Below are 144179 nucleotides of genomic sequence, written 5' to 3'. Positions count from 1 at the left end.
GAAAAAGTTTTAGTATTTTAATATGTAGGGTAGTGGCAAGAAACTATGGACATTCCTGGGAGGCCAGAAATGATAGGAAAGCACAAATCCTTGAGAGATGCAGACCATATTTACTCTGGAGCTATCTGCTGGTTCCTATGGTTCTAGCCCCAGGTTTTAATGAGTCATTTCTATGGGGGACAGGAGATAAAGCCTAGAGTCCAAGCACTGTACGAGGTCAGACTGGAGATCCTTGCAGGAAGGCAGGAGAGCCAAAGAGCAACACCCTCAAGAAGTTCAACTGGGGCCGGGCACGGTGGCTCACGCCTGTAATCCCAGCACTTTGGGAGGGCAAGGCGGGCGGATCACTTGAGATCTGGAGTCCAAGACCAGCCTGGCTAATGTGAGGAAATCCCGTCTCTGCTAAAAATACAAAAATTAGGCCAGCTACTTGGCAGGCTGAGGCAAGAGAATGGCTTGAAGCTGGGAGGCGGAGGTTGCAGTGAGCCAAGCTCACGCCACTGCACTCCAGCCTGGGCGACAGAGCTAGACTCTGTCTCAAAAAAAAAAAAAAAAGAAGTTCAACTCGAAAGAGCCCATCCTGCTGATGGAGTGGTGGAAGTCAACTCCCTGAGAATAGCCAAGCACAAGCAAACTCACACCAGCATCGGACAGACCTCAACCTGAATTTCTGTGGCCCCAAATAAACACTATGCCAAGCATAGGGTTCAAAGTGGTCCTTGGCAGAGAAAACCACCAGAAGAAAACCAACAAATTCTTTGGAGGAATGCACTTTACAGACTTAAAAGAATTGCTGTAAAGTTACAAATTCAGGATTAAAAAAAAAATCACTAAACCCATGGGGAAACAAGCCATCATTAGTAAGAATAAGCCAAAATATCAATTTCAGAAAAAAGCACACACAAAAACCTATAGTGAGACTTTCAGATATAGAGTATAAAATAATATTTATAGTGTATAAAGAATTAAAGGGGCCGGGTGCAGTAACTCACGCCTGTAATCTCAGAACTTTGGGAGTCCAAGGTAGGTGGATCACAGGAGGCCAGGAGTTCGAGACCAGCTTGGCCAACATGGTAAAACCCTGTCTCTATTAAAAAGTACAAAAAAATTAGCTGGGCGTGGTGGCACATGCCTGTCATCCCAGCTACTTAGGAGGCTGAGGCAGGAGAATCGCTTGAGCCTGGGAGGCAGAGGTTGCAGTGAGATGAGAGTGCATCACTGCACTGCAGACTGGGTGACACAGCAAGACTCTGTCCCTAAAAAAAAAAAAAATTTAAATTAGAAATTCAAAAGATGTTATAAACAGCAGATAGAACTGAAGAGAAAATAAGAGAATTAGAAGATAGATGTAAATAAATTATCAATATAGGACAAAAAAGACAGAATTATAAAAAATATTAATTAGGGGTTAAGAGAAATGGAGCATAGTGTGAGAAGGTCCAATATATGTACCAACTAGAGTTCCAGAAGGAAGGAAGAAAGATAATAGAGGACAAGGTAATATTAAAAAGATAATGTTTCAGAAATTATGGGCCAGGCATGGTGGCTCACACCTGTAATCCCAGCACTTTGGGAGGCCAAGGCAGGAAGCGTCCAGGAGCTCAAGACTAGCTGGGCAACATGGCAAAACCCTGTCTCTACAAAAATAGAAAAATTAGCAGGGCATGGTGGCACCTACCTGTAGTCCCAGCTACTCCAGAGGCTGAGGTGGGAGGATCACCTCAGCCCAGGGAGGTTGAGGCTGCAATGAGCTATGATTGTGCTACTGCACTCCAACCTGGGTGACAGACTGAGACCCTGTCTCAAAAAAAAAAAGAAATTGTGAAAGACACCCATTTTCAGATGCAGAAACCCAAGAAATTCCAAGCAGGATAATTAAAAATAAATTTACACTTAGACACATAGTAATAAAATGTCAGAATATCAAAGACAAGAAGACATTCCAATAATGGTAGCTGGAAGACAATGAAATAGGTCCTTTGAAGTGGCGAGAGAAATAACTGTCAACCTGGAATTTTACACCCAGCAAATAAACTTTTATGAATGAGGGTATAATAAAGATATTTTCAACCATAAACAGACATCATTAAAATAACTTTTAAAGAATATATCCAGGCCAGGCATGTTGGCTCACGCCTGTAATCCCAGAACTTTGGGAGGCCAAGGCAGGTGGATCACCTGATGTCAGGAGTTCGAGACCAGCCTGACCAACATGGCGAAACCCCGTCTCTACTAAAACTACAAAAAATTAGCCAGACATGGTGGCATGCACCTGTAATCCCAGCTACTTGGGAGGCTGAGACAGGAGAATCGCCTGAACCTGGGAGGCAGAGGTTGCAGTGAGCTGAGATCACACCATTGCACTCTAACCCGGGCAACAAGAGCAAAACTCTGTATCGAAAACAAAAACAACAACAACAACAACAAAAAACAACGCCAGGCCTGGTGGCTCAAGCCTGTAATCCCAGCACTTTGGGAGGCCGAGGTGGGCAGATCACCTGAGGTTGGGAGTTCGAGACCAGCCTGACCAACATGGAGAAACCCCATCTCTACTAAAAATATAAAATTAACCAGGCATGGTGGTGCATGCCTGTAATCCCAGCTACTCGGGAGGCTGAGGCAGGAGAATCGTTTGAACCTGGGAGACAGAGGTTGCGGTGAGCTGAGATCATGCCATTGCACTCCAGCCTGGGCAACAACAGCAAAACTCCGACTCAAAAATAAAAAAAAGAAAGAAAGAATATATCCCAGAAGGATAAACATGATTCTAAGTGGAACCTTTGGGATGAAAGAATAGTGATCATTGCCAAGCATGGCGGCTCACGCCCGTAATCCTAAGACTTTGGGAGGCCAAGGCAGGCAGATCTCCTGAGGTAAGGAGTTCAAGACCAGCCTGGCCAACATGGCAAAACCCCGTCTCTACTAAAAATACAAAAATTAGCCAGCCGTGGTGGCAGGTGCTTGTAATCCTAGCCACTCAGGAGGCTGAGGCAGGAGAATCACTTGAATCTGGGAGGCAGAGGTCGCAGTGAGCTGAGATCACGCCACTGCACTCCAGCCTGGGTGACAGTGAGACTCCATCTCAAAAAAAAAAAAAAAAAAAGTGATCAATATTCAACATTGTATTGGAAGTCCTAGCAAGTAAAATAGGCAAGAAAATGAAACAAAGGGCATACAAATCAGAAAAGAAGAAACAAAACCATTTCTAGTAACAACCAGTCTATGTAGAAAAACCCAAAGAGTCTACAAAAAAAGCTACTCAAACCAGTAAGTGGGCTAATCAAGGTCACAGGATATAAAGCCAATACACAAATCAATTGTATTTTTGTATACTCGCAATAAACAATTAGAAATTGAAATTTTAAAGCAGTGCCATTTACAGTAGCACTAGAAATATGAAATCTTTAGGCATAATTCCTATAAAATATGTGCAAGGTGTGTGCACAGAAAACTACAAAACATCAATGAAAAAATCAAAGAAGACCTAAATAAATGATATATTGTGCTCCTAAAGTGGAAGACTCACTGTTAAGATGTCTGCGGCAGGCAGCCTTTAAAATGGTCCCCAGTGATCCCTGCCTTCTGATATTCATGCCCTTGTGTAATCCTCTCCCCATAAGGGTGGGCTGGACCTAGTCACGCGCTTGTAACGAACGGAATAGGCAAAAATGATGAAATGTCACTTCCTCGATTAGGTTGCAAAGAGTCTATGGCTTTTGCCTTGAGCACTCTTTCACTCTCTTGTTCTGAGGAAAGCTAGCTGCCATGTAGTGAGGTGCCTTACAGAGAGGCCCACAAGTCAAGGAAATGAGGGAGGCCTCCAGCCAATAGTCAGCAAGGAACTGAATCTTGCCAACAACCACATGAGTGAGTTTGGAAGCAGAATCTCCCCCAGTTGAGCCTTCATCTCAGCCCTGGCTGACAACTTGATTGCTTGCAACCTTGTGAGAAACCTTGAGACACAGGCACTGAGCTAAGCTGCACCCAGATTCCTGACGCACAGGATCTGTGAGATAATAAATATTTGATGTTGTAGGCTGCTAAATTTTGGGCTAATTGGTAATGCAGTGAGAGATAATACAATGTTGATTCATCCCAAATTGATTAATAGATTCAATGCAACCCTAACCAAAATCCCAGAAAGATTTTTTTGTAGAAATTGTCAAGCTGGCTTTAAAATTTACATGATAAAGCAAAGGAACTAGAATAGTCAAAACAATTTTGAAAAAGAAGAGCAAAGGTAGATAACTCACAGTACCTGATTTCAAGATGTACTATAAAACTAGAGTAATTAAGACAGTGTGGTATTGGCAAAAGGACAGAACCATAGATCTGGAACAGAGTCCAGACATAGACCCACACATATATGGTCAATTGATTTTTTGGCAAGAATGCAAAGGCAATTTTTTTTTTTTTGAGACAGAGTTTCTTGCTGCCCAGGCTGGAGTGCAGTGGCGCAATCTTGGCTCACCGCAACCTCCGCCTCCTGGGTTCAAGTGATTCTCCTGCCTCAGCTTCCCGAGTAGCTGGAATTACAGGCATGTGCTACCATGCTCGGCTAATTTTGTATTTTTAGTAGAGATGGGGTTTCTCTATGTTGGTCGGGCTGGTCTCAAACCCCCAACCTCAGGTGATCCGCCTGCCTCTGCCTCCCAAAGTGCTGGGATTACAGGCGTGAGCCACCGTGCCAGGCCCAATAAGGCAATTTTTAAAAAGATAATCTCTTCAACAAATGTTGCTGGAGCCACTGAACATCACAGGCAAGCCAAAGGACCTTCTTGCATACCTCACATCATGTACAAAACTGAACTAAAAATGGATTATGAACCTAAATATAAAATTTAAAACAATAAAACTTTTAGAAGAAGACACAGAAGAAAATCTTTTTGATTTGGTTAGACAAAGACTTCTTATTTCTGACACTGAAAGGACAATTTGTAAAAAACTGATAAGTTGGACTTCACCAAAACTAAGAACTGCTGCTTTTTGAAAGAACATTATTAAGAAAAAGAAGAAAAAAAAAACACATTGCGAGAAAAGTATTTGCAAAACATATCTCTGATAAAGGAATTGTAAGCAGAATACATATAGAATTCTCAAAAGTCATTAATAACACAACTCAGCCAAAAAAATGTGCAAAATATTTAATGACATTTCACCAAATAAAATATACAAATGGGAAATAAGCGTATGAAAAGATGCTTATCATCCTTAGTCATTAAGGAAATGAATATTAAACCGCAGTGAGATACTACTTCATATCTACTAGAATGGCTAAAATATAAAAGATTGACAATATCAAGAGAAATGAAAGTCTACATCCACACAAAGACTGCTCATAAATGCTCAAAATAGTTTTATTTGCAATAGTCAAAAACTGGAAATAATCCAAATGTCCATTGACAGGTGAATGGATAAACAAATTGTGGTATATTGAAACAACGGAATGCAACCTAGGTGAACTTTTGATACACGCAACGATATAGATGGGTCTCAAAATAATTATACTGAATGAAAGAAGCCAGGCCCCCCTGTCAAAAAAGCATATGCTAGTTGATTCCACTTATATAGAACTCTCGAAAATGCAAACTATACTGACAGAAAGATGAGTGGTCACTTGGAGATGGGGGCTGGGAAAGACAGAAGGGAGGGACTAAAGAGGCATGAGAAAACGTATGGGGATCATTATCTTGATTGTGGTGATGGTTTCATACGTGAAAACTTATCAAATTGTCCTCATGCAATATGCGTAATATACTGTATGTCAATTCTACCTTAATAAAGCAGTTAACTTTTAAAAAGTATTTTATAATTTTCACATTGCATTGAGAATATTTTTCCCTGGCACAATTTTCCAAGGAAGATGATATCCATAGTCGCGCTTGACTAGGCACTCACAATTTATCAATTATCAGAAACAGAAAAACAAGGATTAAAGGATTAAATTTTTTTTCTCTTTGAAAATTATTATTCTTTTTACTTGCATAATTCAGCTTCTTCAATCAATACGCTTCAACATTTGGCTGCAATGTGGAGTGTTTTAGTAAAGGCAGGAAGGAAATAAATGAAAGATAAGAAAACATTACATTTAAAATAACTACCATACTGCTTTCTTCATTATCATTGTTGATCTCTTCTCTCAGTCTGACCAAAATACTATTAAATATTGTTAATTTCGCTAGTGTGGAACTTCAAGTCTGGAGCCAAATGATAGAAGAAATGGAGTTCTGTCAGAAAAGAAATGTGACTCTGTAATTTAGCCCCTGATCCAGCTACTTTTTTTTTTTTTTTTTGAGACGGAGTCTTGCTCTGTTGCCCAGGCTGGAGTGCAGTGGTGTGATCTCGGCTCACTGCAACCTCCGCCCCTGTGTTCAAGCAATTCTTCTGCCTCAGCCTCCCGAGTAGCTGGGACTACAGGCGCGTGCCACCACGCCCGCCTAATTTTTTGTAGTTTTAGTAGAGACAGGGTTTCACTGTGTTAGCCAGGATGGTCTTGATCTCCTGAACTCGTCATCCGCCCGCCTCAGCCTCCCATAGTGCTGGGATTTCAGGCGTATTTCAGGCGTGAGCCACCGCGCCTGGCCTTTTTTTTTTTTTTTTTTTTTTGAGACCAAGGCTCACTCTGTGTCGCCCTAGGCTGGAATGCAGTGGCACAATCTCAGCTCACTGCAACCTCTGCCTCCCGGGTTCAAGCGACTCTCCTGTTTCAGCCTCCAGAGTAGCTGGGATTACAGGCTCCTGCCATCACAGTCGGCTAATTTTTGTATTTTTAGTAGAGACGGGGTTTCATCATGTTGGCCAGGCTGGTCTCGAACTCCTGAGCTCAAGTCATCCGCCCGCCCCGGCCTCCCAAAGTGCTGGAATTACAGGCGTGAGTCACCACGCCCCGCCCTGATCCAGCTATTTTTCATGTGTAAAGGCAAACATTTTCAGACATTTCGGGAGTCATGTCCCTTTCTAAAAAGATAATTGGAAGCAGTAATATAATGCCGTAAGAAATAATCAGAATGAAGCTCTAGATATGAGAAACATTGGTAAGCAATGAATCCAACAAAAGCAATAAATATACATACCGTTTAATATGATTGTGATAAAAAGCAATTTTGGAAAAAAAGTAAGATATAAAAATTAAAACTCGCGGGCGCCGTGGCTCACACCTGTAATCCTAGGACTTTGGGAGGCCGAGGTGGGCAGATCACGAAGTCAGGAGATCGAGACCATCCTGGCTAACACGGTGAAACCCCGTCTCTACTAAAATATATGAAAAATTAGCCAGGCGTGGTGGCGGGCGCCTGTAGTCCCAGCTACTTGGGAGGCTGAGGCAGGAGAATGGTGTGAACCCGGGAGGCGGAGCTTGCAGTGAGCCGAGATCACGCCACTGCACTCCAGCCTGGGCGATAGAGCGAGACTCCGTCTCAAACAAACAAACAAAAAAAGTAAAACCCAGATATTTCAACAACATATTTGATATATGGGTAGGGTTAAAGTGTGTTAAATTTCTTGATGGGCATTGGGGGGGTGGATGTAGATAATTTTTACTTCTCATGATTAATTTAAATAGTAAATAGTTTCAAATATGGAATTAAAATTAGAAATTAAATTAAGGAAAATAACAGTAGAATAAAAATAATATACAAGTCTTACAAATCCTAGAGGAAAAATAGAGATCAATGAAAACTGAATAATCCTAGCAAAAGTCAGAAAAGGAAAAAAGTGAAACACTTTTTTCACTTTTAGGGGCCAGGTACAGTGGCTCACGCCTGTAATCCCAGCACTTTGGGAGGCCGAGGCAGGAGGATAGCTTGAGCTCATGAGTTCAAGACAAGCCTGGGCAACATAGCAAGACCTCGGCTTTACAAAAAATCAAAAAAACTAGCTGGGCATGGTGGTGTTACTTTGGAGGCTGAGGTGGGAGGATCACTGGAGCCCGGGAGATCAGGGCTTCAGTGAGCTGTGATTGCGCCACTGCACTCCAGCCTGGGCAACAGAACAAGACCCTGTCTCAAAAAACAACCCCTGCCCATCACCCGCAAAAAAAAAGAACACACAGGAAGCAGCAAGCACAAAATAATATAAATAAGACCAAAAGTAAGTTGTCACAGTAAGCATAATAGGTTAAATTTCTTCTTTAAAAGACAAAAGACTCTCATATTGAGGAAATAAAAACACAGCTATATGCTGTTTATCAAAGACACAAATGACAAGCAAATGTTAAAAATAAAATTTGGGGCTGGGCACGGTGGCTCAGGCCTGTAATCCCAGCACTTTGGAAGGCCGAGGCAGGTGGATCCCCTGAGGTCAGGAGTTTGAGACCAGGCTGGCCAACATGGTGAAACTCCGTCTCTACTAAAAATACAAAAATTAGCCAGGTATGGTGGCGGGAGCCTGTAATCCTAGGTACTTGGGAGGCTGAGGCAGGAGAATCGCTTGAACCTGGGAGGCAGAGGTTGCAGTGAGCCGAGATCGCACCACTGCACTCCAGCCTGGGCGATGGAGCGAGACTCCATCTAAAAAAAAAAAAATTGGGCAAAGCTATACCAAACAAATTCTGATGAAAAGGAAAGAGTTGTGGAAATTTTAATAATAGGCAAAGCAGAATTCATGGCAGCAAACATTTGATAAGACAAAGATGGATATTTTATAATTATATAATACATAGTTGATGAACCTTTTTGTACCCCCAATAGTGGCAAAATACAGACAGAAGAGCAGGTAGAAACACAAAGAACAGTAGAAAAGGCAGAAAAGGTTGTGCCCTGTGAGAGTATTTCCACCCCAATAGGAAGAACAAACTATTCTCCTTTAAGCTTCAAGAATACTGTTTTATAATGATGTGTAATTCACATTTTAACTCACACTAATGTGCTTACTGTCCTAGGACATTGTATTTTAAACAACACCATTTCTAATTGTGAGTTAAGTATATTTTTCTCTAATTAGAGAGCTTTTCCCACGTTAGTGAGTTGGGGAAAGGCTCACTGGGCAAGAATACAGTTTGTCCTGTAAGTACACCTGCTTCAGTCTTATTAGTGTGCCAAGTGAGGCGAGATCAAAAAGGATAGCAAAGTACGTGGGCCAGGCCTCTTTTTCTCCCCATCCCACTCCCATTCCTTTGCAGGAATGATAATGAGGCACTGTGATGTGGTGAAAAAAACCAGTAGACTAGAAGTAACTATTCTAGCCCCAGGCAGGCCTTAATAGTTTTATCGCCCTTGGGCACCTCTTATCAGTCTATATACTTTTATCACCTGCAAAGTGACAGCAGCCAAGAATCTAAAACCAATACCTATCGTGCCTTTTCCCTCTCCTGTTATGATCACATAAACTCAGAATTTTTAAAAAATTACTTTGAGGCCCGGTGCAGTGGCTCACGCCTGTAATCCTAGTACTTTGGGAGGCTGAGGCAGGCGGATTGCCTGAGCTCAGGAGTTTGAGACCAGCCTGGGCAACACGGCGAAACCCTACTAAAATACAAAATACAAAATATAAAATACAAAAAATTAGCCAGGCGTGGTGGCTACCAGGTCCCAGCTACTCGGGAAGCTGAGGCAGGAGAAGTGCTTGAACCTGGGAGGTGGAGGTTGCAGTGAGCCGAGATCGTGCCACTGCACTCCAGCTTGGGCGAGACTCTTTCTCCAAAAAAAAAAAAAATTTACTTTGAAATAACTATAGACTTAAAGGAAGTTGCAAAAATAGTCCAAAGTGCCCCATGTGCCCTTCCCTGAGTTTCCCCCAGTGGTGAGATCTTATATAGCCGTAAGTATATCAAAACCAGGAAACTGATATTGGTAAATTACTGTTAACTATACTACAGACATTCAGTCTTCACCATTCTTAACCTTCTCATAATACAAGTTGGGAAATATTCCCTCCTCTTCAATTTTCTGGAATAGTTTCTGTAGAATTGGTGCTAAAACTCATAGAATTTTAAAACTGAAAGACACCCTCGAAATCACCCAGTACTGACTGGAACCTTGATTTGATTACAAAGACAACAGAGACCCCATTTTTTCTCTCCAGGTAGCCAAAATCAATGGTAGATTTCTATACCTTGGAGGATTAAAAAAGGAATAAAATGACTATTCTTAACACAGTGTACAAAGAAGACAGTCTGTTCAGAAATAGCTGAAAAGCCATTTCCTAACAAAGTTGACATTTTCTGTCTTCACTGCACTATAACAACAAGAAACGACAAATGAATTCAAATGTTGAGGAAAGAATGAACCAGAAACAGGGTCTTCTGGTTTTCCCCAGAGGCCTATCCTGAGGCAAGCATTCCACTGTAAGTACAGTAATTATTTAGAAGGTGCAAAACCAAAACAAACCAAAAAGAAACTGCCACAGTAGAATGGGGAAGTTACCGGGGAAGTAAGAAAGGCAAGGCAGCCAATAAAGGATGTATTACTAAGTCAGTTACCGCTGTGGGTTCCTGGAACTTACTGGTGCTGGGGACATTCTGAGAACCAGCACAAAACACACACATACACCTCGGTTATTCCACCCAGGGCAGAAAGAGCTGAGATATTTATACATCAACTTCTCTCACGCATTGAGCGAGAGCAACCAGAGGGGCATTCATTCCCTGGCACTTCTGGCCTGCTTGCATAAGCACCAGTGGCAGTGGGCTCCAGCAACAGGAGAATGCCCTAAACAAAGAAGTCCGTGAGCTGGTAAGTTAGAAGTGAAGCTGTGTGCTCGGAAGTGGTAACGGTGAGAGGATAAAGGCAGCCCACCTACACACAGCATGTGTCACAGCAGGGTAGAACTACCTTAACACATGAGAGAAATTATCTTCCGAAGGAGGATTTGTATGATTTTAGGAGGAAAATGTGAATGTTGTGATTTATTTCAAGATTACTTAAATTATAGAATATTTCTGGGGGTGTATTTGTCAAAAATATTCCTTTGAGGTTGTGCCTTCAGAAATAATCTGTGAAGACAAAAGGAGAGTGGCAAGGTACAGTCTTTGCATAGAGTATTTCTATTCACTTTAAATTCATGCAAACTTAAATATCATCATTTTATTCTGTTTACTTTAGCATGTTAAAAGAATTACATTAATTTATTTGTGCTAAATGAGAAGGTACCCTCAACGAGAAAAAAAGGTAACGGGTTGCATGCTGAGAATAACCTATGGATTAATATCTAAAGTTTCTCAAGAGATGAAGTAATAATAAAATCCCTGGGACAGATAGTATAATGGCTTTAGTCATAGATTTCCAGAAATGCCAATCCAACGTCTTTTAACACTGGAGGTTTTTTATTCATAGAAATCTGTAATAATTATTGATCCAAAATATGCTTAGGTTGTATTTGATTCTTTCTTAATAGCCTATGATGGAACTGTATAATTTTTGGTATTTATTTTTTTCACTCTGGTCCATAACCACCATATCTTGATATTTTTCCCTTTTAGAAGTTTCTCATAGCTCCGCAAATGTTGGAGAATTTTGAAGAATATAATTTGACAGGTTAATTTGAATGCTAAAGATTGTCATAATTTAATATTACCAGGGAGAAATGAATATTCACTTTTCCAAAAATATAGAAGGAAATGACTTACTCTTGGAGAACTTTAAAAAATAATATGCATGAATATTTTAAACTTAATGTGATTTCTATGAATCATAGCCAATAAAATACTGTAAATTTATAGATTAGGGTTGAAATTTTTGGACTTTGGACGATCTTCACTCTTTCACATCTTCCTGGTCCAGAAATCTGAGCAACTCACCTTACTTACAAAGATTTAATAGTAGAGGTGAAGTAAGTTTTCATGTTTCTAAAACTTCATTAATTGTATAAATAGTATATACATTCACCAGTACATTATGAAAATAAGCTACAAAACAATTGTAACTTAAGCCACACTTAAAATAATTTAGCCAAATACTGTTTATGAAAAGGAAGCCTTGATGTTTGCTTTCAAGCAAATCAACATTTCTTTAAGTTGTAAATATTATTCTACAAATAATTAGCATTGGTTAGGGAGACTGTGTTATTGGTCCACCATAGGAAAAAGTGATAGAGAGTATCAGGTTATAGAATCTTATTATTCTGTGTCCTTTTCATTTTATTTTATTTTTTTTTTTTTGAGAAAGAGTCTCACTCTTGTCACCCAGGCTGGAGTGCAGTGGCACGATCTTGGCTTACTGCAACTTCTGCTTCCTGGGTTCAACCAATTTTCCTGCCTCAGCCTCCCAAGTAGCTGGGATTACAGGCACCTGCCACCATGCCTGGCTAATTTTTTTTTTTTTTGTATTTTTAGTAGAGACAGGGTTTCACCATGTTGGCCAGGCTGGTCTCGAACCCCTGACCTCAGGTGATCCGTCCGCCTCGGCCTCCCAAAGTGTTGGGATTACAGGCTTGAGACACTGCACCCAGCCTTCTGTGTCCTTTTTAAACTTAAGGTTCTGTTAATTTAGAAATATGTAGTAAAATTTATTCCTCTTCTTTTTAAAAATCCTTGATTGCTGAATTCCTGCAAATTGTTCCTACAAAATTTGTAATCATTGTCAGTGGTGCTTGGTCAATGCACCATTGTTAAAACCAGCCTTGAAAAATAGACAACCTTTTCTATACTAGTGGTTATGTAGTTAATAATTTCTTCAGAAAGGCACTGCTACACTATTTCTATGCTATTATGAGGAGTCCCTTTGTCAGTTAATATGTATTTCACCCACACATTTTTTGAGCTATCTCCTGAGTTGATGACCAAGCTAATAGCATAGAGTAAACCATAACAATTTGTCCCCCAAGAAGATCCTGTCAAGTTGCCTAAAATGATAAATGTCCTTAATAATTACTTCATATTTTTATCCTATTCAGGCATGTAGTAGATATTCAACATGTATTTGCTGAATTGGTATTTTTGTTGTTGTCACTGTTTTTAATAATAAAGAATTAGTCTCTTAAGGCCAGGCACGGTGGCTGACGCCTATTATCCCAATACCTTGGGAGGCTGAGGTGGCCCGATCGCTTGAGCTCAGGAGTTCAAGACCAGCCTGGGCAACATGGTGAAACCCTGCCTCTACAAAAAATAGAAACATTAGCAGGGCATGGTGGCACAGCCTGTAGTTCCAGCTACTCGGGAGGCTGAGGTGGGAGGATTGCTTGAGCCTGAGAGGTGGAGGTTGCAGTGAGCCGAGATCATGCCACTGCACTCCAGCCTGAGCGACAGAGTGAGAACTTGTCTCAAAAAAAAAAAAAAAGGAAGAAGAAGAAGAAAAAGAATGATCCTCTAGATCCAATTTACAGGAAATACAGAGGACAGAGTTACATGTTAGCTACACCAAGGAATTCAATCAGCAAAGTCTAGATCATGGGAAATGTTACAGAATAATGATCCAGTTTAATTAACAAATTGTAATGGGGGAGGAAAAAAGAGATGGATAGGGAACTTACAGATTAAAAAGAAATAAAAACCATACAAAAAAAGAGGCAAAATTAAACTACAGTGTGTTTGGGTGCATGCTTAGGTGAGGAAACTGTAAAAGAATGAGGTGATTACCATAAAAGCCAGGAGAATGGTTACTCTTAAGAGACGAGGTGCGGGGCCAGGTAGAGGGTTTCTGGGGTGGTCAGGTATGATTCTTTCTTCTGACGTGGATGGTAGTTACAAAGGTGTCTTGCCTTACAATAACGCATTCAACTGTAAAATCATTTTATATGATTTTCTATAGATGTGTTATACTTTCAAAAGTTTAATACACAACAAGAAATATATACATATATATGTTTTCAAATTACCAACATGACGTCACAACAGTTGGCAAGAGATGTCTAGTAGCACATCACTCTACAGCATTTCCACCATGTGAGCCGGGCGCAGTGGCTCACACCTGTAATCCCAGCACTTTGGGAGGCCGAGGCAGGAAGATCACAAGGTCAGGAGTTCGAGACCAGCCTGGCTGATATAGTGAAACTCCGTCTCTGCTAAAAATACAAAAATTAGCCGGGCGTGGTGGTGGGTGCCTGTAGTCCTAGCTATTCAGGAGGCTGAGGCAGGAGAATCGCTTGAACCCGAGAGGGGGAGGTTGTAGTGAGCCGAGATCACGCCATTGCACTCCAGCCTGGGCAACAAGAGCGAAAGTCCATCTCAAAAAAAAAATAGAATCAAGAACTCAGATCATAGAATGTAAAATGTAGAATCATTAGAATGATTCTCCTTAAATAATAATTAAAATAATTAGAAGCAATACTTTTTGAGTAGTTTTACCTGTGATTTTAATATAGCTTACCTAAGTAAACTATACAATTACAAGTTTATACAATTCATTTTTTTTTTTCTTTTTCAGACAGTGTCTGGCTCTGTCGTTCAAGCTGGAGTGCAGTGGCACGATCTCAGCTTACTGCAGCCTCTGCCTCCCAGGCTCAAGCAATCCTCCCACTTCAGCCTCCCAAGTAGCTGGGACTACAGGCATGTGCCACCATGCCCAGCTAATTTTTAAAAAATTTTTTGTAGAGATGGGGTTTTGCCATGTTGCCCAGGCTGGTCTCAAACTCCTGTGCTCAAGTGATCCACCTGTCTCAGCCTCCCAAAGCACTGGGATTACAGGCATGAGCCACTGTGCCTGACTACAATTTAATTTTTAATAATGGCTATACTTACCAACCAGCTCACAAAATTCCTGAAAATTTAACAATGAGCATTAAAAATTTAACAACAGCAAGCTAAGTATGAGCCACTTTAGCACACTCTTGTATTCATCCTAACAATTCCCCGACTTTCTTGTGTTTTTTAAATTTAGTTTTTAAAATCAAATGCATACTTGCAGTTTTAAAAATCAAATAGTTCTCCATTTTCTGATCCTCAGAGGCAACAGTTTCAAATATTTTATCTGATTCTTTTGGTATTGACTTCCATCTCTCAAAATTAGATACTTCTTGATTTTTCAGTTTTGGACATGGCTATAGACTGAATGATTGTGTTCCCACCCCCACCCCAATTCATATGTTGAAATTCTAACCTCCAGTGTGATGGTAGAGATGGGGCCTTTGGGAAGTGATTTAGGTCACTAGGGTAGCGCTCTCATGAATGGGATTAGTGCCTTCATAAGAGACCCCAGAGAGCTCACTTGCCCTTTTCTGTCATGGGAAAAAGACAGCCACCTATGAGCCAGGAAGCAAGCCCTCACCAGACTCTGAATCTGCCAGTGCCTTGATTTTGGACTTCTCAGCCTCCAGAACTGTGAGAAGTTTCTGTTGTTTATAAACTGCCCTGTTTATGGTAGTCTGTTATAGCAGCCTAAACAGACTAAGACAGACATCATTTACTGACTTTCCATTATGAGACGTAAGGATTAAATTCTCTCTCATTCCCTACTCAGCTACACACATACACATTTCCTATCCCTCCAGGTTTCACATATGGTTATATTCTAATTTTAGTTAGATCAGTAAAGGAAAATGCTATTTACTGTTCAAATGTGTAATATACTATGATTATTCTTCCTTTCCAACTTTTTGGTTTTTTCCTGAAGCTAATAACTGTTCTGGGTTTTTTTTTTTTTCTCATTTTTTCCCATTTGTTTGGTTTCCTAAGTCCATATCCTCAGACTTTCTCTCACTTGGGTAAATCTTTCATATTCAAACATACCAGGTTTAGGAGTTCATCTACCTAAAAAGTCTCTTCTGGAACCATCTGGTCTGCTCCAATCTGGATTTGTTTCTCTAAGTCTGCTCAATGGCTGCTGTTTGGAGACTTTCTCATCAGGGATTCCCTTTACCTCTCTTACGTTGCATCCCGTTTCTTGGATCCCATATTCACCTTCTTTCCTTGCTTATACTTTTGTATTGGTGAAACAACATCCTCTAAAGTGTTTTTTTTTTTTTTTTTTTTTGAGACGGAGTCTCGCTCTGTTGCCCAGGCTGGAGTGCAGTGGCTGGATCTCGGTTCGCTGCATGCTCTGCCTCCCAGGCTCACGCCATTCTCCTGCCTCAGCCTCCCGAGTAGCTGGGACTACAGGCGCCCGCTACTACACCCATAGAATTTTTTGTATTTTTAGTGGAGACGGGGTTTCACTGTGTTAGCCAGGATGGTCTTGATCTCCTGACCTCGTGATCCACCCGCCTCCGCCTCCCAAAGTGCTGGGATTACAGGCGTGAGCCACCGCGCCCGGCCTTAAAGTTTCTTGAGAAATGCATATGGGAGGTAAAAATTCCTGTAATCTTGAATGTCTGAAAATGTCCTTATTCTTCCCTCAAACTCATTTGAGAGTTTGCCTGGTTTTAGAATTCTAGGTAGGAAATTATTTTCCTCAGAATTATAAAGACATTGATTGCTTCGGTGTTGCTGTTGAGAAGTCTGATCTTGATTCTATATGTAAAATCAGTTTCTCCTCTCTGGAAATTTATGGGACCATTTATTTGTCTTTGTCCCCAGTATTTAAAAATATTACAATGAAACCCTGTGGTTTTGATTTACTCCTGGAAAAGTTTGTTAACTTTATTTTATATATTTTTTTGAGACGGGGTCTTGCTCTGTTGCCCAGGCTGGAGTGCAGTGGTGCAATCTCAGCTCACTGCAACCTCCGCCTCCTGAGCTTAAGCAATCCTCCCACCTCAGCCTCCTGAGTTGCTGGGACCACAGGTGTGTGCCACCACATCTGGCTAACTTTCATAATTAAAAATTAAATATAAAATTAAATTAAACATGGTTTTGCCATGTTGCCCAGGCTGGTCTCAAACCTGGGCTCAAGTGATCCACCTGCGTCAGCCTCCCAAAGTGCTGGGATGACAAGTATGAGTCACCGTGCCCGGCCTTGACTTCCTTAACTTTAAATTCAAACCTTTGAGGCTTTAAAATCCAAAACGATTAGAATTTTCATACACACACATACATGTAACCATGCTGTTCTCTTTTCTTTTCTTTTCTTTTTTTTTTTGATATGGAGTTTCGCTGGTTGACCAGGCTGGAGTGCAATGGCGTGATCTCAGCTCACCGCAACCACCACCTCCCGGGTTCGAGCGATTCTCCTGCCCCAGCCTCCCGAGTAGCTGGGATTACAGGCATGCACCACCATGCCCAGCTAATTTTGTATTTCTAGTAGAGGCGGGGTTTCTCCATGTTTGTCAGGCTGGCCTCGAACTCCCAACCTCAGGTGATCCACCCGCCTTGGCCTTCCAAAGTGCTGGGATTACAAGTGTGAGCCACCGCGCCCAGCCAACCATGCTGTTCTTATTTCATTAATGCAGTATCTTTTCTTATATCTTATTAGTGATCTCTTGTGTTTTTTTTTTTTGAGGTTTCTATATTTGGATCATTTATTTCCTTCAAGTTTTCTCCTCTGTTTGCTCCTCTGTCTTTCATGCTACAAGCTTTCCTCAGATGTCCAGTGATGGGTGGTTGTCTGTGCTTATTTATTTCTTATTATTTTATTTATTTTTTTGAGATGGAGTCTCATTCTGTCGCCCAGGCTGGAGTGCAGTGGCATGATCTCAGCTCACTGCAACCTCCATCTCCCGGGTTCAAGTGATTCTTGTGCCTCAGCCTCCTGAGTAGCTGGGACTACAGGCGTGTGCCACCACACCTGGCTAATTTTTTGAATTTTTAGTAGAGACGGGGTTTCACCATATTGGCCAGGTTGGTCTTGAACTCCTGACCTCAGGTGATCCACCCACCTCGGCCTCCCAAAGTGCTGGGATTACTGGTGTGAGACACCATGCCTGGCCATCTGTGCTTATTTATGAGTGGGGCGCCAAAAAAACAAGATTGGAGGCTCTGTGTAGTTGGGTGGAACTAGGGGGCTATACACTTCTCTGCCTAGTTGGGCCATTAGTTGTAAGACTCCCTTCATACCAGTATTTTGAAGTCTTTTCCCTTGTTGGCCAGACTCTCCAGAGAAGTCTCTTCTAAATTTCATGGAGGGTATAACCCTAATGGCTAGCATTTTGAGTGCCTGGTGGGAGAAGAAGGCAGGAGTCTCAACATTCAATATGTCAACTTTTGCTTAACCCCTGTTCTCAGGACAGTACCTTGGCCCCTAGCTGTCCCTTATGTTTTCCAGTTCAGAGAACTTTTGTTTTGCTCTCTCTAGACAAAAAAAAAAAGTCTCCGGTTTTGGTCTGAGTGAAGGAGAAGCAGTTGCCTGACTGCAAGTGCCTGACTCCTAGGTATTTGCAGTAACAAAATACTCCAAAGTGGATGACTTAACACAATAGAAATTCATTGTCCCACAGTTCTGGAGGCTAGAAGTCCAAGATCAAGGTGTCTGCAGGGCCATGCTCCCCCTGAAACCTGCAGAGGAGACTCTTTCCCTGCCTCTGTGTAGTTTATGGTGGTTTGCTGGCAATCTTTGACATCCCTTGGCTTGCAGCTGCATGACTCCAGTCTCTTCATCATTACATGGTGTTCTACCCATGGGTCTTTGTTTTTACATGGCTGTCTTCTTATAAGGACAACAGTCATATTGGATTAGGGGCCCAACGTATTCTAGTATGACCTCATCTTAATGAATTACATCTGCAACAACCCTATCTCCAAATAAGGTCACATTCTAAAGTACTGGGGGTTAGGACTTCAACATATTTTTTCAGAAGAGGGTTGGGGGGATGAGAGGTGGCGGGGTAGTCACAATTCAACCCATAACAGTGGGGAAGGGATTTGGTGCTGTAACTGCTTCTTGAACAGATTTTCAACCAACTCCTTCTACTTCACCCCTCACTTCCAAAGGTTACCTGCTGTCGCCAATTCCTGAGTCTTCTAGGGGGTTCCCCCTGTGTAAACTGATTTGCTTCTTAGCTTTTTTTCAACACCAGTTTAAAACTCAGTTTTCTCAGATCTGCTATTCAACCAGCACTCATTTGTAAGCTTTCTAACTGACAAAATGTTGCTACTGTTTTCTCTGATTTCTCTTTATCATCAAGGTTTAGGCTCTAAAAAAAATCTCCTTACTGTTATTGAAGTGGGGTTTGAAGGGGGAAAGAGACTTCGATGCTCAAGCCAGCATTTTTAGCCAGAAGTTCTCCTACATGTATCTTCCTTCTCTCCCTCTCAAATGGCACTTTCTTTCTTAATTCTCTCACATTTCAAACCACAACAAAACGTTTAAGGAAAAAATGTTCTCTAATCTCTATATATGTAAATAATGGAGGGATTGAGGGAGAGATGACGATAGGGAGAGAGAGAACCAAATTTGGCAGATTCAAAGCCCATACTCTATCATAGCACTCTGCCTCCATGAAGTATAAACAAACATCAATATCATACCACTCAAAGAGCAAACGGCTGAAAAGCAATATGACAATGCATATAAACAGCTATAAAAATGTTTAAAATCTCTGATGTAAGTAGTGCCACTCTCAAGATTTTAGCCTTAGCCGGGCACGGTGGCTCACGCCTGTAATCCCAGCACTTTGGGAGGCTGAGGCGGGCGGATCACGAGGTCAGGAGATGGAAACCATCCTGGCTAACATGGTGAAACCCCGTCTCTACTAAAAATACAAAAAAATTAGCCGGGCGTGGTGGCGGGCGCCTGTAGTCCCAGCTACTCGGGAAGCTGAGGCAGGAGAATGGCGTGAACCCGGGAGGCGGAGCTTGCAGTGAGCCGAGATCGCGCCACTGCACTCCAGACTGGGCGAGAGCGAGACTCCGTCTCAAAAAAAAAAAAAAAAAAAAAAAAGATTTTAGCCTAAGGCTATAATTCAACATAATGAAGTGACAACAAGGACTCTGGCTTATGAGAAATCAGTAGACCAAATATCCTGAAAAAAAACCAACCCATTGTAAAAACCATAGAAATTCTAGATAAAATGCAAAAACACCTTTTAAAAGGCATAACTGAGCTTGTAAGAAGGAAAAATCCTCAGGAGTGAAAAATAAAGAGAAAGCTACACACTAGCATGGTAAATGCTGAAGCCCTGAGCATGTGTGTCAACACCAGGGACCTAAAGTTTTTTTTTTTTTTTTTTTTTCTTTTAATGCAGTTTCTCTCCTGTTGCCCAGGCTGGAGTGCAATGGCACAATCTCGGCTCACTGCAAACTCTGCCTCCTGGGTTCAAGCGATTCTCCTGCCTCAGGCTCCTGAGTAGCTGGGATTACAGGTGCTCGCCACCACGCCTGGCTAATTTTTGTATTTTAGTAGAGACGGGGTTTCACCATGTTGGTCAGGCTGGTCTCAAACTCCTGACCTCAGGTGACCCACCCGCCTCAGCTTCCCAAAGTGCTGGGATTACAGGCATGAGCCACAACTGTGCCCGGCCGAGTTTTGGATTTTAATGACCTCAGGTGTGTAGAAGACAAGCTCTTGTGCTCAGGGAAGGTAGGGGGTTGAAAATGAGACCTCTACGTAAAGTCAGACCCTCAAAGGACAGTAAGGTAAAAAGCAATGGAAATAGAGAAAGAACATGGGAGGGTCAATCTTCTTCAGTATAACTGAGAAACACAAAATACAAAGAGAACATCTACAAAGTTGTCAGAGAAAAAAAAGAGATTATTTAAAAGGAATAACAATTAGACTGGAGGCAGCAGCCAGAAGACAGTGGAACAAGACTTTGCATTGCTAAGAGAAAACCATAGCCAATGTAGAATTTGATACCTACCTAAATTACATATTTAAGAATAGGGGCAAAATGAGGACATTTTCAGAAAATCAAAAACTGAAAGAGTAATTATTACCAAAAGATGCTCCTTAAAGGAGCTTTTAAGAATATACATCAGGATAAAGAAAAATGATCTCAGAAGGAAAGTCTGAGATTAACAATAATAATATCTAAGTTGGAAGTTAAAAACAAGATAGTGCTAAAATATTAGATATAGCAATAACCTGTAAGACAAAAGGATGGTGATTAGCATTCTTAGTTTGGGAAGAGAGTGGAGCTATTGATTAACTTTAGATTTTAAGTACATGTGCCAAAATTTACACATAATCACTAAGAATAAAAACAGAGTCGGCCAGGCGTGATGGCTCATGCCTGTAATCCTAGCACTTTGGGAGGCTGAGGCAGGAGGATCGCTTGAGGCCAGGAGTTGGAGACCAGCCTGGCCAACATGGTGAAACCCTGCCTCTACTAAAAATATTTTAAAAAATTAGCTGTGCATGGTGGCGCATGCCTGTGATCCCAGCTACTCCGGAGGCTAGGAAGGAGAATTGCTCGAACCCAGGAGGCGGAGGTTGCAGTGAGCTGAGATCGAGCCACTACACTCCAGCCTGGGTGACAAAGCGAGACTCCGTCTCAGAAACAACAACAACAAACCCAGAGTGTACAACTTCCAAAATAGTAGGGGGAAAAATGTAGAATTGAAATCTGAAAGAAAACAGGAACGGCAGGGGAAAGACAAAATGCAGGAGAGATAGCACAAAATAAAATGGTAAAAATAATTCCAAATATGTTAGCAATTAATTAAAATTGCAATAAAGTGTAAATGAATTAAACTCACCAGTTAAAGATGTCCTGGGATTGAATTAAAACAAAAACAATCTAGATATTTGCAGTATCCTAGAGAAAACCTAAAACACAAAGACAGTGTATTTGACATTATATCAGAATGATTAATGTTATCTGTTGTAGCAAATAACTCCTAAGATTATTGGGACTTAACACAACAAAGTTTATTTCTTGCTCACGTCACAGTTCATCAAGTCAGGCTGCTGCTCTGGCTGTCTCTCCTTCAGTGACTTAGGAATCCAGAATCCTTCAATCCTGCTTCTACCACTATGGAGTTCTTTGCCTCCAGCCACAGGAACGAGAGGGAGGAGAGAGGGAGAATAGAAGACCACGTTTATTTTAGGGGCCAAGGCTAGAAGTGGTATACATCACTTCTGCTCACATTCCTCTAGCCAGAAGTCAGTTCACAGGGTCTCAACATAGCTGCAAAAAATGTTGGGAAATGTGTTCTCAGGAAGAGAAAATGAAGTCAGTGAGCATCTAGCCAGTCTCTGACACATGAAAAGGTTGAACATTTTAAAAGATGGAAAGGGATATGCCAGGCAGACACTAACCAGAAGAACGCTAGAGTAGCTCTGTTCACATGAGACAAAATAGTCTTCCAGCCGGGCGCGGTGGCTCACACATGTAATTCCAGCACTCTGGGAGGCTGAGGCAGGTGGATCACCTGAGGTCAGGAGTTCGAGACCAGCCTGGCCAAAATGGTGAAACCCTGCCTCTACTAAAAATATTTTTTAAAATTAGCTGGGCATGGTGGCGCATGCCTGTGATCCCAGCTACTCGGGAGGCTAGCAAGGAGAATCGCTCGAACCCAGGAGGCGGAGGTTGCGGTGAGCTGAGATTGAGCCACTGCACTCCAGCCTGGGTGACAGAGCAAGATTCCATCTCAAAAAAAAAAAAAAAAAAAAAGTCTTCCGAGCAAAATGCATTATTAGGAATAAAGGGACCAGGAGTGGTGGCTCATGCCTATAATTCCAGCACTTTGGGAAGCTGAGGTGGGAGGATCACTTGAGCCACCTCGTCCAGCCGGATGCACATTTTTTCTTAAGAGTACAAGAAACATTTACGAAAATGGACAATGTACTTGGCTATAAAGCAAGTCTCAACAAGTTTCCCAGAATCAGTATCATACAAATCATACTCTCCGATTATAGTGCAATTAGGCTAAAAATAAATAACAGAAAAATAACCAAAAGAAGACTGTGTATTAAAATGTTCATTCTAATGTTAATTACCTATAGTAGTAAAATATTAGAAACAACTGAAATATCCAATGATATGAGTATGGCTAGATAAATTATGCTTTATCAATTCAATGGGCTATTGTATACCTATTAAACTATTTTTAAGTGGATCATGTTTAAGATATAAGCGAAAAGTGACCGGGCATGGTGTCTCACGTCTGTAATCCCAGCACTTTGGGAGGCCAAGGCAGGTGATCACCTGAGGTCGGGAGTTCGAGATCAGCCTGACCAACATGGAGAAACCCTGTCTCTACTAAAAATACAAAATTAGCCAGGCGGGTGGCGCATGCCTGTAATCCCAGCTGCTCAGGAGGCTGAGGCAAGAGAATCGCTTGAACTCAGTAGGCGGAGGTTGCGGTGAGCTGAGATCGCACCATTGCACTCCAGCCTGGGCAACAAGAGCATAGCTCCGTCTCAAAAAAAAAAAAAAAAAAAAAAAAAAGATATAAGTGAAAAGTTTTAATCTATATGTTAGCTATTATTACAACTATGTGAAAAATATGTGTGCATTTAGACAGATTAGAAAGGTATAAGCAAATGAAAACAGTTGTTATATTATGGTGATGGGATTATGTGTAATTCTACTTTTAAAAGGATTTTCTGTGATGTCGTTATATTATTTAATGTGAGTTAAAAGAATCGATAGAAGACATGATCTCTGGGAGCAGAAGCTAGTTGCGCCTTAATATCCACTACCATTTCTTTTATGACAACAGAATTTTAGTTGGGTACATAAATGCCCCAAACAAAAAACATTTCCCAGCCTCTCCTGGAGCTAGGTGTTACGATGAGACAAAGTTATAGCTAATGAAATATGAGAAATGGGAATCCTGAAACATAAAGAGTATGTCCTTCCTTTGTCTTTTCCCTCCATCTTGCTACCTAAAATCTTCCTTTGTTATTACACACACTTATAGAGTCTGATATGCATTTGATCAGATGAGAGACTACATCCCAAATTAATGAATGAAAACATGTGTGACTCATGAGGACAAATAGCTGTTTTTCCATTCAACCAGTGTCCAGTACAAGCTCTGAAAACAAGGGGCTTATCATTCCATTTTTGAATATCAAATGACAATGCATTAATATCAAAGAGTGAACATTTATGTTAAATATATTCCAGTGAGAATCATACACATTTACTCCAATATTCTTTATCATGTAAGAGAATATTTTAGCAGAGAATGAGATCCTTTTATAGGCTGCCATGCCTGAATTAGATCAGCAATCAACCTACACATTTTAAAAGTCAAGTAAAATTAAAAATTGGATCTTTAAAGTTCAATAAATTATTGCACTTTAATTATCGTAGCCTCTCTGTAAAGTTTGATATAATCCAACAGCCTGGATCACAAAAGAAATCAATAATTTATACTATATTAGGAATAAAAATTTATCAATTGAAAATGAAATTGATAAATATTACTCCAAATAGACTTCATACTTGGAAAATATCCAAAGTAGATTAAAGCAGATGCAACATTCTGTCTCAGGTGCTTCCAATGCTCAATAGTGATTAGTTGTGCCATGTCATGCCTCCTGTAGCAATAAATCCATTATTACTTTTATTATCATTCAGAATAGGTCATTCACAAGCTGTTCTGTAAAAATGAATTTCAACCTTAAAAAAGACACTAGAAGCTGACTCAAAAGGAGGCTTTCATTCTGTGAATTCTAATATTTATGCTAAGTATGGCCTGTTCAGATATTTGTTTAAATGAAGGAAAATCAAAATCGAATAAAAGTCCCAGGGACTAATCTCTTGAACAAAACTGTATACTGCTAGTTCAAGGGCATCTAATAGAAATAATTTGTTTAGATTAAAATTCTGTCAGTAAAAGAATTTGTTCCTATGGCAATTCAAAAAGGCTTAAAATATGTCACACATTTAGTTAAGAGAGCATACTCAGGACTTATTCTATGTTATTTTCCTTTATTACACATACTCATCATTTATAAACAGACAAGCAGATTGTTAAACAACTTTGGTTTTCTGTCAATTAACTGTTCATTATCATGATGGAGAATCACTAGCTGCCAAGTTTTGATACCAGGAAAATGAGTCCTTTTTTCCTTTTCCAGCTGATACTCTGACATAGATTCCTTAGTTTTCACAATGTCAAAAGATGGAGTGGAGATGATAGTTATCCTTTGTACCTGATGGGCCCGTTTTTGGTTCCTAGGCAGAATTATCAATAACAGTAGGAAGTGTTATATATTTGGTTTTTACTACTTTATATTTTAATATTTGACTATATTTATCCTTATCTCAAAATATTTACAGCAATTATTTAAATTACAAAGTAATACATGACTGTTGTAAATTCCTATGATGTAAAAGTATACTGAGGCAGACTTTATATAGCATAGTTCTTAAGTTTAGATAGAAATGACTTCCATTTTGAAAAAACCACCATCAGAGATATGCTGAATCAACAGTGTCAGCATACAGAGAAAATAATTTTTTTTGCCAACCCATGCTGATATGGAGCCAAAACAGCTGGTTTTTATCAGAATTGCCACCAATATTAAGAATTTTTTAAAAAATGTTACCAAGATGAAATTCACTTTATACTATCCATGATAAATGTGTCAAATGTGTTTCAGCCTTGAACTTTAGATTAGGAAAATTTCATTTACGTAAGTACAGCTACTTTACAGACAGTTTGAATATTGTCCAAAACAATGAATTCAGTACAAGTTAAACTTACAGTCACCTCAGAAGTATTTTTTTCTTTAGCCAAATAAACTTTTCTCATTTTTTCAACTTTCATTTGAGCTTGCTTGGATCGACGACCCAGAAATTTAACTTGATTTTGCTGTTTGTAGGGCCGATATAGAGGTTGGACAGTTAAGTATGGACCCCTAGAAAATGTTTGTATTAAAAACAGAAAAATCACACAGAATAAAATATAAATGCAAAGCAAGTTCCAAATTTCATTAAAGCTTTCTCTAGCAAATATATCATAGACCTCAGCAACATTGGAGCAGCATTTCATGTAAGCTTTTAGGTTAAAGTTATCATTTCTGCTTGAGTTTACATAGCATGGTTCTTTATCTGGCACTTATGAAGGTGTACAGGTGATGATATTGACAGCAAAGATGATAAAAATTATAAAACCTGTTATCAATTTAAAATTAGCTTTCCTAGAAAATACTGTGTAGTAGCCATTTGAATCTTATTTTTTTACACCATATACTAACACAAAAAAGTATTACATTTCGTCCAGGCGCAGTGGCTCACGCCCGTAATCCCAGCACTTTGGGAGGCCGAGGCAAGCGGATCACCTGAGGTCAGGAGTTCGAGACCAGCCTGGCCAACATGGTGAAACCCTGTCTCTACTAAAAAAAAAAAAAATACAAAAATTAGCTGGGTGTGGTGGCGGGTGCCTGTAATCCCAGCTACTTGGGAGGCTGAGGCAGGAGAATTGCTTGAACCCAGGAGGCAGAGTTTGCAGTGAGCCAAGATTGTGCCACTGCACTCCAGCCTGGGCGACAGAGCGAGACTCCAGCTCAAAAAAAAAAAAAAAAAGTATTACATTTCATAATGGTTGGAAAAACAAGCTGTTTTTATCAGTGCTGGGATCAGATGCTATGTCCGTAATCCTCTTGTCCTTACCATTATAAGGCACATAGACTCAACTTTCAATGCCAGCATCTGCATCACTCAGTTTGAAAACTTTCTTTGAAAAGAAAAGTCTGCCGGCGCGGTGGCTCACATCTGTAATCCGAGCACTTTGGGAGGCCAAGGCGGGTGGATCACCTGAGGTCCGGAGTTCGAGACCAGCCTGACCAGCATGGAGAAACTCTGTCTCTACTAAAAATACAAAATCAGCCAGGCGTGGTGGCACATGCCTGTAATCCCAGCTACTCAGGAAGGCTGAGGCAGGAGAATCGCTTGAACCAGGGAGGCAGAGGTTGCAGGGAGCCGAGATTGTGCCATTGTACTCCAGCCTGGGTGACAAGAGCGAAACTCGGTCTCAAGAAAGAAAAAAAAAAAAAGAAAAGAAAAAAAAGAAAAGAAAAGCCCATGTGCAGGGGAGGTCAAAAGTGCCCGAGAATTAATATGTCCCTTCCTAAGCAACCCTTAACCAATGACTGATGGGTGTTGATGTATCAATACTGTAATTCCCTTGCCCTCTGTGGGATAATTCTGAGTTGCATGTTCTACATTGGCTCTGACATTCCCAGGGGAGATTAAGCTCCAGTTACCCACAGTGGTAACTTGCTTGCTAACACACACTGTTTTGGCTGCCTTCCACTTTTCTACCCTCTCCCTTCAGTTGTTCCTGGGATCACCTCCCAAATCTCTGTCTCAGGGTTTGCTTCTGGGAGATGCTAAACTACAACTGAAAGATGGCTTTATGAAAGTATTTTTTCTCTTCAATTGATTAATAATTTGGCTACTTATTTAGCTCTTAAATTACTTATTCTTGGATACTCAGTAGGATAAATCCAAATAGCAGGGAGATCAGGATTATATATGGTGGCAGAGAAAATTACATCATTTATTTGACCTTGGTGGTAATAGGGTTAAATTCTATATTCAGTGCTCATATGGATGAGTTAGAGAAAATCTATTTCATGACAGACTGTGCCCTAAACCAGGCCATCTGTCTGGCAAATGTATAGCCTTGATCATAAAATATATGGGTTAAATTATGTTATTGGGTCAGAATCACTCATCTCTACTCCTGAAAAAAAATCCCCAGCGTGTTTGCTTGACAGTGGGTCATCAGTGTCTTCTTCATGTACAAAGGGAGTATTTTTCATTTCAATTATAAGAGTGTGAAAATAGATTACCAGTAGGTCCTCTTACATATTATTATCTCTATCTTCTTTTAAGAAAGCAGCTTAATTTGTAAATAAGATGGGCTAAGTGAGGCTTAGTAATGGAAAGAGAAAACGAATATAATTGGAATGGTTATATTCTGTCCATGTTGTTTCAGACCATAATACATCTATTTTGCTACAACATCCATTTCTACAATGTGAACTGGCTCACATGCTATTGGTAAAAAGGGGAATGACGTCACTCTAATTTATATGCAATTTATCTTAGGCAAGGGGAGCCAGAGTAGCAAGAATAGAATTATAACCTTCAGCAAAAAAGGAAAAAGCCCTCAGTTCTGTGCTGCATGGGCAAGGGGAGCCCTTTTGGCTGTATTCATGAAAACAAAAATGAGCACCTGCATCAAGTGCTGTCTTCCCAGAGAGGCACACCCCACCCCCAACTCACTCTCGCTGCCCTCCAGCCTACTCCTCCCCTGCCCCCACTCCGGCCTTGGATGGCTCCTGGTTCTCGGCAGATCGCACTGCCTCTCATGTCCACTTAAAAGGCAGCCATGTGGCCAGGCATGGTGGCTCACACTTGTAATCCCAGCACTTTGGGAGGCTGAGGTGGGCAGGTCACAAGGTCAGGAGTTTGAGACCAGCCTGGCCAATATGGTGAAACTCAGTCTCTACTAAAAATACAAAAATTAGCCGGGCACGGTGGCAGGCACCTGTAGTCCCAGCTACTCAGGAGGCTGAGGCAGGAGAATCGCTTGAACCCGGGAGGCGGAGGTTGCAGTGAGCCTAGATTGCGCCATTGCACTCCAGCCTGGGCAACAGAGTGAGACTCCGTCTCAAAAAAAAAAAAAAAAAAAAAAAGGCAACCACGCTGGCCTGGGGTCCCACTTCCATGTGCACTGTCTCCATGCCCACTAACTGCTCTAATGAAAGAGTTGCGAGCATCTCCACTCTATGGTTGTTCTTTTTTTATATTTTCTGTGGCAGCCTCCAGCTACACTGAGCTGCCTGTCTGGTGGTACAAGTTAACTCCCCAAGTAGCAATTGTCCTTTTTGTTAGTGCTCTGTTTACAAAATTGCATACGTTTTGAGCAATCTGCCCCAACCCTATTTTTCCCATATATCCTATTATCTTTAGTGAGCTATCTGGCAGAATGTGAACATTTTCAGATATGCCCCTAGTATTGTAACCCCAGTGAAGAATCTGTTTTACCTAATTTCAGAAACAATCCGTAGCTGGTGCTTATGGATCTCTTGCGTTACTGGTCTCTGTAACAGAAACTTCATTTCATTTCGTAGACGGTTTGAGATCACTCCAGACTCTGAATAATGAACTATGTCATACATTAGCATTGTCCTGGGAATATTTTCAAGATTTAATTTGCGCCAGCTGTTATTTCTGCCGCCAGAAAATGCAGGGGCCTCATCGAAAAAACTGCGATACTGTAGGGAAAAAACAAGAATGATTAAGTTGGCCAGGTGCGGTGGCTCATACCTATAATCCCAGAACTTTGGGAGGCTGAGGTGGGTGGATCACCTGAGGTCAGGAGTTCGTAGACCAGCCTGACCAACATGGTGAAAACCCATCTCTACTAAAAATACAAAAATCAGCCAGGCGTGGTGGCGTGTGCCTGTGGTTCCAGCTACTCGGGAGGCTCAGGCAGGAGAATTGCTTGAACCCGGGAGGCGGAGGTTGCTGTGAGCCAAGATCTCGCCACTGCACTCCAGCCTGGGTGACAGAGTGACTCCATCTCAAAAAAAAAAAAAAAAAGAAAAGAAAAGAAAAAGAGAAAAAAACAATTAAGACTGATTAGTTGGCCAGGTGTGGTGGCTCACACCTGTAAGCCCAGCACTTTGGGAGCCTGAGGCAGGTGGGTCACTTGAGGTTGGGAGTTCGAGACCAGCCTGGCCAACATGGTGAAACCTGATAGCATTAGAAGATATACCTAATGTAAATGACAAGTTAATGGGTGCAGCACACCAACATGGCACATGTATACATATGTAACAAACCTGCACGTTGTGCACATGTACCCTAGAACTTAAAGTATAATAATAAAAAAAATACAAAAATTAGCTGGGCGTGGTGGTGCACACCTGTAGTCCCAGCTACTTGGGAGGCTGAGGCAGGAGGATCACCTGAGCCCAAGAGGCAGAGGTTGCAGTGAGCCGAGACTGCACACCACTGCACTCCAGCCGGGGCGACAGAGTGAGACTCTGTCTCAAAAAAAAAATTGATTGGTTGTGGGCGCTCTAAAATGTTTTTAGACACATTTCTCATGGTTCCACTCAAATGTCACTTCATCCAAAAGGCATTCTTTGACCCCACCTCTGAATTTTATTGGGATCTCTCTTCTATGACTCTTATTACTGACTACTCAATGTTTTAGTTATCTCTGTATGACTTAGCTCCCTTATTGGAAGGCAGGAGCTATGCTACACATTATCATGCACACAGTATCATACTCACTAAATATTTATTTAATGCATCAACATTTTTATGGCAAATATAACTCAGATAAGTTAAACTCAGATGGGCCTAAAAATTAATGATAATAGCTATGTGTTCTGCATACCTGGTAGAGCTTGTTCATGACATGCTTGGGTTGAGAGGACTTTTTTTTTTTTTTGAGACAGAGTCTCGTTCTGTCACCCAGGCTGGAGGACAGTGACATGATCATGGCTAGCAGCCTCAACCTCCCGGGCTCCAGTAATCCTCCTGAGTAGCTGGGACTACAGGTACATGCCACCATGTCTGGCTAATTTTTTTTTTTTTTTTTTTTGAGATGGAGTTTCACTCCTGTTGCCCAGGCTGCAGTGCAGTGACACGATCTCAGCTCACTGCAACCTCTGCCTCCCAGGTTCAAGTGATTCTCCTGCCTCAGCTTCCCGAGTAGCTGGGATTACAGGTGCATGCCACCGTGCCTGGCTAATTTTTTTTGTATTTTTAGTAGAGATGGGGTTTCACCATGTTGGCCAAGCTGGTCTCGAACTCCTGACCTCAGGTAATCCACTCACCTCGGCCTCCCAAAGTGCTGAGATTACAGGCGTGAGCCATCACGCCTGGCCAATTTTTTAATTTTTGTAGAGATAGGGTCTCACTATGTTGCCCAGGCTGTTGAGAGTACTTTTGCACAAACCTTTTTGGAAATATGAGTTCATCTCTAGTATGAAGTAGAGATTTTCACTATTTTCATTTGGAGTATTTGTAGAAATCCCACTTTTCTTTTTTTCCAATTTAAAATGATATTAAATTAGGAATTAAAAATACAAATATATATCATCAATTTAACATTATAATTGTGCATTTAAGAGCCAGGGATAGGGCAGGAGGAACTACGGTGCTAGGAAACAGAATAACAAGAAGGCCTTTAGGGTATATTACACAGTCACATTCATGCTTTCAAACACACACACACAGATACACATACACATACACTCTCAACACACACCCTCACACTCACATATACACATACACACTCACACACATACACACACACAGGCAATCCTACCTTTGCACCATTCATCTTTTTTTTTTTTCCTTTTTCTGGAGAATGGGGTCTCACTACGTTGCCCAGGCAGGTCTCAAACTCCTGGGCTCAAGCAATCCTCTGGCCTCTGCCTCACCAAGTGTTGGGATTACAGACATGAGCCACTGCACCCGGCCTTTTCTGACTTTTTTTTTGAGATGGAGTCTTGCTTTATCGCCCAGGCTGGAGTGCAGTGGCGCAATCTCGGCTCACTGCAACCTCCACCTCCTGGGCTCAAGCAATTCTCCTGCCTCAGCCTCCCAAGTAGCTGGGATTATAGGCGTGTGCCACCAGGCCCGGCTAATTTTTGTATTTTTAGTAGAGACAGGGTTTCATCATGTTGGCCAGGATGGTCTCGAACTTCTGACCTCAAGTGATCCACCCACCTCGGCCTCCCAAAGTGCTGGGATTACAGGCATGAGCCACCACGCCCGGCCTCCTGTTGCTAGCTCTTCAGCTCAAAGATCACAATATAAATGACAGATGATCATCATGATTAGTGACAAATCATGTCATACCTTCCAAAGTCAATCAGTGACTGGTCACTGTGAATCCGTTATTCATTTCACACACAAACAGCAAAGTATATAGTTGTGTTGCATTTTTGTCTCCCAATGATAAACCCATGTGACATTTTACAAAAATGGAAAATCAAAAGAGGGAATTGGCCGTCAAAGAAACAAAAAGTGGTACCACTTGAAGTGAAATTGGAATCAATCGTACATGGAGTTCTAGAAGAAACAGGTGACTGTGGGAATGCTGACACTGCCATCATTCAAGACGTTGCAGATCTACAGCTAGAGGAACTTGGTGAGGATGAACTTATCAACATAAATGAGGAAAGTGGCTGTGATAAAAAGATGAAGCTTTCCCAGTGGAAGTGATGCTGGCCAAAAAAAACTTCATACTGAAGGAACTCTGAGATATTTTGCAACATTTAAAGTGCAAAGAATAAAATGTTGGCAGCTGATCCAAATTTTAAAAGGAATATGACAATACATCAAGACATAGAAAAGATACTTATAAGTTATACTAGAAGAAGAAGAAGACAAGCACTGTTTAAAGTACTCTTGGTAAATTATGTTTTCACAGCTTTATTGAGGTTCACATACCATACAATTCACCATTTAAAGTGTACAATTCAATAGTTTCCAGTATATTCACAGTTGGTAAGATATTTTATGAAGAAACAAAACACTTTGTCTATGTTTCTAATGTTTTAAATTATAGTGTACTAAAAGTGTCCTAAATGTGTTGGGTTTTTTTCTTTCATTTTCCTATGTATTTATAACAGACAGCAAAAGAGTTTTTAATGTTTTGACAAAGAAGCTTGTTTTGTTTTGTTTTCAGAGATGGGGTCTCACTATGTTGCCCGGGCTACCCTCAAACTCCTGGGCTTAAGTGATCCTCTTGCCTCAGCCTCCCGAGTAGCTGGGACTACAGACAAAAAGTTTGAAAAGTCACAGGACAATCACAATTTTCCCCACAGATTATTAAGTTTGCTTTGCATGGTTTCAATTTGCTGGTCATTTTTATGGTCCTGCACTGCCATGCAAAGTAAGGCTGTGTATTTTTTTTCCTGAGTGAAGTAGTAAAATGGGTAAATATCATAGATCTGTCAATCATCTGCTCTGCCACTTATCAGATCTGTCTGTGACCTCAGGCAAGTTTTTTTGAGGCTTGTTAAACTTCATTTTTCTCATTTGTAAAAAAGGTCACATAATTTACAAACTTGAAGATGAAAGAAGATAACACGCATGTAAAGAGCTAAAGACAGTGCCACACCCGTATAAGGACTCAAACGTCAACAATGATCTTATCTCTCTCTTCCAATATGTCTATCTGGGGACTCCTCTCTATGACATTAATCCTTGACGTGTTCACAATCTGAAAGTATGTGGTCTTTGTCCTTAGCAAAGATAGTTAGCATTTCCTGGTTCACTTCCCTAAACTCACAGGCTAAGTCTCTAAAAGAAAGAAAACATAATTGGGAGTCTCTAAGGCACTGCATTAATTTCATGTTTCACACTGAAGCAAATGAGTGAATAGTTAAGGCTGTATACAGACATACCTCAGAGATATTGTGGGTCCAGTTGCAGACCACGGTAATAAAGTGAATATCACAAATAGGGTCATGCTAATTTTTTGGTTTCCCAGTGCATATAAAAGTTATGTTTACATTATACTGTAGTTTGTTAAGTGTGCAACAGCATTGTTTCAAAAAAAATGTACATACTTTAATTTAAAAATACTTTGTTATGGCTGGGCACAATGGCTCATGCCTGTAATGCCAGAACTTACGGAGGAAGAGCTGACAGGATCACTTGTGCCCAGAAGTTCGAGACCAGCCTGGGAAACATAGCAAGACCCCATCTCCACAAAAAGAAAAAAAATACTTTATTGCTAAAAAAAATGTTAATGATCATCTGAGCCTTCAGTGAGTCCTATTCTTTTTGCTGGTGGAGAGTCTTGCCTTGATGTGGATGGCTGCTGACTGATCAGGGTACTGGTTGCTGAAGGCTGGGGTGGCTGTGGATTTTTTTTTTTTTTTTTTGAGACAGGGTCTCACTCTGTTGCCCAGGCTGGAGTGCAATCATGGCTAAAGCAATCCTCCCACCTCAGCCTCCTGAGTAGCTGGGACCATAGGGGCATACCACCACACCTGGCTAATTTTGGTGGGGGGGTAATTTTTGTAGAGACAGGGTCTCCCTATATTGCCCAGGCTGGTCTCAAACTCCATCTTCAAGAGATCCTCCCATCTCAGCCTCCCAAAGTACTGGGATTACAGCCATGAGCCACCGTGCCCAGCTCATGAATGTTCTCAATAGCATCTAGAATGGTGAATCGTTTCTGGATTTTTAAAATTTACTTTACCCAGATCCATCAGGGGAATCATTGTCTATGGCAGCTATAGCCTTATGAAACATATTTCTTTTTTTTTTTTTTGAGACAGAGTCTTGCCCTGTCGCCCAGGCTGGAGTGCAGCAGCGCAATCTTGGCTCACTGCAAGCTCCGCCTCCTGGGTTCATGCCATTCTCCTGCCTCAGCCTCCCAAGTAGCTGGGAGTACAGGCGCCCACCACCACGCCCGGCTAATTTTTGTATTTTTTAGTAGAGACAGGGTTTCACAGTGTTAGCCAGGATGGTCTCGATCTCCTGACCTTGTGATCCACCCGCCTCGGCCTCCCAAAGTGCTGGGATTACAGGCCTGAGCCACTCCGCCTGGGCAGATTTAGCATAATTCTTAAGGGCTCTAAAATTTTCAGAATGGTAAATGAGAACTGGCTTTAAGTTAAAGTTACCAGCTGCATTAGACCCTAACAAGAGACTCAGCCTGTCCTTTGAAGCCAGGCATTGACTTCTCCTCTCTAGCTGTGAAAGCCCTAGAGGGCATCTTCTAACAGTATAAGGCCGTTTTGTCTACATTGAAAATCTGTTGTTTAGTGCAGCCACCTTCAACAATTATCTTAGTGAGATCTTCTGGATAACTTGCTGCAGCTTCTCCATCAGCACTTGCTGCTTCACCTTGCACTTTTATGTTATAAAGACGGCTTCTTTCCCTAAACTTCACGAACAACCTCTGCTAGCTTCCAAAGTTTCTTCTGCAGCTTCCTCACCTCTCTGATCCTTCATAGAATTGAAGAGAGTTAAGGCCTTGCTCTGGATTAGGCTTTGGTTTAAGGGAATATTGTGGCTGGTTTTTCTTTTTTTTCTTTTTTTCCTTTTTTTTTTTTTGAGACGGAGTCTCACTCTGTTGCCCAGACTGGAGTGCAGTGGCACAATCTCGGCTCACTGCAAGCTCCGCCTCCTGGGTTCACGCCATTCTCCCACCTCAGCCTCCCTAGTAGCTGAGACTATAGGTGCCCGCCACCATGCCCGGCTAATTTTTTGTATTTTTAGTAGAGATGGGGTTTCACCATGTTAGCCAGGATGGTCTCGATCTCCTGACCTCGTGATCCGCCCACCTCGGCCTCCCAAAGTGCTGGGATTACAGGCGTGAGTGGCTGGTTTAATTTTCTATCCAGACCACTAACACTTTCTCCATATCAGCAATAAGGCTATTTTGCTTTCTTAGCATTTGTGTGTTCGCTGGAGTAGCTCTTTTAATTTCCTTCAAAAATTTTTCCTTTGCATTCACAACACGTTTAACTCTTTGGTGCAAAGGTCTAGCTTTTGGCCTATCTCAGCTTTTGACATGCCTTCCTCACTAAGCTTCGTCATTTCTAGCTTTTGATTTAAAGTGAGAGGCGCATGATTCTTTCACTCAAACACTTAGAGGCCACTATAGGATTATTAATTGGCCTAATTTCAATATTGTTGTGTCTCAGAAAATAGAGAGACCAGAGGGGAACGAGAGAGATAATGGAATGGCTGGTTGGTGGAGCAGTCAGAACACATACATTTATTGGTTAAGTTTGCCATCTTATATGGGCTCAGTTTGTGGTGCTCCAAAACAATTACAATAGTAACATCAAAGATCACTGATCACAGTTCACCATAACAGATATAATAATAATGAAAAGATTTGAAATATTGCAAGAATGACCAAAACGTGACACAGAGACACAAAGCAAGCACATGCTATTGGAAAAATGGCACTGATAGATTTGCTTGATGCAGGTTTGCCACAAACCTTCCATTTGTGAAAACACAACATCGGCCAGGCGTGGTGGCTCATGCTTGTAATCCCAGTACTTTGGGAGGCCGAGATGGGCAGATCACCTAAGGTCAGGAGTTTGAGACCAGCCTGGCCAATATGGTGAAACCCCGTCTCTACTAAAAATACAAAAAAATTAGCTGGGCGCGGTGGCGCATGCCTGTAATCCCAGCTACTCGGGAGGCTGAGGCAGGAGAATTGCTTGAACCCAAGAGGCAGAGGTTGCAGTGAGCTGGGATTGCACCATTGCACTCCAGCCTGGGCGACAAGAGCGAAACTCTGTCTCAAAAAAAAAAAGTATGTAACTCAATGGTTTTTAGTATATTCACAATGTTGTACAACTATCACCACTGCCTATGAATATTTCAGAATATTTCCATCACCCCAGAAGAACCCCCAAATTCCTTAGCTATCACCCTCCCTACATACAAAAAGCTATATATCACATGATTTCCTTTATATGAAATATCCGGATTAGGCAAATCCATAGAGACAGAATGCAGACTGGTGGTTTATGGGGCTGGAATGATGCAGGAATGGAGAGTGACTGCTTACTGGATGCAGGGTTTCCTTTCGGGGTAATGAAAAGGTTCTGGAACTAGATGGTGGTGATGCTTGCACAACCCTGTGAATGTACTTAATGCCCCTGAATTGTACACTTTAAAATGGTCAATTTTATGATGAGAACACATGGACACATAGAGGGGAACAACACACACTGGGGCTTACCAGAGGGTGGAAGGTGGGAGGAGGGACAGGATCAGGAAACATAACTAATGGGCACTAGGCCTAATACTTGGGTGACAAAATAATCTGAACAACAAACCCCCCTGACACGAGTTTACCTATATACAACAACAAACCTCCACATGTACCCCTGAACTTAAAATAAAAGTTAAATTAAAAAAAATTTTTAAAAGGAAGTTCTAGTGCTTGGGTATCTGAAAATAAGTTTCATTCTATAGAATATATTTGAAAAATAAAATAAAATATAATAAAATAGTAAATTTTATATTGTGTTATATTTTACCATAATAAAAAAGTATGATTCTATCTTCTTAGATGACAGAGTTAGGAAGACTTGCTTGGTTTGTTTGTTTTTCTAAATCTAAATTCCTTACTTGTACATAATCTTGCATGGTGACAACATCCATTATATCAGTTACTTTGGACTTCGGGAAAATACGTTCATCTTCCATAATGATACGGTGAAATTTCCTTTCCCCCATTAGTTTGCAAGCATCAACCACTGCCTGTAAAGAGAATAGAAAACAGACTTTAAAAATAGTAGAACAGCATTAATTATCAGCACGCCCTTTACATATTTCTTCTGACAAATACATCAAATATTGTTCCTTTCTTCTAGCAGCTTGCTATTCAATAGAAAGGCTGCATTTGCAAAGAGATTATATAGGGATTATTAAACCACTTAAAATTTCCATAGCCTTATCTACATAGCTTTTTTTTTTTTTTTTTGAAACGGAGTCTTGCTCTGTCACCTAGGCTGGAGAACAGTGGCACCATCTCGGCTCACTGCAACCTCCACCTCCCGTGTTCAAGCGATTCTCCTGCCTCAGCCTCCTGAGTAGCTGGGACTACAGGCGCATGCCACCACACCTGGCTAATTTTTTGTATTTTTAGTAGAGACCAGGTTTCGCCGTGTTAGCCAGGATGGTCTCGATCTACTGATCTTGTGATCCGCTCACCTCGGCCTCCCAAATTGCTGGGATTATAGGCGTGAGCCACCGCGCCAGACCATCTACATAGTTTTTAAATGCAGCTAGAGGAATTGCTGAGTCCAGAATCCTCAGAGAACATAGTTTTAAAACAACTGGGTTTTCCCCTTAAAAGACTTTTAATTCTTTTATTTTAAAAAGCAAAACAAACCTGTAATATCATTTGTGCGGTCAATGCAGAGAAAACTTATCTGGTGATTCAATGAGTTACCGTTGGAACTGCAATGAAATGTGTCACTGGTACCACCTCTCTTTTATGTGTTAATACACTGCCGGTAAGTGGAAACGTGTATGTTTCAGACTGTTTAAGCCTCCCTCCCTTCAGACTTCATTCTCAGCAGCTAAAAAGTGGCAAATAGAGGGGTTTTCTTTTCTCTCCCAAATGTCAACATTTTATGCTCAAGGAAAGCACCTGAGAGGTCAGAGACAGAAGAATCACAGAATATATGGAAGCTCAAATCCTGTTGGGCCCTACTTATACCATACCCTTCCACATATAAGTATCCTGTGCTAAGAGCTATACATAGACTGTGAGTAGAGACTTAAGTACTCTGCACCCCCCCAATAGTATGTGCTGACTCTTCTAACACATATTTATGTTACAGATCTGTACTTCTGGCCACAAAGGGTATGTTTACATGAAGGGAAGGACAGCACAAAAGAAAATTCAGGGCGGGCGCGGTGGCTCACGCCTGTAATTCCAGCACTTTGGGAGGCTGAGGCAGGTGGATCACCTGAGGTCAGGAGTTCGAGACCAGCCTGGCCAACATGGTGAAACCCCGTCTCTACTAAAAATACAAAAATTAGCCAGGCGTGGTGGCAGGTGCCTGTAATCTCAGCTACTCGGGAGGCTGAGGCAGGAGAATCGCTTGAACCCGGGAGGCGGAGGTTGCAGTGAGCCGAGATCGTGCCACTGTACTCCAGCCTAGGGGACACAGCAAGACTCCGTCTCAAAAAAAGAAAAGAAAAGAAAAGAAAATTCAAACACTTCTTGATTCCAGATAAATTTCTTTTTTCCTTTGTATGTCAGAATGCAGTATTTGTGAAAGTATGGGAACTCTGTGTTATAATGTTGATACAAGGCCTAAAAGAGTGGTTGAGGCCAGGCACGGTGGTTCACACCTGTAATCGCAGCACTTTGGAAGGCCGAGGCTGGCGGATCACCTGAGGTCAGGAGTTCGAGATCAGCCTGGCAAACATGGCAAAACCCTTTTTCTACTAAAAATACAAAAATTAGCCTAGCATGGTGGCATGTGCCTGTAAACCCAGCTACTCGGGAGGCTGAGGCAGGAGAATCGCTTGAACCTGAGAGGTGGAGGTTGCAGTGAGCTGAGATCATGCCACTGCACTCTGCACTCCAGTCTGGGTGACAGAGTGAGATCTGTCTCAAAAAAAAAAAAAAAAGAAAAGAAAGAGTGGTTGAGACGGGATCAAAACTGAGAATCACTGTTCTTTTTTCTTAACACACAACAGCAAGCTATAATGCATTTTCTATTCCAATTCTCACTTTTCTTATTCAGACTATTCCTTTATTTATTTTTTTAAATTCCAAAGCTTAGAATATCACAGACACATGTAGAAAATGAAAAAGGAAGAAAACATTCAAGTGGCTGAATGGTTGAAGTTTTATTCCTAACGTATAGAACTGAAGAGACAAACAGTTTAGTGAAAATGTGATATGGAGCTTTCCTTTAGGTAGATCATTTTTGCTTTATATTTCATTAATTTCTTTTTTTTTTCAGCATGCTATTTTATTGATGTAACAACATTTTCAATAAAGTTGGTAAATTATCACTATATTACTGTCTTATAGCAACATAGTAAGAGCTCTAGAGATCATATAAGTATAAAATGTGAATTTAAAAAAACAATGAATATGTAGGATTTTTATTAGGGCAAGCATTTCCATAACCATAAATATTTCTTTTTTTTTTATTATTACACTTTAAGTTTTAGGGTACATGTGCACAACGTGCAGGTTAGTTACATATGTATACATGTGCCATGTTGGTGTGCTGCACCCATCAACTCATCATTTAACATTAGGTATATCTCCTAATGCTATCCCTCCCCCCTCCCCCAACCCCACAACAAATTTCTTTATATATTACACAACTAAAGAAAAGATAGGCCGGGTGTAGTAGCTCACACCTGTAATCCCAGCACTCTGGGAGGCCAAAGTGGGTGGATCACCCAAGGTCAGGGGTTTGATTCCAGCCTGGCCAACATGGTGAAACCCCGTCTCTACTAAAAAATACAAAAATTAGCTAGGCAGGATGGTGAGCACCTGTAATCCCAGCTACTTGGGAGGCTGAGGCAGGAGAATCGCTTGAACCCGGGAGGTGGAGGTTGAACTGAGCCGAGATTGTGCCACTGCACTCCGGCCTGGGGACAGAGTGAGACTCCATCTCATAAATAAATAAATAAATAAATAAATAAATAAATAAAATAAAGATAGTATTGGCAAATCTCTCCATTATGTTTTCTTGCAATTAATTTCCAACATTTTATGGTTCTAATTAACCAGCCCCACAGTGACACTAAAGGTAAAAACAAGTAATTGTACACTGAACAGGTATGAAGACCATATAATTTCTGCTTCAGGAATTTCTATAGGCATAACTATAATTTACTTTAGCTCAAGTTACTAAAAAAGGGTTTTTAAAATTTTTATTATTATTTTTTGAGACGGAGTCTTGCTCTGTCACCCAGGCTGGAGTGCAGTGGTGCCATTTCGGCAGACTGCAACCTCCGCCTTCTGGGTTCGAGCGATTCTCCTGCCTCAGCCTCCTGAGTAGCTGGGACTACAGGCGTGCACCACCATGCCCAGCTAATTTTTGTTTTCAGTAGAGACGGGGTTTCACCATGTTGGCCAGGCTGGTCTCGAACTCCTGACCTTCTGTTCCACCTGCCTTGGCCTCCCAAAGTGTTGGGGTTACGCCCAGCTAATTTTTGTATTTTCAGTAGAGACGGGGTTTCACCATGTTGGCCAGGCTGGTCTCGAACTCCTGACCTTCTGTTCCGCCCACCTTGGCCTCCCAAAGTGTTGGGATTACAGGCATGAGCCACAGTACAAAAGGTATTTATTTAGGGTTTTTTTTTTCTGAGACAGTCTCCCTCTATCACCCAGGCTGGAGTGCAGTGGTGCCATCTTGACTCACTGCAACTTCTGCCTCCCGGGTTCAAGCAATTCTCCTGCCTCAGCCTCCTGAGTAGCTGGGACTACAGGTGCGTGCCACCATGCCTGGCTAACTTTTTTTTTGTATTTTTAGTAGAGACAGTTTTGCCATTTTGGCCACGCTGGTCCTGAAATGATCTCAAGTGATCCGCCCACCTTAGCCTCCCAAAAAAGGTATTTATTGACAGGTCCTCCCTACACTGCCCTACTCAGCCACCACCACCGATCTCTCCAAGACCCAGTTTCCTTATGTGTGCAGTGCCTCAGCTGTGTGCCTCATCTGTGTCTGGCCCATTCTGGTCCCTCAGCCAAAGAAAAACATGCCTGGCAGCATAGGGCAAGCTCTCTGCCCACCTGTGAGAGGAGTTTGAGAAATGTTTGCTGTCCAATGGCCAAGATGTTCTTTCTCAGACATCTGCAGTGTATGGCCAAAGTCAAGAAAGTCCTTCTCCATAGGAAGCAATGGGAAAGAAGAGCCTAGAGCCAGGAGAAAAGCAAGGGCAAAAACTAGGCAAAGATTCCAGGATACCAGCCAATCAGGGTAGGATTCAAGAGGCAGGTTCTGTTCTTAGTGGGTGACTCAAAGCGTCAAAGCGGGCCATCTCTAAATCTGGCACTTATCCTGATACTCAGCATCTCTGTGGCCAGAAGCCCCCATAGCTCTGCAGCTATTTGCTGGCCTAGATCCACACTTGGGCTTGTAAAGCTACTGTAGTATCTCAAGACATTTTCCCGTTTCTACTGGGAACTGTCACTCATGGAAGAGGTAATAACTGGTATCCACACATTGGAAGAGTTTCTTGGTTTGGAACAATTCAATTACATACGGGCTCAGAATAAACAAAACCAACATAACTGCATGGTTGTTTTAACCTCAAAATGTACATAGTACAGTGGAAACACAGAGAAGTGTTCAAGTCTCAGTTATGCTCCTGGCAAGTCTTTCCAACTTCTAGCTTCCTAATAGGGAAAATGGGAATAATGTGTCCCTAACCAGAGTTATTGCAGGGCCATCTAAGAGAATGTGTATGCTGCTGTTTAGCATAGTTCCTAACTCTCAGGAGTGGTTAAGAACTGGGACTTTGGAGGCAGGCTACTAGGTCTTGATCTCAGTTCCTTCATTTTCTAGGTGTGAGACCTTAGGCAAGTTAGTCTTTTTTGTTTGTTTGTTTTTGTTTTTGTTTTTGCTTTTTTTGAGACAGACTCTCACTCTGCCACTCAGGCTGGAGTGCAGTGGTGCAATCTCGGCTCACTGCAACCTCCGCCTCCTGGGTTCAAGCGATCCTCCTGCCTTAGCCTCCCAAGTAGCTGGGATTACAGGCACATGCCACTGCACTTGGCTAATTTTTGTATTTTTAGTAGAGATGGGTTTCACCATGTTGGCCAGGCTGGTCTCGAACTCCTGACCTCAAGTGATCCACCTGCCTTGGCCTCCCAAAGTGTTAGGATTACAAGCGTCAGCCACAGCACCCGGCCCTCAGTCTTTTTTAAAATGAGGATAATAACAGAAAATACACTGTAGTGTTTATGATAATTAAATATAGTCATGTGCATAAAATGTTTAAGATCATATTTGATATAAAGTGCTCAGTAGGCTCAGCACTTTGGGAGGCAGAAGTGGGCAGATCGCTTGAGGCCAGGAGTTCGAGATCAGCCTGGCCAACATAGCAAAACCTCCTCTCTACTAAAAAAAATACAAAAATTAGCCAGGCGTGGTGGCACACGTCTGTAATCCCAGCTACTCAGCTGGCTGAGACATGAGAATTGCTTGAGCCTGGGAGGGGGAGGTTGCAGTGAGCCGAGATTGCAAGATGGTGCCACTGCACTCCAGCTTTGGCAACAGATTAAGACCTTGTCTAAAAAACAACAACAACAACAACAAAAAAGCAAAAAAACCCACAAAAAACAAAAACAAACAAACAAAAAACACAAAGAGACAAAGAGCAACAGAGTTGAGTAAGCTTAGAGTGAGAAATATTCCATATTTACAAGTTTTCTATCAACCACGAATCCAAGTGTTACCAGAGTTTGTTTTGAAGCTGAACTAAAGGGAAAAAGGAACCTTAAACTGTTCTCTTCAAGTTGGGTGTGTTCTGATCATTTAAAACCCATTATGATGTTTAGTGAAAAATTCAAGGTCAATAGTATGACCACATTTTTATAATAAGAACAAAATTTAAAAATCTCTATGTGTATATTTTCACGGGAAACATGAAGGATACACAGCAAACCATTAACAATGACTACCCCAGGAGAGTGAAAGTTGTAGCACAGAAGATAAAGGCACGGAGGCATATTTTTCTATCTGTGGGCTAATTTAAACAAAAATTTGTTATTATACAGCATTATGATGAGTTTTAATGCATAAGCAGTGATTTCCAATCACTGCCTCTAAGGTTCTCATTTGCTCAAGCCTGTGTACAGCAAGGGGGTGGCAGGAGTAGACCCAGGAGGATTTCAGTTCTTGAAAAAGCCTCATTATATAATCCTAGGAAAGAAACAATTGATGATATTTTATAGGGGTAACTACAAGCTTATTCTATACATAAATGTGGCATAAATTTATCCTTCAAATAGGATAAACACATACTTCCACATTTGAAGTCGATCTATATAAATATTAATGTTCTCGAAACACCATATTCCATAATGAAAACATGTAGCTCATTTTCTAGGTTTTTTTTTTTTTTTTTTTTTGGAGGGAGTTTTGCTCTTGTTGCCCAGGCTGGAGTGCAATGATGCGATCTCGGCTCACTGCAACCTCTGCCTCCCAGGTTCAAGCGATTCTCTTGCCTCAGCCTCCCAAGTAGCTGGGATTACAGGCGCCCACCACCACACCCGGCTAATTTTGTATTTTAGGTAGAGACGGGGTTTCACCATGTTGGCCAGGCTGGTCTCGAACTCCTGACCTCAGGTTATTCTCCCGCCTCGGCCTCCCAAAGTGCTGGGATTACAAGCATGAGTCACCGCGCCTGGCCTCATTTGATAATTTTCTGAAATAAAGTTAAATTTTCTCTGATACTACCTGAGAACATGGAGAAAAGTGGTCCCTTTTCCTTTTCTAAAACTCTTCAGTCAATGCCGCACATGCAGGATCTGATCAGAAACTGCCAGGCTGTGTGGTCTTCTCTCCTGCATACATGCTAGAACTCATGATTTAAGATGGGCCACAGTTTTTGTGTACAACATTTCCAGAAGGGGGATCTTGCCAGGGTTACAGAAAAATAACCTTTGATGTGTGGTTTATAAATGGCTAAATATGAGAATGTCCATCTTTTTAAAACTTAAATATAGTCATGTATAAGGGTCCAAGGAGTAAAACCTGTACTGTAGAGCCTTGCTATTAAAAGTGTGGTTTATATCACAAGCCTGTCCGGATTCGCCACCTGCTGACTGTAGAGCCCTTGGGCCTTGAGTAAATGGTAGCCAGGCAGTGGTCACTGTGGGCCTTGGGAGAGACTCAGTGCTATGCTTGCTTCAGGTCCGACCCAGTGCAGTCCCAGTGGTGGTGGTGGCCACAAGGGTGCTTGTTTTACCCCTCCCCCAGCTCCAGGCTGCTCAGTACAGAAAGAGAGAGATTCCATTTATTGGGGAAAAAGTAGGGAAAGAGAACAAAAGTCTCTGTCTGGTAATCCAGGGAATTCTTCCGGATTCTAGCCAAGAACAACAAGGCAGTACCTCTACAAGTCTGCAAGAGCCACAGTGTTACTGGGCTTGGGGTGCCCCCTAATGCAGATATGGCCGCAGTGACCAAAGATTTAGATCACAACACCTGAGTCCCTTTGAATACTTGGAAAGCCTTTTCACGAAGGACAGGTTACAAACAAGCCCAGACTGTAAAGACTACAATAAATACTACAATACCTAACTCTTCAACGCCCAGACATTGGCAAACGTCCATAAGCATCAAGACCATTCGGGAAAACATGACCTCACCAAAGAAACTAAATAAGGCACCAGTGATCAATCCTAGAGAGACAGAGGTATGTAACTTTTCAGACAGAGAATTCAAAATAGCTGTTTTTGTGTTCATGTTCTGATGTAAAAAAACAAAAAACAAACAAACAAAATAGCTGTTTTGAGAAAGCTCAACAAAATTCAAGATAACACAGAGAAGGAATTCAGAAACCTATCAGATAAATTTAACAAAGAGACTGAAATAATTAAAAATAATCGAGCAGAAATTCTGGAGCTGAAAAATGCAGTGGACACACTGAAGAATGCATCAGAGTCTCCTAACAGAGGAACTGATCATGCAGAAGAATTAGTGAACCTGAAGATAGGCTATTTGAAAATACACAATTAGAGCAGACAAAAGAAAAAAAAATAAAAAAGAATGACTCATGCCTACAAGATCTAGAAAATAGCCTCAAAAGGGTGAATCTAAGAATTATTGGCCCTAAAAAGGAGGTAGAGAGATAGATCAGTGTAGAAAGTTTATTCAAAGGGATAATAGCAGAGAACTCCCCAAATTCAGAGAAAGATATCAATATCCAAGTAAAGAAGGTTACAGAACACCAAGCAGATTTAACCCAAAGACTACCTCAAGGCATTTAATAATCAAACTCCCAAAGGTCAAGGATAAAGAAAGAATCCTAAAATCAGCAAGAGAAAAGAAACAAACAACATACAAAGGAGTTCCAATACGTCTGGCAGCAGACTTCTCATTGGAAGCCTTACAGGCTGAGAGAGTGATGTAACATATTTAAAGTGCTGAAGGAAAAATAAAAACTTTTATCCTAGAATAGTATATGCAGTGAAAATATCCTTCAAAGATGAAGGAGAAATAAAGACTTTCTCAGACAAAAGCTTAGGAATTTTGTCAATAACAGACTTGTCCTACAAGAAATGCTAAAGGGAATTCTTCAATCTGAAAGAAAAGGTCATTAATAAACAATAAGAAATCTGAAAGTACAAAATTCACTGGTAATAGTAAGTACACAGAAAAACAGAGTATTATAACATTGCAATTGTGGTGTGTAAACTACTCATATCTTGAATAGAAAGACTAGAAGATGAACTGATCAAAAATAATAACATTAACTTTTCAAGACATAGACAATACAATAAGATATTAATAGAAACAACAAAAAGTTAAAAAGTGGGGAGATGAAGTTAAAGTGCAGAGTTTTTATTTGGTTTCTCTTTGCTTGTTTGTTATTTTTTTTGTCTGTTGATGCAATCTGTGTTAATCTGTCACCAGTTTAAAATAATGGGTTATAAGATATTGTTTGCAAGCCTCATGGTAACCTCAAATCCCAAAACATACAACAGATACACAAAAAATAAAAAGCAAGAAATTAAAACATACCACCAGAGAAAATCACCTTCACTAAAAGGAAGGCAGGAAGGAAGGAAAGAAGAGAAGACCACAAAACAACCAGAACAAATAAAAAAATGGCAAAACTAAGTCTGTACTTCTCAGTAATAACATTCATGTAAATGGACTAAACTCTCCAATCAAAAGATATAGAGTGGCTGAATGAATTTAAAAAAAAGTGTAGTTTTGAGGTCAGGAGATTGAGACCATCCTGGCTAACACGGTGAAACCCCATCTCTACTAAAAATACAAAAAAAATTAGCCGAGCGTGGTGGCGGGAGCCTGTAGTCCCAGCTACTCGGGAGGCTGAGGCAGGAGAATGGTGTGAACCTGGGAGGTGGAGCTTGCAGTGAGCCAAGATCGTGCCACTGCACTCCAGCCTGGGCGACAGAGCGAGACTCCGTCTCAAAAAAATAAAATAAAGTAAAATAAAATAAAATAAAATAAAATAAAAAAGTGTGGTTTATGGACCAGCAGCAGCAGCAGCATTTTAACAAGATTCCCAGGTGATTCCTATACTGTAGACACAGTTTGTGGTGAATATTCATGAAACTTAAAAGTATGATGAGAGTGCCAGGCGTGGTGGCTCACGCCTGTAATCCCAGCACTTTGGGATGCCGAGGCGGGCAAATCACCTGAGGTCAGGAGTTCAAGACCAGCCTGGCCAACATGGTGAAACCCCGTCTCTACTAAAAATACAAAAATTGGCCAGGTATGGTGGCTCATGCCTGTAATCCCAGCTACCTGGGAGGCTGAGGCAGGAGAATCACTTGAACCTGGGAGGCAGAGGTTGTGGTGAGCTGAGATCGCACCAGTGCACTCCAGCCTGGGCAACAAGAGCGAAACTCTGTCTCAAAATAAATAAAGAAATAAATAAGTATGATGAGAATTCATGTGAAAAAAGGATAAATATTTTGAAAGTTCATTTTCTTTCTTTTTTTTTTTTTTTTTGAGATAGAGTCTCACTCTGTTGCCCAGGCTGGGGTGCAGTGGTGCGATCTCAGCTCTTCGCAACCTCTGCCTCCAGGGTTCAAGCAATTCTCCTGCCTCAGCCTCCTGAGTATCTGGGATTACAGGCATGCACCACTACGCTTGGCTAATTTTTGTATTTTTAGTAGAGACGGGGTTTCACCATGTTGACCAGGCTGGTCTTGAACTCCTGACCTCAGGTGATTCGCCCGCCTTGGCCTCTCAAAGTGCTGGGATTACAGGCATGAGCCACCGTGCCCGGCTGAAAGTTCATTTTCAATAGCATAGTCCAGACCATTTTTTTTCTAAATGTGCTACCAGAATCAAAGAAACAATAACATTCCATTAAAACAAATAAAATGGCATTAAATTAAATGTTCTGCATAATTTAAGAGCCCTGACCAATTTTAGTCCTTTTTTTTTTTGACACAGTCTCACTGTGTCGCCCAGGCTGGAGTGCAGTGGTACGATCTTGGCTCACTGCAGCCTCTACCTCCTGGGTTCAAGTGATTCTCCTGCCTCAACCTCCCGAGTAGCTGGGATTACAGGCATGTGCCACCATACCTGGCTAATTTTTGTATCTTTAGTAGAGACGGGGTTTCACCATGTTGGCCAGGCTGGTCTCAAACTCTTGACCTCAGGTGATCTGCCCGCCTCGGCCTCCCAAAGTGCTGGCATTACAGGCATGAGTCACTGCGCCTGGCCTAGTCTATTATTAACAAATCAAAATTTTAATACAAAAAAATGGATGGATATTTTCTAGAGCCTTAATTAAGTAATTCACTCCAAATTTTTTTTTTTTTTTAGCTAGTAAGTGGAGACACTTTGAAACATGGTGCTTAAAAAAAAACACACTACCTACCTGGTGGGCTGTTTCATGGTGAAATAACTTATTCTGTACAATTTGAATGCAATTCAGATACTACAAAGATGTTAAGAAGCTAAGTTAACATAAAATGTACATCATGAAACGTCACCTTACTTGACGGCATTAATACATTTTTTCCACTAAAATACTTGTAACCATGGCCATCAGTATGAAGAAAAATTTTAAACACGATGAAAGGTGGAAACGTTTCACCTCTAAATCTGAAATAAAGATAAAAATTTAGTTATTTGGCATCAGGTTTTGGGCTCAGTTGCTTTTCCCCCTTATACTTAAGATAGTTCATATAGTTTCTTGAATACAGGGTAAAGGCTATGTCAGAGCATGTAAAGAACTGGTAATGAAATGGATCACATAGGATGTAAGACCCACACTTTGGTGTACTCACAACTATTCTCATACCTGTGTAAGACTGAATACAGAATGGGAGATGAGAGCTACTCTCATGGCAACTTTTAGCCACAGAGTCATGCCTCGGTTTCTTCACATAACAAATGTAAATAAGGATAACACATTTACTTTGTAATTAAGTTCTGAGAAGTTATGAGAATTAAAAAAATCCATATCTAAGATTTCCTCATATTAACTAAGTACTTCTTGAAATAAATCAGCATAGGTACATTACCTGAATCTAATTTTACACTGCATAGTAGGATCCTTAATAAGCTTAGCCTCTAAGGGGGCCACTTTCTTCAGTATTTCATGTGTCACACAGAATTCCTGAAATAGAGGACAGTGCTGTAAAAGGAAAGCAGTATCCCACCCAGACACAATTTATCGACTATAACAGAGGCAACGTGGTAAAGTGAACAGTACGCTGGACTTGAAGTTCTGAAGGGGTGGGTTTTTGTTTTGGCACCTCCACTTACCATCTGTGTAGCCTTGAGCCAGTTACTTAATCATTTTGGCCTTCAACTTTGGGTATCTGTCCCTTTTAGAAATCAAAGGCACTATTATTTCCCTACGACAGCACTTTTCACAATATATTATAATTACTTATCAACTTGTCTGTGCCTCCTACTAGACTGTAAGCTTCATGAAGGTAGGGATGGTGGCTTTTCTCTTTACCACTATATTCCTAGCATCTAATACAGTGCCTGGAACACAGCAGATGCTTAAGAAGTATTTGTTGAATGAATCACTGTAAGATGAGGATGATAATAGTAATAAGTTACTAGCTTTTAAGCGCCTTTTATGTACCATATATTACTATGTTAGGTGCCTTATATACATTAGCTCATTTAATCCTTACATTAGCAACACTATGAGAATTTTTTGTTTGTTTTGAGACGGAGTCTCGCTCTGTTGCCCAGGCTGGAGTGCAGTGGCGCGATCTCGGCTCACTGCAACCTCCGCCTCCCAGGTTCAAGCGATTCTCCTGCCTCAGCCTCCCGAGTAGCTGGGACTACAGGCACCTGCCACCACGCCCAGCTAATTTTGTATTTTTTTAGTAGAGACGGGGTTTCACCATATTGGCCAGGCTGGCCTCAAACTCCTGACCTTGTGAGCCACACGCCTCAGCCTCCCAAAGTGTTGGGATTACAGGTGTGAGCCACCACTCAGGCTGCAGTGCAATGGCGTGATCTTGGCTCACCGCAACCTCCACCTCCTGGGTTCAAGTGATTCTCCTGCCTCAGCCTCCTGAGTAGCTGGGATTACAGGCATGCTCCACCATGCCTGGCTAATTTTGTATTTTTAATAGAGATGGGGTTTCTTCATATTGGTCAGGCTGGTCTCGAGCTCCCGACTTCAGGTGATCTGCCTGCCTCAGCCTCCCAAAGTGCTGGGATTACAGGCGTGAGCCACTGTACCTGGCCCATTATGAGAATATTATCATGCCTATTTTACAGATGAGAAGGCTGAGGCTCAGGGAATTTTTGTAATTTATAAAAAGGCATACAGGTAGTAAATGCGGAAGCCAGGATTCATTTAGTTCTGTTTGACTCTAAAGTCCCAACTCTTTCCCCCAAACAACCCCAACCAACCCCTTTATGCCTATGATAATCACATAAAAATGCACACTAAAGGGCTTTTAGGCTAGGCACTGTGGCTCACGCCTATAATCCTGGCACTTTGGGAGGCCAAAGCGGGAGGATCACCTGAGGTCAAGAGTTCAAGACCAACCTGGTCAACATGGTGAAACCCCCATCTCTACTAAAAATACAAAAATTAGCCAGGCATGATGGCGGGTGCCTGTAGTCCAAGCTATTTGGGAGGCTGAAGCAGGAGAATCGCTTGAACCTGGGAGGCAGAGGTTGCAGTGAGCCGAGATCGTGCCACTGCACTCCAGCCTGGGTGACAGAGCGAGACTCTGTCTCAAAATAAATAAATAAATAGCTTTTAAAAGGACAAAACATTATTAATTTAAGGTATTAACTTAAAGTATTACTATAACAGATAAAAAAGAATTTCCTTCTGTTACAAAAGTCTAAAAATACTATGAAACCAGCATTATAAAATTAAATACAAGTTCCATATTCAAAGACAATGGATAATAGACCTGAAATGCCAGGAGTTTACCTGGGTGGGTTTTCTCTGAAGTATTCAGACGGAGTCTTGCTCTGTTGCCCAGGCTAGAGTGCAGTGGCTCAAACTCGGCTCACTATAACCTCCATCTCCCCGGTTCAAGGTAGCTGGGATTACAGGCACACACCACCACGCCCGGCTAATTTTTTTGTATTTTTAGTAGAGACAGGGTTTCACCATGTTGGCCGGACTGGTCTCGAACTCCTGACCTCAGGCAATCCACCCGCCTCGGCCTCCTAAAGATCCCAGCTCACGCTGGGATTACAGGCGTGAGCCACTGTGCCCAGCCGTATTCTGCTTTTACTGACATCAGAAATAGGTCTGTGGGTCAGATGGTGAACGGTGTATACATTGCTCAGACTTTATTATTTTTTTCAGAGCTGCTAAAATTCCCTTAAGAGTATCACTAATTGGCCGGGTGTGGTGGCTCACGCCTGTAATCCCAGCACTTTGGGAGGCCAAGGCAGGTGGATCACCTGAGGTCAGGAGTTTGAGACCAGCCTGGCTAACATGGTGAAACCCTGTCTCTACTAAAAATACAAAAAAAAAAAAAAAAAATTAGCTGGGCATGGCGGCACGCACCTGTAGTCCCAGCTACTAGGGAGGCGGAGGCAGGATAATCGCTTGAACCTGGGTGGTGGAGGTTGCAGTGAGCCAAGATCATGCCACTGCACTCCAGCCTGGGCAACAGAGTGAGACTTCATCTCAAAAAAGAAAAGAAAAAAAAGAGTATCACTAATAATAGACTACTGGATTTATAGGTTGTTTTATTAGAATATTTGGTACTATTCCAAGGAAGGCTCCGCTAGGGTTGCCAGAGTTGCTTTCTGGAGGAGGGGGGATATGCATCTTTTTTTTTGGTTTTGTTTTTCACTCAAGTAGGATCATGCTCTTCATACTGTCTGGTGCTTGCTTTTTTAACTGATGAGCTATCTTCGTTTTCTTTCTATTGCAGAATCATGTTAAAGCTGCAAAGTTTAACACTATAAAAGCAGCAACACTTATTTAACCAGCATCCTATCGATAGATATTATACAGTTTACTTCCTTTGCTGTTACAAACAATGGTGCAATCAAATTGTATATGTACTGTAGAATAGATTCTTAGAAGTAAAATTGCTGGATAAAAGGTAAGGGAACTTTTAATTCAGAGCTTTTTGAAGGGGGACAGAGTCTCACTCTGTCACCCAGGCTGGAATGTAGTGGCGCGATCTCTGCTCACCATAACCTCCACCTCCTGGGTTTGAGCAATTCTCCTGCCTCAGCCTCCCAAGCAGCTGTGACTACAGGCGCATGCCACCACGCCTGGCTATTTTTTTGTATTTTAGTAGAGACAGGGTTTCTCAATGTTGGCCAGACTGGTCTCGAACTCCTGGCCCTCCCTGCCTTGGCCTCCCAAAGTGCTGGGATTACAGGCATGAGACGCTGCACCTTGCAGATTCGGAGCTTTTTATTGTTGGAAGAGAACTGTCTCACATTTTCAAATCAGGAATCAAATTTAAAAACAAAACAAAACAAAACAAGCAGTATATTAATTTCAGAAAAAAATAATAGTCATCCACATTTTAAAAAATCCAGAAATACTCATTTAGGGCTAACAGAAGAAACAATTCCAGAACTCCATGTGATATTATTAGATCCAAATAGAAGAGATAAAGAAAGGGCCAGGCGTGGTGGCTCACGCCTGTAACCCCAGCACTTTGGGAGGCCAAGGCAGGCAGATCACGAGGTCAGGAGATCGAGATCATCCTGGCTTACATGGTGAAACCCCATCGCTACTAAAAATACAAAAAATTAGCCAGGCATGGTGGCAGGCGCCTGTAGTCCCAGCTACTTGGGAGGCTGAAGCAGAAGAATCACTTGAACCTGGGAGGCAGAGGTTGCAGTGAGCCGAGATTGTGCCACTGCACTCCAGCCTGGGTGAAAGAGCGAGACTCCCTCTCAAAAAAAAAAAAAAAGAGGAGATAAAGAAGGTTATCTATTCAATCTTTAATTAATAGATCTTTCAGCTTGATAATTAAATCTATCAGAGAAAAAAAAAAAAAGCAAAATACATACCGCTGCACAAATTGCGTGTTTTAGGAGTTGAAATATCATTTTGTTTGTATGAGATAACCAAGCCCTCTGTATTATTTGAGCCGAAATGTCTTTAAGCATTCTGAGAGAAAAAAAAGAGGTTAATATTTATAGTTTTCATTTTCCTAAAACCTTAGAGAACTATCAATTTATGCTTCCTCCTCCTGTACCTCCCCATCCCCCACTCTAAGACTGACCTAATGAGGAACCTTTGGATGTGGTAATTGGAAGTGGTCATTTGCAAAATCCACTCAGAATGAGGATATGAAATACTTGAGGAGATTTCCCTTGAGATTAAAAAAAAAGTCCTGGCTAAAACTTTATCATCAAAAGGCATATAAAATATAAATATATCATTAAGAGGCATGTATATTATAAATAAAAAGTGTGAGGAGACAAGCTTACTTCCCAAAAACATTCACGACCTAAAATGAAACGTCCAACTAGTTCAAGTGCTATGAAAATGGAATGGGGAATAGTCAAAGTTACAGGAGGCCCAGTTCTCTTCTGGGGGTGGATGACTATGCCCTAGAAAAAGAAACTTCCTTCTCGGATCTTTGCTTGAACCAGGCTCATCCAGGTCATGTCAGAATTATTCTACTTTTGATCATATCCCAGCACTGGTAGATTGTAGGGGTCTCCTCCTTCATACCTTCTTACCCCATAATTAACCCTTACAGCACTATGTACAAAGACGGGTACTCCTGCATAATGCTACCCATTGGCTGGCAAAATGCAGGCTACAAGATATAAAGAAGAAAAGGCTAGGCCAGACACAGTGACTCACGCCTGTAATCCCAGCACTTTGGGAGGCCGAGGTGGGCGGGATCACCTGAGGCCAGGAGATCGAGACCAGCCTGGCCAATATGGTGAAACCCCGTCTCTACTGAAAATATAAAAATTAGCCAGGCGTGGTGGTGCATGCCTGTAATCCCAGCTACTCGGAAGGCTGAGGCAGAAGAATCGCTTGAACCCGGGAGACAGAGGTTGCAGCGAACCGAGATCGCCCCACTGCACTCCAGCCTGGGTGGCAGAGTGAGACTCTGTCTCAAAAAAAAAAAAAAAAAAAAAGAAAGGAAAAAGCCTGAAGTATGGAAACAAACCTTTGAATCCTATCTGATGCCATTTATTAGCTGATAACTTTCTGCAAGCCACTTACCTTATCCCGGTTGCTACTACTTCATTTATAAAATGTAAAAATTGTTTCACAAGGTTGTGTAAGGATCAAGTAGATGTGTGTTAATATGCTTTGTAAATTAGAAAACGCAATTATAATTATTCAATTTGAAAATAATTTTAAAACACAAAATCTTTGATTTACAAAACAAGAAGCATTTGAAGTTATCTGAATAAGTACTGTTTGGAAACTGTACAGTTGTGGAAGATAACATAAGGCAAAACACAGGTACTTACGATAGTAATGATCTTGCATTTGGTGCATTTGCGAAATGTACTCTGCGAACTTTTTGTAAGGATTTTGTACCCGATTTCAGAATACCTTTACCTGGTACATTTGAGGAACGATTCATTTTCCCTCCAATGAACTAATCTGAAAGTACATAAATTAACCTTTTGAGGTCATAATTTATACTATTACACTGTTTGGACAAGACTCAAGTGCCATATGATTGTTGTACTAATTCTCAATCCTTTAAAAAGGAAAGTATTGTGGATCTCTTAAAGTTGCTTATAGTTTACATTCTTTGTGTACTAAAAATATTATATGGTATATGGAAAAGACAAGTAAATCTATCCATAGCCTTCTAACTGGTCTGTCTCCAGTCTTTTTCTTCTCTTATTCATCTTCCACACTACACCTGGAGTTAACTTTTTAACTCAATAATTCAATCTCCTCACTCTCCAGCTGTCTACCAACAAGCTCATTGAGGGCAGGAGGCATCTTGTTAACTACGGAGTCCTCAGTGCCTAGCACAGTGGTGAGTTTTTACATGTTTGTCTAAAAACGTTTTGTCCCAGTTTTATCATCAAATAGCAGTGAGACTTTGGGCAACTCACTTAACCTCTCAGTGGTTCAGTTCCCTCCTTGGTAAAATGAGAGGGTATACACTAAATTTCTGATTCCACCTCCAACTTTCTATTCTTTAAAGCAACCAATTTGGATGCAGTAACACTCCAATTTGGATGCAGCTCCCAAATTCTTACTCACTACTTGGTCTCTGTTACTAAACCAGAGGCTCTTTATCATTTCTTTTGGTGCCATGGACCCCTATGGACAGATCTCTTCTAAGAATTGGTTTTAAAACGCATAACATAAAATACAAAGGATTACAAAGTGCTCCAATTATATTGAAATCATCAAAATATTTTTTAAAACAAAAGTATAGTAAATGTGTCTTCTTAATGCATTAAATGAGCTCTAATAACTACTGTATTTTTGAAGTAGTAATGAGCATAAATATTTCAAGATCCCTGACATGACTGCAATGTAACATGAAAATATCTGTGCTTTCCGTTGATGACAAAGTCATCAATGCTAATACTACTGTGGCTTGTTATCTACACTATAATTGAAAGAAACAAAGTTCAGTTAGAGGTTAGTGAAAATGAAGTTGTCATTTTTTTCCCCCATACAAGTTCACATACCCCCTGAATTAAGAACTTCTGCCCTAATTTATCAATATGTTTCACACTTTTATGTATGTGTGATGTTACACTGCTGATGCAGAGAGCCTTCTGAGTCTATTCAGTATTTCTCCTTGGGGATGCCTTGGAATATACAATCCTCTTAAGAAAGAGAAAAGCAGCCTTTAACATCTGGGAGCTGGCTGGCAGTCATAGCTGGGCCTTGGTGTTACCACTGCTTCCTAACAACACCCGATGGAGAGCAAAGCTCCTGCTTCCTTGAACTCGCCCCAAAATCACCGAACCAAAGCCCAAATCCTATAATAAATCTCTGTTACTGAAATATGTCACTGTGTTCCTACATGTGCGTTCTCCTTGCAGCAATGAGAAACCCAATTTCTTCAGCTACAGGTGTGCCCCTAGTGGTCTTTGGCTGGAGGGCAGTGGCACATCACTGTACAAATTCTAAATTTTTCCAGATGCTCGCCTGGATGGGGCTTACACTTTTTATAGGATTAGGGCAGAAATACAGAATGAAATAGGAAATACATCCTCATTATGAGACAGTGCAACAATTGTTTTGGCTAGAACACAGATTTCAAAGGCAGACTAATGGGTTTGGATCCTAGCTTCCCACTTTCCGTGTGGTCTTGTACAAATTCTACGTGCCTCAGTTTCTTCATCTATGTATTGGGAATAATAATCATGCCCACCTACTTCCGTCGTTGGAAAGATTAGATGAATGTGAATAAAGAACTTAGATCAGGGCTGCGCGTATCAAAGTGCTGTATCAGTGCTTGTTTACTCTTGTTAATAAGATAATTATTGCCATTATCATTTACTTCTACAAGTATTGAGGGACAAACATTTGATTCCCAGAGAGGAGGCTTACCGCTTGTTTCTTAACGGCAAAAAATAAGGTCAGAGCCTTTTCCGATTAAAGGACACAGCATATTAGTTTAAATTTAAAACCTGAGAAACCTCCAGTCCACGGTTAAAACCTTTCGTAAGGTAAATCCAGGCCGCCAACCGGCGGCTTCCGGCTGCGAGGCTTTCGAAGCCGCCCGAGGCCCTCCAAGCGCCCCCTCCCGGCAGCCTCTGCTCACAGAAATCCCGGTACACGCCGCGGGGCGCCCAGTCGCCGCTGCAAAGACAGTTTCTCAGCGCCGCGCGACGCCAGGCACCTCCCTCCTCGCGCCTCCGCGTACCGCCCACACAGAGCCGGCGCTTTCTTGCCGCCTAGCAACCGCCTGCGGAGGGGCGGAGCCTCCTGGAGGGCGGGGTTTGCGTTCACCCGCTGCCCGGGCGCGACGCGCTGCGGCTCAGCGACGCGGCTTCTAGAACGGGGTGATTGAACTAAACCTTCGCCGCACCGAGTCTGCAGTACGGCCGTCACCCGCATCGCTGCCTGCTTGCGGTTGGAGAAATCAAGGCCCTACCGGGCCTCCGTAGTCACTTCTCTATAGTGGGCGTGGCCGAGGCCGGGGTGACCCTGCCGGAGCCACGGCTGCCAGCGACATGTTCAAGGTGAGAGCGTGGAGTCGGGTCACAGCTGTCACCGCCCCCTCCCGGCCGCCCGAGCCCTCCCCGCGCTCTCTTGGGGCCTCTCTGCAGGCCAGGCCCGGTTCACCCCGAGGCTTTTCCCGCCACTGGGCCGGCTGCGTCCCGGCCCCGCGGTCCGTTCACTGGTCTACTGGGGATGAGCGGCTGCCAGGCGGAGGCGGGAGACCCCCGGGTGGGTGAGGGCGGCCCTTTGGGTTGTGCTTTCGTGAATTAAACACTTTGAAAATTTAAAGTGCCTTCCCCCAAAGTATCCATCCCCTCGGCTAGTACTCTCTTGGGATCGTGGGTAGGGTGAGGCCAGCTCAGGGCACTGTGGGGTTCGCGGCCTTAGTTGCCTGGCAGGGTCAGGTTTCAGAACCTGATGTGTGGACGGGGGAGGGTCATTTTAGGAGAAGCTGGGCAGGGTATGGGGGAGGCTGGGGTGGGATGGCTGGGTGACGAGGGAAGCTGGAGCTTTGCTCCACTCCTCAGGGAACATTATTTAATACGGACCAGTGGACCCCCTTCCCTGCGTTTTGTGAACTCGTGTCCTTTGGAAAAAAAATCGACTTTTACAATGAAGATTTAATTTCGAAAATCTGCACTTTAGCATAAAGCCATTATTCTACTTTTTAAAAAGTAAATTATATGTGTTTTGTCATAAAAAATCACAGGCTACCAGAAATTAATCTACAAAATTGAGTCTTCAAGAAGCATAGTACTCATAAAATAGTGCTAATGAAATCTCAGAATTGTACTATTCATTTAAAAGTTTTATTGAGCTCTGCAATGTGCTTTGGGTACGTTAATAAAGGCTGTAAAATCAGAACATGCATTCTGCCTTCTAGTCCTGGCATTGCCACTTTCTAGCTGTGTGACCTTGGGCAAGTCACTTACCTTCTCTGTGCCTATCTTCCTTTGGTGAAATTGGGGTAATAACATCTATCTCATAGGGTTGTTATAAGGAATAAGTTCGTATGTGTAAAGCACTTGGAAAAGGCCTAGTATTTGCTCTTACTCTGTTTTCAGGCCGCTCACAGTTTAGTCAGGAAGACAGATCCTATAATCAACGTTCATTTGATAAATTTGTGTGTTAAACACCTGTTATGTGCTAGGAGCTCAGCTCCATTTCAGGGTTACAACAAGGAAAGATATGCTGTGGCCAGTTTAACTATATGTGTACCAACAATGTAGTAAAGTAGTAAAAAGAAGAGCAGGATCCACTTGGCTTAACCAGGGGTTCCTAACCTGCGGCCCTCAGCTCCTCAAAGGATCTGCACATAGATTTCAGAGGATCCCTGAACTTTGATGGGGAAAAAAATAACTATTTTTAGCAGTCTCCAATTGGAATTGAGCACTTCCTTTAGTTACGCATATGGGTAATTTCTCTGTTATCTATTGTTGGGTAACAAATCACTGCAAACCAGTGCCTTAAAACGAGAATTGTTTCTCAAAATCTGTGGGTTGGCTGGGCAGTTCTCCTGGTGGCTTGACTGAAAGTTGGCTTCACTGCCATGTCTGGGGGCTTGGTGCCCCTCCATGTGCCTAGGTTGGACTTCCTCACTTGGTTGCTGACTTCCAAGAGGGCAAGTCCCAAGGCACAAACACAGCATCATGTTTGCTGATGTCAAAACAAGTCACGTAACCAAGTCCAGAGTTGATATGGTGGGGAACTACACAAGGTCAGAGATACGAGTTGGTGCACTTCGCTGGGGGCCATTCATTTTACAAGCTCCTACTGTAACAAATCACAGTAGTACTAGCAGTACCTGTTACCAGTAGAAGTCACATTACCAGCACAAGTCACAGACATTTTCATATTACATTACAGTTGTTGCAGATGTCAAAATATCATTTATGCTCATTACTACTTCAGAACTATGGTAGTTATAAGACTCACTGCTAGATCTTTTTGTTTAGTGGGCTAGTAAAGAAGCACATACTGCTTATATCAGATATTTGAGTTTAAAAAATAAGATTATTTCAATATAGTTGGCACTTTTTTGTACACAATTAGAAGCATTATTTTGAGAAGGAGTCTATAGGACTCACTGACGGTCAAAGAGGTCCATGGCAGAAAAAAAGGTAAAGAACCCCTGGGGACTTCAGAGAAGGCTTCACAGACGGGACACTTAAATTTAGTTTTGAGACAGGTAGGAGTTCTTCAGGTAAATGAGCTGGGGAACATCAGTGGTATTCCATTGGGGGCAGTGCTGGAAGCTCAGTTTTGATGTGTCAAGGGAAAGATACAGTGAGCTGAGATTATTATTATTATTATTATTCTTGTTATCATTATTATTTTTTTCAGACAAGAGTCTGGCCCCGTTGCCCGGGCTGGAGTGCAGTGGTACAATCTTGGCTCACTGCAGCCTCTGCCTCCTGGGTTCAAGTGATTCTCCTGGCTCAGCCTCTGAGTAGCTAGGATTACAGGCGCCCGCCACCACGCCCAGCTAATTTTTTGTATTTTTAGTAAATACAGAGTTTCACCATGTGTTGGCCAGGCTGGTCTCGGAACTCCTGACCTCGTGATTCGCCCGCCTTGACCTCCCAAAGTGCTGGGATTACAGGTGTGACCCACCGCACCCGACTAAACTGAGATTATTTCAGGTGAACACGTACTTTGGGTAGAAAAGATCACAACAAACCCTGGAGGACACCAAAATGTAGGAATAGGCAGAGGAAAGGGGGAGGCCAGACTTGAGAAGTAGAAGTAGGAGCAGAAAAGAGTGATGTTTAGAAAATCGAGGGAGAAAAGTTTCAAGGAGAAATGGCTATGTTAGGATGCTTTCAGCTGGGAAGACCCAATTGCTTAAATAGTAAGGAAAATTCTCTCACAAAGTCCAGAGGAAGAATGGATTCCAGGCGCTGATTCAGTTGGTCAGCAGTGTCAGGCCAGGCGCGGTGGCTCACGCCTGTAATCCCAGCACTTTGGGAGGCCGAGGCGGGCAGATCACGAGGTCAGGAGATTGAGACCATCCTGGCTAACATGGTGAAACCCTGTCTCTACTAAAAATACAAAAAATTAGCCGGGTGTGGTGGCAGGCGCCTGTAGTCCCAGCTACTCTGGAGGCTGAGGCAGGAGAATGGCGAGAACCCGGGAGGCGGAGCTTGCAGTGAGCTGAGATCGCACCACTGAACTCCAGCCTGGGAGACAGCAAGACTCCGTCCCCCCACAAAAAAAAAACCAGTGTCATCAAGGACCCATCTCTTCTTGGCTTTCCACAGTCAGGTTGGTTTCCTTTAGGGTTGCAAGATGACTACTAGTAACATACACACTTTCTCATTCTCTAGAGCAAGAGGAGGAGAGAGAAAAAACTCCCACACTTGGTTCTTCAGTCTGATTGGACCAACTTAGGTCAGTTGTCTGATGCTGTAACAGTTGTCAGAGGAATGCCATGATGTGATTGGCTTAGACTAAACAGGATCAACCCAGGGTGGTGTCACTTAATCACAGGGGAGAGGAATGCATTCATGAACACAATGGAGTTCTTTTAGGAAGGAAGAGGGAGAGTAGAGACTGGATATGCAACCAACAATGTCCATGACAGAGATATAAGCTAGATGAGATATGAGTTAGTTACATATCATGAGTCGTGTTCATTGATTTGGGCACTTTGGAAAGCTTTCATGATCCTTATACTTTAAGTTTACTGATGGAAGTGAAGGGTAGATTAACCTGGGTTGGTGACTGAGGGCCAAGTAAATGGACACTATGATGGTTGATAAGCTTGACTGTCAAGAGAAGGAGAGAGAATTTGGTAACTAGAGGGAAATGTTCAGTCAAGATTCTAGAGAGAATACCTCAGCTGTGCAAGGGAGAGATATTCCCATCTGAGAGATGGAAGGAAAAGAAAGGTGCGAGGGATTGTAGACCAGTGGTTCTCCATAGAATGGTACGACTCTACAGAATGGTATGTTTTGGAAACTTGTGGGGTTGTTCTTTTTTTCTTTTTTAACTTTGCAAAAATTATAACTGAAAATGGGGTTGTTCTTTATGTCTTTAGTTGTGTTGAACATTTACATACTGAAATATAATTCACATAAATCTTTCCTTTTTATTCACCTTTATGCTACCATCAGAGTATACTGATTTACTTTTTGGACTTATGCATGTAACTTAGTGATGAATTTTATTTCAGGATACCAAAAGAGTGTCACAAAATATTTGTCATAAAATGGTGATGTTAGGTCTAGTAGTTGAGAACCAGTGCTTGTCAAACTTTAATGGGCATGTGACTCTTGTTAAAATGGATTCCAATTCAGTAGGTCTGGGACGCGGCCTCAAATTCTCCATTTTTTTTTTTTTTTTTTTCGAGATGGTGTCTCGCTCTATCACGCAGGCTTGAGTACAGTGGTGCAGTTTCTGCTCACTGCAACCTCTGTCTCCCAGGTTCGAGCAATTCCCCTGCCTCAGCCTCCTGAGTAGCTGGGATTGACAGGTACACGCCACCATGCCCGGCTAATTTTTTGTATTTTTAGTACAGACGGGGCTTCACCATGCTGGCCTGGCTGGTCTCAAACTCTGACCTTGTAATCCGCCCGCCTCAGTCTCCCAAAGTGCTGGGATTACAGGCGTGAGCTGCCGCACCCGGCCAGATTCTTCATTTTTTAACTAGCTCCGGGTTCTATAGTTTTCGTTGGTCCCCTTTGAATAGCAAGAATCGAGGCAAATCAGTAGATGAATGGTTCTTGTGTTTTCGAGATGGATGGTCTTATGAACATGGTGGGATTTGGGAGAGGCACTGACCAAGGAACAAAAAGATAGGCCAGACCCTTTGAGGGCTCTGCTGAGAGCACTCCTCCTGCATGTTTGTGCAGAGTGGGGATGGAGTAAACGGTAGGATTGATCGGGATTTGGGAGTTAACAGCTTGGGTTAACTAGAACTGGAGGGCAAAGGAGTTAATAGTATAGGTGTTGGTAGTAAAAGTACAATGATAGTAAAAGTGCAATGTGTCTGACTAGTTATGTGCATATTAAGTACACATTGTACTTAAAATATATACTGCAATGTTTTGATATATTTATTCATCTTCAGGTCACTAGGGGGCATTGGTGGATTAAAAAACACATTTAAAAAGCTGCCCAGTATTTGCATTCCATTGTAGGAAGCAGCTTTTCCTTGTGCTGCTGCAGGAAGTTTGAATATTGCTTTTACATATACCCAGATTCACGTTATTAGATTTCCTTCATTACACAGATTTTATCCTAGTCCAACTATGGGCTGGGCATCATGCTGGACCCTGGTGGGTACAAGTGAAAAGACCCAGTTCTTATCTAGGAGAGAAGTCCCAAATCTGGCCACACATCAGAATTATTCAAGGAGACAGTTTCCAAGCCCCTGCCCATGATTCTGACTGACTTTTTAGGTGAAGTCCAGGAACCGCTAGTTTTTAAAAAGCCCCCCAAGGTGATTATGAAACTTTCATTTCAGAAGCTCACAATGCAGTTACCAGCACAGACATTAAAGGTCCGTTAACGATGCAGTGGGTCTCAACCTTGACTGCATGTTAGAGCAACCTGGGGAGCTTTTAAAAGTCCCGATGCCCAGTCTAGAACCTATACCAATGACATCAAGAATCTCTAGGGGTAGGATTAGGCATCTAGTTTTTGGAGCAAGCAGCCAGCCTTGAGATCTACTGACTTAGAGGGAAGAGCAACAGCAGGGGGCATCAGAAGGCTTTATAGAGAAGCACATGCTTATGCTGACCTTTGGAGCTAGGCAGACAAGGTTGAAAGGGCCTTCCAAACAGAAGAAAAGCACGTGCAAGGACACAGAAGTGTGATAGAGTTCAGAACAGTGTTAAGACCTTGGGCTTCACTGTGTTCCTTGTGAAAGACACTAAAGTTTTCTGTAGCTGCTTCCTCATTTGTGAAACAAGGATGAGATGCTTACCAACCTCAAATTATTGTGTGAATTAAATTCATTCCTACCCAAAGCTTAGAACAGTGCTTGGCCCAAAGTAAGGGCTGAAGAAATGTGAGCTGTTACTTTTAGTTGGCATCTTGTAAGATGGCATCTTGTAACTACCTGTGTTATGGTGGTGCACGGTCTTGGGGCTCTCCAAAAGTATTTTTTATTTCAAAACTTGGTAGTCAATTGGATGTGGTAGATGAGGGAGAAGGATAAATTAAGGATTCTGCGCAGGCTTTTGACTTTTAACTGTGGGAACTATTCATTGAGGTGGGAAAGTGGAAGAAGGTTGAATTTGGTTTGAGGGGGAGGTGATGGTTTGGTTTTGAACAGGTTGGGCTTGCTGAAATATCTGGGCATTGGGAGGGGGAAATCAGTTGATGTAGAACCCCAGGGTATGGACTTTTCCTGCCACAGACGTGGGCTGGAAATTGGGAAATCATCAGCTGCTAACTGAAGCCTCCAGGGCAAGAAGGTGGCCTAGTGAAAACTGGTCTGTGTCACTTCCTTCCTCAAGGGCAAATAACATGACCTGTACTCAGAGCTCACCACACCAAGGAGCCTGAGTGAACATGTCCATGACTATAAGGTGTTATTACCTCACACATTCTTTGTGGCTTAGTGTAATACTTGCATTGCCTGTCTTCCTGAAATTAATTTTCTTATCATGTTACTAGTATGTTACTAGAACTGCGGGGAGAATTACAATGCTAAATGGAAAAGGAAAATCATCTGTAAATTGGAAGAGTAATGTAACTTTTATACTTGAGCATTATTTTAAAAGCCACATATTTGGAAAGATAATGAAGGTTTTTTTTCCCTAACAGTTTAAGCATCTTCAAGGGAATTCTTCTTGAGGAATTACAGTAACTACATTTTTACTCACATAAATACATTTTTTATGTGCAGAATCAATTGGTTGTTTCTTTTTCCTTTCTTAACTTTCAAAGAAGTTAGACAGTGGATCACAGAGACGAAGAAAAAACTGCTCTGTAGCTCTGGATGCAATCTTTTCAGCCTCAGGTTCTAGTTGTGTTTCTGGCTGAGTGACCTTGTTTCTGGCTGAGCGACCTTGTTGAGATTTCTTTTTTTTTGAGCCGGAGTCTTGCCCTGTCACCCAGGCTGGAGTGCAGTGGTGCAGTCTTGGCTCTCCGCACCCTCCGCCTCCTGGGTTCAAGCCGGTCTCCTCCCTTAGCCTCCCAAGTAGCTGGGACTACAGGCATGCGCCAGCACGCCTGGCTAATTTTTGTATTTTTATTAGAGATGGAGTTTCACCATGTTGGCCAGACTGGTCTTGAATTCCTGACCTTAAGTGATCTGCCCTCCTCGGCCTCCCAAAGTTTTGGGATTGCAGGCATGAGCCACCATGCCCGGCCAGTTGAGATTTCTTAATCTCTCAGCATCCACTGATCATGATCCTGTGGGGATAGTAGTATGTCCCTCTGTATCTCACAGGATTGTTCGGAGATTCAATTGAGATAATATGTGAAAAGAACCGTGAACTACAAAGCACTATATCAATGTAAGGTGTTTTCTGTTCCTCTTGTATCACATTTGTCCACTGAAGTGATCTATGCTTGCAGGTTAGCACTCTGGACTTAACAACTGTAAAAAGTGAATTAATTTGGGTTATTTCACTTCTCATTTGGAAATGAATTCTTCTCAGGACACTGTAGCATTCTTCTATCTACTTCTGAAATGCAGATAGCCTCACAGTTGTAGCTAACACTGGAAGAGGAGAAAGAAGAAGTAAAACAATACATTAAAAGAATGGAGAGATTAGAAACACAGTGGAGGAGAAAAGTAGATAATGTACCAGATATTTATGATAAATGAATTGATTACCCCATGAGGCCTGTTGATATTTGTAGACTTTTATGACGTAAAGGTTTAATTTATAATCTATATATATATGTGTTCCACACCCATGTCCTTTCTAGGCTAGACTGGAACTTCTTAGAGGCTAGGAAATGAACTTTCATATTTGTTTGTATTGTACATTTAAAATTAGATATATAAATGCAAGTTATTAGGTGTGTAACAGATCTCAATAGCAAAGATATCTGTTTCAAAAAGTTTAGACTTATTTTTAATATGACAAGAAAGTACTAAAAGATCTTTAAAATAAAGGAATTGAAAGCGTGTATCAGTTGATTTTCCCCAATAATGCTTAAGTGGAATTTTACAGTTCATACAGCATGAAACTTTATATATTTTCAGGGACAAAAAAATCCTAGTCTGAAGATATATTTTAGAATTTGGAAGTTATTTATTTTTCACTTTTGCTGGGTTTTTCCTAATTTTTGCATAGCCTCATGCCAGTTTTGTTAGAAAATTTAATCAGTGCCAATTTCTTAATGTGGTAGGTTTTTAAACTTATTTTCAGTGTTCACTAAAACTTGGAGAAGCAGGAATGTAGGGCAAGGGTCGTAGAGTTTTCAGTATGCTGAAAGCCTATAACTTTGATTGTTAAGCTGTATTTTCCTGATACAGCTTTATGCATTATGGATAGTATAATTGAATTTTAAGTGAATATTATTTTAAAGGCACTTTAAGTACAGTTATCCTTTGTCTTCCTATTTCTGGCTGTTTGAAGCAATGAAGTGTGTTTTATTGAAAGCCCACACTGGCTCCCGCTTAAGGACTTCTTTGTTTGGTTCCATGAGGATGAGGAGCCCCCTCTGTGCGAGCTGGAGATAGATCTACAAGTGCATGTTCATTGCCTTAGTGTGGAGGAATTCCCAGTAGTTTCTTTTTTCAGATATTCCTGAAAAGAAGTCTATTTCTTCTTCTGAACAGTCTTTTAAAATAGGATATATGAAACTAACTAATAAAGGTTCTTTTTTCTTTTCCCCCATTCCACAAACTTCAGTGCTTGTGAACTAGCCTGTTTTTCTTTGTGCTTGCTGAAAATGAGTCTCCTCTCCTATTAGAGGTGCTGATTCATGTGACATGGGTTAGACTGGTGAGTGAGTAAGTAAGCAAAAAGTGATTATGAGGGCTCCAAGAAGTTTCCTACATTGTCTGTTGATGGTTTACCTCACTTGGCAGATAGAACTGAGCCTGTTTGTGGAGTCACACCATTTGGGAGTCCTGTTAAAGTTGCTGGGTATAGTCCAAACATTTACCTTCCTTGTTTTTGTTCCTTATTTTTGCACAGATTTTCATTATGAGGTCAGATGGTCATCAACCGAATTGGGTCTTGTACGTGATTTTTTTTTTTTCAAAAAAGGCTTACAGTTTTCCTTAAAGAAGAAAAACTCCCATGAATAACTGAGATGAAGTCGAAGGCAGTTTTCATTAGTGAGTTTAGAGTTCTCTGTGCACATGGTGGTCTGTTAAGATATGAAACCTGGGTCTAGGCCCGACGTGGTGGCTCACACCTGTAATCCCAGCAATTTGGGAGGCTGAGGCAGGAGAATTCCTTGAGTCCAGGAGTTTGAGACCAGCCTGGGCAACATGGCGAAACCCCGCCCGTCTCTACAAAAAATGCAAAAATTAGCCAGGTGTGGTGGCGCCTGCCTGTAGTGCCAGCTACTCGAGAGGCTGAGATGGGAGGATCACTTGAGCCCAGGAGGTTGAGGCTGCATTGAGCTGTGATTGTGCCACTGCATTCCAGCCTGAGTGACAGAATGAGACCCTATCTCAAAAAAAAAAAAAAAAAAAAAAAGAGATATGAAACCTGTGTCTAGATAGATTTTTTTTTTTTTTTTTGAGACAGAGCCATGTGTTTAGATAGAAACCTGTGTCTAGATAGATTTTTTTTTTTTTTGAGACAGAATCATGCTCTGTCGCCCAGGCTGGAGTGCAGTGGCACAATCTTAGCTCACTGCAACCTCCACCTCCCAGGCTCAAGCGATCCTCCTGCCTCAACCTCCTGGGTAGCTGGGACTATGGGCACGTGCCACCATGCCCAGATAATTTTTTGTATTTTTTGTAGAGAGGGGGTTTCACCTTTAGCCTGTTGCCCAGGCTGGTCTTGAACTCCTGGGCTCAAAGGATCCGCCCACTTCGGCCTCCCAAAGTGCTGGGATTACAGGCATGAGCCAGCATGCCCTGCCCAGATAGATTTTACTTTGACAGAATAGCTCTCCTATTAAATGATGTACATTTTATTAGTTGCTTGAAAACACAGATGCATTTGAAAAGCTAAACTTGAAGTAAATGTTCCCCTATGATTTTTTCCTCCCTATATTTCCTTAATTCAGAAAAGATTGAGTGGATCCCAGGATGCCATTCTAATAGAGAAAAAAGCATATATATATATATATATATATAGGAGTCTTAAGTAGCAGTAAATTTCTGTCTGGATGAGGAAGTTCAAAATAAATTCTGGACTTGATAAATTACATATTATCTGTGTTCCAAGTCTTTAAAACCAGTATAGCCCAACTGGATGACTCAAAACCTGCCTAAATGAACAATTATCTCACTCTTTGGACCTGAGGTTTTCTTCCTGTTTATCACACAAGTTTATTATTTTTCTACATGAATTTTATAAAATCTAATCGTTATTTTTAAAGAGTAGAAAATTAAACAATTGCAGATGAGACATTTTGTTTGCTTTGCTGACCTAATTTTGTGGTGAATTGTACCCTCCAAAGATAAAACAGAACTTGGTTTTCTGTGAGAAAAAGATAATATTAGTCTTGAAAACAGCCTCATTTTTTTCTCTGCTTATCTCTTTAGATTGTAGTCTGTTTACAGTGGATGAGAAAGAACTAGGAAATACCAATTACTGTAGTATAGAACTAAAGAATTAAAAATTTCTCATAAAATAGTTCTATGTTTGTCATATTAGGAAGAGTTTTTTTAATGTTGTTTGAAGTCTAAACTTTACTGGGCATGGTGGTTCACACCTGTAATCCCAGCGCTTTGGGAGGCCAAGGCAGGAGAGTTGCTTGAGGCCAGGAGTTCGAGACCAGCCTGGGAAACATAGTGAGACTCCATCTCTACCAAAAAAAAAAATAGCTGAGTGTGCTCCATCACACCCATAGTCCTAGGTACTTGGGAGGCTGAAGCAGAAGGATTAGGTGAGCCCAGGAGTTCAAGGCCACAGTGAGCTATGATTGTACCACCGCACTCCAGCCTGAGTGACAAAGGGAGATAAATTCTTGGCTTTATATCCTCCTTTGCTGTGAAACAGATCGAAATGATTGTGGGTTTTATTGTTACTGTTAAAGTATGAGTGCTCCCAAATTTTACATTCAAATGAATGCATCAAAACAGTCGTTTTGAGAGGATAGATTTAATTATACTGTCATTATATTTATTCCAAAAATTCTATCACTGATCAAAACATTTTTACTCTTCCTCATTTGGAATTATCTTCAAACTTTGTGACAAACTCTTTATAATATCTTCAGGAGCTAGCCATTTTTGTTCTTTGCATGTTACAAAACAAATCAATGGTTTTTTTTGTAAAAAGTTCAGGAAATACAGATAAGAATTACCTTTAATATCACCACCTATAGACAACGACTGTTAACATCTTTTTTTTTTTTTTTTTTTTGAGACGGAGTCTTACTCTGTTGCCCAGGCTGGAGTGCAATGGCACGATCTCAGCTCACTGCAACCTCCGCCTTCTGGGTTCAAGCAATTCTCCTGCCTCAGCCTCCTGAGTAGCTGGGATTACAGGCACACGCCACCACGTCTGGCTAATTTTTGTGTTTTTAGTAGAGACAGGGTTTCACTGTGTTGGTCATGCTGGTCTCGAACTCCTGACCTCGTGGTCTGCCCACCTCAGCCTCCCAAAGTGCTGATATTACAGGCGTGAGCCACCACGCCCGGCCCTAACATCTTTTTAGACTCCATTCTGGACATATTCAAATATACCCTTGGTATGACATTTTCAAAAAACTCAGTGGAATCATACTACAAGTCCCTTTCCTCTTTAAAAAAAAAAAAAAATGGCATTTTCTTTTCTTCTTCGTCTTTTTTTTTTTTTTTTTAGTAGAATGAGATAATCTTATTATTGACCAAGTTTACATAAAGCTTGATTCTTTACTGCCACCACCACCACAACAGAAAGAAAAGCTTATGTTGGACACTATGTTTAATTAGGAGATGTAGAAAAGATTCCAGTAGAGATTGTTTTAATGAAGACTAATATTGTAATTTTTTTTTCTATTTTACTTTAAGTCCTGGGATACATGTGCGGAACGTGAAGGTTTGTTACATAGGTACACATGTGCCACGTTGCTTTGCTGCACCTATCAACCTGTCATCTAGGTTTTAAGCCCCGCATGCATTAGGTGTTTGTCCTAATGATCTCCCTCCCCTTGCCCCCCACCCCCTGATAGGCCCCAGTGTGTGATGTTCCATTCCATGTGTTATCATTGTTCAATCCCACTTATGAGTGAGCACATGTGATGTTTAGTTTTCTATTCCTGTGTTAGTTTGCTGAGAATGATGGTTTCCAGCTTCATCCGTGTCCCTGCAAAGAACTCATTCTCTTTTATGGCTGCATAGTGTTCCATGGTGTGTATGTGCCACATTTTCTTTATCCAGTCTAGCATTGATGGGCATTTGGGTTGCTTCCAGGTCTTTGCTATTGTAAATAGTGCTGCAATAAACACAGGTGTACAGATGCCATTTTCTAATCTTTGTGTGTGTGTTTGTGTGTGTGTGTGTGGAGATAATTAATCTTTTTTTTTTTTGAGGCGGAGTCTCACTCTGTCACCCAGGCTCGAATGCAGTGGCGTGATCTTGGCCCACTGCAGCCTTTTGCCTCCTGAGTTCAAGTGATTCTCCTGCCTCAGCCTCCTGAGTAGCTGGGGCTACAGGTGCCCACTAGCATGCCCAGATAATTATTATATTTTTAGTAGAGACAGGGTTTCACACTATGTTGGCCAGGCTTGTCTCGAACTCCTGACCTCAAGTGATCTGCCCGCCTCAGCCTCCCAAAGTGCTGGGATTACAGGCCCAAGCCACTGCATCCGGCCCATTTTCTATTCTTTACCACTCTTATTTAAAATATATCGAGACTGATTTTCTTTACTTTTTTTTTTTTAAGACGGAGTTTCACTCTTGTTGCCTAAGCTGGAGGGCAGTGGCATGATCTCGGCTCATTGCAACCTCCACCTCCAGGGTTCAAGCAATTCTCCTGCCTCAGCTTCCTGAGTAGCTTGGATTACAGGCGCACGCCACCATGCCTGGCTAATTTTTTGTATTTTTAGTAGAAACAGGGTTTCACCATGTTAGCCAGGCTGCTCTTGAACTCCTGACCTCAGGTGATCTAAACAACTTGGCTTTCCAAAGTGCTGGGATTACAGGCATGAGCCACTGCGCCTGGCCGAGACTGATTTTCTTTTAGGTTTAAAATGTGATCTGAAGGCATTTAGAAATGGAAGCCGTATGATTACATATTAAAAGTAAATTTTGGTTGGGTGTGGTGGCTCATGTCTGTAATCCCAGCACTTTGGGAGGCCTGAGGTCAGGAGTTTGAGACCAGCCTGGCCAACATGGCAAAACCCCGTCTCTACTAAAAATACAAAAATTAGCCAGGCGTGGTGGTGTGGGCCTGTAATCCCAGCTACTTGGGAGGCTGAGGTAGGAGAATTGCTTAAACCCGGGAGGCGGAGGTTGCAGTGAGCCGAGATCACACCACTGCACTCCAGCCTGGGTGACAGGGCGAGACTCTGTCTCAAAAAATAATAATAATAAAATAAATTTAAAAAAATAAATTTCACTTATGAAATTTATATAAATAGTTGTAGTAAATTCTGACTCCATATATGATTTATCAAGGTAACTGCTTTGAAAAGAAAACATCTATTTTAAAGAAATGTTATAAGTAATACTGAAATACTTTTCCTTGTAAAAAGTCAAAATAGTACAGTTGGTCAGGTTGCTATTGTCCGCCTCCCCCCAGCCCCCTTCCCAGAGAAAGCCTCTGTTCTGTTTGGTGTGTGGCCCTCCATATTAGAAAGGATTGCTGGCCGGGCATGGTGGCTCACGCCTATAATCCCAACACTTTGGAAGGCCAAGGCAGGCAGATCACCTGAGGTCAGGAGTTCGAGACCAGCCTGGCCAACATGGAGAAACTCCATCTCTACTGAAAATACAAAAAAAAATAGCTGGGCGTGGTGGCAGGCACCTATTATTCCAGCTACTCAGGAGGCTGAGGCTGGAGAATCACTTGAACCCAGGAGGTGGAGATTGCAGTGAGCTGAGATTGTGGCACTGCACTCCAGCCTGGGTGGCAAGAGTGAAACTCTGTCTCAAAAAATAAAAAATATAAAAATAAAAGGTTGCTGTATAAAATATAGATACTGTCCTGAATGCTCCTTATGGAGGAGAGTATTCTGTATTCTTTTGACGTTTCAAGAATTGTGGACTCATTTTATTTCTCTTGATTTTTATTTTTATTTATTTATTTATTTATTTTTGAGACAGAGTCTTCCTCTGTCGCCCAGGCTGGAGTGCAGTGGCGTGATCTCGGCTCATTGCAAGCTCCGCCTCCCGGGTTCACGCCATTCTCCTGCCTCAGCCTCCCCAGTAGCTGGGAGTACAGGTTCCCACCACCACACCTGGCTAATTTTTTTTTTTTTTTTTTTTGTATTTTTAGTAGAGACGGGGTTTCACCATGTTAGCCAAGATGGTCTCGATCTCCTGACCTCGTGATCTGCCCACCTCGGCCTCCCAAAGTGCTGGGATTACAGGCGTGAGCCACGGCGGCTGGCCTTTCTCTTGATTTTTCATTCAATTTACAGCACATTACTAAGGACAACAATGTAGCCTGATTTTGACAAAAATTTTTTATTGTCTTCATCATTTTGTTTTATTCTAAGTTCTTTCACATAGTTCTTTTTTTTAATGTTAGTTGCTTAGAATAAGAATAATCTCAAAAGTATTGTCAGTGTTCATAGTTTTTTTTTGTAAAAACCCCATTTCAGATTTTTACCTCATAAATAATTAAAATCAGATTAAAATAGTTTTGTTTTGAGTGAAAAATGCTTTCAGAATGGAAATTATTGCAGAAAAGGTTGACTGAGGCCAGGCGCGGTGGCTCACGCCTGTAATCCCAGCACTTTTTTTTTTTTTTTTGAGACAGAGTCCCGCTCTGTTGCCCAGGTTGGAGTGCAGTGGCAGGATCTCGGCTCACTGCAAGCTCCGCCTCCCAGGTTCACGCCATTCTCCTGCCTCTGCCTCCCGAGTAGCTGGGACTACAGGCACCCGCCACCATGCCCTGCTAATTTTTTGTATTTTTAGTAGAGATGGGGTTTCACCGTGTTATCTAGGATGGTCTCAATTTCCTGACCTCGTGAACTGCCCACCTTGGCCAATCCCAGCACTGTGAGAGGCCAAGGCAGGTGGATCACCTGAGGTAAGGAGTTTGAGACCACCAGCCTAGCCAACATGGTGAAACCCTGTCTCTACTAAAATTACAAAAAAAAGTAGCTGGGCATGGTGGCGGGCACCTGTAATGCCAGCTACTTGGGAGGCTGAGGCAGGAGAATTGCTTGAACCCGAGAGACGGAGGTTGCAGTGAGTGGAGATCACGCCACTGCACTCCAGGCTGGGCAACAGTGCAAGACTCCGTCTCAAAAAAAATAATAATATTAGCTGGGTGTGGTGGTGGCTGCCTGTAATCCCAGTTACTCGAGAGGCTGAGGCAGGAGAATCGTTTGAACCCCAGGGGCACGGAGGTTGCCTTGAGCCGAGATCGCGCTACTTCACTCCAGCTTGGGTGAAAGAGCAAAACTCTGTCTCAAAAAAAAAAAATTTTATCTTCATTCTTTATCATTAAAGAGTTGCTTTTATGTTGTCCTTTGTGTGGCTTGCAGGATCATTAAATAAGGTAGAGAATCTCAGAAAAACAGGTTTTGGAGAAAGATAGTTGAAAACATAATGTCATACATTTTAAATATATAAATGTAAACTATATATATAAATACATAAACTATTATATATACTTAAACTATATAAACTTTTAAAGTATATATAGTATGTATAAGTCTATAAGTATATATAGACATACAGTTTGTATGTATATATAAACTTGGTAGAAGGGTAAGATACTGTAAGTGTATATATACTTACATAGAGAGAGTTTAAATTATTTACATGGAAAATATAAAAGAAATAATATATTCCATCACTTCAAAAAAAAAAGGTCACCTTTGGATATAGCCTGTTTGAAGTAGCAGTTGAAAAGCCTGGTAACATGTCCATCAGGGAGTTAGAAACACAGGAAACCCACAAGCCTGAGGCTTAGGGAGAGGCCCAGGCTAGGGATACTGATTAGAGCACCAGTAGCATATGAATGGGAGTTAAAGACAGATTTTGGCCAGGTGCGGTGGCTCACGCCTATAATCCCAGCACTTTGGGAGGCTGAGGCAGGTGGATCACTTGAGCCCAGGAGTTTGAGACCAGCCTGGTCCACATGGTGAAACCCTGTCTCTACTAAAAACACAAAAATTAGCTGGGCGTGGTGGCGGACGCCTGTAATCCCAGCTACTTGGGAGGCTAAAGCATGAGAATCCCTTGAACCCGGGAGGCAGAGATTGTAGTGAGCTGAGATCAGGCCACTGGACTCCAGTCTGAGTGACAGAGCGAGACTCTGTCTGAAAGGAAAAAAAAAAAAAAAAGGAAAGAATTAGATTTTAATGAAATTGCCCTGGAGTGAGAAGAGGAGAGAGTTAAAGACTACTCCATGACTCATCAACCTTGAAGAGCTATGCAGAGGAAGAGAAGGCCCAAAAGGGGAGGAGAGAGTACCTAGAAAGCTTCTAGAATGGGGGTAGGGTAGAATCCTGTAAGCCAAAGAAAGGGTTTGAAGATGTAGAGTAGTCACCAGTTTCAGGGTGTAACCAAGATGCCAGATGTCCAGTGGGGTTTAGCAACTGGGAGGCTATTGGTGGCCTTGGGAAGAAAGGTTTTAGGTGCATTTAGTAGTAAAGGGAGGAAGAGATAAAATTGAGAAAGCAAACAGAATCTGCCTTTTTGACTTTGTGCTTAAATGTGGATGCTCCTCAGCTTGTGGTGGGGTTGCATTCTGATAAACCCATCATAAGTTGAAAATATCATTAAGTCAAAAATGCATTTAACACACCTACCTACCAAACATCATAATTTAGCCTACCCTCCCTTAAATGTACTCAGAACACTTCCAGTAGCCCACAGTTGGGCAGAATCATCTAACACAAAGCCTATTTTATAATAAACTATTGAATGTTTCATGTACATTATTGAATACTGTACTGAAAGTGAAAAGCAGAATGGTTATATGGGTACTCAAAGTGCGGTTTCTATGGGATGCGTATCACTTCTGCACCATGTAAGGTTGAACCATTTGTAAGTCTGAGACCATTTGTATAACATGCATATAGGAAAGTAAATGGGGCATAAGTGAATTTTTACAAACTAAACATACTAGCACTCTAGAAGCTCTTCTCGTGGCCCTTCTAGTCACTACCCAGCTTGCTAAGGGTATCCACTATTCTACCTTCTAACCATAGTCTACTTTTAAAATAAATTTGTCAATGGAGGTTGGTAGAAGGGTAAGGTAGTAGTTAGAGAGGGAATTAGGGGTGGAGGGTATTTGTTGTGTTTTGTTTAAGATGGGAGAGATTTTCTTGAATGTAAATAAATGTCATAATTTCTCTAGTGGGTGGCCAGTTACTCTGTTTCTTTTTATGTTTAGGACAGTTTTCATTTTATACTTTCAAATGTTTTTAAAAGTATGTTTGAGTGCTTATACAAACTTAAGTTGAATAACTGTTCTCTAAGCATATGTTTGCGGAATAGTGGTTTTCAAAACTTTGCTTATCTTGGGAATAGATTCTTGGGCCCCTCTTAGATTCGGAGTCAGACACTCTGGGGGAAGCTGTTAGAATCTATGCTTTTAAAAAACTCCCCAGGTGGGCCAGGCGCGGTGGCTCACGCCTGTAATCCGAGCACTTTGGGAGGCTGAGGTGGGCAGATCATGAGGTCAGGAGATTGAGACCATCCTGGCTAACACAGTGAAACCCTGTCTCTACTAAAAATACAAAAAATTAGCTGGGCGTGGTGGCCGGTGCCTGTAGTCCCAGCTACTCAGGAGGCTGAGGCAGGAGAATGGCATGAACCCAGGAGGCGGAGGTTGCAGTGAGCTGAGATCGTGCCACTGCACTCCAGCCTGGGCGACAGAGCGAGACTCTGTCTCAAAAAAAAAAAAAAAAAAAAAACAACTCCCCAGGTGATTCTGAAACCTCTTGTGTACACAGGCCTGCAAAGGCCTTCTATCATGAAGCTGGCATATATTATAAATGGAAGTCTAATAAGATAATAGTTCTGTAATTGTGGGAGAAAAGAGTCACCCTTTTTTTAAATGGGAGAGACTATTCACTAGATTCTCTATAGAGATGAAAAAGAAAGCAAGTTGTTAGGTATTTGAGCCCCACCATTCATGAGAGTCTGAATAATTCTGAGGGTGTCTTATTTAGCTTAAGGTTTTTATTTTGTCTTTAAGGCAGTTTTACTGGAACATAATCACAACATGATCCCAGAGCTATGGAATCCTGGGCAGTCAGTGTACTTTTATTTGCAAAGCAAGAACAGTTTAGCCTTCTGGGCACCCATTATGATTTGTTTGTTTACGACCTCACCAGATTCATGTCTTGGTAAACTGTGTCTAAGAATCTACCTTTAAAGCTGAGGGAGCTGACTGATAAACTCAATCTTTTTATTTTATTTTATTTATTTATTTATTTTTGGCTGTTCAATAGTTTATTCAGATTTTCTGTTTCTTTTTTGAGTTAGTTTTGGTTCTACATTTGTTTTGAAGAAATTGCCTGTTTTATTTATTTTCTTTTTTTTTTTTTTTGAGGCAGAGTCTTGCTCAGACACTCAGGCCGGAATGCAGTGACGTGATTATAGCTCACTGCATCCTTGACCTCCTGGGCTCAAGTAATCCTCCCACCTCAGCCTCCCAAGTAGCTGAGACCATAGGCATGCCCCAAACACCTGGCTAATTTTTTTTTTTTTTTTTTTTTTTTTTGTAGAGATGGAGTCTTGTTATGTTGCCCAGGCTGGTCTGGCTGGTCTTAAATTCCTGGCCTCAAGTGATCCTCCCACTTCAGCCTCCTAATAAACTCAATCTTATGCCTGAATCTTTTTTTTTTTTTTTTGAGATGAAGTCTCACTTTGTTGCCCAAGCTGGAGTGCAGTGGTATAATTTCGGCTCACTGCAACCTCCACCTTCCAGGTTCAAACGATTCTCTTACCTCAGCCTCCCGAGTAGCTGGGGCTACAGGCATGTGCCACCATGCCTGGCTAATTTTTGTATTTTTAGTAGAGATGGAGTTTCACTGTGTTGGCCAGGCTGGTCTTGGAACTCCTGACCTTGTGATCCACCCACCTCGGCCTCCCAAAGTGGTGGGATTACAGGCATGAGCTACTGTGCTGGGCCCTGAATCTTTTTTTGAATGTTAATTTATTTTTTAAATTGTGGCCTGAGTCTTTGATTAAATTCATAAGCTTCCTGGAAGCTCTGTAAGAGCAGGGACCATGTCTGCTTATGTGTTGTATCTGTTTAGCACCATGCCTGACATGATGTGGGTGTGCAGTAAATATTTGTTTTTGAAATAAAACCCTGGTTGACCTCTTCTAATTGTTATATATAACCTTGCTTGCCTGACCAGATTTGTTTTGCCAACATCAGTCCTTGGCAAGCTTCAGTAGAGACAGAGTAAGAACCAAATAAATGTTTTTAAGATAATGACAGCCTACCCCTTTACACTTCTTGTTAGGGCCTCATCTAACCCAACACCAATACTGGTTGCTCTGTTTCCATTGACAAGCCCCTTGCGGGCTGTGTGAAGCAAAAGTTTTGAGACATAGAGAGTCCAAGGTCCAAGATAGAGTGTACCTTGATACTTTGCTGGGGAGTAGGATCAGACCAGAAAGAAAGAAGAGTTAGCCACAAGAGTGAGAAAACTCAATGACACTCCCTCTGAGGTTTGCAAAGCTAAGGGCCACCAGTTTACCTTTAAGCCAAATTTTCGTTTTCTCTGTTGACTATGGGTCTTACAGCTGTATTCAAAACCTCAGAGAAGCCAACACATTAGAGTCCTTACTTTGAGACCCCCAACTAGCTGAATTCCAAGAAAGGCATTCAGTAACTGAAGGGTACACTCCCGAGGGGTTGATCTAAAGAAATGCCACCTTTGATCTAGCCTGTAACTTAGCACTAATTGGAGATTCAGCTCTTAACAGAGCTTGCTTGACTTTGATTGAGCAAGCCTAACTCATATAATGCAAAGTAGACCATATCTAATCAGTTCTTGGCAGGTGCATATGTACTCATTTTCTGAGCCAACTCATCTGCCCTGACCAGGGAGTGTACCTGGCAACAAGGCTTCTCAGGGACTATCACTTGGGACAGGGAGTGCTCAGGGCATGGGTACATGCAGTCTAGAGATTCCAGCCCTGCATCAGAAAAAGTCTGGGGGAGGCCGAGCACAATGGCTCACGCCTGTAATCCCAGCACTTTGGGAGGCCGAGGCGGACGGATCACAAGGTGAAGAGATCAAGACCATCCTGGCCAACATGGTGAAACCCCGTCTCTGCTAAAAATACAAAAATTAGCCGCATGTGGTGGCGCATGCCTGTAGTCCCAGCTACTTGGGAGGCTGAGGCAAGAGAATCGCTTGAACCCGGGAGGGGGAGGTTGCAGTGAGCCAAGATCATGCCACTGCACTCCAGCCTGGCAACAGAGGGAGACTCCATCGCAAAAAAAAAAAAAAGTGGGGGAAAGAAAAAGTCTGGGGGAGATTTCACTTCTTGGGAGGTATATTCAGTCTGATTATACCATAATGGGTCAGGACTCCTCATGGAGAGAGAATACCTTTGTGTTCATGTCTCACAAAGCAACCCATCCAGAGTACGAACAGGAGGAAAGTTGATAAAGCTAGAGATTTTTTTTTATTATGTCCCAGACCCTGAAAGTTGATTGTGTTTCTTCAAAGAACTGATTGTTCTTCCTTGGGGAGACAAAAGATTGAAGAAGGTTCATCTCCTCTTTGTGCCCTTACACCGTCCTGGGGTGATTCTACCCATCTTAGCCTTTCCCGTCTTAAATCCTGATTTTGAATAGGTTGGCCCGAATACTCAATATGAGCCCTAACAAATTATGATAACTACTTGGCAGGCACACAGTGTCGAAGATGGCCATTTGTGATGACATCTGGTCTGGCCAGCTTCCTTTTTACTGTTAAGAGGGAAAGGTGGTGAGCATGCTGAGGCAGGGTGGGGTCATCTCGCACCAGGAGGAGCCCCTTTTGATGCCAGAAAGGAAGATGAATCAGCCAAGATGTTGAGTGCATCAGCTTCAGCCATGTCTGCCTGGGGACCTTTTACCAAGGCTCCTCCCATGGGTTTCCATCACACAGATCTATACCAGTTCCTTACCATGGTTAGGTGTGTGGCTGGCTCCTTAGGAATGAGCTTGGCATGGATTAGGTATGCTAGAGCTGATGGATTTTTTAAAAAGTCTAATTTACATAGAGTGAAATACATAGACTTTTAAGTTGTACAGTCTTAGTTGTACAATTTGAGCTTTGACAAATGTATACACCTTGAATAACCCATACCCCAATCAAGATATAGATTATTTCACCCCAGAAAGTTCGCTTGTGCCGCTTCTCAGTAAGTCCACTTCCTTCCAACTCCCACCTCCCCTGCCTAGTAGTGATTGTTCTGGTTTCTTTCACTCTGTTTGAGGCCATGGGTTTTAAAACATACAGATTTTCTTCAAGTCTGGATGGTGAGAGATGTCAGAAAGTAATACTTACTCAAGTAAATCAGAGGTTCTCAGTGGGAGAATTGCTCCCCAGGAGACATTTGGCAGTGTCTGGAGATGTTTTTGACTGTCGGGACTGGGAGGAGGTGCTACTGGCATCTAGTGTGTAGAGGCTAGGGATGCTGCCAAACTTCCTGCAGTACACAGGACAGCCCCACGACAAAGAAGGACCCAACCCAAATGTCAGTAGTGCTGAGTTTGAGAAATCCTCGAGTAAATCATGTGTTCTCTGCAAACTAAGAATTATGGTCCTGGGGAGTGTTCATTTGTAGGTCTCCCAGGTCTCCTGGGGTGAGGTTTGCTTTTTCTTTGTTTTGTTTGCTTGTCTGTTGAGAGCCTGCTGGAAGCTGAAAAGGCCACTGCAGGAGCCAGCTTTCTTTGGTGCTACCACGCTTGTGGCCACAGTTCTTGCTGTGGGATGGGTATCAGGGTAGGCTTAGGGAGAAAAACTAATAGGAGAAGAGGAAGAAGAAGAAAACAGTTTAGGCAGTAAAGGGAGACAGGCCTAGAATAATATTAAAACTAGAAAAACAAGCAAGATAAGAGGGGAAGGTAAAGTAGAAATTAATAATTAAGAATCCAATAAAATGTTAAAGGAAATGAGTTGAGATTTAAAATCAAAGATAGGCTGAGCGTGTTGGCTCACACCTGTAATCTCAGCACTTTGGGAGGCCAAGGCGGGAGGATTGCTTGAACTCAGGAGTTCGAGACCAGCTTGAGTAACATGATGAGAACCTGTCTCTACTATATATGTGTGTGTGTGTGTGTGTGTGTGTGTGTATGTATATATATATATATATATATATATATATATATATATACACAAATATTGCAAATATATATATATATTTGCCCAGGCTGGAGTGCAGTGGCACGATCTCGGCTCACTGCAACCCCTGCCTCCCAGTTTCAAGCAATTCTCCTGCCTCAGCCTCCCGAGTAGCTGGGATTACAGGCATCTGCCACCACGCCTGGCTAATTTTTGTGTTTTTTATAGAGACTGGATTTCATCATGTTGGCCAGGCTGGTCTCGAACTGCCGACCTCAGGTGATCCGCCCACCTCGGCCTCCCAAAGTGCTGGGATTATAGACGTGAGCCACCGCACCCGGCCTTACTGTGCTTTATGAGAAATAAATACACCCCTGAAGTGCTGAGGAAGTCCAGACCCAAAAAACATGTTCTCATGGACTTAAAATTTCAGGTCAACTTTTTCTTAATTTGCAAAAGACAACAGTTTCTAAGTTTGCCTACTTTAGCTTTTCAAGTAAAATAAAAGATACGTAGATAGATGACTAGACCTCTAGCTGTCTGTCTGTCTCTGGAACATGTCCGAAACCAACTCATCATTTTTCCCTCAGACTTGCCCCTCTTTTTCTACTTCCTCTCTCAGGAATGCTGTGTCACCACCCAACTAGAAAAACCCATCGGAAACCCCAAGGTCACTTAAAATCTACTCTTTTCCTGATTTTCAAGAATACAATACATCGTTATTAACTCTAGTCACTATGTTGTACAACAGATCTCTTGAACTACTCCTCCTAACTGAAACTTTGTACTTTTGACCAATATCTCCCCAACTCCCCCCAGCCCCTGCCCTGGTAGCCACCATTGTGCTCTCTACTTCCATTAGTTCAACCTTTTTAGATTCCGCAAAAATTAATTTGTGAGGTAGTGCATATGTTAATTAGCTCAATTTAGCCATTCCACAATGTATACATATTTCAAAACAGCATGTTGTATGCAATAAATATATACGATTCTTGTCAGTTTAAAAATTAAAATAAATGAAAATAAAAAAGAAACCAAGGTCATCGTCACTCCTCCTTTCCCATTGGTCACTAAGTCCTGCTAATTCTGCCTATTAAACTATCTCAATTCTACTTTCTCCTCTTTCTCCTCTCCTGTGCAATCTTTCCTTGGGCCCTCATTTCTTTCCTGCATTGTTTTAGCAGCACCATAACTGGTCAGCTGGCCCTTTAATGACTTAAACCGCCACACTGAGAAATAATGGTCTTTCTAAATGGCAAACTCGATTCTGTATTCCATCCTTATTTGAGATCTTTTGGTATTTATTACCTAGGACTTTTATGTGAGCCACACAAGTCCCATTATGATCTGGCTACAACCAACTTCTGTGACTCATCTCTCTGTCCCCTCCCACAAAACTCGAACTCCCTACGCTTCTCCCATGCTGTTTCCCAGCTTCGTGGCTTCACACATGCTGATTCGTCTGTCTGTAATGTCCTATACTTGTTTTGTCTTTCTGTAGGACTGCCTAAGAGCAGGGAGAATTCATGCTTTTGAAACGGGGAATTTCCCTTGTCCCTCTTACAGGGCATGTGATGGGGGTGTGGCTCACTTCTTAGGTGCCCCATTGCTCAAAACCCCTAGGGAAAGCAGGCAGATGGGCAGGTCGTGGGGAGTGTGGGCTCCAACCCCATGGCAGTGTCTAGGGGTGGATGTTTACAGCTTCTGAAGCCCCAGTGGGCGTGTGTTACGTGTGCTCTTTTAGTTTTGCTGTCAGTAGGCAACTTGTGTTCATCAGCTCAGTTAGACCCTCTGCCTTATCGCAAGGACAGAGGGCTTTCTGTATCCTAGGGTTCTTGCCTGAGTATACCAGAAAAATCGGATCACACGTGGGCTTGGAGAATGAGTGCAAGGTTTTACTGAATGGTGGAAGTAGCACTCAGCAGATGGAAACGGAGCCAGAAGGGGTATGGAGTGGGAAGGTGGTTTTCCCCTGGAGTCAGGCCGCTTAGCAGCCGGGCTCTCCTCCGACCGCCCTCAGCCAAACTCCGCGTTGTCCTGCCATTCTGCTGTTGGTGGCCTGCCGGAGTCTGTCACTGTGTTCTTCTGCTGGTATGTTGTTCCTCGCCTCTGCTTCTCTTGACGTCCAGCCGCTTGTGTGCCTGCCCGCTAGGGTCTCGGGGTTTTTATAGGCACAATATGGGGGTGTGGTGGGCCAGGGTGGTCTTGGGAAATGCGACATTTGGGCACAAAACCAGAAATGCCTGTCCTCACCTAGGTTGGTGGGCACAGGCCCAGGGGTGGAGCCCTAGCCAGGGACCACGCCCTTCTCTACCCAGCATTTCCATGCCTGCCCCTCCCATATCACTTTTCTTTTATTTATTTACTTTTTGAGACAGGGTCTCGCTCTGTTGCCCAGGCTGGAGTGCAGTGGCCGTATCTTGGCTCACTGCAATCTCCACCTCCTGGGTTCAAGCGATTCTTGTGCCTCAGCCTCCCTTATTTTTTAATCTGTCCCAGGCCAAGTGCAGTGGCTCACGCCTATAATCCCAGCACTTTGGGAAGCCGAGGTGGATGGATCGTTTGAATCCAGGAGTTTGAGACCAGCCTGGGCAACATGGCAAAACCCTGTCTCTACAAAAATTACAAAAATGAGCTGGACATGGTGGTGCATGCCTGTAGTCCCAGCTATTTGGGAGACAAGACAGGAGGAGTGCTTGAACCTGGGATGGGAAGGTTGCAGTGAGCAGAAATCCTGCTGCTGCACTCCAGCCTAGGCAACAGTGTAAGACCCTGTGTTAAAAAAAAAAAAAAATGTTGTCCATTTATTTACATCTATCAAGTTCTTCCTACCAGAATGGAAGCCCTTTCAGGGTGAGGATATGTCTTACTCCATATTCCTATTTCTATAGCTGTGCCAAACACACAAGGCATGCTCAATAATTGTTTATTTCCTGCTCAAATGAGACAAAAGGAAATGGATGGAGGAGAGGTGGAAAATAAATGAGTGATTGATTTCTCTCTAACTATTTAGGCATGATTTAGCATCTTGGAAATCATATTACTGAGATTTGCAGTGCCTGTAATGTGAAAGACGAGGCTATTCTGTAATACAAAACGTAATGCAAGCTAAAATATAACAAAAATGTCTGTTGAAACGTATGCCTGCAAATTCCCATATTTCAGAAACAAATAAAGAGCTGAAAGCCATTAAGAAAAAAAGAGTGGTTGTTACTTTAACTGGTTTAAAAATAATTGATACATCTTGAAGTATTAAGTGTGCATCTTGAGGTCTTAATTTCAAGACAGTTTTGCTACAGATTTCTTTTGCTTCCACGATACAGATTAGCCAGCTAGTGCTGACATTAGTTCGTGTGGTTTGTGCCCATCACAATTATTAGGCAGAACCAGCAGCACCAGGATACAACCTAAGGAGATCAACGTCCCTCCTAGAAAACTGCCACGACCTTTGCAGAAGGGGTCTGATTTTTTTTTTTTTTTTTTTTTTGAGATGGAGTCTTGCACTGTCACCCAGGCTGGAGTGCAGTGGCACAATCTTGGTTCACTGCAACCTCCACCTCCCAGGTGCAGGCGATTCTCCTGCCTCAGCCTTCTGTGTAGCTGGAATTACAGGTGCCCACCACCACGCCCAGCTAATTTTTTTTTTTTTTTTTTGTATTTTTAGTAGAGACGGGATTTCACTATGTTGGCCAGGCTGGTCTTGAATGCCTGATCTGGTGACCCACCCGCCTCTGCCTTCCAAAGTGCTGGGATTACAGGCGTGAGCCACCGCGCCCAGCACATTTTTTATATTCACAATTTAAATTAATAAACCCATAACTCTCCCCTCCTCTCAGCCCATCTTTTTTTTTTTTTTTTTTTTTCAGTGGAGCGATTATTTTGTGTGTGTGAAACAGAGTCTCACTGTATTGCCCAGGCTGGAGTGTAGTGGCATGATCATGGCTCACTGAAGCCTCAAACTCAAGAGTTCTCCCACCTCAGTCTCCTGAGTAGCTGGGACTACAGGCACACACCACCATGCCTGGCTGATTTTTTTAAAAAATATATTTTGTAGGGCAGGCGCACTGGCTCACACCTGTAATCCCAGCACTTTGGGAGGCCGAGGCAGGCGGATTACCTGAAGTCGGGAGTTCGAGACCAGCCTGGCCAACATGGCAAAACCCCATCTCTACTAAAAATACAAAAATTAGCCGGGTGTGGTGGCAGACACCTGTAATCCCAGCTACTTGGGAGGCTGAGGTAGAAGAATCGCTTGAACCTGGGTGGTGGAGGTTGCAGTGAGCTGAGATCACGCCACTACACCGCAGCGTGGGTAACAGCAAGACCCCATCTTGAAAACCTAAAAATAAATAAAAATAAAATAAAGCACAGTAAGCCTTTCAGGGTGGGGAGTGGCTGAGGTTATAAATATGCTCACGTTCTGCACATTCGGTCTGTAACATAGAGAGGTTTAAGATTGCTTCTGCGTTTCAGGTAATTCAGAGGTCCGTGGGGCCAGCCAGCCTGAGCTTGCTCACCTTCAAAGTCTATGCAGCACCAAAAAAGGACTCACCTCCCAAAAATTCCGTGAAGGTTGATGAGGTAACATGTTGTTCATGTTGTGATGTATTTTGAGTGTCTGATTTAGTTACTGTAGGATAATTTTTTACAAATTGTATATCAGGAAGATGTGACTGTTTAAAAGACATTTATTTATTTATTTATTTTGAGATGGAGTTTCACTCTTGTTGCCCAGGCTGGAGTGCAATGGTGCGATCTCGGCTCACTGCAACCTCCTCCTCCTGGTTCAAGCCATTCTCCTGCCTCAGCCTCCCAAGTAGCTGGGATTACAGGCACGTGCCACCATGCCTGGCTAATTTTGTATTTTTAGTAGAGACGAGGTTTCACCATGTTGGCCAGGCTAGTCTCGAACTCCCGACCTCAGGTGATCCACCCGCCTCGGCCTCCCAAATTGCTGGGATTACAAGCGTGAGCCACCACGCCCAGTGAGAAGACATTTAAACGGAGAAAATATATTTCCTTATAGTTTGTTTAATTTGTGGGAAATATTAAACTATGGCTTTTTCAACAGATAAACTTTAATGATACTTAGGTAAGGGCACAATTAAGGAATACTTTATAAATGTTTACTGGGGAATCCACTGTGTCCCAATAGGTTATAAGCACAACTCACTTTTCTAAGTGGTCTGCCTGATTCTTGGCTTATCTTGATTCTTATCGAGCCAAGAAGATATTCACATTTTTTCCTCTCTAAGAAATTAGAGATCTGGATCCTTTCTGTTTCTTGTCTGGAGGAGCCGCTTATAAGTATATACTTAATAAATACTAAATTTAAAAAAAAAAAACAAGAAATCTTCTCCCTACTGTTTACATTCCTTTTTGGTCTGTACTTCCCACTAATTATTTTGGATATTCGGTTTCTGTTGCCTTTGAATAAAGTGAGGTAAGGATCTACCTTCAGTCCTGGGTAGGGTTACTAGATTGGTGTTTACATAAAGCTAATTAGCTTATCTTTTGCCCTTTACTCTCTTCTCAGGCTTTGACACAGTGGCATTTTTGAGGGTAAAGAAGGCAGCCAGCAGTGGCTGTAAGAAGTTCTCTGGGTGGGGAATAAACCTGCTGTCCTGCTTTGATTAACATCAGACCAGTCATTTGAACTGAATGACATGCCCTTTGGTTACTCTCAAGCTTTTTTAACCCCTTCACCCACCCTTTAGAGTAATAAAATCCTTTTTCCAAGCTCAATCTAAGGTGGAATACCAAATACCAGTATATAAAATGGATAAAGAGGACCTGCTTTGTTTGTAGTCAGTGGGTGGGGAGAAGGTAGGACACCTCATAGCCCTGCCCTTTTGGCCTTGGCCTCGTTGATTAAGGAAATAAGGTGCAGAGATAGTTTGAGATAAAGTTCAGGTTGCTTGTAACCCTTAGAGTCACTGGAATTCATGAAGTATTATTATTATTGTTATTATTTTTGAGATGGAGTCTCGCTCTTGCTCAGGCTTGAGTGCACTGGCACAATCTTGGCTTACTGCTACCTCCACCTCCCAGGTTCAAGAGATTCTCCTGCCTCAGCCTCCCGAGTAGCTGGGATTACAGGCGCCCACCATGACACCTGGCTAAGTTTTGTATTTTTAGTAGAGACTGGGTTTCGCTATGTTGGCCAGGCTGGTCTCGAACTCCTGACCTTAAGTGATCCGCCTGCCCTGGCTTCTCAAAGTGCTGGGATTACAAGCGTGAACCACCACACCCGACCACAGAGTCACTGTAATTCATGAATTACTAGAAATATTATATTAAATACTTACAAATTTGATAAATGTATCCTGTAGACAGTACATCTTTTAAATCTTTGTTTTGTTTTAATGTGCGCAGCTTTCACTCTACTCAGTTCCTGAGGGTCAGTCGAAGTATGTGGAGGAGGCAAGGAGCCAGCTTGAAGAAAGCATCTCACAGCTCCGACACTATTGTGAGCCATACACAACCTGGTGTCAGGTACAACTGTTCTGAAAATGGAGTGAACGCATTTCTGTTTAGAGTCCATAGAGAAAAGTCTGTATTGGCTGCATGTTTTTGGAAAAAGGCATGATAAAGGGCCCTGAGATGGTTGACAAAGGCTGGGAAGGGAAGTGGGGGTCTAGGGGGAAGGTGGGGATGGCTAATGGGTGCAAAAAAAAAATAGCAAGAATGAATAAAACCTATTTGATAGCACAACAGGATGACTGTAGTCAACAATAATTTGATTTTACATTTCAAAATAACTTAAAGAGTGTAATTGGATTGTTTTTAACACTAAGGATAAATGCTTGAGCAGATGGATTCCGCATTCTCCATATTGTGCCTATTTCACATTGCATGCCTGTGTCAACACATCTCATGTACCCCCATAAATGTATATACCTACTACGTACCCACAAAAAATTTTTAAATAAAAGGCCCCAAGTTAAAAGTGCCTGACTTACAGATGTTCTTCAGTGCCATCTGAGGAGGGGGTGCAGAGGTGCCCTAGCTTCCTGGTGACAGCTGTTGCCACAGCTACAGAGAGAATTTCCCTCTCCCTGGGCAGTGCGTAGCACCTTGACTAGAGAGCAGAGGGGCTAGGAACTACCTTATTGCTTGCAGTTATGAAAACATTGTTGTCTACCAGGGGAGGCTTGTGGGCTGGAACTCTAAACAAAGGGAAAAGATGCAATGTAAACGCTTACATAAAAATTGCGAAGTTTTTCTCCCCCCAGTATACAAATCAGTGCCACTTAAACCAGGAGGGGATATGGCATTTTGAATGCTATACTAAAATAAGATAGATACTAAAATAGGGTAGAATTCCATACTGGATTACTGAACTATTTGTCCTAGTGACCAAAGAACTACATATACAGATTGGTTTCTGTCCCTGCCTGGGTTTTAGGTCAGGCATTTGTCATTACGTAAATGAAAAGTATTTCTGTGATTTTTAACATCAGTAACCAACGTTTACAATCTATAGAATGCTTTTGTAGGCTTTGATACATATGTTTGCTGTATTTGATCTTGATTTTGAAAATTGAGGACAAATTAATAAAAACTAATAGATGTAGATATGTGGGAAATTGTCTAGATTTACCTTGCTTGAGATTTATAAATTTAGTCTTTTTGGTTTTTTTTTTTTTGAGAGGGAGTCTTGCTGTGTCGCCCAGGCAGGAGTGCAGTAGCGTGCTCTCAGCTCACTGCAACCTCTACCTCCCGGGTTCAAGCAGTTCTCCCGCCTCAGCCTCCCGAGTAGCTGGGATTATAGGCACGAGCTACCATGACTGGCTCATTTTTGTATTTTTCGTAGAGACGGGGTTTCACCATGTTGGCCAGGTTGACCTCGAACTCCTGATCTCAAGTGATCTGTCTGCCTTGGCCTCCCAAAGTGCTGGGATTACAGGCGTGAGCCACCATGCCTGGCCTAAATTCCATTTTGATCCAGAGCTTGTTTAAAAATTTTTAATTTCCATTGCCTATGCTGCTGTTGAACTTTTGTTCACCAATTTAGAAAGAAAATAGTAAAGCATGGACTCTATCAACAATATAAATTAGGCCATTATACTTAAGTATCATAACCATATTATTGAGTTAAGTAATACCTAAAGACTTTAAACATAATGTGTTGTAAAATGATTAGACTTTATTCTCTTGTTCTAGAAGATTTTTAAGCTTCTGGTAGTTAAGACAAAGTCAGCAAATTTGTGTGGATATTTTTGTATCATGTAGGCATGACTACTGTTACTTGTAGTCTGTCTGGTTTTTTTTTGTTGTTGTTTTTTTTTTTGGCAATAAAAGTACTTTGTACCTTTTAGCCTAAGATTGCTTTTTGTTTTTTACCTTTTCTTCCGTGCATGATACTCAGTGCAGCAAAATACCTCTCTGGATGATGGATTAGTTATCTATATGTTTATTTCCACTACTAGTAAATATAAGAACTTTCTTGTAATTATAATAGTTTTTGTAATTATAATGGTTTTATTTTCCTGGGTAGAACAAAGCCTTTATGAATAGAAATATTTCTAATTCCTGGTTCCTTTTTCAGACCAGCAATTTCTAGCCCTTTTCTTGAAGAACCAATTAAATTTTGTTTTTTTGTTTTTTGTTTTTTTGTTTTTTGTTTTTTTTGAGACAGAGTCTCGCTCTGTTGCCAGGCTGGAGTGCAGTGGTGCAGTCTCAGCTCACTGCAACCTCTGCCTCCCGGGTTCAAGTGATTCTCCTGCCTCAGCTTCCCAAGTAGCTGGGACTACAGGCGTGTGCTGCCACACCCAGCTAATTTTTGTATTTTTAGTAGAGACGGGGTTTCACCATGTTGGCCAGGATGGTCTTGATCTCTTGACCTTGTGATCCTCCCACCTTGGCTTCCCAAGGTGCTGGGATTACAGGCGTGACCCACCATGCCCGGCCTTAATTTTTTTTTAATAGTAAAAATGTTAAGCTAGCAAAAGAAGTGGGCAATCATTCTAGATATTGATCTGAAGTTTTCTTTTCTTTTCTGTTTTTTTTTTTTTTCTTTTTTGGTAGAGACAAGGTTTCACCATGTTGCCCAGGCTGATCTCGAACTCCTGGGCTCAAGAGATCTGCCCACCTCAGCCTCCCAAGTAGCTCAGACTACATACACATACCACCATGCCCAACTAATATTTTTATTTTTTTATTTTTTATTTTTTTGAGACAGAGTCTCGCTCTGTCCCCCAGGCTGGAGTGCAGCGGCACGATCTCGGCTCACTGCAAGCTCCGCCTCTCAGGTTCACGCCATTCTCCTGCCTCAGCCTCCCGAGTAACTGGGACTACAGGTGCCTGCCACCACACCCGGCTAATTTTTTTGTATTTCTAGTAGAGACCAGGTTTCACTGTGTTAGCCAGGATGGTCTCGATCTCCTGACTTTGTGGTCCGCCCGCCTTGGCCTCCCAAAGTGCTGGGATTACAGGCATGAGCCACCGCGCTCAGCCTAATATTTTTATTTTTTTGTAGAGATGGGGTCTCTGCTGTGTTGCCCAAGCTGGTTCTCAAATTCCTGACCTCACGAGATACTCCTGTCTTAGCCTCCCAAAGTGTTGGGATTACAGGCGTGAAATAATGGATTTTAATGAAGTGATACTCAGTTCTTTAGATCTTCTGCCTAATTCGGCATTTATTATTTCAGGTCATTTAAAAGAATGAGGTTAGCTTGTTCTGACTTGAACTGAATTACACAAAACAAATCCTTTTCCAGTCTGGGCGCAGTGGCTCACGCCTGTAATCCCGGCAGTTTGGGAGGCCAAGGCAGGTGGATCACCTTAGGTCAGGAGTTTGAGACCAGCCTGGCCAACATCGCGAAACCCTGTCCCTACCAAAAATACAAAAATTAGTTGGGCGTGGTGGTGGGCACCTGTAATCCCAGCTACTCGGGAGGCTGAGGCAGGAGTATCACTTGAATCCAGGAGGCAGAGGTTGCAGTGAGCCGAGGTCGTGCCACTGCACTCCAGCCTGGGCGACAAGAGCGAAACTCTATCTCAAAAAAAAAAATTAATTCATAAAAATAAAAATAAAAAAATCCTTTTCCAAATGGCAACTAGTTTTGATACCTTCTGATACCCATGTGCCTCTTCTTGTCTTCACTGTAGACTTCTTGAAGGTGGGTACCTTCTAGCAGGTCCCTTGTTTCCTTTAGGATCATGTGATATTCATGTACAAAGCCTTTTTTTTTTTTGAGACACACCCAGGCTGGAGTGCAGTGGCGCCATCTCGGCTCACTGCAACCTCCGCCTCCTGGATTCAAGTGATTCTTCTGCCTCAGCCTCCCTAGTAGCTGGGACTACAGGCGCGTGCCACCACGCCCAGCTAATTTTTTTATTTTTAGTAGAGACAGGGTTTCACCATGTTTGTCAGGCTGGTCTCCAACTCCTGACCTCAGGTGATCTGCCCCACTCGGCCTCCCAAAGTGCTGGGATTACAGGAGTGAGCCATCATGCCTGGCCACAAAGCCTTTTTATTGTTTTTATTGTTTTTAAGAGAATGTTGACACCTCATTTGCTTTGGGCTATAGCCTTTTCTCATTAAAGCTGGTCATTCTTGCTTCAAATGGGCAGTTTCCAGATGTAGGCTCTAATTAATGGCAGATCAGGAAGTAGTTAATATGAAAGACAGATTTAATCTCATGGAGAAAAGCTTGCCACTTAAGTATCAAGGGGATTGATTTTTAGTTTATTTTTTCCTTTTTAATGGAAGAGTGAAATGGCTGGATTGTTGAAACCACTCTGTTTGGAATCTGCTTCCTGTGGCAGTAGTAAGCCATTCTGCTGAGTAATTTGCAGTGAAGGGAGGATTATAATAGGAAAAACAAACAAAAAGACCCAGACAGACAGTGTATCCCTTTGTTCAAAAAGCGTTAATAACATGATAATTTATTCAGTAAAAACAAGTATATTTATTCTGTTAACTTTCTAATCAGCAGATCCTGTGAATAGTTTCATTCAGTTTCTTTTTACCTTTTTAGGAAACGTACTCCCAAACTAAGCCCAAGATGCAAAGTTTGGTTCAATGGGGGTTAGGTAAGTCGATTTTAAATTAGGCATAATCAGCTACTTCATTAAAATTGAACTCTTTAATCAGAGTTCCATGAATGAGCTCCAAGAAATCTGTGGATTCCTTAAAATTATATGCAGAATTTTAGAGCTATGTGGATTTTTCTGGGAAGAGGAGCTGTTGTTTTCATCAGATTTCAGGCAACTAGTGTCCCCAAATAGTCAGGTAAGTCTCTTCAAGATCGTTAGGATTCTTGGGCTAGCAAGTACAGATACACTGCTTTAAAAAAAAAAAATCTCATTTCCAGGTGCAGTGTAATACACCATACTAATTCATCAATAGATTTTCTGAATCGGAATAGCTCATTTGCATTGCAATTAATACATGCTCTAGAAGTTTTGAAGCAGGAAGGAGCTGAGCTGGTACTCCTGTGAAAGGTCTTACTGCATAATTGATAGTGTTCTTACATTTTTTTTCATTTGGTTTTATTTTCCTTGATTATTTTTCAGTTGTGGGCCACTTATCACATACACTCACAAACTGGATTCACAGTCCATGTTCTGACTAATCTTAATCAGAAACTGGTAAATTAATAAAGATACTGATCATATTTCATTCCCCTTATTGGGCATCTCGGAAACAAAATCTTGTTTTTACAAGGGTTTGTTTCCATGATAGAACAAAATAAACATGAGCACAGTTTATTTCTTTGCTAAGATCATCATGGTGTATTGATGTCCTGATATTTCTGAGACTGTCAGATAAATTTATTGTTTGAAGACAGACATAATAATGGCTGCCTACTGGTTTTTTTTTTTTTTTTTTTTTTGAGACAAAATCTCACTCTGTCACCCAGGCTAGAGTGCAGTGGCACAATCTCAGCTCACTGATACCTTTGTCTCTCAGGTTCAAGCGATTCTCCCACCTCAGCTTCCCGAGTAGCTGGGATTACAAGCGTGCGCCACCACATCCAGCTAGGTTTTGTATTTTTAGTAGAGACAGGGTTTCACTTTGTTAGCCGGGCTGGTCTCAAACTCCTGACCTCAAGTGATCTGCCCACCTCGGCCCAAAATATTGGGATTACAGGCGTGAGCCACCGTACCCGGCCCCCTACTGGTTCTTTAAATTATTAAGGCATGTTAGTAAGTAACATCTTAATTTTATTAATTTCATAAACACTTATTTAAGACTTACATGTCAGGTACTATTCTAAGTGCTTTACAAATACCAATTTATTGGGGGTGGAGTGAGGATGGTTAATGAGTATAAAAATATAGTTAGAATGAATAAGACCTAGTATTTGATAGCACAGTAGGGTGACTGCAGTCAATAATACTTTATTGTACATTTTATTTTTTATTATTTTATTTATTTTTTATTTTTTTGAGACAGATTCTCGCTTTGTTGCCCAGGCTGGAGTGCAGTGGCGCTATCTTGGCTCACTGCAACCTCCGCCTCCCAGGTTCAAGCAATTCTCCTGTCTCAGCCTCCCGAGTAGCTGGGACTACAGGCACACGCCACCACGCCCAGCCTATTTTTTGTATTTTTAGTAGAGACGGGTTTCACCATATTGGTCAGGCTGATATCGAACTCCTGACCTCAGGCGATCCACCGACCTTGGCCCCCCAAAGTGCTGGGATTACAGGTGTGAGCCGCCGCGCCTGGCTTATTGTACTTTTTAAATAACTAAAAAAGCTATACTCTTTTAGGTATTGTAAATAAACTGAAAGAGTATAATTGGGATGCTTGCAACACAAAGAAAAATGATAAATACTTGAGGTAAAGGATCCTTCATTTACCCTGATGTGATTATTATGCATTGTATGCCTGAACCAAAATACCTCATTTACCCCGTAAATATATACACCTACTATGTACCCACAAAAATTTGATATATATATATAAGTTCTCATAACTAGCTGACAGATACCTTATTATCTTCATTTTTATCCGAGGAAACTAGAGAACTCCTGATATAGTCTTTTATCTGTCCATGTGTGGCTGAGAGGTCTCTTGTTTAAATTTTTCTGAGACAGGATCTTGCTCTGTCATCCAGGCTGGAATGCAGTGGCGTGATCATAGCTCACTGCAGCCTCGACCTCCTGGGCTCAAGCAATCCTCCCAGCTCAGCCTCCCGAGTAGCTAGGATTACAGGCATGTGCCATCACATTTTTTCCATTTTTTGTAGAGACAGGGTCGCACTTTGTTGCCCAGACTCTGTACAGTCTTAAAACATATCTTCTTTCCCCTTTCTTTGTGATTTACCCACTTTGGCCCAGCTCACCAGAGCCATCTGGGTGTCCCTCTGTCAACTGCTCTGTGTACACATCTAGAATTGAGCAACACTGGGCTAGTAGGCAAAAATAAAGGGAAGTAAAAAATTGCCTCAAATGACCCAGACTAGAGGATGGAAAGTAAAAACTAGGCTAAAGGCAAAATAAGTAACAGGCCAGACAGTAATTAATGCAAACATAATACAAGTCCTATAGTAGTATTTAAAATGATCACATTTCCCAAAGAACTCAGGAAAAGGAAAACTGGCATGTATCTGGTATTACTTAGGGGACAGAATTACTGAGTTTTCCAGTTTATTAGTTCAGTTCTGTATATATTTTTTAAGTCACCATTCTGCCAGGCCCTGAAAATTGAGATTGGTTAAGACAGTGGTCACAACCACTGAGATGGATGTAATATATTATTCAGTACTAGTGCAAATACAGAGATAATCACAGACCATTATTGAAGGTACAGAGGAAGGAGATTAGTTTAATCGAAATCAAGGAGGTGGGAGCAGTCAGGGAAGGACTTCTGAAGTGAATCTTGAAGGAGCAGTGTTAGCCACTCCAAAATGTGGAGGTGGGACTGCTGGAAGCAGGCATTGCACACTGGGCACAGCATGATCAGGCTTAGAGGTGTGACTTGGTATTGGATGTTTCAGGAACCCTAAGTAGATAGGGAGTGCTGAAGATGAGATTGAGAAGGAGACATGAGGGCTTTGTGTAAGTCATGACCTAGCTAAAATTCATTTGTTAATTCATCCAGTATTTTTTTTTTTTTTTGAGACGGAGTCTTGCTGTGTTGCACAGGCTGGAGTGCAGTGGCGCGGTCTCGCCTCACTGCAAGCTCCACCTCCTGGGTTCACGCCATTCTCCTGGCTCAGCCTACCGAGTAGCTGGGACTACAGGCGCCTGCCACCGCGCCTGGCTAATTTTTTTTTTTTTTTGGTATTTTTAGTAGAGACAGGGTTTCACCATGTTAGCCAGGATGGAATTCATCCAGTATTTATCAACTCCTGGCAGTGTGATTTTTGTTTTTTTGTTTTTTTGTTTTTTGAGACAGAGTCTCGCTCTATTGCCCAGGCTGGAGTGCAATGGTGTGATCTCGGCTCACTGCAACCTCTCCCTCCCAGGTTCAAGCGATTCTCCTGCCTCAGCCTCCTGGGTAGCTAGGATTACAGGCATACGCCACCACGCCTGGCTAATTTTTGTATTTTTGGTAGAGACGGGGTTTCTCCATGTTGGTCAAGCTGGTCTCGAACTCCTGACCTTGTGATCTGCCCGCATCGGCCTCCCAAAGTGCTGGGATTACAGGCGTGAGCCACTGCGCCTGGCCTGTTTTTGTTTTTGTTTGGAGACAGGGTCTCACTTAGTCACCTAGGCTGGAGTGTAGTGGCATGATCATAGCTCACTGCAGCCTTGACTTCCTGGACTCAAGCAATCCTCCCACCTCAGCCTCCCAAGTAGCTGGAACCACAGACATGCATCACCACACCCAGCTATTTTTTTTTTAAGTTTTTGTAGAGACAGGGTTTCGCCATGTTGCCCAGGCTGTTCTTGAACTCCTGGACTCAAGCAGTCCTCCCACCTTGGCCTCCCAAAGTGCTGGGATTACAGGCGTGAACCACCACACCCAACCATCATTCTTAATAAATATCTATTGAATGAACATCCATTATTATCACTGAGGGAAGATAACACAGATGTGTAAGCAATCTATCATTAAGGAGCTTACATTCTCCTTGGGGAGACACCAGATACACACCTGAATAATTAAACACAGGGTACTATAGGATTAGGTACCAAGTGATGGTACAGAGAATAAATATGATGGAACTTCAGAGGAGGGAGAGAGGTATGGACTGATGAGCTTAGGAAAGGCTTTTGTGTGGAAGTAGGACTCAACTTGGCTTTTATGAGGTGGGATTGGCTCAATGGAGAGGAGACGAGGCATTATGTGAATGAAGTCAGAAGGCATGTTCAGGCATGATGAATAGGTTCACATGTTGTATTTATTTTTATTCTATCACCATCAACGGCGATCAACAGTGGCTATTTCCTGAGTGAAATTATAAGTTTCCTTTATTATCCAAATTTATTCTGTTCTTCAGTTCGAATAATGAGTTCAGATGGCAAAGGATATGTTCGAATAATGAGTTCAGATGGCAAAGGATACTTATTTTTCTGAGTCTAATGTATTTGATTTCTTTTTTTTTTCTTTTGAGAAGGAGTCTCGCTCTGTCGTCCAGGCTGGAGTGCAGTGGCGCGATCTTGGCTCACTGCAACCTCCACCTCTCAGGTTCAAATGATTCTCCTGCCTCAGCCTCCTGAGTAGCTGGGATTACAGGCGCGTGCCACCAGGCCCAGCTAATTTTTTTGTATTTTTAGTAGAGATGGGGTTTTACCATGTTGGTCAGGCTGGTCTCGAACTCCTGACCTCGTGATCCGCCCGCCTCAGCCTCCCAAAGTGCTGGGATTACAGGAGTGAGCCACTGCACCCGGCCTTCCTTTTTTTTTTTTTTTTTTTTTTAAGAGGCTGTGTCTTGCTCTGTGGCTCAGGCTGTCAGGCTGGAGTGCAGTGGCGCAATCCTAGCTCACTGCAGCCTTGAACTCCTGGGCTCAAATGATTCTTCTGCCTTAGCCTTGAAAAGTGCTGAGTTTATAGGAATGAGCCACCACACACAGCTTGTGTTTGGTTCCTGAGTTTCAGAGAGCAAGCAGCAAAGCTTCAGATAGCAATAGATCTAGCCAAAGATTTATCCAAATCTATTCTGTTTTTGTGTTCCCATAACAAGAGTTTGAATAGCGAAGGATCCCTGTATTTGTATTCCTCCCTGTGCAAATTGCTGATTCAGATCTGTTGCTTTCAGGAATATGAAAGTAATTTAACATTTACTTCATTGTCAGTAGGTTGTTGGACCAAAGGTACTTGAAAATTGGACACTTGCAGCCGGGCGCAGTGGCTCACACCTGTAATCCCAGCACTTTGGGAGGCTGAGGCGGGTAGATCACCTGAGGTCAGGAGTTCGAGACCAGCCTGGCCAACATGGTGAAACCCCATCTCTACTAAAAATACCCCATGGGCGTGGTGGCAGGCGCTTGTAATCCCAGCTACTTGGGAGGCTGAGGCAGGAGAATTGCTTGAACCCGGGAGGCAGAGGTTGCAGTGAGCCGAGATCATGCCATTGCACACCAGCCTGGGCGACAAGAGCAAAACTGCATCTCAAAAAAAAAAAAGAAAGAAAAGAAAATTGGACACTTGCTATGTGAATAGTAAATCTTGTTTATATGTCATATAAAAAGAATATGTTGAAGAGAAGTATAGTAGCAGGATGCAGAGAATATGTGGTTTGAAAAGCACTTGATACTATATATACATATTATATACTGTATAAGACTTTTTTGGTTTTTTAATGAGAAATTTATGGAACTGCTTCCTGGTCTAATTCTATTGTAGACAGCTATGACTATCTCCAAAATGCACCTCCTGGATTTTTTCCGAGACTTGGTGTTATTGGTTTTGCTGGCCTTATTGGACTCCTTTTGGCTAGAGGTAGGTGCAATTTTGTGGGTTTAACAGTCAGCTCATAAAGCAGAGATAGAATATGTGTTTCATTCTTTCCCTTCATTTACCAGGTTTCAGAATAACGAGTTGGTTCCTAAATATGGCTTTCTTAATGTATAATTGATATGGTTATCATATTTGATTTTAAACATAAATAGAAATTGTATACTCTTGGTAAAAAAAAAAAAAGAAGTTATCCTTTATAGGCATGTTTACTTGATCAAATCTCTGTTGTTCTTTGGTACAGAAAGAGTGAAATTTTAAAGTCTTTCACACCTGAGAAATCAACTGTTTCTAAACGTTTCACTATTAAGATCAAGCTATATTAATCACAGTAAATAGAGCAGTGATTTAATAGAGATTTTATTACCTTCTTGATTTGTCATGCCTTCAGTCAGTGATGACAAAAACTTTAAAAATGCTTTAAATGCTAACAAATGTCAACTTAAAAATATTACTATACTGCTAGATTATAAAATATCTGTAGGAAATAAAGGCTGATAAAATACTTTGCTATGATGAGATGAATTGGTTATGAACTACTTGAAGTTTCACTAGTTGGAAACTAAATGTTTATGATATAAAATTCTGACATTACCATCATTCCTAATGAAGAAAGTTTATGAACCCTGTAATCAGACCCCCATAAAAGGGAACCATAGAGACTAGTTTGGTCCCTGTATTAGTTTGTTTTGCATTGCTATAAAGGAATATCTGAGGCTGGGTAATTATAAAGAAAAGAGATGCCGGACGCAGTGGCTCATGCCTGTAATCCCAGCACTTTGGGAGGCCAAGGCAGGTGGATCACAAGGTCAGGAGATCGAGACCATCCTGGCTAACATGGTGAAACCCCATCTCTACTAAAAATGCAAAAAATTAGTCGGGCGTGGTGGCAGGTGTCTGTAGTCCCAGCTACTCGGGAGGCTGAGGCAGGAGAATGGTGTGAACCTGGGAGGTGGGGCTTGCAGTGAGCCGAGTTCAAGCCACTGCACTTCAGCCTGGGCGACAGTGCGAGACTCTGTCTCAAAAGAAAAAAAAAAAAAAGAGGTTTATTTGGCTCATGGTTCTGCAAGCTGTACAAGAAGCGTGGCATCAGCATCTATTTCTGTCGAGGGTTTCAGAAAGCTTCCAATCGTGGTGGAAGGCAAAGGGGGAGCAGGCGCGTCACATGGTGAGAGAGGGAGCTAGAGAGATGCCAGGCTCTTTTAAACAACCAGCCCTCGTGTGAACTAATAGAGTGAGAAATTACTCATTACCACAGGGAGGGGACCAAGCCATTCATGAGGGATCCACCCCCATGACCCAAACACCTCCCAGCGTGGGGGTTCACATTTCAACATGAGATTTAAAGGGGACAATCATTCAAACTGTATCAGTCCTGTTCCTCCAATTTTAAAAATCTTCCCTCTACATGCAATAGCTGTTACTTTAGTTTAGTTTAGTTTAGTTTAGTTTAGTTTAGTTTAAGTTTAGTTTGGTTTAGGTTTAGGTTTAGTTTAGTCTAGTCTAGTCTAGTCTAGTCTAGTCTAGTCCAGTCCAGTCCAGTCCAGTCCAGTCCAGTCCAGTCCAGTCTAGTTTGAGATAGAGTCTCGCTCTGTCGCCCAGGCTGGAGTGCAGTGGCACAATCTCGGCTCACTGCACCCTCCGCCTCTTGGGTTCAAGTGATTCTCCTGCCTCAGCCTCCCAAATAGCTGGGATTATAGATGTGCACCACCATGCCCAACTAAATTTTGTATTTTTAGTAGAGATGGGGTTTCACCATGTTGGCCAGGCTGGTCTCCAGCTCCTGACCTCAAGTGATCGGCCTGCCTCGGTGTCCCAAAGTGCTGGGATTACAGGTGTGAGCCACTACACCTGGCCTTATTTTATATTTTTTAATTGATTTCTTTTTTGAGACAGGGTCTCACTCTATCACCCAGGCTGGAGTGAAGTGGTGCGATAATAGCTCACTGCAGCCTGGACCTCCTGGGCTCAAGTGATCCTCTCACCTTAGCCTTTCAAGTAGCTGGGATTACAGGCGCCCGCCACCATGCCCAGGTAATTTTTGTATTTTTAGTAGAGATGGAGTTTCGCTATGTTGCCCAGGCTGGTCTTGAACTCCTGAACTCAAGTCATCCACCTCCCTTGGTGTCCCCCAAAGTGCTGGGATTATAGGCATGAGCTGCCACGCCCGGCTAATGGCTGTTATTTTTGAATCTGGAGGGTAGATACTGCCCTGGTGGCACTACCAGCTCACCTGTGGAAGCAACTCATGTCACAGTCTTTGTGCCCTCCTCCCATCTCATGCAGAATATGTCAGAATTAAATTTCCAGCTTATTTTTTGTAATCAGCTTATGAACCAACATTTTTCCCTAAACTTCTTTCACCTCATTTCTTGCAAAGCTGTTCAGAAGAGCATTCGGTCTTATTTAGATAGCATTTGAGATTGATGAACATCCCAAGGCCAGGGTGTTGGGATTTCAGCTATTGTTAGGGAGATAGGTATGTAGAAGTGAGTGAGAGCAGCTTCCCCCTCCCTCTCCTGGTTAGAGCATGTGGGAAAGTCTTCCAGGTCCAAAGAAAGCACTTTTTCTGTGCTGTGGGTACGTTCCTACAGTGCTGAGAGTTTGTCCCCGGAACATCCACTAGGGTGACCATCCTAAGGAGGATTGGAGATGGTGCTCTCCTGGGCAGAGCAGCAGCATGAGGACATCTGCTACAGTGGGTCCTAGTCCTCTGATTTTGTTTGTTCGTTCTATCTCTTTTCTTCCTTTTCCTGGGGAGAGCTTGGTAGTATTAAAATAATTTGACACCTTAATTCTTTTTCACAAATATTCACACAGGCATGCACACACACATGTGCAATAGCAGGTCTCTTCTCCTGAGCGTTGGGTATAGAAAGGCCTGAGGTGAGCAGCATCAGAGGGGTTCACCAAGCAGGATGAGTGGGGTGGTAGGGATGTCTGTGGGTAGCCAGAATGGTTTGCAGGCCCCTCCAGGTGGATGGGCCCCTTTGAGGGCAGCAGCAGAATGGGTGGGTGCACAAGGTCCCTCTTGATAGGGGTTTCTTTTTTTGTTTTTTTTGTTTTTTTTTTTTTTGAGAAAGTCTTGCTCTGTCACCCAGACTGGAGTGCAGTGGCACCATCTCAGGCTCACTGCAACCCTGCCTCCTGGGTTCAGGTGATTCTCCTGCCTCAGCCTCCCGAGTAGCTGGGACTACAGGCGTGCACCACCATGCCCAGCTAATTTTTGTATTTTTAGTAGACACGAGGTTTCACCATGTTGCCCAAGCTGGTCTCGAACTCCTGATCTCAAGTGATCCTCCCACCTTGGCCTCCCAAAGTGCTGGGATCATAGTTGTGAGCCACTGTGCCTGGCCTGGTGGGGTTTCTTGAGCGTATCTTCTAAGGTAGTCTGCTTCAGTTGTTGAGGATTGCCACGACTGCGGTCGTGACAAGAGGCTCTCAGAGAGGTGAATGGATGTCCATTCAGAGGAAGTGGGCCCAGCCAGACCACTCCAAGATGACACGTGGTTGTTGACACTATTGTTGCCTTCTGGTGGCTCTCCCCAGCATTGGCACCAGTGGTTCCCCCCGCCCCTGGCAGTGCTGATAGTGACAACCCGTACCACTGGCCTCTTGGGAGATGTGGACATGGAGGTAGGGGCAGGGCAGTATGATTACACCTCCTTCCTGAAGTTCTGGGGTCCCCAGCTCATTGTGTGAACCAGCAGGAGCTGGAGGCCCGAGAGCTGCCACTTCTTGGCTCTCCCTGGAGAACTGAGAAATGACTGAGTGGCAGGTTGGCTGCTCTTTCCCTGGTCCTCACTTGGGTGAGCTGCTTCAAGTGGATGGGGGCAGGGGAGGGGCCATATGCAGGGGTATCACAGGCTTTTCTCTTCTAGGATAATTATACCCTTTCAATTCATGCAGTAGGATCAGGAGAGAAACAGTAAATCATTAATAGTCTAGGTTGATAACATTTGTATTCTCTTCAGCAATCCTAGTCCCGTCTTTGGGGATTTCTCTGTTTAAAGTTTTAAAGGCAATGAACAGCACTTACATGATTAGAACTGTTTAAGGATTAATGTACACATTCTGGTGGGGTACAGTGGCTCACACCTGTAATCCCAGCACTTCGGAAGGCCAAGGCGGATGTATCACCTGAGGTCAGGAGTTCAAGATCAGCCTGGCCAACATGGTGAAACCCCATCTCTACTAAAAATACAAACATTAGCCAGGCGTGGTGGCGGGCACCTGTAATCCCAGCTGCTTGGGAGGCGAAAGCAGGAGAATCACTTGAACCCGTGAGGCAGAGGTTGCAGCAAGCCGAGATCACACCACTGCACTCCAGCCTGAGCAACAGAGCGAGACCCCATCTCAAAACAAACAAACAAACAAATCAGCTGGGTATGGTGGCTAACACCTGTAATCCCAGCACTTTGGGAGGCTGAGGTGGGTGGATCACCTGAGGTCAGGAGTTCGAGACCAGACTGACCAACGTAGTGAAACCCTGTGTGTACTAAAAATACAAAATTATTTGGGCATGGTGGTGCATGCCTGTAATCCCAGATTCTTGGGAGGCTGAGGCAGGAGAATCACTTGAACCCAGGAGGTGGAGATTGCAGTGAGTCGAGATCGCACCATTGCACTCCAGCCTGGGCAGCAAGAGCGAAACTCCATCTCAAAAAAAAAAAAAAAAATCAGTAACACACACATTCTGCTAGCATCTATATGGGTCCCATGGCAAAAAACACTATGCGTCTTAGTGGAGTCAAGGCCATGTGTATTCTCTAGTTTCATCCTCTACTGGTTTTTTTTAACCTCATTCTCAGGTTTCTCCAAGCTCTGTGTCCTGCTGTCTCTTCTGTCCATTTCCCTTGCTCCACAGCTCTATATCCTCCTACAATCTGGCCTGAGACTTCAACACAGTTCTTGTTTTGGGACTGGTCTTCTTCACACTTTCTTGGGTTTAAGCCCCCTTTTCCTGGGTTCCATGTCATCTTCTCCTTGGTTTACTCTGCCATGCTGTTGAACTACATGCTTAAGTCACTTTCAAAAAAGCGTATGTTGGAGGTAAACTTCCCAAGACCTTCCATGTCTGAAAATCACTTTCTGCCCTCATACCATGTGATAGTTTGGTTGGGCACCGAATTTGTTTGCCATCAAAACTTTCAAAGCCATGTATTCTAGCATCTGGCATTGCAGATGTGAGAGTCAGTAGCCAGTCTGGATATTTGCTGCTTCTGAACAGGTGATACATTTTTTTTTTTCTTCCTGGAAGCTTTGAAGATCTTCTGTGAATCTTTAGTGTTCTGAATTTCTTTGGTGCTGTGACTAGATAGAGGTCTTTTTTTTGAGACAGAGTCTCACTCTCTCACCCAGGCTGGAGTGCAGTGTCACAATCTCCACTCACTGCAACCTCCTCCACCTCTGGGCTCAAGTGAGTCTCATGCCTCAGTCTCCCAATTAGCTGGGATTACAGGCATGCACCACCACGCCTGGCTAATTTTTGTGGTTTTAGTAGAGATAGGGTTTCACCATGTTGACCAGGCTGGTCTTGAACTCCTGACCTCCAGTGATCCACCCGCCTCAGCTTCCCAAAGTGCTGGGATTACAGGCATGAGCCACCATGCCCGGCCTTAGATATAGGTGTTTTCATTCTTGCCCAAACAATATGGCAGCTTGCAGCATCCAGCTGAAGGAAAATATCTTCTTTTCCTCCCTCTCTCCCTCCTTCTCCCTTGCCTTCCCTCCCCTTCCTCCCTCCCTCCCCTTCCCTCCTTCTCCCTCCCCTTCCCTCCCGCCCCTCCCTCCTTCTCCCTTCCCTTCCCTCCTTCTTCCTTCCCGTCTCGTCCCGTCCCTTTCTCTTCTCTTCTCTTCTCTTCTCTTCTCTTCTCTTTTCTTTTCTTTCTGAGAGATGGTCTCACTCTGTCACCCAGGTTGTAGTGCAGTGGCATGATCAAGGCTCACTGCAGTTTTGACCTCCCCAGGCTCAAGCAATCCTCCCATCTCAGCCTCCTGAGTAGCTGCGACTATAGGCATGCACCACCACGCCTGACTAATTTTTGTATTTTTTGTGGAGACCGGGTGTCACCATGTTGCCCAGGCTGGTCTCAAACTCCTGAGCTCAAGCAGTCTTCCTTCTTCAGCCTCCCAAAGCGCTAGGATTACAGGCATGAGCCACTGCGCCCAGCCTATCTTGTGTATCTTTGAAAATTTACTCTCATTCTTTTTCCTTCCTCAACTCATTAATTAGCAATTGAGTTATTTAAAAGGACCCTACGTGTCTCTTATATTTTCTTGATTATTTTATTTTGTTCCTTTTGAATTTTTTTTGCTTTGGTCATTTCCAAGAGCTCCTTCCTGTTCTTTGAATGTTCTTTTTTTCATAGAATTATTTTTTTCTTTTAATGTAGTAGCTTTTAAAATTTATTTGATGATACTTAGTAATAGGTTTAGTTTTGTTTTGAAGTTCTTCTGTTTCCTGTGGGGCCTTTTTTTTTTTCTTTGTGCTTATCTTGGTCTTTCTCCTTTATGTTTCAGGCTTTCCACAAATGACTGGTGATTCTTGGTTACCCAGTTATGTTTCAAAGTGAGGCAGCTGAAATGCTAATAAGAACTCTTTCACCTGTAATCCCAGCACTTTGGGAGGCTGAGGCAGGTGGATCACCTGAGGTCAGGAGTTCAAGACCAGCCTGGCCAACATGGCAAAACCCCATCTCTACTAAAAATACAAAAAATAGCCGGGTGTGGTGGAGGATGTCTGTAATCCCAGCTACTCAGGAGGCTGTGGCTGGAGAATCGCTTGAACCCAGGAGGTGGAGGTTGCAGTGAGCTGAGATCACGCCATTGCACTCCAATCTGAGCAACAGAGCAAAACTCCGTCTTGGAAGAAAAAAAAAAAAAAAGAACTCCCTGTCCATATGTGGGGCCCACTGACAGGCAGGTTCTACCTTGGGGGAGCTGGGCAGGAAGCGACCATATACAAGGGTGCACCCAGGGCCAGTGTGAGGAGGGCTTTTCTCTCAGGCACTGACATACTCACCCCTCCCAGCTCTCTTGGTTCTCAGCAGGAAATCCATGGTGTTTCTTTAGTGATACCCTGCCCCCACTGTTTTAACTCTTTTTTTTTTTTTTTGAGACAGGATCTTGCTTTATCACCCAGTGTGTTAGGCCATTCTTGCATTGCTATAACCTAACACTGGGTAATTTATAAAGAAAAGAGATTTAGTTGGCTCACAGTTCTGCAGGCTGTACAGGAAGCATGGCACCAGCATCTCCTCGGCTTCTGGTGAGGCCTTGGGCTGCTTGCAATCATGGTGGAAGGCAAAGGGGGAGCTGGTGTCTCACATGGCAAGAGTGCGAGCAAGAGAAAGAGGTGGGGGAGGTGTCACACATTTTTAAACAACCAGATCTCAAGAGAGCTCACTGTTGCACAAGGACAGCACCAAGGGAATGGTGTTAAACCATCTGTGAGAAATCCACCTTCACGATCCAGTCACGTCCCACCAGGCCCCACCTCCAACATTGGGGATTACAATTTAACATGAGATTCAGAGAGAACAACATCCAAATTATCACTCAGGCTGGAGTGCAGTGGCATAGACACGGGTCACAGTAGCCTTGAACTCCTGGGCTCAAGCAATCCTCCAGCCTCAGCCTCCTGAGTAGCTAGGACCACAGGCACACGCCACCACACCTTACTAATTTTTAAATTTTTTGTAGAGATGTGGTCTCCCTAAGTTGCCCAGGCTGGTCTCAAACTCCTAGGCTCAATCAGTCCTCCCACCTCAGCCTCCCAAAGTGCTGGGATTACAGGTGTGAGCCACTGCATCAGGCTCACTTTTTTTTTTTTTTTTTTTTTTTTAAAGGAGTAGAGATGGGGGGCTGGGCATACTGGCTCATGCCTGTAATCCCAGCACTTTGGGAGGCTGAGGCAGGTGGATTGCTTGAGCTCAGGAGTTCAAGACCAGCCTGGGCAACATGAGGAAACCCTGTGTCTACAAAAACTACAAAAAAAAAAAAATTAGCCAGGCATGATGGCTTGCACCTCTAGTCTCACGTACTTGAGGGGCTGAGGCAGGAAGATAGTTTGAACCTGGGAGGTCGAGGCTGCAGTGAGCCATGATTGTGCCACTGCACTCCAGCCTGGGAGACTGAGTGAGGCCCTCTCTCAACAGAAAAAAAAGAAATGGAGACGGAGTCTCGCTATGTTACTCCAGCTGGTCTCAATTCCTGGCCTCAAGCAATCCTTATGCCTCGACCTCCCCAAGTGCTAGGATTACAGGTGTGAGCCACCACACCCAGTAACCCTGGTTTACTGGGTTTTTTAACATTTTGACCTGGTGTGACTTCCTGGCCAGTGGTAGTTTTGTACTGGGATGGCATAGGGGAAGGAAAGGCCGTGCTGGTCCATGCATCGGACTTGCGTTTGTCCTGTCCCCTTGTCTCGCTCCCTGGTTGCCATCTCCACTCCCCACAGTACCTGCCGTCTCTGGATCTGGAATCTCCCTGGGGCTGCCTGGGACAGATCTGCTCCCTCTGAGGCCGCACTCCTCCTCAAGATTTCAAGATTTCAAGGCAGTGTGTCCTCTTATTTCCGTTCACTCTCCATTTTCTGAAAATTGATTGACACTTCCTGTCTGCTAGTGGCCCTTCCACACATTTTCTCTTCATTGTGGGTTTATTAATGTTTTTTCTTACTGTTTTTTTAACGGGGTTGCAGAAAGGGGAGAAGAAAAACGCTTGTGTTTAGTATTTAAATAGGAAGCCAGATTGCTATAAAAGAACATAAACCCTAGAAACCAAAATACTCATTTGTTTGTTTTTAAAACAATCTTTTTTTTCTGCTCTCTTAGGGAAAAAAAGGTGTTCTCTTGAAAACACTTGGTGTTGAGTGAAAGAAGCCAGTCACAAAGGACCATATATTTACTGCATGATTCCATTTATATGAAATATCCAGAGGGCCGGGTGCAGCAGCTTACACCTGTAATCCCAGCACTTTGGGAGGCCGTGGCGGGTGGATCACCTGAGGTCAAGAGTTCGAGACCAGCCTGGCCAACATGGCAAAACCCCATGCCTACTAAAAATACAAAATTAGCCAGGCATGGTGGCGTGTGCCTGTAACCCCAGCTACTCGAGAGGCTGAGGCAGGAGAATTGCCTGAACCCGAGAGGCAGAGGTTGCAGTGAGCCAAGATTGCTCCATTGTACTCCAGCCTGGGTGACAAGAGCAAAACTCTGTCTCAAAAAAAAAAAAAAAAAGAAATATCCAGAGTAGGCAAACACATAGAGATAGAAAGTAGATCAGTGGTTGCCTAGGGCTGGACGGTACAGGGGAGTTGAGGAGTGACTGCTAATGGGTTTCTTTTGGTGATTATGAAAAAGCTCTAAAATTAATTGTAATGATGGTTACATACCTCTGTCAATATACTAAAAGCCATTGAGCTGTACTTTAAATGGGTGAACATGAATTTTATCTCAATAAAGCTGTGCAAAAGCATTTTGGTGCACGTGACTTTATTTGGCACATTCTTTCAGTTTAGGGTTTAGGACCAAAGAAATCTTATTCAGTGGTGGGTTATTTTGGTTTTGTTGTTTGGGTTTCCTTTTTTTTTTTTTTTTTTTTTTTTTTTTGAGATGGAGTCTCGCTCTGTCGCCCAGGCTGGAGTGCAGTGGCACAATATCGGCTCACTGCAAGCTCCGCCTCCCGGGTTCAGGCCATTCTCCTGCCTCAGCCTCCTGAGTAGCTGGGACTACAGGCGCCCGCCACCACACCCGGCTAATTTTTTGTATTTTTAGTAGAGACAGGGTTTCACTGTGTTAGCCAGGATGTTCTTGATCTCCTGACCTTGTGATCCACCCACCTTGGCCTCCCAAAGTGCTGGGATTACAGGCGTGAGCCACCAAGCCTGGCCGTTGTTTGGGTTTCTTAAGAGACACGGTCTTGCTCTGTCACCCAGGCTGGAGTTTAGAGGTGTGATCATAGCTCATTGTAACCTCGAACTCCTGGGATCAAGGAATCCTCCCACCTCAGCCTCCCAAGTAGCTAGGACTATAGGCACACGCTACCATGCCTGGCTAATTTTTTTATTTTAATTTTTGTAGAGACAGGATCTGACTATGTTGCCCAGGCTGGTGTCAAACTCCTGGCCTCAAGTGATTCTCCCGCCTTGGCCTCCCAAAGCTTTTGGATTACAGGCTTGAGCCACTGTGCCTGGCCTTGTTCCGTATTAAATGGATAAGGTAAATTGTGATGGAGAGGATAATGAATCATCTGATGGCATGTACAACCTTTTATTTATTAGGTTCAAAAATAAAGAAACTAGTGTATCCGCCTGGTTTCATGGGATTAGCTGCCTCCCTCTATTATCCACAACAAGCCATCGTGTTTGCCCAGGTAAGAGAGACTCTGTAATCTATGATGTCCCTCATTCTTGTTTGTGTGTGTATGAGTCTGATGCTTAATTTTATTTTATTTTGCAGTTCTTATAACACCAGACTAAAATTTGTTTGTACATATAGATGAATACAGCAAATTTAAATGATTTTTCTCCACTCTATGCCTCAGTTCTGGCCCTCCTTCCGGTAATGCCAGTGTTCACAGAATTTGAACACCAATTTGCATGATTGTTTGAATATTCATCAGCAAAAATTTAGTATACATTTTTTGTATACTTACATGGAAGTCTAGAGACTCAAATTCCAAAGCTGATAATTATGGGTCACTCAGTTTATGCATGTCCGGTCACAACCTGCTCTCGTTGGTATTGTAGACACAGACTGCTCTGACTTCCACTCCTCCCTAGTACTGGTGCCCTTGCTTTCCTTGCTGGGGACTTTGGGGACTGTAATCCCCTCTGCTGGGAGTGCCCTTTTCGGGGCTTTCAATTGGCTGCTCCTTTCTTATCCTTGAAGCCTCAGTCTTATGGTACCCTGGCAGGCAGGTTGATCACAGTGGCAGGCAACATGGATAAAGCTGTACCACCGATTCTTAAAATGTGTTACCAGACCAGAAGCAGCAGCAGCACCTGAGAACTTGTTAGAAATGCAAACTCTCAGGCCCCACCCCAGACTGACTGAATCAGAAGCTCTGGGAGTAAGGGCCAGCAGTCTGTGTTTTAGCAAGCCCTCCGGTGGTTTGTTATTAATGCCTATGGTGTTTGAGAACCACTGATGGAGACCAGTAGGTAGCCTGAAAAGGGTGATATCTGGAGTGAGTGGGACTCTAGAGATGGTGTCCCTCAGAAACTGGCAAGAACAAGGCAGGCTCTAGGTTTTGAGGTCCTGGGCAGATTGTGGACACAGGGACTTTAGTTGCTGGAACTACCACATCATATGGAAACTTAGTTCCAGGAGCAGACAGCAGTGCAGTCACCCAAATTGGACTCTGAGCCAGACTGACCTGAGACTGAGCTCCCTTGGTTGTTCATGACAGAATTGAGTCCAGAGTCCTCGACTGGGCTACAGTTGTATGTGAGAGTCCAGTGGCCCCAGCTTGGGGAGCTTGATGGCTTTGATGACAAATACCAGTACTTTCCAGCATTTGCTCAACATTGTTTGTAACAGTCTTGTAGGCAGATAGTTAATGCTTCTGTCCCTGCTCCAGCCCCAAGTCAGAAACAGTGAGTAACATCTTCCAGCCCTAGATATAAAAATAATTAAACATTATTTCAGCCTGTTATGGTTTAAGCAGTAAATGGCTAGAGTGGAGAGGGTGAACTCAGTTGCTGGTTGAGAAGCATATGTGGCTGTACCCAGAGTCGGAGTCTTTTTTTTTTTTTTAATTTCTTTCTTTTTTAACTTTTAGCTTTAGGGGTACATGTGCAGGTTTGTTATTGTAAATTGTGTGTCATGAGGGTTTAGTGTACAGATTATTTTGTTACCCAGGTAATAAGCGTAGTACCTGATGGGTAGTTTTTTGATCCTCGCCCTCTTCTCACCCTCCACCCTCAAGTAGGCCTCGGTCTCTGTTCCCTTCTTTGTGTCCCTGTGTTGTCAAGGTTTAGTTCCCAATTACAAGTAAGAACATGTGGTATTTGGTTTTCTGTTCCTATGTTAGTTCACTTAAGATAATGGCCCCCAGCTCCATCCCTGTCCCTGCAAAGGACATGAGCTCATTCTTTTTGGCTGCATAGTATTCTATGTATATAATATGTGTATAAGTACCACATTTTCTTTATCAAGTCTACCATTGGCTGGGCGTGGTGGCCTACGCCTGTAATCCCAGCACTTTGGGAGGCCGAGGTAGGTGGATCACCTGAGGCCAGGAGTTCGAGACCAGCCTGACCAACATGGTGAAACCCTGTCTCTACTAAATACAAAAAATTAGCTGGGTGTGGTGGTGCATGCCTGTAATCCCAGCTACTTGGGAGGCTGAGGCAGGAAAATTGCTTGAACCCAGGAGGCAGAGGTTGCAATGAGCCAAGATTGCGCCATTCCACTCCAGCCTGGGCAACAAGAGCAAAAACTCCATCTCAAAAAAAAAAAAAATCTACCATTGATGGGCATTTAGGCTGATTCCATGTTTTGCTATTATGCATAGTGCTATGATGAACATATGCATGCATATATCTTTGTAGTAAAATGATTTATATTCCATTATTATTCCCAATAATAGGGTTTGCTGGATCAGATGGTAAGATCTTTTCTATTTTGTTTTAAGGTCAGTGGGGAGAGATTATATGACTGGGGTTTACGAGGATATATAGTCATAGAAGATTTGTGGAAGGAGAACTTTCAAAAGGTGAGGAGCATCTTTTTCATTATCTTCCTTTTGGTTTAAATATGTGGTTTCTCTAGGGTTTTGTAAAATATTTGATAACCCTGTTGATTTATTGCTTTTTCTGTTTGCTTCTAGTTATGTCTCCAGCTCAAATTTTTCAGGTGACCTTTCTTGGTAGAGCAGTAGAACTTCTGAGCATTTGGTTATTATCAGCAGGGCCAAATAAGTGGTGACCATAAAATGCAATGCATTCCACCGTGGTCTTAGACCATATTTTCCATTATATTGTATTCCTAGTTTCCCCTAAGTGTAGCGTATTATTTAAAAGTTTTATTGAAACTGAATTCAAAGGGACTGTACTATGCCCCCAGGAAAAAGACATAATTGAGAGCCTCTTCCTCTTGGTTTTTCACTTATCATAAGTTCTGTTCTTTCCTTAGCACTGCCGTTTCTGTTTATCCCCCAGGCTTCTCAGCTCAGCTGAGGGTGTGAACCATCGTATGTTGGGGACTAGCTACCAGCTAAAGGCCACGTTCTCTGTGCTGTCTAGTACATGAGCAGCAGAGGGAAGAAGTTGTGTAATTGTAAGAACTTGTCACCTTTCATCTCTTTTAGTGGCCACATAGCTAATTAAATGTTGCCTATGTTCACTTGGAACATTCCCTTCCTCCCACTGATAAGGAAGAATGAGTAGAGAATAAGGTATCATGTCTCTACTAAGCACTCAGAGGCACAGCCAGCTAAGGAAGAATTAGACTTCTTATATTAATATACCTTCTACATCACAGATTGAAGGAAGTTCATTTTTCAATGAAAACACTTTTAAAAAAATATAAATAACTGAGCTTCAAATCATTGACAAGTTAAAAAAATACATATAAATAACTATCTCAGAATTAAAATCCAGAATTTTGAACTGGGATTTGGAAGTAACAGAATAAATTATAAGCCCTCTTTATTATTTACATAAATAATCTTCTAGTGAAATCTTAAGACTCATTTTTTGGCCAGGTGCAGTGACTCACGCCCAGCACGTTGGGAGGCCAAGGTGGGAGGATCACTTGAGCCCAGGAGTTTGAGACCAGCCTAGGCAACATAGTGAGACCCTGTCTCTCCAAAAAATAAAAAAATTAGCTGGGCATGGTGGCATACATTGGGAGGCTGAGGTGAGAGGATTGCTTGAGCCCAGAAGGTAAGGGCTAAATAGAGTGAGCCATGATTGCGCCACTGCACTCCAGCTTGAGCAACACAGTGAGGCCCTGTCTCAAAAAAAAAAAAAAAAAAAAGAAAAAGAAAAAGAAAAAACCCCACTAATTTTTATATTGGTGGTTTCTAAAGGAATTAGTCCCTCTCGAGCCTATTTAAACTAGCTCTTGAATAGGAAATTCTATACCAATATCAAGAGTCTTTTGGCAATCCCTTTTAAAGAGGAAACATTCATAGGTGTTTTTTTTATTGTTTTTTTGTTTTATTTCTCTGATATTTTCTATGGAAGCTTCCTTTCCTTTTTAAAACATTCCTTAACAAATGCGGCCAGGCGCGGTGGCTCATGCCTATAATCCCGCACTTTGGGAGGCCGAGGCGGGTGGAGCACGTGAGGTCGGGAGTTCGAGATCAGCCTGGCCAACATGATGAAACCCTGTCTCTACTAAAAAAATACAAAAATTAGCCGGGCATGGTGATGCACGTCTGTAATCCCAGCTACTCGGGAGGCTAAGGCAGGAGAATTGCTTGAACCCGGGAGGCAGAGGTTGCAGTGAGCCAAGATTGCGCCACTGCACTCTAGCCTGGGCAACAGAGCGAGACTTCATCTCAAAAAAAACGAAAAACAAAAACAAACAAACAAAAAAACAAATGCACACTAAATTTTATATGGGAAAGGAAGTAAAATATCAAGAAATCTCTACACAGCCCTAGACAGAAATGTGGAAAGTGAGACTAAAAGCCTCAACTGCGAGCCTTCTTTGTGGTGTGACTGCAGACTGAAGCACACCAAAGCCAGAGGGAGTCCCCCAGGCTCCCCGGAGTGCTCACTGTGGTGTCTGTGCAGACACACACGCACACCAAAGCTAAAAGGCTGCGGGAGCCTCTGGCTTGGAAACAGCATTCTCTGACTGTGCTAAGAATTCAGCCCAGTGCAGAAGCAGCTGGACTGTGGTTAGAATACCAGTTAAGCAGGCCAGCATTTTCTGGTAATTTGAAAACATTAGATATTAAAGCTACCCAAATTTATATGCAGATCTTTTTAGAGTGATGTCATAAAGATTTTTAATTAGCTCATGGTTGGTTTGCATTTCTCTCTCTCTGTATAAACCCTTGCCGCCTTCAGAGTCATTGAGAACTTAAGGCTTTCTCCTGTTTGTTACTCTCCAAGCATAATTTTACTGACAGCTGTCTGTTCTCGATAGAAGGTAATAAAATCAGGGCCAGGCACAGTGGCTCATGCCTGTAATCCCAGCACTTTGGGAGGCTGAGGCAGGCAAATCGCTTTGAGCCTAGGTGTTCGAGACCAGCTTGGGCAATATGGCAAAACCCTGTCTCTACAAAAACTACCAAAAAAAAACCATAATTAACCAGGTGTGGTGGCATGCACCTGTAGTCCCATCTACTTGGGAGGCTGAGGCAGGAGAATCTCATGAGCCCAGGAGGTGGAGTTTGTGGTGAGCCATGTTCACCCCACTGCACTCCAGCCTGGTGAATGGGGGTGAAACCCTGTATCAAAAACAAACAAACAAAAAAACAAACCAAAAAAACGGTCGGGCTCGGTGGCTCATGCCTGTAATCCCAGAATTTTGGGAGGCTGAGGTGGGCGGATCACAAGGTCAGGAGATCGAGACCATCCTGGCTAACACAGTGAAACCCCATCTCTACTAAAAATACAAAAAATTAATGTTGACTGCATTTAAATATTTATTACAAGTTTTAAAGGAAAAATAGAAGGCCCTATTAATTCAAAATTCAATATTCTTAGATTTCAGGAATTACTTGATATAATGAAGTGGCATTGTTTTTTGTTGATCTTGCTTCACCCCCCACTTTAGATTTCATGGGCTTCAGGGGGGTTTTTGTTTTTTATTTTTTGGTTTATTTATTTGTTTTTGAGATGGAATCTTGCTCTGTTGCCCAGGCTGGAGTGCAGTGGCACGATCTCGGCTTACTGCAACCTCCACCTCCTGGGTTCAAGCCATTCTCCTGTCTCAGCCTCACGAGTAGCTGGGATTACAGGTACATAGCACCACGCCTGGCTAATTTTCAATAGAGACGGGGTTTAGTATTTTTAGTAGAGACAGGGTTTCACCATGTTGTCCAGGATGGTCTTGATCTCCTGACCTCGTGATCTGCCCACCTCGGCCGCCCAAAGTGCTGGGATTACAGGCGTGAGCCACCGTGCCCAGCCAATTGTTTGTATTCTAATCATGTAACAGATGTACTGGCTTTTGGTTGTACATAGTCAGAGAAACTGTGGACATTATGTTTAAAACAGGGTGCTGGCCAGGTGTGGTGGCTCACGCCTGTAATCCCAGCACTTTGGGATGTGGAGACGGGTGGATCACTTGAGCCCAGAAGTTTGAGACCAGCCTGGACAACATGGCACAACCCCGTCTCTACTGAAAACACAAAAATTAGCCAGGCGTGGTGGCACACACCTCTAATCCCACCTACTTGGGAGGCGGAGGCACAAGAATCACTTGAACCTGGGAGGCGGAGGTTACAGTGAGCCGAGATCGTGCCACTGCACTCCAGCCTGGGCGAAAGAGCGAGACTCGGTCTCTAAATACATACATACATACATAAAACAGGGCACTGAAAATTTTTAAATTAGGAATGATGGCACAATTCTTAACGGTATTATTTCCCATGGGGGTATATTACTCTGAAATATCCCAAACAAGTCTGTGGCATTTTTCTGCTCTGCCACATCCCTTTTCCCTCTTACGAAATGATTCTAAATGTTTGTGCTGCGTCTTCTACCAATAAAGTAGTGTTTCAGTCTGTCATCATTGGTTACTTAAGAGGAATTTATCTGCTTCAGTTAAAATGAACTTTTTGTCAGAACTGTGAAGCAAAGATAGGTGTGTCCAGAAATATTGTCATCTTGGTACAGTCTAGGGCTGTCTTTTAAGTTACAAGAATATATAACATATGTATACAGTTTAAAATCCAACACTATAATGACCATGTACGTACCAACCAATTATCTACCTTTAAAAATAGGAAATTACCGCCGGGCGCGGTGGCTCACCCCTGTAATCCCAGCACTTTGGGAGGCCGAGGCAGGTGGATGACGAGGTCAGGAGTTCAAGACCAGCCTGGCCAAGATGGTGAAAACCCGTCTCTACTAAAAATACCAAAAACTTAGCCAGGCGTGGTGGCAGGTGCCTGTAATCCCAGCTACTCGGGAGTCTGAGGCAGAGAATTGCTTGAACCCGGGAGGCGGAGGTTACAGTGAGCCAAGATCGCGCCACTGCACTCCAGCCTGGCCGACAGAACAAGACTCCATCTCAAAAAAAAAAAAAAAGGAAATTACCAATGCCTTTCAAGTCTTCCATGGGTCCCCTCACCCCCAAGTCTCCCCAGAGGGAACCATTGTCTGGAATTTTATTTCATTCCCTTGTTTTTCTTTAAACTTTTCTTCCAGTTTAACCATATATGTATGTATCCTGAAATACTATAGTTGAGCCTGCCTGTTTTTGCCTTTATAAAAATATACCAAATTTAAGTCTAAATATACATATTTTATATATGTAAGTATATCTAGATGAGTCTTACTACATATTATTTTGCAACTTGTTTTGTTCCCTTAACATTTTGTTTATGGGTTATGTATGGCAGTAGTGCATTCATCTTCACTGCTGTAGACTATTTTCTTTGTGTTGTTGTTGTTGTTTTAATAGACGGAGTCTCACTCTGTTGCTCAGGCTGGAGTGTAGTGGTGCAGTCATGACTCACTGCAACTTCCGCCTGCTGGGTTCGAGCAATTCTCCTGCCTCAGCCTCCGGAGTAGCTAGGACTACAGGCATGCGCCACCATCCCTGGCTAATTTTTGTATTTTTAGTAGAGACAGGGTTTCACCATGTTGGTCGGGCTGGTCTCAAACTCCTGACCTCAGGTAATCCGCCCTCCTCAGCCTCCCAAAGTGTTGGGATTACAGGCATGAGCCACTGCGCCTGGTCATATTTTCTTTATGGGAAAATACCCATGTTGGTGGCTCCTTGGGTGGGTTTCAGTATATTACTATTACAACACAGCATGGCTTCATAATTTGTAAAGAATTTTTCTAGACCAGGGTTCCTGATTCATAGGGTCTGCATATCTTCAGTTTTACTAGATGATGCCAAGTAATTGTTTCCATTTTTGCCAGTCTGATGGCTTTAAAAGAGTTTTTCATTGTGGAGTATATGTGTATGTGGCTTTACTTTATTTCCCAATTTTCATTTTGAGAAAATTTCAAAACTACAGATCAGGTGCAGGACTAGTACAATGAATATACCCTTCACTTAGATTCACTAACATTTGCTGCATTTGCATAATCTATCTTTTCACCTGTGCATGGTGTTCATACACACGAGTATATTTTATTTTCCTGAACCATTTGAGAATTAATTGTAGATATCATTGCATTTTCCATCTGTATCTAATGCAGCATGTATTTCCAAAGAACGTGGACATTGATTTATATAATCACAATACCGTTATTGTACTCAGGAAAGTTGACATTTCATTATTTACACAAATGTTATCTAATATATAGCCCATGTTCAAATTTCCCTAGTTGCCCCAATAATGTACTTGCCTTAAACAACTTTTGATTTTTTTTTTTTTTTCGAGATGGAGTGTCACTGTGTCGCCCAGGTTGGAGTGCAGTGGCGTGATGTTGGCTCACTGCAACCTCTGCCTCCTGGGTTCAAGCAATTTTCCTGCCTCAGCCTCGCGAGTAGCTGGGACTGCAGGCGCACACCACCGCCCCTGCCTAATTTTTGTATTTTTAGTAGAGATGGAGTTTCACCATATTGGACAAGCTGGTCTCAAACTCCTGACCTCAGGCAATCCACCTGCCTCGGCCTCCCAAAGTGCTGAGATTACAGGTGTGAGCCACCATGCCCGACTTTTTTTTTTTTTTTTTTTTTTAAGTCTCTCTTAATCTACAGGCTCCCCTTCCATCTTTTGGAGTTGACTTCCTTACAGTTTATCTGTTAAAACAATCTGGCACATTTCACCTATAGAGTTTCCAATGGTTTGGGTTTTGCTGATTACGCATTTATGCCATAGTTTAACGTGTTCTCTGTACTCCCTGCACATTGGCAGCTGGATCCACGGGCTACTTGAACCAGATCCTGTTTGATCCTTTTAGCAATGCTCTAGATCCACGTAGGCACATAAGTCTGGTTTTTGCTTTGTTTTTATTGGTTTTAGCAGCTGTAGATGCTCAATGCCTAGACCCATTGAATCTTTGGGGGATAGAAATGGTGATATTGGCCGGGCGCAGTGGCTCACACCTGTAATCCCAACACTTTGGGAGGCCGAGGAGGGTAGATCACTTGAGATCAGGAGTTCGAGACCTGCCTGGCCAACATGGTGAAACCCCAGCTCTACTAAAAATACAAAAAAATTAGCCGCACATGGTCAGGAGATCGAGACCACCCTGGCTAACACGGTGAAACCCTGTCTCTACTAAAAATACAAAAAAATTAGCCAGGCGTGGTGGCAGGCGCCTGTAGTCCCAGCTATTCAGGAGGCTGAGGCAGGAGAATGGCGTGAACCCAGGAGGCGGAGCTTGCAGTGAGCCGAGATCCTACCACTGCACTCCAGCCTGAGCGACAGAGCAAGACTCCATCTCAAAAAAAAAAAAAATTAGCCGCGCATGGTGGCACGTGCCTGTAGTCCCAGCTACTCAGGAGACTCAGTCAGGAGAATTGCTTGAAGCTGCGAGGCAGAGGTTGCAGTGAGCCAAGATCATGCCACTTCACTCCAGCCTGGGTGACAGAACAAGACTCTGGCTCAAAAAAAAAAAAAAAGAAAAAGAAAATGGTGATATTTTACTTCTGTTGTTTCATTTTTCTCAAATTAGCTGAAATATTTTGATAAAGAACCCCTTCTCTTATCTACTAGTTACCCAGTTATAGTTTATATAGGAAAAACAAGATAATTACTTGATTTTTTTCTCTTATTTATCCAGTTTCAAAATAATGAATTCATTCCCTTTCCTCAGAAGATCACCTGTTAGTTTTTCTTTAAAAATATCGGCCAGGCACGGTGGCTCACGCCTGTAATCCCAGCACTTTGGCAGGCCGAGGCGTGTGGATCACCTGAGGTCAGGAGTTCGAGACCAGCCTGGCCAACATGGTGAAACCCCGTCTCTACTAAAAATAAAAAATTAGCCAGGTGTGGTGGCATGCGCCTGTAGTCCCAGCTACTCAGGAGGCTGAGACTGGAGAATCACCTGAACCTGGGAGGTGGAGGTTGCAGTGAGCCACGATCGCGTCACTGCACTCCAGCCTGGGCGACAGAGTGAGATTTCATCTCAAAAAAATAGGGCCAGACACGGTGGCTCACCCCTGTAATCTCAGCACTTTGGGGGGCTGAAGTGGGCAGATCACGAGGTCAGGAGATCGAGACCATCCTGGCTAACACGGTGAAACCCCGTCTCTACTAAAAATACAAAAAAATTGGGCGTGGTGGCACATGCCTGTAGTTCCAGCTACTCGGGAAGCTGAGGCAGGAGAATCGCTTGAACCCAGGAGGCGGAGGTTGCAGTGAGCCAAGATCCCGCCGTTGTACTCCAGCCTGGGCAACAAGAGTGAAACTCCATCTCAAAAATATATATATATAAATAAATAAATATATATATATATTTGTTAATATAGAGATGGAGATATATATATATATCATTATAGGCTGGGCACAATGGCTCACACCTGTAATCCCAGCACTTTGGGAGGCTGAGACAGGAGGATCACTTGAGTCTAGGAGTTTGAGGCTGCAGCGAGTGCTATGTTTGTACCACTCCACTCCAGCCTGGGTGACAGAGCGAGACCCTGTTTCTTTTCTTTTTTCTTTTCTTTTTTTTGAGACAGAGTCTCGCACTGTCACCCAGGCTGGAGTGCAGTGGCATGATTTCGGCTCACTGCTAGCTCCGCCTCCCGGGTTCACGCCATTCTCCTGCCTCAGCCTCCCGAGTAGCTGGGACTACAGGCACCCATCACCACGCCCAGCTAATTTTTTGTATTTTTAGTAGAGTCGGGGTTTCACCGTGTTAGCCAGGATGATCTCGATCTCCTGACCTCGTGATCCACCCGCCTCGGCCTCCCAAAGTGCTGGGATTACAGGTGTGAGCCACCGTGCCTGGCCGAGACCCTGTTTCTTAAAATAATAAATAAATTAAAAATCATTATGGGTTATAGATTTAAACATATTTGATAGTTTTGAATGCTTTGTAATTCTTGGTCTTATTAAAGTTCAAACTGTCCCATTTTGCTAGTGGAAGTTGGCTCTGAGTCCTCTTGACATGACCCAAGTAGTCTGCGATAGTTACCTCACTATCTAGCATGTGAAGATGTTCCCAGGATTTCCCACCGTGGTTTTCATTTGCATTGCCCTGATTACTAATGAGGTTGAGCATCTTTTCACAGGTTTATTGGCTTCTTCTTGAAATGCCTGTTCATGTCTTTTGGTCACTTTTTATATGGGTCATTTGTCCCTTATTGATTTATAAGGGTTCTTTATTTTTTTCCTAGATATTAATAGTTTTGGCCAGATGTTTGCAGATGTCTTTTCTCAATATGGCTTGTCTTTTCAGTTTTGGTGTCTTGATGATCAGAAGTTCTTCATGTAGTTGATTTATTGACCTTTTCCATTATGGTTTTCACTCTTTGACTCTAGGAGCTTAATAAAAGCATGAAATATTTACTGATTGTCCATTGCTAATCTGAAACCCTTTCAGAATAGTCCTAACCCAAGGTCTCAGTATCAGAGATGAAGGCCAGTTGTGGGTATCAGGAGGTCAGTTGTGGGTGTCAGTCCTCAGGGTCACAGATGGCTCTTTTAGAGTTGTCTTTTTTTTTTTTTTTTTCCTAGATGGAGTCTTGCTCTGTAGCCCAGGCTGGAGTGCAGTGGTACAGTGGTGTGATCGCGTTCACTGCAACCTCCACCTCCTGGGTTCAAGCAATTCTCCTACCTCAGGCTCCTGAGTAGCTGGGATTATAGGCATGTGCCACCACGCCTGGCTAATTTTTGTACTTTTAGTAGAGACAGGGTTTCACCATCTTGGCCAGGCTGGTCCTGAACTCCTGACCTCAAGTGATCCACCCGCCTCAGCCTCCCAAAGTGCTGGGACTACAGGCGTGAGCCACTGCACCCGACTAGAGTTGTCTTTTTTTTTTTTTTTTTTTGAGATGGAGTCTTGCTCTGTCGCCCAGGCTGGAGTGTAATGGCGTCATCTTGGTTCACTACAACCTCTGCCTTCTGGGTTCAAGCGATTCTTCCGCCTCAGCCTCCCAAGTAGCTGGGATTACAGTCATTCACTACTATGCCTGGCTAATTTTTTTTTTTGTATTTCTAGTAGAGACGGGGTTTCGCCATGTTGGCCAGGCTGGTCTCAAACTCCTGGCCTCAGGTGATCCCCCTGCTTCGGCCTCCCAAAGTGGTGGGATTACAGGCATGAGCCACCGCACCCAGCTTAGAGTTGTCTTATAATTAGCTAAACACAGCAGTATGTCTCAGTAAATATCATATTTTAGTTTTTCACTAGCTTTTTTTTTAATGCAACAAATTACTATCACAGAATTGTAGAATGACTGCTGAAGGCCAACACTAATTATTTAAAAGGCAGGAAATTAATAAAGAAGCATAAACCTGTTACCAACATGAAAACTGAGCAGAACTTCTAAAGCTGAGCTGTTAATAGTTTTATTCAGGCCCTTGCTGGCTCAGCAGGAAAATGAAAGGGAAGCAGCAGCCACCAGCCTGAGTAAACATGCCCTGCTTTTTCTTCCTCCATTAGAAATTCCTTGGCTCTCTAAACATGGCAAAGTTTGACTGAAAGTAAGTCATGTAGTTTTAAAATGTTCATCTTTAAAGTAAGCCAATCACAGAAGGACAAATACTGCATGATTCTACTTGTATGAGGTATTTAAAATAGTCAAACTCATGGAGGCAGAGAATAGAATGGCGATTGCCAGGGATTGGGGGAGGGAGAGATAGGGAGTTGGTAATCAACAAAGTTTTAGTCAAGCAAAGAGAATAAGTTCTAGAGACCCCTTGCACGCCACTGTGCCTATAGATAACAGTACCCTATTGTACGCTTAAAAATCTGCCAAGAGGGCAGATGTCATGTTAAGTATTCTTACCACTGTATTTTTTTTAAATGAGAGCTTGATGGGTTTTCCATAAAGTTATGAATTTGTGCTCTTTGTAATTTTTTGCTGTCTAAAATTCTAAGAACTACAGGTATTAGGAAATGATTTTGAAATGATTTTTTCTTTCTTTTTAAAAACACCATTATTTAGCAAAACGAAAAGTTAGAAATCCTGAATAATAATGGTCATCTCCTCCTTAGAAAGGAATGCACTCTTGGTATCAGTGGGCAGGATACAGCGTTGTCCAGTGGACTAAGGGGAGCGGGAGCACCAGACTCCTACCCCACCTCTGCCTCTTACTAGCCCTGAAACCTTGGGAAGTTACTCCAGCACTGTGGGAACTGGCATAGTACCTCCTGGAGCTGTTTTGAGGATTAAATAAGGTTATCTATGTGAGGAACATATGAAATGGCTGGACTCTAGCCACATGATAGTCATCAACCACCACTCATGTGATACTGCACGTTTTCGCTTCTGCCTGAGAAGATAATGTCCACTGATAGAAAATGGAACCATACCCTGTAGTCAGGAGTCCTTATGTCGTTGTTTTAGTTTTCCATTGCTGCCAAAATAAATGACTGCAAATTTACAGGCTGAAAGTAGTGCAAATGATTATCTTAGTTCTGTAGGTCAGAAGTCCAATTCTAAATCAAGGTGTCAGCAGGGTTGTGTTCCTTTCTAGAGGCCGTAGGGGAGAATTTCTTTCCTGCTCATTTAGATTGTTGACAGAACTCAGTTCCTCGAGGCTGTAGGACCAAGGTCTGTTTTGCTGGCTGAGGGCTGTTTCCAGCTTCCTTCCTCTATTGTCGAAGCCTGTAGCAAGTCCTTTGCAGATCCCCCTTCTGACCTCTTCTTCTGCCTCCCTCTTAGACTACAGGCACTCATATGCTTGAATCAAGCCCACTCAGATAATCCAAGATCATCTCCCTATTTTAAGGGCAACTGATTAGTAAACTTAATTCCAATGCAACCTTAATTTCCCTTTGCCGTGTAAGGTAACAGTCACAGGTTCCAGAAATAGAAGACATCTTTGAGGGGCCATTATTCTGCCTACCTCATCAAGTGAACTAGAATTGTGTTGGGGTCTTTAACAGGTCATTTATCCTTACCTTTTATTTTCTTCATCCAAAAAATAAAGTGGCCTGCCATATAGGATAAATAATGTTTATTGAGCACTTACTTGCTGTGAGCTTCGCCCTTGGCGCTAAGCTCTTTGCTCAGGAAGAGTCTTTGAGGTGGGTTCTACTATTATCCCCATTTATAAGTGAGGAAACTGCATTTTGGAGAAGTTAAGTAATTGTTGAAAATAATTTAACTGGTGAGGGAGTCAGACATTTCAGCAGGCTGCTGTACCTCAAAGGTTTGGCTGGCTGGCAATCACCCTTCACATGGCAGGCATGCTAATTAGAAATCAGTGTCTTCATGGACACAGGAAGGGGAACATCACACTCTGGGGACTGTTGTGGGGTGGGGGGAGGGGGGAGGGATAGCATTGGGAGATATACCTAATGCTAGATGACGAGTTGGTGGGTGCAGTGCACCAGCATGGCACATGTATACATATGTAACTTACCTGCACATTGCGCACATGTACCATAAAACCTAAAGTATAATAATGATAATAATAATAATAATAAAAGAAAAAAAAAAAAAAAAAAAAAAAAGAAATCAGTGTCTTGATTTTCTTTAAAAGTTTTGGTTTTGCTAGCAGAAATTGTCATTTGTGCCCAGGCACGGTGGCTCATGCTTGTAATCCCAGCACTTCGTAGGCCGAGGCAGGCAAATCACCTGTGATCAGGAGCTTGAGACCAGCCTGGCCAACATGGTGAAACCCTGTCTTCACTAAAAATACAATAATTAGCTGGGTGTAGTAGTGGGCGCCTGTAATCCCAGCTACTCAGGAGGCTGAGGCAGGAGAATCATTTGAACCCGGGAGGCGGAGGTTACGTGAGCTGAGATTGCGCCACTGCGCTCCAGCCTGGGTGACAGAGGGAAACTCCGTCTAAAAAAAAAAGAAAAAAAAGAAATTGTCATTTGTGTTCATGGACGTGGTGAGAAAATAAAAACTGAAATCAGATATGTATTAAAATGGTTGAGTTACAAAATATTCTAGATAAAACTTTGTCTGAAAATGCAAAAAAAATTGATTTCTGGCTTGTGCTAAATCACGAACTGTTTTTTTGAAGTCAGAATGTTGTTTTGTCTGAGATCCTGGAGTTCTCTGCCAAGAGCGATCTGATTTGTGATAGGGTGGTGGATGGGCTCAATATTTTTTTAATGAGATATTGGACTGTGCTGTTTTGTTATACTATAAGTGATATGTAACCAAACAAGAAAATTTTCCTAGCAACAAAGTTGTTTTCCTGAATCAGAAGAATGCTTTTGTGTGCTCATTTTCTTATTGTCCAAAAGATAAAAAAGCTTGTGAATTTAGCATCTTATTTTTTTGAGATTGAGGTACTGGCAAGTATAGATAGTAGAATATATAAGAATATCATTGGAAGTATTTGGCAAGCAGTATGTTAATTCAGACCTAAACTGTATTTAGGTAGAGAACTAACTTGTTTTTTTGTTTGTTTGTTTGTTTTTGAGACGGAGTTTCGCTCTTGTTGCCCAGGCTGGAGTGCAATGGTGCGATCTCGGCTCACCACATCCTCCACCTCCTGGGTTCAAGCGATTCTCCTGCTTCAGCCTCTCGAGTAGCTGGGATTACAGGCATGCGCCACCATGCCCTGCTAATTTTGTATTTTTAGTAGAGATGGGGTTTCTCCCTGTTGTTCAGGCTGGTCTCGAACTCCTGACCTCAGGTGATCCACCCACCTTGGCCTCCCAAAATGCTGGGATTACAGGCGTGAGCCACCGCGCCCTGCCGAGAACCACCTTGTTTTTATGCCAGACCCAATTGTTGGAAATGATTATCTCACTGGCCCTCATAAGCCTTTTTTTTCTCTCTTCTTGTTCTTCATTAGTCTGGTGAGGGACCCAGACATTTCAGTAGGCTGCTATACCTCAAAGGTTTGGCTGGCAATCAGCCTTTACATGGCAGTCATACTAATTAGAAATCAATGTTGTGATTTTTTTAAAGTTTTAATTTTGCTAACAGAAATTGTTATTCATGTTCATGGATGTGTTAAGAAAATAGAAACCCAAACTTTTTTATATTCATCAGATCTCTAAGTTCTACCCCATTCCATTTGTTTGTTTGTTTTGAGACAGGGTCTCACTCTGTTGCCCAAACTGTAGTGCAGTGGTGCAGTCACAGCTCACTGCAGCCTCAACCTCCCTGGCTTAAGTGATCCTCCCACCTCTGCCTCCTGAGTAGGTGGGACCACAGGCATGTGTCATCCCACCTGGCTAATTTTTGTATTTTTTTAGAGACAGGATTTCAGCATGTTGCCCAGGCTGATCTTGAACTCCTGGGCTCAAGTGATCTACCCGCCTCGGCCTCCTGAAGTGCTGGGATTACTGGTGTGAGCCACTGCCCCTGGCTTTCCATTTGTTTATGCAACAAATATTTGAATAGTGTGTGCTAGGAGGCCCTAGGGATATTGTGCCCTCATGAAGCTTACAGATTAATGAAAGACTCAAACATGAAAGAAATAATTACACAATCAGGAAGTACATGAGTGCTATGAAAGGGAATAGAAGGTTCTGCTAAATTGAAGGACAGGGTACAAAGAAAGCCTTGATGTAAAGGATGAATAACATTTAGCTAGGCAAAAATTGGGATTGACTGGTCTCGGTCAATGGGGTATATTTTGCAAAGATCTTGTCCCAGTAGGTAGTTTGGCAATTTCGAGCAACAGCAAAAAGGCCTCTGGGGTGTAGGTGGGTGTGTGTTCACGTATGGGTATGTGTGTTCGCTTGTGTGCATGCATGTCAGGAGGCGGGGTGGGGAGTGGCTCTGGAGGAGGAGAAGGGCACAGATTCTCAGTCCTGTAGCACTCTTGTTCAGAGCATCAAGTAGACCTGAGAATTGTATGTTGATCATTGGTCCGCCAAACAGTTCGTATGGCCTTGTTTCCCAGAACTCCATCATCAAGTGGATGTGGTGACCATATACTTTATCATCAAAACCAGGATACTCTTTTTTTTTTTTTTTTTTAAACTTCTTTTTCTATGTTGCCCAAGCTGGTCTTGAATTCTTAGGTGCAATGGATCCTCCCGCCTCGGCCTCCCAAAGTGCTGGGATTACAGGCGTGAGCCAACATGCCCGGCAAACCAGGATACTCTGGAGAGTGAAAGGGGACACTATTAATTATGCTGGGACAACGGGTATAAAACAGTACTTATAGACCAGTTCTCAGCCACTCCAGGGAGCCCCAAAGTTGCCTAGAAACCGTGCTCTGAAATGACAGGGTTAGTCACGTGCTCCTGCTTTCTCACCTTTTCCTCTTCCTTCACCCATGAATAACTCTGAAAGAGGGGCACCAGGAGAAACTGCTCCAAGTCTATACAACAGAATCTTAGCCCCCATGGCCCGCCCAGCTGCAGCCTCCGGTTTTTCAGACTGCCATCTTATCTCTGACTATTAATGTGTTTTCAGAATTAAAGTCTAAAAAACATATAGAAAAGAAAGTAAGGCCTTAAAAGTTTAGCACGTGAACTTTTCCCACTAGAAGCTTTTCCTACACTGCTTCCTATGGATTACATGACCTAATTATATGTTCCTGGACGGCCACTGGGCAGAATGGGTGTGGTCTAACTTCTTTCAGAGTAAACATGTTTTGTGGATTGGCCCCTATGGTGGATAATGGTGAATAATGCATGGAGTAAATACCTACAGGAAGCCTTCCCATAGGTGTAAAACCTTTACTTCAGGAAATAAAAGAGGAAGATAAATATATCTTTTATCTTTTTAAAAGATATATTTAAAAATATCTTTTTAAAAGATTTTTTAAATAGAATCAACTGTTTGGCTGAATCTGCATAATGAAGATTAATGGAGCTTTATTTCCTGCTCTCTCTGCCCAAGTCACTCTACAGCAGGGCCCTCAGAGAGCCCTAGTAACTTCTTCAATTTACTGACAGATGGATCACTTTGCAGTATAATAATATTTAATGGTCGGCAACTGTGAGAATGTGGGATCTCATTGTCCTCCTCAGCCTTTCTTCAACAACCCCCCAAGTCCTCAATAAAATGGTTTGACCCTGTCCCCCATAATAATTTTTAATGTTCATGTTCAGCCAAATACTCAGGACACTAAGGAGTTGCACTATTTCTTTTCAAACTGCATTCAAGCTCTTTCTTTTGTTTTAAAAGCCAGGAAATGTGAAGAATTCACCTGGAACGAAGTAGAAAACTCCATGCTCTGCCATGTGAATCAGGTAGAGAACAAGAAATCTCTGTCATTATTGTCAGCATTGTAGTGCCAGCTGAAATGACTTGTTTTTAATTAATTTAATTTAATTAATTATAACAGTTTCAATTTGATGTGAAAACATAAGGGTCATATTTTCCTCCATCTTTTAATTTCTGGGCTTAAATGCTTATTTATTTGTGTTTGTTCCACTGATGTTACCTGGGTTTTTTAGACAAGCTAGAACCAGACAGTTGGGATTTGTCTACAAATGTATTTCAAACAATTGAAAAGTGTCATTATTCCTTAGGTTTTTTTCAAACAACACTTTATTATAGTAAGTACACTTGTATTTATCTAATACTCAGTGAACACTGGAATGCATGACTGTTACAGAGAGGCTCAAAACACTAGTTATATTGTTTGTGTATATATGAAAAATTGTATAATAGCACTTGTGATTTCCTGGTAATTAGAAGACTGTAATTGAATTTGGAAACAACCTAGATATTCAACTACAGGAAAATGGCTTAATTATGGTCTATCTATAAAGAAGAATATTATTATTCTGTTTCTACAGTATTTAATTGCATGGGAACATGTGCACAATTATTGTTAAATGAAAAAAAGGTAGTGTGATATGTTTATAGAGGGGATGAAGCCAGGAGATACGACAGAAAGTGTGTATCTTTCAGTGGCATGATGATTTTTATATTTTTTTCTTCTTTATAACTTTCTGTATTTCAAAAATTTTCTGCAATGAATATGCATTTTATAATCAGAAAATTTTTTGAAAATTGGTGTTACATTTATTGTAAATCATGGCCCCTACTTAAAATTTATGAAAACCCTGAGTTTGAAGGGTCTTTTTTCCTCAAGCTTTCTTTATATTTTTGGAGACCCAGAGAGTCACGTAAACTGAGAATTTGAGAGTGGTTATCTGGCCCAACCCCCAGCCTCAAGCAGACTCCCCTGAAACCCTGTATGTTCCTTCTTTTATACCAGCACTGATGGGAAACTCACCCTATGGGGCAGCCATCCTGGGACAATTCTGAGTTTTTGGAAGCTGTTTCCTCTGCTAAGCAAAAATATGTCTCCTTAGTGGTCACAGAAAACAAATCCAGTTCCTCTTTCACAGCATAGCCGTTCATACAGTAACCCAAAATCAGTATGTTCTCAGATACAAACTATTACCCGGGGAGCTTGGTTAAAGGGAAAGGCCACCCCAGAATCAGTATCTCTGGTGAATGGGGCCAGATATGCATGGGATGTGCCATTAGAAGGATGACTAGAGGGTGAGCAGCCACAGAGTGACCCATGTCCTCTAGAGACTTGACTTTTAATATGGTTCTATTTCTCTCTTTTTTTAAATCCCTGTCAGCCAGAATGGTTATATTTCTGTACAGGGACAATGAAAAACACATAGAATAAAGGGAAATTAGGTAAATATCCATTTCAATTTTCAAAGATACTCTGCACCAGAGTTCAGCTTGCTGAAATACACAACCTTGATTTCATTCTTTATTGTTTTTAGATCTTTATTGGAGGAGGTGTAGCTTTTAATTATAAAAGTGATTTGTGTTGGTTGTAAAAAAATGTTTTTAGCTGACTGTTTTAAAAGCTTGTCTTGCCCGGGCGCGGTGGCTCACGCCTGTAATCCCAGCACTTTGGGAGGCTGAGGTGGGCAGATCACGAGGTCGAGAGATCGAGACCACCCTGGCCAACATGGTGAAACCCCGTCTCTACTAAAAATATTTTTTAAAAAGCCGGGCATGGTGGTAGGCACCTGTAATCCCAGCTACTTGGGAAGCTGAGGCAGGAGAATCGCTTGAACCCGGGAGGCGGAGGTTGCAGTGAGCCGAGATCGTGCCATTGCACTCCAGCCTGGGCAAAAAGAGTGAAACTCCATCTCAAAAAAACAAAAAAAAAAAGCTTGTCTTATCCTTTATTCTTTTCTTTTTCTTTCTTTCTTTTTTTTTTTTTTTTTTTTTTTTTTTGAGATGGAGTTTCACTCTTGTTGCCCAGGCTGGAGTGCAGTGGAGCAATCTTGCTCACTGCAGCCTCTGAGGCCTCCCAGGTTCAAGTGATTCTCCTGCCTCAGCCTCCCAGGTAGCTGGGATTACAGGCATGCACCACCATGCCCAGCTAATTTTGTATTTTTTAGTAGAGACAGGGTTTTACCATATTGGTCAGGCTGGTCTCAAACTCCTGACCTCAGGTGATCCACCTGCCTCAGCCTCCCAAAGTGCTGGGATTACAGGTGTGAGCCACCACATCTGGCCCCTTTATTCTTTTTTCCAGAGGTAATTTTTGTTAATAGTTTGGTATATCATTCCAGACTTTTAAAGATAGATAGATAGATAGATAGATAGATAGATAGATAGATAGATAGATAGGCCGGGTGCAGTGGCTCACACCTGTACTCCTAGCACTTTGGGAGGCTGAGGTAGGTGGATTACATGAGTCTGGCAGTTCGAGAACAGCCTGGGCAATATGGCGAAACCCTGTCTCTACAAAAAATTAAAAAAATTAGCTGAGTGTGATGACGAACACCTGTAGTCCCAGTTACTTGGAGGCTGAGGTGGGAGGATCTCCTGAGCCTGGGAGAAAGAGGTTGCAGTGAGCCATGATCACTCCACTGCACTCCAGCCTGGGCAACAGAGTGATACCCTGTCTCAAAAACAAATATATATATTTATTTATTTATATTTAAAATTTATTTATACATTAAATAAATTTATTTATACATTTATAATATATTCATGCATACATGCATGTTTTTAGTTTTTTGACAGAATGGGATCATATTCCTCATATTGTTCTGCAAGTTCACAGAAAACTTTCTTTTTACTGTTATTTATCTGGGGGTATGGGATCTTGCTATGTTACCCAGGCTGGACTTCAACTCCTGGGTTTAGGTGATCCTCCCACTTCACCCTTCTGAGTAGCTGCACAGAAAACTTACTGAAGGCATATAATTGTAATTATATTATCATACATAAAGAAATTAGGCTGGGGCTGGGTATGGTGGCTCACGCCTGTGGTCCCAGCACTTTGGGAAGCTGAGGCGGGCGGATCATGAGGTTAGGAGTTTGAGACCAGCCTGGCCAATATGGTGAAACCCTGTCTCTACTAAAAATACAAAAATTAGCCAGACATGGTGGCATGCGCCTGTAGTCCCAGCTACTCAGGAGGCCAAGGCAGGGGAATCGCTTGAACCCGGAAGGCGGAGGTTGCAGTGAGCTGAGATCACGCCATTGTACTCCAGCCTGGGTGACAGAGTGAGACTCTGTCTCAAAAAAAAAAAAGAAAAGAAAAAAAGGAAATTAAGGCCGGGCATGGTGGCTCATGCCTGTAGTTCAAACTACACAGGAGGCTAAGGCAGGAGAATTGCTTGAACCCAGGAGGTAGAGGTTGCAGTGAGCCAAGATCATGCCACTGCACACTCCCAGCCTGGGCAACAGAGAGAGACTCCATCTCAAAAAAAAAAAAAAAAAAAAAAGGAAAGAAAGAAAGAAATTGCACTAACTCCTTAACATCATCTAATATCCAGTTCAATGTACACATTTTCCTGGTTGTTTCATGAATAACTTTTTACAGTTGGTTCGTTTGAACCAGGATCCAAACAAGATCTGCCTGTTGTGTTTGACTGATAGGTCTCTTAGAACTGTAATAGTTTCCACTCCCTCATTGTCCCTTGCTATTTATTTGTTGAAAAACCTGGCTTATTTGTCCTTTAGAATTCCTGTGTTCTACAAGGATTGAGCTGGGAGGGGAAAAAAAGAATTTCTCATGTTCTGGCTGTGGCCGAATGTATCCATTTAGTGTCATTCTGTTTATCTCTTGGTTTCTTTCTTCTCTATATATCCCATAAACTTATAGTTGGATCCGAAGGCTTAATTAGACTTAGGTTCAATTTTTTTTGCTAAGAATGCCATAGACAGTACTATATTAAGCTATGTTGATGAATGAATGAACTTGTTTTACATAACATATTGTGTAAGTATTTCCCTGTCAGTACTTAATAGATCTACCCATTCCTTCTCTAGTTGCTTAATGATTTCCTGGTATGGACTACCATGATCTACTTAATCCTTACCAACATAGGTTGTTTCCAGTTTTTAGTTTTTAACAATGCAATAAATCTATCAAATTCCTAGGGAAGACAAAAGCAGATTAATAAACTGAGATAGAAAAATAAGCTAGTAGTTTACATGTTTAAGAATTTTTGGTTGTATATTAAAAGATCAAGTGAATAGTCACTGGCCTCTAAAATATTTAGAAATATCTAATTGCGCCAGGCACAGTGGCTCATACCTATAATCCCAGCACTTTGGGAGGCTGAGGCGGGTGGATCACCTCAGGTCAGGAGTTCGAGACCATCCTGCCCAACATGGTGAAACCACATCTCTACTAAAAATATAAAAAATTAGCCGGGCGTGGTGGCGCCTGCCTGTAATCCCAGCTACTCAGGAGGCTGAGGCAGGAGAATTGCTTGAACCCGGGAGATGGAGGTTGCGGTGAACCGAGAGGGCGCCACTGCACTCCAGCCTGGGCAACAAGAGTGAAACTGTCTCAAAAAAAAAAAAGAAAATCTCTAATTGCTGAGTATATTCATTACAAATTATGAAAAAAAGCCAGGCGTGGTGGCTCACAGCTGTAATCCCAGCACTTTGGGAAGCTGAGGCGGGCAGATCACTTGAGGTCAGGAGTTCGAGACCAGCCTGGCCAACATGGTGAAACCCTGTCTCTACCAAAAATATAAAAAATTAGCTGGGTGTGGTGGCGGGCACCTGTAATCCCAGCTACTTGGGAGGCTGAGGCAGGAGAATCGCTTGAACCCGGGAGGGAGAGGTTATAGTGAGCCAAGATCACGCCACTGCACTCCAGCTTGGGTGACAGAGCAAGACTCCATCTCAAAAAAAGAAAAAATTATGAAAAAAGCAATCTGGAGAAGACTCAGTTTGTCTTTGACATGTCTTTGACTATATGTGTATTTTATTCCAGAAAAGTATGATGGGGGTGATGTGAGGAAAATTACACATCAAACTGAGGGTGATGTAATCATGCTTTCCAGCAGATAGATGGAAATGTAGTTGTTTAATCTTCAGATGTGATGTGTACTGTGCCATTTAGACATTTATTTTTTATTTATTCATCCATCCATTTGGTTAATTACACTCAGATACACAGCCAGTTGAGGATCTGAATGTAGTATATGTAATGTTGATGGAACACAAAATCTTTTTTTTTTTTTTGAAACAGAGTTTTGCTCTGTTGCCCAGGCTGGAGTGCAGTGGCTCAATCTCGGTTCACTGCGTCCTCTGCCTCCTGGGTTCAAGCAATTCTCCTGCCTCAGCCTCCCGATTAGCTGGGATTACAGGCGCCCGCCACCATGCCCAGCTAATTTTTTGTATTTTTAGTAGAGATGCGGTTTCACCATGTTAGCCAGGCTGGTCTCATACTCCTGACCACAGATGATCCACCTGCCTCGGCCTCCTAAAGTGCTGGGATTACAGGCGTGAGCCACCACACTCGGCCTTCTTTCTGATTCTTAGTGTAACTATCTTTAAAATGGGAATAATTACAGTTTTCTCTGGCTCTTGTTTATTATGATCATATAATGGTGATGTAAATATTTTCTACGGTTTCTCTATTTATTTATTTTGAGATGGAGTTTCATTCTTGTCGCCCAGGCTGGAGTGCAATGGCATGATCTCAGCTCACTGCAGCCTCCGTCTCCTGGGTTCAAGTGATTCTCCTGCCTCAGCCTCGTGCATAGCTGGGATTACAGGCACCTGCCACCATGTCCAGCCAATCTTTTTGTATTTTTAGTAGAGACGGGGTTTCACCATGTTGGGCAGGCTGGTCTCGAACTTCTGACCTCAGGTGATCCACCCGCCTCGGCTTCCCAAAGTGCTGGGATTACAGGCATGGGCCACCGCGCCCAGCCTGGTTTCTCTATTTAAATCTGAAGAATTTTCATAATGCAAAATTTTTTCTGGCACAGTTACTTATGTTTTTCTTTCCTTTCTTTTAGTTATAGGTAAACATTGGAAACTCCATAGAATAAATCAGTATTTCTACAGAAAAATGGCATAGAAGTCAGTATTGAATGTATTAAATTGGCTTTCTTCTTCAGGAAAAACTAGACCAGACCTCTGTTATCTTCTGTGATATCATCCTACAAGCAAACTAATCTGGAATCCCTTCACCTAGAGATAATGTACAAGCCTTAGAACTTCTCGTTCTCATGTTGCTATTTATGTACCTAATTAAAACCCAAGTTAAAAAAAAATCCGATATCATTGAGTGATGGTCTAAGTGTGTATGGTGTGTATGTATGCATGGTTTGTGTGTGTGGTGCATGTTTGTGTGTGTGTGTGGTATGGATGGTGTATGTGAGTTAAAGACAACAGGTAACTCTTAGGGAAGTATCAGCTCGCAGCCTGCTGAGTCTGGGCCCCACAACACATAGTGTAGAAGAGTAGCTCTGGAGTCCGAGAGATGCTTCAATAACCAGCACAAGGAACAAAACTTGTAAGTAATACAGTTTCCCTGACGATGATTAGAAGACATATAAAAGGAAACAGTAACAGTGACCCCTTGTTGTGGCTGTCATCTCCTAGTTTGTACAGAACTTGCAATTCTTGAATGCCAGTGGGAGATTCAGAATGAAGAAGTCTCTGTCCTCTGCCAGTGGATGAATGGGGATGTGGTGTGTGTTTGGGTTCTCTGTATGTGTATGGCTTGTATTCTCCTCCTCTGTGGCCCTGAATGCACAGCTCATTGAACTCTGTATTCCCACTGCACGAGCCTCTTCTGACTTGTCAGCCAGCCAGCCAGTAAGGATGGCAGGGGAACAGAATGTCAAAGAGAATTTAGAATTTCCAGATTTCACTTAGATTTGGGAACTCTAAGTCTTCCTTGTATACTTGTATCATCAATTGAATTCCTAACCATTGACCTTCCAGAACTGATAGCAGTCAGTAAGATAGCAATACACAGATGGATATGCACATATTCATGTTATATATATTTAAGAGAGCCAAAATGGCAGGAACAGTGGGAGCATTGTTACCAGATTAATGAGCTGAAGCAAATTTGTCCCTAGAATATTCTCCATAGTCACCCAGAAGTCTTTTATTTCCTTTTATGCCAAAGTACTTTTGTGTTACTATACCACTCACTCAAATATATGAAAGCCATGCCTATATAGCATTATAAATATGCTATTATTTCAGGCTTTCTCCATTTGGCTTGGCCTCCCACGTCACCTCTGGAAAGTAGCGATTCCATGAGTTTCTTCCTTGCAATTGCCTGATCTGGAGAAGATTAAGAAGAAATGGCCTACACGTCAGCATGCTCAGGTCATTAATCAATAATTTGAGTGCCTCCTATCTAAGATATTACCTCCCATATTTAGTTTTTTACTCAGTATTGAAACATTGCTTTAAAACATTTTAGGCCAGGTGCAGTGGCTCACGCCTGTAATCTTAACACTTTGGGAGGCCGAGGCAGGTGAATCACTTAAGGCCGGGAGTTTGAGACCAGCCTGGACAACATGGTGAAACCCTGTCTCTACTAAAAATACAAAAATTAGCCAGGCGTGGTGGTGCACACCTGTAGTCCCAGCTACTCGGGTGTCTGTGGCACAAAAATTGCCTGAACCCAGGAGGCAGAGTTTGCAGTGAGCCAAGATCAATCCACTGCACTCCAGCCTAGGCAACAGAGTGAGACTTTGTCTCAAAAAAAAAAAAAAACAAAAAGAAGGCCAGGCGCAGTGGCTCACGCCTGTAACTTTGGGAGGCCAAGGCGGGCAGATTGCTTGAAGTCAGGAGTTCAAGACCAGCCTGGCCAACATAGTGACTATGTTGTCTCTACTAAAAATACAAAAATTTGCTGGGCATGATAGCGGGTGCCTGTAATCCCAGCTACTCAGGAGGCTGAGGCAGGAGAATAGCTTGAACCCAGGAGGAGGAGCTTGCATTGAGCCAAGATCACACTGCTGCACTCCAGCCTGGGCGAAAGAGCAAGACCCTGTCTTAAAAAAAAAAAAGAAAAAGAAAAAGATCAAAATGTAGGCAAAATGCCTGTGTTCACATATACAGATGGAAAAATGTGACTTGCTCGAGGTTAAATAGCAAATCAATGACAGGTAAAATTAGGCCATGCAGTGAATATTACTTATCTTTCTTAGTCTAAAGATATAATTCAGAATCTTTGAATTCAGAAAAAGTAATAGATAGGGGTTATATTTTCCTCATCTTATCTCTTTTTTTTTTTTTTTCCCACCCGGGCTGGAGTGCAGTGGCATGCACGGTCACAGCTGCTGCAACCTTGACCTCCTAGGCTCAAGCAGTTCTCCTGCCTCAGTCTGCCGAGTAGCTGGGACTACAGGCATGCACCCCCACACCCAGCTAATTTTTAATTTTTTTGTAGAGACGAGGTTTTGCTATGTTGTCCAGGCTGGTCCCGAACTCCCCAGCTCAAGTGATCCACCCACCTTGGCCTCTCAAAGTGCTGGGACTACGGACGCACCTTGGCCTCTCAAAGTGCTGGGACTATGGACGTGAGCCACCGCGCCCGTCGGCCTTGTCTTTTTTTTTTTTTTTTTTTTTTGGAGACGGAGTTTCGCTCTGTTGCCCAGGCTGGAGTGCAGTGGCACGATCTCAGCTCACTGCAACCTCTGCCTCCTGGGTTCAAGCAGTTCTCCTGCGTCAGCCTCCCAAGTAGCTGGGATTACAGGTGCCTGCTACCACACCCGGCTAATTTTTGTATTTTTTAGTAGAGACGGGGTTTCACCACGTTGGCCAGGCTGGTCCCGAGCTCCCGCCTTGGCCTCCCAAAGTGCCGGGATTACAGGTGTGAGCCACTGCACCCGGCCTCCACCTTGCCTTATCTTAATGAATGCTCTTTGCACTCATCATTTTGGCAAGTCTTTTGTTTTGTTTCTTTTTTTTCTTTGAGGCAAGGTCTTACTCTCTTGCCCAGGCTGGAGTGCAGTGGCGCGATCACAGCTCACTGCAGCCTTGACCTCCCTGGGTTCAGGTGCTCCTCCCACCTTAGCCTCCTGCGTAGCTGGGACCACAGGCATATGCCACCATGCCCCGCTAGTTTTTGTATTTTTTGTAGAGATAAGGTTTGCCATGTTGCCCAGGCTGGTCTCAAATTCCTGAGCTCAGGTGATCCACCCACCTCAGCCTCCCAAAGTTCTGGGATTACAGGCATGAGCTACCGTGCCCAGCCCAAGTTTTGACTTTTTAATTCAATTTACCAACCCAGTCTAATGCAGAAACCACTGTCAGGGGACCGGTAGTACATTTGTGGGACTAAACTCTCCTTATGGCTTGATTTTCATTTAAAGTAAGTATTTGAAATCATGGTTTCATTCACCAGAGGTTGAAAGAAACTTGCTTCAGGTTTTGGTTTTCACCCTGTAAACCTTCTGTCTGATGTTTTGTTTCCCTTCTGATATGTTCAACTTTCAAGTCAGTACAGGTTGAGTATCCCTTATCCAAAATGCTTAGGACCAGAAATATTTTGGATTTTGGAATTTTTTTAGATTTCGGAATATTTGCATATACATAATGAGATATCTTGGGGATGGGATCCAAGTCTAAAAACATGAAATTCATTTGTTTCATTTGCACCTTATACACTTAGGGTGAAGGTAGTTTTATAGAATATTTTTAATACTTTTGTGCATTAAATTTTGTGTGTGTGTGTGTGTATATATATATAGAGAGAGAGAGTTTTTGTTTTGTTTTTGAGAGAGTCTCACTCTGTTGCCCAGGCTGGAGTAAAGTGGCATGCTCTTGGCTCACTGCAACCTCCACCTCCTGGGTTCAAGCAATTGTTGTGTCTCAGCCTCCCTAGTAGCTGGGATTAAAGGCATGTGCCACCACACCCAGCTAATTTTTTGTATTTTTAGTAGAGATGAAGTTTCAGTATATTCACCAGGCTGGTCCCAAACTCCTGGCCTCAAGTGATGGCCCACCTCGGCCACCCAAAGTGCTGGGATTACAGGCATGAGCTACCGCTCCTGGCCAGTTTTCACTATATATATATATATATATATTTTTTTTTTTTTTTTTTTTTTTTTTTTTTGAGACAGAGTCTCACTCTGTCACCCAGAATGGAGTGCAGTGGCGTGATCTCGGCTCACTGCAAGCTCCACCTCCCGGGTTCATGCCATTCTTCTGCCTCAGCCTCCCGAGTAGCTGGAACTACAGGCGCCCGCCACCACGCCCGGCTAATTTTTTGTATTTTTAGTAGAGACAGGATTTCACTGTGTTAGGATGTTCTCGATGTCCTGACCTTGTGATCCGCCCATCTCAGCCTCCCAAAGTGCTGGGATTACATGCGTGAGCCACTGCGCCCAGCCAGTTTTCACTATATTTTGACTGTAACCTGTCACACAACGTAAGATATGGAATTTTCCACTTGTGGCATCATGTCTGTGTTCAAAAAATGTTTGGATTTTGGAGTGTTTTGGATTTCAGATTTTTGTACTAGAGATGCTCAAGCTGTAATTAACCAGCACATAACACTAAGGGTATACAGTTAGGTCAAACTCTAGATGTGACCAAAGTTCAGGCTTATTTATGTTTATGAAGTTATAGCCAAGGAAATGCCTGGGTGGAAGAAAAGTTTGTTTTTACAAGCAAGTGTTTTACTTTTCATTCACTTAGCAGTGCAGAATGAGTCATCTGTGTTTCACATGTAGGGGCCTTTATCTTAACTAGTGAGTTTTGTTGCTGGTCTTTAGCTGTGACTCTGGAAGACAGAAGAATACCCAAGGAAGTAACTCTTTTTCCTGCCCGCCTACAACCTGTGAAATAATCTTAAGACTCAGGCCAGGCGCAGTGGCTCATGCCTGTAATCCCAGCGCTTAGGGAGGCCAAGGCAAACGGGTCACGAGGTCAAGAGTTCCAGATCAGCCTGGCCAATACGGTGAAACCCCGTCTCTACTAAAAATACAAAAATTAGCCAGGCGTGGTGGTGCGCGCCTGTACTCCCAGCTACTCAGGAGGCTGAGGCAGAAGAATCGCTTTAACCCGGGAGGCGGAGGTTGCAGTGAGCCGAGATCATGCCACTGCACTCCAGCCTGGGCGACAGAGTGAGACTCCATCTCAAAAAAAAAAAAAAAAAAAAAAAAAAGTCTTAAGACTCAGTATCCCTATAGTCAGTCTGTAAATTCTCTCCTCTCAGGTATGCCTGGTGAGACTCACTGTTCAATGCCGATTTGTTGATAGGTGTAGAGAACACATAGAACAACAAGGGAAAGGCAAAGAAGGAGAAAAATAGAGGATTCAAAGACTGCTCTCCACACTCAAAGTCATGGTGAGCCCTTCAAATGCTTAGATGACATAATACTGGGATTTTGTTAGGAGGAACCCCAAATTTGTGTATGGTCAGAGGGTGATTTTAAATGCATTGTTTACTACAGAAAAAGCATCAGCTTTTTAATATCAGCTGTTTAATTTATCTTCCATATCCCTTCTAAATGATGAGAGAATGGCTTCCAGGTAATGGTATGTGTGAATACATACATAACTCTAACTCCTGAAACCCCAGGAAGACAGGAAGAGATTTTTATGTAGCATTAGCACGTAAGAAAAGGATGGCGGAGGAGTTTGAGACCAGCCTGGGCAATGTAGGGGAAGACTCTATCACTAAAAGAAAGAAAAAGAAAAAAGGATGGAGAGAGGGAGACAATGGGACTTGTTTTTCACAACAGACTCAGCGGAATTGTTTGAAACTCTGTACCCATGTAACATTGACACGAATAAAAATAATGAAAATATTTAGAAGCGAATTCTACAAAAGTCAAGGAAGTTAGTGTTAAAACTCTTGTATTTGGCCAGGTATAGTGGCTCAAGCCTGTAATCTCAGCACTTTGGGAGGCCTAGGCAGGCGGATCACTTGCAGTCAGGAGTTCAACATGGCGAAAACTCGTCTCTACTCAAAACTAGAAAAATTAGCTGGGCGTGGTTGTAGGTGCCTATAATGCTACTCAGGAGGCTGAGGCAGCAGAACTGCTTGAACCTGGGAGGAGGAGCTTGCAGTGAGCTGAGATCGCACCACTGCACTCCAGCCTGGGCCACAGAGTGAGACTCTGTCTCAGAAAAAAAAAAAAAAAGTATTGTATTTATTTTGTAAACTTTAATTCTATGCGTCCACTGGGGCCCTTCCTGTAGTGAAGGCATATGATAGATTTCTCCACATTTAAAAAAAAAAAATTTAGAAGGTTTTGGGTGTCTCTGTGTCTGTGGCACTTTGTCAAAGCTCTGATTCAGCCAGGTGCAGTGGCTCATGCCTGTAATCCTAGCACTTTGGGAGGCCAAGATGGGAAGATCGCTTGAGCCCAGCAGTTTGAGACCAGCCTGGGCAACAGAGAGAGACTCCCATCTCTATAAAAAACTAAAAATTAGCCGGGCTTAGTGACATGCGCCTATAGTACCAGCTACTCAGCAGGGTCACTTGAACCCAGGAGATCAAGTCTGCAGTGAGCCATGATTGTGCCACTGCACTCCAGCCTGGGCGACAGTGAGACCCTGTCTCCAAGGGGAATAAAAAAAAAATGCCAGGTGTGGTGGCTTATGCCTGTAATTCTAGCAGTTTGGGAAGCTGAGATGAGTGGATCACTTGAGCCCAGGAGTTCAAGACACCTCCTGGCCAACATGGTGAAACTCTGTCTCTACAACAAATACAAAAATTAGCCAGTTGTGCTGATGTGTTCCTGTAGACCCAGCTACTCAGAAGGCAGAAGTGGGAGGATCACTTGAGCCCCAGAGGTCAAGGCTGTAGTCAGCTGTGATTGCACCACTGCACTCCAGCCTGGGTGACAGTGAGACCCTGTCTCAAAAAAATTTAAAAAAAGCTGATTCGTTTTCTGAATCTTTTGTCAGGAATACAACCCTCAGTTATACCATTGCTCAAGAGGGAAGCTGTGGCCTGTTGGTGGACCTCTTTCCCTGGATTGGAAGTTGTGTCATTTTATGAAGAAAAGCAGAGACCACTTAGTGTGTTGTTCCCCTTGCAGGTGCTCTTCAGAACTGGAAGCATCGTGCTCCTGGGAGCCTTTCCTTCCTCATACACCCCACTTTTCTCCTGTTTGTACCTCCTCTCCTTTCCATACTTCCTCTCTATCTTACCAAACAAACATGGTATTGTTTTCCGTTCCTCATGTTGTATTACTGGCTCTTTGTGGTCCTGCTGACCTAAAGATGCTTAACTTACTACTAACAGTCTTCTTTGTGTGATTGCTGTTTTCCCGTTGGGACACGTTCTGTTCTTGTTACTCATTTATGTGCAGGATGTGAGATGTAGGAAAAGCCTGTACCCTTTGATACCCTTTTAAACTTACTTGTACTTCTGTTGAATTCACCATCACTGGTACCTTTCTGAAGAACTGACTTTCCAGACATGAAAACCTTTTCTCTCTGAACTCCTAGATCACATTCTAGATTTCTTATGGCTTCATGAATGTTCTACCCTTGTTTGTTCATACCTGATCTCCCCTAGTAGGCTGTAATCTTCCTGAGGCCAGGACAAGTGTCCTTCTTCTTAGTGTTCCCATAGTGCTGACCTAATGCAGTGATATATACATTGTGAATGTGTGAATTCTTGAAAGTTCAAAATTGCATTGATTCTTTTTCAATCACAACCTCTATAGGATATGCATAGGTATTTGATTTGTTTGTCCTCAACCTCAGAGTACATGTCTCTGTTTCTAACTTCCAAATCTAAAAAAGAGGAACTCTCTAAAGGCCTTCAATCTCTATGGCTTCTCCCCCTTAGATTTATTAAGCACTCACTGAATGCCTGGTCTAGATACTCTGTTATGGTGGGCAGGTAGAGAAATACCTTTTACAATTCAGATTCAAAGACAAAGTAAGTACATGAAACAATCAGAGTAGTTACAGGCAGCATTATCATAATGTACAATCTGTGGTAGATACTGATTTTGTATTTTGGTCTTGTGCAAAGAAACACCCAAGGATGTTTGTGTAAAATATGAATGTTGCCAGGAGAAGTGGCTCATACCTGTAATCTTAATACTTTGGGAGGCCAAGACAGGAGGATCACTTGAGCCTAGGAGTTTGAGACCAGCCTGGGCAACATAGTGAGACCCCCAACTCTACAAAACAAATTTCAAAATTAGTCAATTGTCCAGGCACGGTGGCTCATGCCTGTAATCTCAGCACTTTGGGAGGCCGAGGTGTGCAAATCACTTGAGGTCAGGAGTTCGAGACCAGCGTGGCCAACATGGTGAATCCCTGTCTCTACTAAAAATACAAAAATTAGCCGGGCATGGTGGCACGCACCTGTGATCCCAGCCACTCAGGAGGCTGAGGCAGAAGAATCGCTTGAACCTGGGAGGCGGAGGTTGCGGTGAGCTGAGATTGCACCACTGCACTCCAGTCTGGGCAACACAGTGAGACTCCATCTCAAAAAAAAGAAAAATTAACTAGGTGTAGTGGTGCACGCCTGTAGTCTCAGCTACTTGGGAGTCTGAGATGAAACGATCACTTCAGCCTGGGAAGTTGAGGCTTCAGTGAGCCAAGATTGTGCCACTGCATTCCAGCCTGGGTGACAGCAAGACCCTGTCTCAAAAAAAAAAAAAAAAAGTAAAATATGAATGTACCTAGGCAATAGTTTAAAATTTTTGTGTACACTAACTCTTTTAGGTAAGGAAGAAAAGTAATCAGAGGAAACAAGCCTGGTAAAACAGGGAACACAGGCTTCAGATGGATGGTTTTACTGTTAGTACTTAGCTCATGCTCTCTTTGTGTGATCACTGTTTTTCACTTGGAACACCTTCTGTCCCTAGCAAGTCTAGCAAGTATTAGCCCAGGGTTGGGCTTTTGAGCAGCCCTTGATGTATCCCTCTAGCTCATTAATGCTATTGTATATGGAAAATAGTTAATGTCTTATTACTTTCACATGTAAATAGGATTTTTTTTTTTTTTTTTTTTTTTTTTTTGGGATGGCGTCTTGCCCTTTTGCCTAGGCTGGAGTGCAGTGGTGCAATCTCGGCTCACTGCAACCTCCGCCTCCCAGGTTCAAGCAATTCTCCTGCCTCAGCCTCCCAAGTAGCTGGGATTACAGACATGCACCATCACCCAGCTAATTTTTTGTATTTTTAGTAGAGACAGGGTTTCACTAAGTTGGCCAGGCTGGTCTCGAAATCCCAAACTCAGTTGATCTGCCCGCCTCAGCCTCCCAAAGTGCTGGGATTACAGGCGTGAGCCACTATGCCTGGCCATGAATAGGAATTTGAACATCTGGCTAAGAGTAGTGCCAGTCGAGATCCTGCATGTCCTGCTTTAATACATATGTTTAATATAGAATTAATAATATCATTTTCATTGGCCAGGCGCGGTGGCTCACACCTGTAATCCCAGCACGTTGGGAGGCTGAGACAGGTAGATCACCTGAGGTCAGGAGTTTGAGACCAGCCTGACCAACATGGTGAAACCCCATCTCTACTAAAAATACAAAATTAGCCAGGCATGGTGGCACATGCTTGTAATCCCAGCTACTTGGGAGTCTGAGGCAGGAGAATCGCTTGAACCCAGGAGGTGGAGGTTGCAGTGAGCTGAGATTGCGCCATTGCACTCCAGCCCGGGCAACAAGAGCGAAACTCCATCTCAAAAAAAAATTAATAATATAATTTTCATAAGTTATGCCACTGTCCTTTAATTAGCTCCTTAGCAGCTTAAACATGCCATTAGGCAGTGTTTACTATAGTAATATACTTACTTTTTAAAATTCATAGATAGGAATAAACTTCAGCTCACTGAAATAATTACAAATTCAGAATATTAATAAACATCAAGTTTGAGTGTTTCCTTAAGTAAACATAAAATTCAAGCTTGCATGAATGACGTGACCTCTACACAGAAGAGAGTTACCATAGCAAGCCTGAGTCTGCTGACTTCAAAAAGGCCTGCTTGCAGGGTTGGCCTTTCGGAAACTGGGCTTCCCAAAACTTCCCTATGCTCGTTAAGTCTAGGGCACCAAGCCCTGTTGTATCAGGTCACAGAGACTGTGCAAACGTCGTGAGTTATGGCAAATGCCTGGCTTCCTTCTGTGAATCTGGTGAATTTTGGTCATTGCTAGGCAGAAGATGCCTACATGACCAGCCTCCAGTAAAACCCTTTGGTGCCGGCTGGGCAAGGTAGCTCATGCCTGTAGTCCCAGCACTTTGGGAGGCCAAGGCGGGTGGATCACTTGAGGCCAGGAGTTTGAGACCAGCCTGACCAACATGGTGAAACCCCGTCTCTACTAAAAACACAAAAATTAGCCAGGTGTGGTGGCACGCGCCTGCAGTCTCAGCTACTCAGGAGGCCAAGGCAGGAGAATCGCTTGAGCCCAGGAGTTTGAGGCTGTAGTGAGCCGTGATCATGCCACTGCACTTCAGCCTGGGTGACAGAGCGAGATTCTGTCTCAAAACAAAACAAAACAAAACAAACAAAGGCTTTGGCGGTGAATCTCTAATAGGCTTCTCTGGGCAGAAGCATTGCACACGTGTGGCTTCAGTTTTGCTGCTGGAGAAGGGAGCGTGCTCAACGTGTGCCCTCCCGGGTTGGGAGGGAGAAAGCGTGGGAAGCCTGTGTGTGGATTTCTCCAGACTCTGCTGTGTCTTTTTCCTTTGCTGGTCCTGTCATGAATCCTTTGTTAGGATAAACCTAAGGCATGAGAACATGTATGTTGAATCCTTTGAGTCATTTTAAGCAAATGTTGAGGACCCACCCCCCAAAACAGCATGTTAAGATGGTGTTTGTTTTATGTCATGCCATCTTGCCATCAGCTTTAGAAGAAGAACATAAATAAAAGAACCATTATATTTACATTAAATATTTCCAGGTCACAAGACATTAAAAAAACTGTTTTTATTCATCTTCTTCAAGCAAAGAGAAAGTAGTTTTTGAGAGCCACAGAAAACTCTAAGCTCCCTTGTTTAGACCAAATTAGTGATTGGGTTTTTTTCCTGATTCTCACAGTAGAGTCTTTCTTCCTTCCCTCACGCTATGGAGGCAAGCGGTTTGGGCTGGTTCATAAGTAAATAGGTCATAAACTGCACTCCATTCAAAAGTGACGTCTTTATGAAAGCATTTATTTGTCCTACAGAGAGAGCACTGGCTCATTTCAAATATTGTTCTCAGCCTAGATCAGAATGCTAAAGAGCACACATTGCACATTTTGTTTTAAACACAATAGTTTAATTGTTTGTTTCTTAGTGGTGCCATAAATATTTCCCTGGGAAAGCACTACCAAATAGGTGAGACTTTTAGAAGTCTGTGTGGGATCATACACCTAAATGTCGTAACTAAATCTGTTAGACTTTCAGAAGACAGTATAGGAATAAATCTTGGAAAAGGAGTAAATCGTGACTTTGGCTTAGGCAGTGGTTTTTTAGATACAACACCAAAAGCACGGGTGACAAAACAGATAAATTGGACTACCTCAAAATTTAGAAACTTTTGTGCTATAAATTATACCATCAAGAAAATAAAAAGGCAGTTGGGTGTGGCGGCTCGTGCCTGTAATCCCAGCACTTAGGGAGGCCAAGGCAGGTGGATCACTTGAGCCCAGGAGTTTGAAACCACCCTGGGCAGCTTAGCAAGACCCTGTCTCTACCAAAAAAATACCAAAATTAGCCAGGCGTGGTAGCACACGCCTGTAGTCCCAGCTACTCAGGAGGCTGATGGAGGACTGTTTGAGCCCAGGAGGTTGAGGCTGCAGTGGGCCATGAGCCTGGGTGACAATGAAACCCTTTCTTTAAAAAAACAAGCTGAATGCAGTGGCTCACACCTGTAATCACAGCACTTTGGGAGGCCGAGGTGGGAGGATTGCTTGAGCCCAGGAGTTCGAGACCCACCTGGGAAACGTAGCAAGACCTCATTTCTATTAAAAAAGTAATAAAGAAAAAAACCCATGGAATACAGGAAAATATTTATACATAGATCTGATAAGAGGCTCGCATATACAGAATATTTAAAGAACTTTTACAACTCAACAATAAGAAAACAACCCAATTAAAACTGAGCAGAGGGCCAGGCGCAGTGGCATAAGCCTGTAATCCCAGTACTTTGGGAGGCCAAGGCGGGTGGATCATCTGAGGTCAGGAGTTCAAGACCAGCCTGGCCAACATGGTGAAACCCCGTCTCTACTAAAAATACAAAAATTGGCCAGGTGTGGTGGTTCACGCCTGTAATCCCAGCACTTTGGGAGGCCAAGGCAGGTGGATCATTTGAGATCAGGAGTTCAAGATGAGCCTGACCAACATGGTGAAACCCTGTTCTACAAAAAATACAAAAATTAGCCAAACGTGGTGGCACGCGCCTGTAATCCCAGTTATTGGGGAGACTGAGGCAGGAGAATCCCTGGGAGGTGAAGGTTGCAGTGAGCTGAGATCATGCCACTGCACTCCAGCCTGGGCAACAGAGCGAAACTCTGTCTCAAAAAAAAAAAAAAAATTAGCCAGGTGTGGTGGCACACGCCTGTACTCTCAGCTACTCGTGAGGCTGAGGCAGGAGAATCACTTGAACCCAGGAGGCAGAGGTTGCAGTGAGTCGAGATTACGCCACTGTACTCCAGCCTGGGCGATAGAGTGAGACTCCCTCTCAAAAAATAAAACAAAACTCAGCAGAGGATTTGAACAGACTCTTTTTTTTTTTTTTTTTTGAGATGGAGTCTCGCTCTGTCACCCAGGCTGGAGTGCAGTGGCACGATCTCAGCTCACTGCAACCTGTGCCTCCTAGGTTTAAGCAGTTCTGCCTCAGCCTCTTGAGTAGCTGGGACTACAAGCACACGCCACCATGCCCGGCTAATTTTTTGTATTTCAGCAGAGACGGGGTTTCACCGTGTTGCCCAGGCTGGTTGCGAACTCCTGAGCTCAGGCAGTCTGCCCGCCTCGGCCTCCCAAAGTGCTGGGATTACAGACATGAGCCACCGTGCCCAGCCTGAACAGACATTTTTAAAAAGAAGATATACAAATGGCCAATAAACCTATGAAAAGCTGTTCAGCATCATTAGTCATCAGGGAAATGCACATGAAAACCACAAGGTACCATTTCATACCCACTAGGATAAAAAAGATAAGAACAGGTGTTGACAAGGATGTGGAGAAAACAGTTTGGCAATTCCACAAAATGCTAAACATGTGACCCAGCATTTCTTCTTTACTGCAGTATATACCCAAGAGAAATGAAAACACATGTCCACACAAAAGCTTGTACATAGACAGCCATAGCAGCATTATTTATCATAGTCACAACAGAAACAACCAAATGTCCATCAACTGATAAATGTATAAACAAAATGTATTTCCATACAATGGAATATTATTCAGCCATAAAAAAGAACGAAGTACTGGTCAAGTGTGGTGTCTCACGCCTGTACCCAACACTTTGGGAGTTGAGACGGGAGGATCACTTGAGGCCAGGAGTTCAAAACTAGCTTGGGCAACATAGTGAGACCTCATCTCTACAAAATTACAATTAGCTGGGTGTGGTGGCACATGCCTGTAGTCCTAGCCAGTCAGGAGGCTAAAACAGTAGGAGCACTTGAACCCAGGAGTTCAAGGTTACAGTGAGCTATGATTACACCACTGCACTCCAGCTTGGGTGACAGAGCAAAATGCTGTCTCAGAAAAAATACTGATACATGCCACATCAATGACAATTGAAAACATTATGCTAAAGTGAAAGAAGACCATCACAAAAGAGCACATAGTATATGATTCCATTTATCTCGAATGTATGGAATAGACAAGTACAAAGAGACAGAAAGTAGATTCATAGTTGCTTAAGACTCCAACGATTGGGGGAGGGTGGAGCATATCAATCAGAGTTCAACTAGAGAAACAGAACACGTAGGAGATGTATTTTGAGAGGTTTATTGCAAGGAGTTGGCTTAGCCGACTGTGGGGGCTGGCCAGGCAAGTCTGAAATCCATAGGGCCGGTAAGCAGAAAGGGCAGCTGGAGTTTTCAGGCATGAGTGGAAGCTGTGATCCATAGATGGAATTTCTTCTTCAGGCAAACCTCAGTTCAGCTCGT

General features: G+C 42.6%; 2 protein-coding genes across 7 annotated transcripts; one reads left to right on the top strand and one right to left on the bottom strand.

The window, feature by feature from the left end:
- Positions 1–24547: 24547 nt before the first annotated feature.
- CXHXorf58 (chromosome X CXorf58 homolog) lies at positions 24548–56139 on the bottom strand. Of its 2 annotated transcripts, none has more exons than XM_009234667.3 (9): positions 55777–56139; positions 53715–53850; positions 52284–52383; positions 48326–48420; positions 47792–47903; positions 36733–36864; positions 28639–28868; positions 25352–25499; positions 24548–24813 (listed from the first exon to the last, which is right to left on the bottom strand). In XM_009234667.3, exons 2-9 carry the CDS (start codon positions 53828–53830, stop codon positions 24754–24756), a joined length of 993 nt encoding a protein of 330 aa, XP_009232942.1. In that variant the 5' UTR covers positions 53831–53850; positions 55777–56139; the 3' UTR covers positions 24548–24753. The 2 variants fall into 2 exon arrangements, with proteins under 2 accessions (XP_009232942.1, XP_002831507.2); XM_002831461.5 differs by having other exon boundaries at positions 25346–25499; positions 55777–56137.
- Positions 56140–56156: 17 nt separating this feature from the next.
- Positions 56157–130404, top strand: APOO (apolipoprotein O). 5 transcript variants are annotated; one of them, XM_009234662.4, is made up of 9 exons: positions 56157–56411; positions 83365–83472; positions 85267–85386; positions 89877–89931; positions 95639–95734; positions 106035–106126; positions 108392–108472; positions 124070–124134; positions 130249–130404. In XM_009234662.4, exons 1-8 carry the CDS (start codon positions 56403–56405, stop codon positions 124103–124105), a joined length of 597 nt encoding a protein of 198 aa, XP_009232937.1. In that variant the 5' UTR covers positions 56157–56402; the 3' UTR covers positions 124106–124134; positions 130249–130404. The 5 variants fall into 5 exon arrangements, with proteins under 5 accessions (XP_009232937.1, XP_054400380.1, XP_054400381.1 ...); XM_002831460.6 differs by having other exon boundaries at positions 56165–56411; positions 130147–130404; XM_054544405.2 differs by lacking the exon at positions 95639–95734 and having other exon boundaries at positions 56163–56411.
- Positions 130405–144179: the final 13775 nt, after the last annotated feature.

The sequence above is a fragment of the Pongo abelii genome, chromosome X (genome assembly GCF_028885655.2).
Source record: "Pongo abelii isolate AG06213 chromosome X, NHGRI_mPonAbe1-v2.0_pri, whole genome shotgun sequence".
Taxonomy (NCBI): Eukaryota; Metazoa; Chordata; class Mammalia; order Primates; family Hominidae; genus Pongo; species Pongo abelii.
This window is presented reverse-complemented; position numbering and strand designations above follow the sequence as displayed.

What these genes read in the sequence shown, in the direction of transcription:
- CXHXorf58 (XM_002831461.5), bottom strand. Translation starts at nt 53,830, where the DNA reads ATGAATCGTTCCTCAAATGTACCAGGTAAAGGTATTCTGAAATCGGGT. An exon ending in AATGCAAGATCATTACTATC is followed by an intron (nt 52,384 to 53,714) that starts GTAAGTACCTGT and finishes TTTTTCTCTCAG; the next exon opens with AATGCTTAAAGACATTTCGG. An exon ending in CGGATTGTTTCTGAAATTAG is followed by an intron (nt 25,500 to 28,638) that starts GTAAAACAGATT and finishes AACATTTTCTAG; the next exon opens with GGGTCCATACTTAACTGTCC.
- APOO (XM_009234662.4), top strand. An exon ending in ATTCCGTGAAGGTTGATGAG is followed by an intron (nt 83,473 to 85,266) that starts GTAACATGTTGT and finishes TAATGTGCGCAG; the next exon opens with CTTTCACTCTACTCAGTTCC. An exon ending in AAGCCATCGTGTTTGCCCAG is followed by an intron (nt 106,127 to 108,391) that starts GTAAGAGAGACT and finishes TTTTGTTTTAAG; the next exon opens with GTCAGTGGGGAGAGATTATA.